Source organism: Ictidomys tridecemlineatus, chromosome 2 (genome assembly GCF_052094955.1).
Source record: "Ictidomys tridecemlineatus isolate mIctTri1 chromosome 2, mIctTri1.hap1, whole genome shotgun sequence".
Lineage (NCBI taxonomy): Eukaryota > Metazoa > Chordata > Mammalia > Rodentia > Sciuridae > Ictidomys > Ictidomys tridecemlineatus.
Window position 1 is genome coordinate 102740363 of NC_135478.1, and position 144179 is coordinate 102884541.

The following is a 144179-nucleotide window of genomic DNA, read 5'->3' on the forward strand; positions in this document are numbered from 1 at the left end:
ACTGAGGATGGAATGGTGGAATGATCTGGTCAGGAGGAAACATCATAGGCAGTCACTTGGCCATCCTGTGGCAGGCCCAGAGAAGGTCACTCTCCCGCATGCCCAGGAGGGAAGAGGTGAGCCTCACTCCTGACTAGGGTACAGGAGGCCCTGTGGAGACAGACTACACAGTGAGGAGGAGCAGCACCCACCCACCACACCTCTGACTCCAGAGGGGTGTGAATGAAACACTCATTCAGAGCAAAGTTAATTATTTCAGCCACATTAAAACTTACCACTTTTAATCAATCACATGCACTATAATTTATGCACAATAAAATCAGCAGTGTTTTGTTTACCTTTCAGTGCATGCTGACAAAAGTGTACCATGTGAAGGCCACCATCAAGCAGAATATTCCCAGTGCACCAAAACCTCCTCAAAGCCCATGATCAGCAATCCCCTGCCTGCATCTCTAACCCTCAAGATCACTGACAGGCTTCTCCCACCATTCAGCCAATTCAAGAATGATGTGTGAATGGAATCATAAAATATGTAATGGCTGTTGTGCATTTACAATTAGATAATTCTTTTGAGATTCAACCATGCTCTTCATGTATTATATATTACTTTTTCACATTGAGTCATAGCCCTTTCAGTGTATAAATCACAATGTTTATGTATTTACCCACTCATGGACATATGTGTTATTTCTAGTTTGGGCTATAATGTTAAAAGCTGAAATTACACCTGCATGCTAGTCTCTGTGTGAGCATAATGTTATTATATGCTTTCAGTAAATACCCATGAGTAGAATTGCTGAGTTCTAAGAAACTACCCAACTGTTTTCTAGAGTGACTGTATAAGTTTGCACTTCCACCAGCAACATTTAAGAGACTATGGTTGCTCCAAACCTTAGACAGTACTTGGCATTCTCAGTTATATTAATTTTAGTCACCAAATTGGTGCATACTGATATCTTACTGGGATTTTAATTCCCATTCCTAGACTACATGGTTATATTGACCATAGTTTCATGTTATGAGCTCTTTTTATATCTTCTTTGTTATAGTAACTGGTATAATATTTTGACCATTTTAAAAATGGACTGTTTGATTTTCTATATTGCATTATAAGTACTTCTCATCATTGAATTATGTAGTCTGTATAAATGTTATGTATCAGGTAGGTATTGCAGATATTTTCTCTCCATCTCTGGTTTGCTATGTGCTTGAAATCAGTTATCATATTTGTGCATATTCTAGGCTCTATATTCTGTTCTATTGATCTATTTTTATGTCCATAGGTCACTATCACACTGTTTCAATTTCTGTGATTTCACATTAAGCTTTGAAATTAAATTGTATGGTATCACAAATTCTGTTCCCTTTTCCAAGATTTTGTTTCATTTATCCTAAGTCCTTCCTAGTTCCAAGTGTTGCCTCCAATATTTCATTCACACCCCACAGCCTTTGGGTAGCTGTTGCTTCCTGCCCATGTGCTTTCCATTCATCTGCCCTTCGGATCCAACATCATCCCCCTGAAAGGAGCGACTGGGCTACAGGCAGAAACAGAATTTGAGTGTTATGAGGACCCTGCTTCTCAGGGAGACTCAGAAAGACAAGAGCAGCTTGCTTTCTCTAAGAGGTAAAGCATACACTTTTGAGTCAGCCATCCTTAATGCACTTGGAACCTCAAAACACCAAGAAGAATTTCAATAGCACACGAGCAAAGAAATAATGAGAAGAAAATCAGAGGAGATGGAAAGAAATCTTCATGGTCCCCCACACCCTGGAGCACTTCCAATGCCAAGTACCCTGTGACTGTAAATAGGAGCCCGGGTAGAACTTCCCTTATCATACTGCTGAAGTCTAGGGAAAGAGTTAAGAGAAGCCCAGGAGTCTGCTGACATGCTCAATGACATTTCAGTAAAAAATCAAATGTTATTCTCATCACTTTCAGCTTATCTGATGGTTCTTCAATACTTCTCAGATGGGCAAAAATTCAGTGAAAAAAACATTGTTCAGGCTCCCTAAATCCCCAAATGTGAGACCCTGCCCAGGTGGAGAGCTCCCCTTCAGGAAACGTGCATGCCCATGCCTGGGTCTCTGATTTTAAAACCCAAGGAGCGCATCACATCTCCCACTTGGCCCATCATATTAATTACAATAGCCTTGCGCACTTTCTCTTAGGCCAATTACTCTACGATAATTAGGTCTTAAGTCAACCACGGTTCAAAGGATATGGGCATGTGACTTCCAGAACTTCTTTCTTGCTAATTATACCTGCTCAAGCCATCCTGAGATTTGTTTCTACAGAAACGTAATCTTGTAGATAGCTTTGATCAAGAGATATCTGGTTTGCCAAAGCAAGTATAAGCCAGACTCATGCGAGAAAGAAAGTAGAAGTCATCATTTTTTCTCTTTTGTCCTGCAAAGATTGCTTATATCTAGTGAGAGAATGTAAAAAATAAGATGACCCAGGAGGGAAGACAGCCACTCTGCACACTTCTGGAGCTGGTGTTCTCCAGGGTTCCTGAAGAAGGAAAGTGGAGTCACACAGGGTAGAGGCTGCAGACCTCCTGAACTTGCCTGGTGCTCAGTGCACGGCAACAGAACTGGAAAACCATTGTAAGAAAGGGAACCCTCAGTGCATTCTAGAAGAATGAAAATGAAGTTCAGATAATGATGAAATCAGGATTTGGTGTGCACCAGGTCAGCATCTTAGAGGGTAAAAACCACTAATTGATCTAAAATGATAGAATGAAAGGTGCGTCGGAGCCTCCTTGATTTTTCTCACTGTGCACTAATGAGGGGCTCTGGGGCCATGTGACACCATTCAAGAGGTTGATCTTTGACATCATCACCATGCCCCCCCTCCTCAGGTCCACTAAGGACAGTCAGTGTTTGCTGGGAACAAAGCGTGGCCAGGCAAAGGAGGAATTTCAACGTCAGCTCTGATCCTACAAGGTCAGTATCCACAAAGCCAGGTCCTTCAAAACCCTGCTTAGTCCTGCCATGACAGTGCACACCCCCTCAGGTCCAGGTCGACTTATCCATCCTAATGAGTGATGCTGGGAGTCAGAGAATCAAAGCGCCTGAACCCAGTTTCGACATGCAGTCTGATAAGAGTGAGCTCCTTATAGGAGCAGACTATTCAACATTTGGATTTCCTGTAAGATGCAGGTTAGCATACCAGTGACAATCCAAGGAGAAAGGAGAGTCATCAGCAATGGGTAGATAGACTCTAGTTTACAAAACGCCCCACTCCTCTGCTTGCTCTCCACATTTTGGAGAACTACTTCATTCATTAAAACCTGTATTGTCTTGAGCAACTAATTATATATATATATATATATATTACAAATAACTAGAAGAAAGGCTGTAAATACAAAGTAATAAGGAGATGGAAACATTAATTACCCTGATTTAAAAAAAAAAACCTGCATTCTCTGGGTTTCCAGCAGTTACTGCATGCCTCATTTGTCCCCAGTGGAGAGGGAGTGATGAGCGAATTAGATGAGGTTCCTGCTCTCCTGCAGGCAGATTGCAGGGAGAAGACAGTTAGCAAGCTAACAGCAACAACCAGACAAGTAAATGAGGAAATTATCAAGTAGTCAACACAAGAGTCATTAGGGCCTTCTAGATCATTTCAGCTTCCAACTTCCAAAGATAGGACAGCACTCCTGGCCCAGGTGAGGTGGGATGGAGCCAGATGACTTGTTCTGAGCTACCCACAGTGAGCTTAAGTTTGGCACTTCTTTTCCAATGAGGGCATCCTTCTTCCCATGCCAAGCACCCACACCTCTCTCCCCTGCACCCTTCCAGCCTGGCTCACAAGGGGCTGCCCTTGTCCTTCCCCTACAGTGGTCAGGGCCCTCTACCAAAACAAGATCCTGGTAGTTATTTCCATTTTCTAAGGTTTTCTTCAATTATTTCTTCAGTGTTCTAGAATTTCTTTTCTTCTTCTTCTTCTTCTCCTCCTCCTCCTCCTCCTCCTCCTCCTCCTCCTCCTCCTCCTCCTCCTCCTTCTTCTTCTTCTTCACCAGGGACTGAACTCAAGGGTGTTCAACCACTGAGCCACATCTCCAGTCTATTTTATATTTTATTTAGAGAGTCTCACTGAGTTCCTTAGTACTTTGCCACTGTTGAGGCTGACTTTGAACTTGCAATTATCCTGTCTCAGCCTCTAAAGTCACTAGGATCACAGGCGTACGCCACTGTGTAGAGATCTTTCACCTCCTTGGTTAGATGAATTCATCAATTATTTTAGAAGTTATTGTGAATGGGATTTATTCCTGATTCCTTTCTTAGTAGAATCACTATTGGATTATAAGAATGATATTAATTTATGAATGTTGGTCTTGTAATCTGCTACTTTACTGAATTTATTATCCCCAAATGGAGGTTTTTGGGCCTTCTAGATATAGGATCATGTCAGAGAGAATTTGACTTCTTCTTTTGCTAATTGTATTCCTTTAATTTTGTTTTCTTGCCTGATTGCTCTAGCTAGAGTTTCAAGAACTGCATTGAATAGTAGTGGTGAGAGTGGACATCCCTGTCTTGTTCCTAATTTTAAAAGAAATGCTTTCAGTTTTTCACCATTCAGTATGATGGTTGGCTTTGGATTAGTCATATATAATCTTCATAGTGTTGAGGAAAGTTTCTTTTTTCCCTAGATTTTCCAGCATTATTAACATGAATGAGTACTGTATTTTATAAAAGGTCCTTTCTGCATCTACTGAATTCTATTTATGTAGTGAATTACATTTATTGATTTGTGTGTTAAACAAATCTTGCATTCCTGGGATGAAACCCACTTGTTTATGGTATATTATGTTCTTTTTGTGTTTTTCAATGTGGCTTGCTCATATTTTGTTATACAAATTTGCAGTTATGTTCATCAGGGTTATTGGTCTACAGTATCTTTTCCTTGATGTGTCTTTGTTTGGTTTGGTTGTTAGGGTTATACTAGCTTCCTAGAATGTATTGGGGAGTGTTCTCTCTTATTCAGTTTCATGGAGTAATTTGAGAACTGGTGTTAGTTTTTATTTAGAGATCTGGTAGAACTCAGGTGATAATTCATCTGGTCCTGGGGTTCTCTTTGTAGGTAGGCTTTTAATTGATGTTTCAATTCTGTTGCTTGAAATTGGTCTGTTTAGGTTTATTGTTTTTAATATCATCCTGGTTAAACTTGGGCAGGTCATGTGTATCTAGAAATTTGTCAATGTTCTTCTGAATTTTATTGGCATATAAATGTTGGATTATAGGAAACAATATATTAGAAAATGGTTTCTAATGATCCTGTGGATTTCAGAAGTATCTGTGGTAATATCTGCTTTTTCTTCTCTCTTGTCTATTTTGGATAAGGATTTATTGTTTTATTTATCTTTTTGAAGATATAACTCTCTGTGGCATTTATTCTATATATATATATTTTTTTTAATTTTTAATTTTATTAATTTTGGCTCTTAATGTAATCTTTTCTTGTCTTCTACTGATTTTAGAATTAGTTTGTTCTTCCTTTTCCAAGACCTTTAGGTGGAATATTAGGTTATTTATTTGGAACATTTCTATTTTTTTTAATGTGAACATTCAATGGTATAAAATTTCCTCTTATAACTGCTTTAATACTGTCCCAGGGATTTTGATATCTTGCATCTCTGTTCTCATTTGTTTCTAAGAATTTATTAATTTCTCCTCTCATTTCTTCTATTTTTTATGTTTATTTAAAAGAGCATTGTTCAATCTCCATAAGTTAATGTGGTTTCTATTGTTTTGCTTGATGTGGATTTCTAGTTTTATTACATTATTATCTGATAGGACACACAAGATTATATCAGTTTTGTTCTATTTGCTAAGACTTACATTGCGACCTAGAATATGCTCTATTTTGAAAAAGTTTCATCAGCTGCTGAGAAGAAAGTAAATACAGCTGTTTTGTGGTGAATTATTCTGTAGATGTATATAGATCCATTTGACTTACAGTATTATTTAGGTCAGAACTATGTTTACTCATTTTTTTATTGGTGATAGAGATATGTTGAAATCAACTAGTATTATTGTATTGTGGTCTATCTGGGCTTAATATAAAGAAGTATTTTTATGTAATTAAGTGTAATGACATTTGAGTGTATATATTATATACTAACTTTCAATCTTCTTGTTGGATTGTCCCCTTTATCAGTATGTAGTGACCTTCTTTGCCTCTTTTTCTTTTTCTTTTTTCCCCCTTAAGATTTACATTGTCAGATATAATGAGAGCTACTTCTGTTTGCTTTTGGACTCCATTTACATGAAATTTTTTTCCATCATTTTACTTTCAGACTGTGAGTATCTTTTCCTATGAAATGAGTCTCTTGAAAATAGCAAATCATTGGATCTTATTGTTAAATCTATTCTGCTAATCTACATCTTTGAATGGGGTGGTTGAGACCCTTTACATTCAGTGTCATTATGGATGTGTGTTTGTCTTTCACTAACATTTTGATTTGTTTGCTGTATTTAATTGTCTTGATTTTAATATAATTGATTGTTCTTCTAGTGATCTTGATCTATTTGGGATTTCTTTAGGGCTTCCTTTGTGTGCAGTATATCTTTGAGTATTCTTATTAGTGTTGGCTTACTGGTCATTAATTCTTGTAGTTTATCTTGTTGTTTGTGCACCAAATTTGAAAGATACCTTTGCTGGGTATAATAATTGGCTGGCAATTCTTTCAGAGCTTGGAATATCTTATTCCAGGCCCTCCTTGATCTTAGGGTTTGCATTGAGAAGTGAGAAGTGAGCCTTATTGTCTTGCCTCTGAATGTCACCTGATGTTTTTTCTCTTTTCTCTCACAGCTTTTAATATTCTTTTATCATTTTCTTTTCCTTTTTTTCTTAGTACTGAGGATTGAACTCAGGGACACTCAACTACTGAGCCACATTCCCAACCCTAGTTTGAATTTTATTTAGAGACAGGGTCTCACTGATTTGCTTAGTGCCTCACCACTGCTGAGGCTGACTTTGAACTCAAAATCCTCCTGACTCAGCCTCATGAGCTGCAGGGATTACAGGTGAGTGCCACCACACCTGGCTTTTATCATTTTCTTTATCAAACATTCTGATTAAAAAGTGACATGCAGAGGTTCTCTATTACTCTCATCCATTTTAAATCCTATATGCCTCCTGCCTGTGGATATCTATCTCATTTCTAATATGGGGAAAGTTCATATTACCATCCCACTGAAAATATTCTTTATACCTTTATCCTGTATCTCCATGTTCACCTCTATCCCAATGACTCTCAGGGTTTTTTCTCAGAATGATGACACAATATTCATGTATTATTCTCATCATGCTATTTCCCCCCTTTATCACATTCTGCGTACTCAAATTCTCATACCCTATCTTCACAGCCTGAAGTTCTATTTTCTATTCAATCACTCTGTTGGGGATGCTTTCAAGTCAATGTTTAGTTTGACTTTTTCTGTCTTTAGGAGTTCTAATTTGTGTCTTTTCAATATCTCTATTTCTCCATTAAAATTGTCTTTTATTTCTTGTTTTCTTTGTTGGTTCCTTGGATCTTTTAGTTCATTAAACTTTTAAAAATCAGTTATTTTCTTAGCACTTCTCTGGAATTTCAACCACTTACATATCTATAGGTTTCTTTGTTAGGGGACTGTGAATTTGGAGTGATAGATTTGTTTGCGGTCTTATGGTTATAGCTCAGTGTGCTTCCACTTTTATATGCATGTCCTTTGAATGCAGTTATCTTCTTTGTTCTGGAATCTCTCTCTCTCTCTCTCTCTCTCTCTCTCTCTCTCTCTCTCTCTCTCTCTCTCTCTGTCTCTCTTTAATGTATGAGTTTATGTCCAGGAGTGGACATCTCAGATTCCACTGGTTGTTCCTCCTTGGGGCCTGGTTGATGGTTTGGGGGTCTTGTCTTCCCAGTTCCATGTGTTGAAGTATCATTGGGACTTGGGTGGGTCTACATTGGTGTGGAGTGAGATTTGATGTTATTTGACTGAGATGTGACTATTACTCAGGAGTGGTATCTCTACTCCATGGACTTGATGTGCCCCAATCACTCTCTAGCCCTCTCAGAAGAAGGGGAGATCCAGGAATAGCACTAATGTTAATGTTATCACTTAGGTAGGAGGTGTTCCTCCAGTGCTCATGTGTAAAGCAATGCAAGAAAGTATAGAGGTGAAATAATTGGGTTTTTAGGGCCTTAACCTAATCAATGCCTAAATATGCTCGTAGCCATTAACTGAGAGATAACTGTAGTAAGGTAGGGTATGGCTGGAGGAGGTGAGCTACTGGTGGTATGCCTTTGGGGTGTATATTTTATCTATGATGAAGGGAGCTCTCTCTCTCTCTCTCTCTCTCTCTCTCTCTCTCTCTCTCTCTCTCTCTCTCTCTCTCTCATTTTCTCTACCACACCCTTCTACCATGATGTCCTGTGTCATCTCAGGCCCAAAGCCATAAAACCAGTTATCTATGGACAGAGCCCACTGATGCCATGAGCCCCCTAATAAACTTTTCCTCCTCTAAAATTGTTCTTCTCAGATCTTTTCGTCACATTGGCAAAAAAAAAAAAGCTCACTAAAATAGTTATTAGACACAGTCTGGGTGTTAGCAACCAGAAACCAGGGATGTCATCTTCACCTGTCTCCCCGAGTTATGTCTTCTCAGTCTTTATACCACAAAATGAGCCCGGCTCATTTTGAAACACAGGGGAACAAGATATATACATTTGTGGCAGTGCTGCATATGTAATGTTGAATGTATACCTAAATTAGCAGCAGTTTCTCTGCTGCACATTCCAATAGTGCATTCCTAATGTATGTTGATAAGCCCACTCACAATGTGATTAAGTGTCTTCAGCCAAAAATGACCTAACAGCTGAATAGACTTATTAGCAAGTAAAGAAAGCTACAAAATGCTCTCTGAGTTAATTGGACGCCTTTAAATTACACTAGTGGATTTGATTTTTTTTCTCCCCAGTGCTAAAAAGTTGTTACACATAAGTAGAACAATTCCTAAACAATAATGCTTAATAGAGAAACACTAAACCTTCAACTCCTAATTTTCCCACCTAAATTAATTCATTCTGTATTGTTTCTCTAATTATTCTAACTGTTGGTATTCTTTGAATTGATCTAATAGTTATTCTAATTAGTCTCCAGCCTTCTGATCAGGATAATTCCTTCTGAGCAGAAGCAATTTCTCTTCCCAGTATGTCATTAGTTTAAAATGCATTGGGTCTTGAGAAGTTGAGAACAGGAGGGTAGAGGAAGCAGGCAGCACACATCCTGCTAAAGCTTTGCAATTATGCTGTTGTTTTTCTTTTTAAAAATGTAACTCCATGAAAAATAGATTCAGAATTGTGGAAGAAGTCTCAAACTATATTGATCATAATAGATACTAGTTATTATTCATTATTATCAATATTATTATTTTAACAGCTGTGCTCTCAGTGGCCAGCATAACTGACACAGCCTCTTCTCAATGCATTTTCCAGATCATTGAGAAAATTTTTCCAGAAATGCCCACATCAGCAATCCACATGATCCGGAGCTCACAAGACCCTGAACACTGTGAGGTCTATTCGTACCCATCAGCCAGGCCCTGAGCACCTACTGTGTTCTTGACATGGCATCAGATGGCGGTCTTCAGCTGCACAACAATGCAACTAATTAATTCCGTCCATTAATTAAGTCTTCCAGCTTGTCCGGGGCACCTGTGCAAGGCCACATACTTTGATGGTTGCTGCAGATTCAGAGGTTCCAGAGTCAGCCTGCTGCCTGCCGTGTGGGAGTTGGACTTTGCAGTGGATTCACAAAGGAGGCCAATGTCATGGGCATGTAAGAGGGCACTCAGGAATGTTAGTGCGGAGGATTTTGGAAAGTGTCTGAGGAGCCCTGTCCATAGAAGGATCTGGGTCAGTGGGGGAAGAGGGCAGGCATGACCCCTGCAGGGGCAGCAAGTGCCCTGAGGTGGGAAGAGCTGGGCATGAAGCGAGGAGATAAGGCAGCAGTCTGGAGCATGGAGAGTGAGGGCAGATGCCTGGGACAGACTTCAGTCCCAGCCAAGGGACAGGCCAATCTGCTTCCTGTTGTGCAAGTCAGTGGCATTCTCTCTGGAGACAGCAGGAGGTGACTCCCTCCACTCAACAGCAGCTCCTTGCAGAACAGAAAACTGCAGGACTCACAAACATCGTCTTACCTGCTCAGTCTGTGCAGGCTGCTGGAGCAGGTGACCAGGCACTTAGAGTCCTTTATGCACAACACAGTGTATTGTTCACAGCCCTGAGGACTGGAGTCCAAGTTCAAGGCACCATATTTCTGGTCTGGGGAAGTGCAGTCCTCATAGTGCAGCCTTCTGTCCACCCATGGCAGATAGTGAACAAGCGCCCTGGGCCTTCTAGAGAGCAAGCTCCTTGGGAGGGAACCAGCTCCTCAGGCCAATGGAAAGTGACTAGAACCTCCTAAAAGAGCTCCTATTGGTCTTGTCCTCCAAAGCCCCCTCCTTCAAATCCCATCACACCGGAACTGGGTTTCAACATGCTGATGTGGGGAAAAACACTCGGGCCCCAGCACAGGCTCACTTTGCAGAGCAGGACCTTCTACTGCAGGTCCCAGGATGAGGTTACAAAGAAACCATTCCAGCCCCAAGTTGCAATGAGCCAGGAGGAGACCTCAGCACTGAAATCTGTGACCAGGCCATTCCTGATGGCACAACTGCAGACGCTCTGTAATTGCACATTGGTGTCTCCCAAGGCTGCTCGGTGGCTAAATCCACACAGAGGGACACCGGGAGCTTCTCCAGACATCCACAACGTCCACCCTCCTCAAGACACTGCTTCAGCCTCAGTTTGCTCTCAACATGAGCACCCTGGAATGGCTGCCCTGAGTCCCCTCCTTCCCCAGGGACATGAGGCTGGGATGTCTGAACAGCACACATTCTTGGAGCGGATGGACAAGCGCTTCCCAAGCACCTACTCTGCACCAGGCACTCTGCTAGACATCCAGAAAACAAGCATGAAAACATGGGCCCAAGGAAGTCTCCGTCACATGTCATTTCTGTGGCTGAATTCAACTCTGAAGCTGGATGCCTAATACAGAGAACAGAATTATTCAGCTCTGAGTGGGAGAGGTAGGTCTAAGAGCATGTGCCTGCCTCTGCTGGGCTCTGGTGAGGGCTCTGCGGCAGATGACATAATAGCAAGAAACAATCAGGGAGATGCCACAGGACAAGACAGGAAACAAGAAGGGAGCCGAAAGGCCAAACTGGCTTCAAAACCTGCATTCCAGCGAAAACTCGCTCTCTCTTGGGATTAGAACTAAGCCCTTCTGAAGGTGGCACCCCAAGACCTCACCACCTCCTGCTGAGCCCCAGCTCTTAGAGGGTCCACCTCCTCCCAGACCACCACACAGGACCCAGGATGATCACAAGGATGCTCAGACTGAGGAAAAGGGCCCAGTGAGCAAAGGAGGTGTGATGAGGAGGAGGGGAGGGGAGAAAAAAAGGAGCAGCCCCCAAATCAAAACACTCAGATTCTTATGAAAATGCAAACCATGAGCTAACCAGACCCTTAAGAAGCAAACAAACAAAAAACCCTCTAATTCTGAATTTTAATTACCTTGAAGGATAAGCTTCCCTTAGCTTATTCATTCCATAATAGTGGATGAGAAGAGTTAATAGTCTTCTAATTATAATACTTTTCATTACAAAAAATTGCAGTTTGCATGTATTAGTCTGCCCAAGGATCTTCACAGAGTGATGCTTGAATTTCCATCACGCAGGGAACAAAGGGCAAGCCAGAAGACAGGAGCCACCCAATCCTGCCTCTTCTACACCGAAGTAATTAAATTCATTTGTTTTTTGGAAGTTTTAATGAGCCTGATTTCCAGAAATTGGGCTCTATGAAGCTTCAGCAGACAGTGCATTTCATGAAATGAATTAGGCAAGATTTTTCTCTGCATATCTCACCTCTCAACACCACAATGGAGTCCCCCATAAAAGGATAAAGTAGTAAGAACATTGGAGAATATAAAATGAGATGTAGGTAGCTGCATCCCTTGCTCTAGCACACAACACCCCCCCCGGCACCCCCCCCTCCCTTAACCTTGAGCATCTCATCCATCCCTAGAGCTCACGCCTCCATCCCTCCCTGAGAACCCTCCTGGAGGAGGCACTCCAGAGGGCTTTCCAGGATCTGGTGGGGAGACATTTCTGGCCCCTCACAGCTGAGTTTCCTGCCGAGCTCAGCCAGCAGAGAGCTCCTAGGCACAGGCCGAGAGGGGACAGGTGTGGGGGCTAAAGCACACTTGCTTAAGCAAGAACTCTCAGAAAAATGATCCAAAATTACTAACACAACTACCGGCACAGAAAATGCTATTCCCAGTAAAAACGGGAATCACAATTTACAAGTTCTAGAAAGCTGATATTCCTCTGCAGTACTTTCCTTGGCTGAGGTTGGGGTGTTTCTGTCGCAGTGTTTTTGAAGTACTCAGGGCTCACTAGCTCTTTGTTATAGACCAAATAAGAATATAGCTGTTCCTCTGGACGGTTTCCTTGATTCAGTAGGGGAATCACCACTTCCTCCAATTTTGCACACCTCTGCAGCTTTGTTTAAGCTCTCACAGTTCATTGATTCCAACAATGAACTGTATTTCCAACCCCAAAAGAGTGGCTTTACTTTCTTTGCATATCCACACCTGGAGAGGAGAGAAGGATTCCTTGTTGGGGAAGGTCTCTCTTTTATGTGGCACTGATCACGTGCCCAAGGCTAGTGGGTATCAAGTGAAATGTCAGGTGGTAGCTCTTCTGGGGGTCTAGTTGCTGTTTCCAACTTGTCCCCACGCTGCTTCCTGAGGCCAGGCACCCTCAGAGCCCCGCAGGTGTCACGGGGTCAGGAGCGGAGGAGCCTCACTTTGAGACCCTTCTCCTTCAGCTGCTGTAGTGGATGGGGGGAGGGTATTAGCACTGAATGACCTACTTCAGATGCCAAGAAGAACATTCCCAAGATGAGCTGGTGCCTCCCGTGCCTGGTGTTCACCCTGCCGCAGCTCTGGATTCTCCTCATGGGCTTTATGCACTTTGAACCAGCCAGGACACTTCATCCTCTGTCCTTGCTGAAAGCCACAGGCAAACGCAGCCTTCTCAGCACCTCTCTGCCAGGTGATTGTTCTGGTAAGGAGGTGGTGGTGAGAAACACGATTGACAGGGGCTCTGAGGAAGGACTTCTGTGCTCCTCTGCCACATCATATCACCCGGCCAGTAGCTGCAGGGAGCTGGTACACAGTAAGGCTCCAGGAGGACCCTCGCTGGGTGGAGGCACTGTCCATGGTGAGGGCACCTAATCAATAGCTAGGTATGAGGGATAAAAGCCAAGTTTGCAAGGATCAAAAATTAGACCAAAAACCAGACCCAGGAGAATAAGTGACCCGAGAGGACAGCAGCTCCCCGGAAGACCTACAGGACACGGTTTGAGAGCCTGGTACATAAATCCCTGAAATCTGGGGCTGGGAAGCCCCCAAAGGGACTCTCAGGCTCCCACTCACACGCCTGAGGGTTTGTGCTTCTTCTGCCTGCAAAGCCTGCCTCGGAGATCACAGGTCTGGATGCTTCTCTGCCCAGCTGTCCACAGTATCTCTGTCCTGGGAGAGGCTTCCTGTCCCTCAAGCAGCTGCCCTACACACACACACACACACACACACAACACACACACACACACACACACACACACACTGTCCCCACTGCATTTTTATTTGCATTGTATCATTTCACTCAAATCCTCTCACTTAACATATTCAGTGTGTGTCTTTCCACCAGAGTGTAGACTCCTGGTGATTAGGAATGTGGTCCAGACCCATTTCTTGCTATACTGCTAATGTCTCCCCATCAGTCCCTATAAAAAATTTACATTTCAATAAAATGATGAACCAACTTATTTTACAGGTTAATAAGTGGAGATCAAGAAGGGTTAACTAACTTGCCAACAGCCACCTATCCCCTGGTGGCAGAGCTCTGGGACTCTCTCTCACCTAGAACTCTGGTGTTGGTGAGCTCAGTCCCTGAGAGTAATGGCACTTGGGACTCTTGATCCTCCTAGTAACCCAAAGTCTGATGATTCCAAGACATGAAAAGATGGCAAAGATGACATATTTCCTGTAGCCAAGTCTTTAAACTTGGGGAGAAACTGACATTGAAATCTTAAGCACAAGTATGTGATCTCCAAAGGAGTATGTGAATTTTTCCTCCTCCTCCTCCTCCTCTTCCTCCTCTTCCTCCTACTCTTCCTCCTCCTTCTTCTTATTTTTTTTTAACTAATGAAATCAGCCAATTAGAAAATCCTTAATTACAGAGAATGCAAAGCCACTTCAGCAGCCAGGATCGCCTGTGGTGATGCTGTGGGTTCAGGGTGACACTAGCTCCGATCCCAAGATACTTGCAAGCCCTCCTGAGGAGATTTTCTAAGAAGCCCAGAATCAGCTGGGGGCAGTGGCAGTGTCACAGACGGTACCAGGGAGGTCTGAAATAGTCACAACCATCAAACGTCCTATGCCATGGCCCATTCCAGGGAAGCCAGAGCTCCCATCCCCAACCCAACAGCTAAAGAGGGAGGTGGCCTGGCCCCACAGACACCCAACATGGTGAGCCCAGGCAGAGAAAAGCCCACAGACTCAGAGGGTCACCTGTGTCACAGCTGCCCGAGGCTCGTGGATGTCCTGCTCTGAGCAGAACTGAGTCTGGCTGTGAGGGAGTCCAGCTGGGTCCAGGCTGAGGTGGCCACCACAGCTTAGGGGACCTTTTAGAAGTGGACATGAGCAGGGCCTGTCCAGGAAGCAGGAGGAAAGGATGAGGCCCCCACCTCCCTCCCTCCTGGAGGAGAGGAGCCAAGGCAGGTGGCGCCTCCGGAGCTTTCTGTTAAACCAGGAGCAAGAGCGTCCAGGCCTCTGCCAAGCGGCTGGATATTTCTCTTCTTAATTTTCCCACAAATGCAGTCATGGATTTCCAGAGACGATCAGTCCAGGCCAGCACAATCATAAATAGAGAAAATGCAGCATGAATGAAAATTGATCTTATAAATCAGAAATATCAAAAGTTCTCAACATGAATGAGGAGAAAACTATAAAGAGCTCCCAGTGCTCATCACATAAAAGGAAGGCACTTACTTCTGAAATGCACACCACGCATCCATTACCATCCGTTCCTATTGTGCCAATAAAGGGATGTAGGACTCACTGTAAATCTCTCTTCAGGTTCCAGGGAGGGTCCGCTAATGGAGGACCATGAACATTGGTCTTTAAAAATATCCTGCCACTAATGAAAACCCATTTGCCTCCAAAGTAGGATTGGAATAAAGCAGTGCGGGTCAGGAAAGGATGGGAGGGATCAAGTGGAAGCTTTATTTGGCTCAGGAGAAGTAGTTGAGGGACAAATGCCAACCCTGCAAACATGAGGCATCTGGAAGTCTCAGACAGCCTGGATCAGTTAGATACAGAGACTTCCTTCTTCCATTCCTCATCTCCATCCCTGAGCTTAGCTTCACATCTCATTAACAAGGGCCCCTGGGTCTTAAGCATGAAGCTTTGTGCACAGCTCCCCTGCAAAAGTCACATACATAATTGCATAGAGCTATTATGGATTAAATGTTTCCATCCCCATGAAATTCCTATGTTGAAGCCCTAACCCTTTATGTGACTATAGTGAAAATAGAGCCTTTGAGGAGGTTATAAAGATTAAATGAGGTCATGAAGGTGGGGCCTAATCCCATAGGATTAATGCCCTTATTTAAAGAAGAAGCACCAAATATGTCTTCTCTCTCTCTCTCTCTCTCTCTCTCTCTCTCTCTCTCTCTCTCTGAGCATATACCACAAAAAGGTTCTGTGAGGACACCAGGAGATGATGGCTGTCATCAAGGCAAGAGGAAAGTCTTGGAATGAAACAGACCTTCATGGCATCTTGAACTTGGACTCCCAACTCCAGAACTGTGGAAATCAATTCACATCGTTCAGGTTAGCCCTCTGCAGCATTTTGATGTGGAGTCTGAGCAGGACTAATACATCTGTCTCACCAGAATTTCATGGGTTGTAAATCTATCAACTTTTTTTTCCAAGAAAAACACCAAACTACATTGATGATTACCACTCTTAGGAATCTGCACAGAGCTTACTTACAAAGACGTCTCTACAGAACTGAATCCACATGATGGACACATCAACACTGATGCCAGATTCTGTGGGCATGCATGGAAAATGCCCAGCTGTCCTCACAGCAGCCACCCTCTCCCTGGGTGATGGCCAGTCAGCTTTTGGAATCCTAAGGCCACCTCTTCAAGGAAGGCATTTCTCACCTCCTGGACAAAATCATATCTCTGTTTTGAAACTCTTAAAATTCTCTGTGTTTTCCTTCAAAGTACCTCACAAATGTATGACTAATTCTGTGCAAGATGCTTTCTGATGCAGTTTCACATCACAGGGGCAACTGTAAAGGACAGGGTCTGCATCGTTTCCAGTCTGGTATGCAGAACTCAGAACAGTACCTGGTACAGAATAAATGCTTATGGAAACACACACACACACACACACACACACACACACATATACATAATAAAACACAAATGCATATTCTAAAATAAACTTGATTGAAAGGTTAAAGAAATCTAAAGGGTGGAATTCTCTAGTTTAGTCTTAGTTTAGCTGGAGCAGTGCCACCTTTCCCTTCTTGGTAGTGGCTTACCTCTAGTCTGGGGTACCTGTGCCCCAGGCACTTTCAGTCCTCCATCTGCACCTTCAGGGATTATCAGGTCAGACAAACCATTTGCATATCCCCTTTCATTGGCCATGGTGATTGTTCACAGAGGGGCACTTGACTCAGCCTGGGACAATGAGACCCAAGCTGAAACTTGGGCTGGACTTATTGGGACTGAGTTCTCTGCCAAATTGCCCAGCTGCTAGGGAGAAAGTCAGGGCTCTAGGGCCATCTGGTCACCCCAAGAAATGAACAAAGCCAGTGCAAAGCTGTGGGACAGGGAAGCAGGTTCTCAATGGGGTTATTATAGCCCTTAGATCCAGCTGGGCCTGAGGTCACATATTCTATTGGACATTTTTTCTTTTATTATTATGTGAGCTGGTTTGTTTCCTCTATGGATTCAGCCCTTTGAGATGGAGCTCTGCAGCTTGACAAGTCAGAAGTAAAATACAAGTGAATCCAGGAAACATCAGCCAAGTATATGTTCAGCTAAACCCCTCATGACCAGACGGAGCAAAATGAATTTAGCTTTCAGTGGAAAAGAACTTCTCAGAAGAGGAGAAAGCAGGCTGGGCTTGGGGTGGTAAGATTTCTATGGATAGACGGCAGAGCAGGGTGTACTGGACAACAGGACCACGTGGACAGAGGCTGTGGATGGAGGCCTGGGGAGGGGACAGGGAGTACCCACCCTGGCTGGATGTGGAGACAGGGAGGACACAAGAAGAAAGGCCAGATGAGTATGACCAAGCTGAGAAGAAGTGCCCAGGATGAAAGGATTAGGAGGAGACCCCAGGAGCAACAGAGAAGAAAGTGCTGGGTCAAAACACCTTCAGAAGAGGTGGGTTGAGGGCTACCTGCAGCCAGCTCACAGCAGGCTTTGCAAACCAACAGCAGCAGATGCAGCCCCATTGCCTGGTGGGCAGGGGCTCTCCAGCTCACCACGACCCACTACTACCCACATAGTGACATGGCCACTTCTGGTCTCCTGTCATCAGTCTGGCCACAGTGAACACATGGGTCTGACTCTGACTAAGGGGACATTCCTCCCACAACCAGATAGCAGGCTCCAAATCCATTTCTCTGAATTCCCAGGAGGGTCTGTGGTCACTCTTAAAAGGTCTCAGAGCCCCAGGCTTCAGCCATGGAGGGTGTGGCCAGCATCACTGGCTGAGGGTTCTAGTCTTTTAAATTTTTTTTTAATTTGTTCTTTTTAGATATACACGAAAGTAGAGTGTATTTTGATGTATTAAATACACATGGAGTATAACTTCCCATTCCAGGTGGTGGGCACAGGACCTCTCATTAACATAAAGCAGGGCTAAAGTTGGGTCAGCTGGGAAGGCTGGGAAGCGTAGAACCTCGTCCATACTGGGGAAGACAGGCTGAGCTCTGGGCTCAAGTCTTCCTGGAAGGAAGGAGGCAGGAGATAGATACCTCAGCCTCTATGGCCCCCTGGCTGCTGGCCCCAGGGTCCTGCTGACCCAGATGCACCTTCAAAGTCTTCTGTGAACATTTTGGTTTTGTCACTAAATGGAGCACAGCATCTTTGCTCCAGCTCTACCCACTTTACTCCCAAACAGGATTTCCCAGCTGCTGAGGGTCCCTGACCTTTCCAATGTGCCTGACTGTCCACCCTGAGTCCAGGATGGAAGAGAACTGAGTCCTCTGGAGACTACTGAGGCCAGCACCACTAGAACATGTCACTGGCACTAGATATGACATCCACTAACAAGTGTGAGGTGCAGGAGAAGAACCAGGGAGATCCTCACATGTGGGTAACACGCAGAGACCACTGACCACTCAGATAGTCTGCCTCCCTGGACTGCTTTTAGCTACAAGTTTTCTTAAAAGAAAAAGGAGCTTCTAGACCATAAGAATGTTTTATCTGTAGAGCATTTTAGCAACCAGGGTTTGAGTTTTTATTTTTATAAGCAGAGTTATGGGAAGAATTGAAGTAGCTGATGTTCCAAGGTGATCGAACTCCATTTGAGACAGTTATTCTAATGGTCCCTGGAGCCTCAACTCAGCTAATGCTGCCTGGGCCTCCCTGTGTCCTCTACCCTCCACCCTCCTCAGCCTTTTCCAGGTGGTGTCCACTTGGGTGACCTGGTCAAGGAGGGTGTGGTCTGGCTTCTCGCCTGTGCTTGCACAGTTTTGGAGTCTGACAAGGCTGATCAGGTGAGTAAATGTTTCAGAACATTAAAAAAAGTGATCTTGATTTTTAGTTCCCTTCAGTGTAGTTTTGATATCATCTGAAATATAGTTGGGTTAGTTTGAACATTCAGTTAAGTTTTTTTTATTCCTTCTCATCTTTATTGATTTCTTATTTTCTTCTAGAATTCAATATGTATTCAAGAAATAACACAAGAAGTACCACTAGTTCTCGTATCCCATCTGTCCCAAATGTCCATGCATTCCTTACTCGGGTAACTGACTTTATTGCTATTCAATGTATTTTCCTGTGTTTTGTTTCCTAAAGGATAAGCAGAAACACATACTTTAAAAAAATAAATCTCCCCTTCTTTCTTTCACAGTGTAGACTTTTTATTTGGCAATATCTCCTGGAAGCCTGATTGATAGCTTGTCTTCCCACCCATTCACAGGAGCATCAGGGTCCACCATGCGGTGGACAAGAGCTGACACGGCCATGCCCCTGTGCCTGAACATCATGGCGGCAACCTCCAGGATGGCTCCGGCGTCCCTGCCCCTCCCACATCTTACCAGGATCAGTCTGTGTGGCCAACTGCAGAAGGCAGAAGTGAGGACAGTGTGGCATTTCCAAGATTAGTTAATGCAAACCACAGTTTTCATCTTAGGCCTCTCCTTTGCCTGTTCTACGTCTTAGATCTCCCGTTCTGGGAAAGCCAGTTCCCTGGTTCCAAGGATACTTAGCACTAACAGGAAACACAAATCATCTTTCCTCCATTTGTTTGAATATCTAATAAACAGCAAAACCCTGAGGAACTTAGGCCTGCTAGTGACCATGTGAGTGGTTTGGACATGGACCTCCATCCCTGGCCAAGTGAAGATGGCTCTATCCCCAGCAAACAGTTCAACCAGAGGTCCCTTAGAGACCATGACCAGATCCATCAGCCCTGGTCCTCCTGGATGTCTGTTCTGCAGGAAGGGGAGATGGGAAGATATTTTTGTTTTAAGCTGCTATGGGTTGGTATAACTTAGTACCAAAACAAGATGATTATATTTCATTACATAAAATTCTATATTCATTTCACAATGGAGAGGAGTCACTTACTTCAATGGGCATTATAAAGGAGGAAAGCACATGGAAATGTTTGAGATAAGCAATTGGATCTATTATGATGTTTTGTTCTTTTAATAACAAGAGTTTTCAAAGTAATGAAGAAAGGTATTATTATCTTTCACAACAAAAAGTCTAAAGATAACCTTCCTTGAATGAAGACACAGAATGGAACCAGAGGAAGGTATTAATATTTGTTAGTACTTTATGCTATCTAATTTTGCAACAGTGACTTTATAATTTTACATATGTGTATATTTACATTTAAGATAATTGCACATTCACATGAAGTAGTCAGAAATAGAGAGAGCCCAGGCACCATTAGACAACTTTCCTCTGGTGCCACCATTTTGCAGGACCACAGAACACCATTACAAGCAGGCACTGGACATTGGCACAATCCACTGACATTTCCTGATTTTTCCAGGTTTACATGCCCACAGTTCTATGCATTCTTTTCATTGATGAGGACTTGTGTAATCACCATTGGCATGAGGAGCAGTCTTTCCCAAACTCCCCTATCCTGCTCATACCTTAACCCCTAGCATCCACAGATCATCTCCCCAAAGTATAATTTTGTCATTTGAAGAATGTCATCATAATGTCATAGAGCAGGGACTTGGCTCTGAATAATCAGCATAATGGCCTGGAGAGTCATCCAGTTTGTGTGCTCAAATAGTTTGTTGTAATTGACTAGCATTCCATTATATGGAGAGCATTTGGGTTATTTCTGTTTGGGGACTTAAGTGAATAAAGTTGCTGTGAGTTTTCACATTACAGGTTTTTTTTTTTTTGGTGTATGTAATTTTTTCATTCCTTGGAATACATGGCCAAGAGTGTCATTACTGGGTCATATCGTGCCCTGTGTTCCTTTTAACATCAGACAAGTTCAACACAGAAAACTATCCCAAATAGAGGGCATGAGGAAGAGTGAGATGTCATTTCAATAACTGGGAGAATTTAATTCAGAAACAAATCTAAGACGTACATTCACAAGGAGGGAATTGGCTAACTTCTTCTTTAAGAAAAAAGAGGTAATATTATTTATAGCAAATAAAAGACATCTCGACAAACCAGCGAACACCACAAATTGAGGAATATTTCCCCACTGATGAAACAACATCTTCAATACATTTCCACAGGGGAATGCACTTCAGGAACCCCGCTCTTCCCAATCTGGCTCAATTTCACAGCACTTGATTGTCTTCTATTTTATTGTCACTGAGGCACCAAAGAAAACAAGTGGAATAAAGAAACCATTATCAACAGATAATAGATATTTTTTCCTGCAGTTCCAGGGCTGTGTTACACCGTAGTGGCATCTGTTCATACTGAAGATGCCACCGTATCACAGATACAGATGCTTCAAATGCAAATCCTTAATTATAACTAATCTCCATTTATATCTAAGATAAATCCACTTTCCGTGTGAAGAAAGAGCTACTATTTGAACACGGAGAGGGAAACTACTCTGAGGTGGGTGTTGCCCGACCCCCTGCAGTGGACAATGACGGTCTTCTCCTTAGTGTCCTTCACTGCACACCTGGGTCTCTCATTATCTAAAAATAACAGGAATACTAACTGAAGTCCATGTTCCAACTCAGGAATAATCATAACAGGAGCACCTCAGGTGGCCTCACTCAGAGCAGAGAGCTCCCTGAAAAGTTGCTCACAGACTCCCTGTTCCCTACCTGAAACTCAGCAAGGAAGGCCCTCTGAGGTTTGAGGTGCTCTTGGGCAGGTGAAAAGAACCGAACCTGTATTTGAACATCCAAATATGTCCTGGAATAAGGAGAACCTGGAGGACCACATCTGCCACTGGTCCATACCTGGAGTTAGGCAAGAGTTCAGGGCCAACACCCAAGTTCACAGGGCGGGAATCCTGCAGGGACCACCTTCACCTCACCTGGCACCAACTGCAAGCTCGGGATTTCCCCCAAACCACCCTCAGACTCCAAGCTTTGCTTAAGAATGCAAACTTCACTGAGGCTCTTCCGCTCATTGTGGCAGTTTATTAACAGAGAAGAATACATCTCAACCTCAGCCGAAGGGTATGTTTAGCACAGAAGATCCCTGGTGTGAGTCCCTGCTCCTCTCCTGTGGAGTCAGGTCATGGACCCTCCCCCTATAGACATGTGCCAACGTGCACGGAACACGGCCAACCTGCAAGCTCCCCTGAGCCTCCCTGCTCAGAGATCTTGTTGAGGCTTTGTTATGCCATCATGATTGATTGGACAGTCTCCCTGTCCACTGACACCAACGACCCCAATCTTACCTAATCGCATGATCGTTCTTTCTGCATGGCCAGTTCCCACCCTCAGTGGCCGTATGGCTAGCAACAGCCCTAAATAGACACTGTTCTCCTAGATTGCCTCCCTGAAGCTGGGACCTAGGACAGGCCTCTCTCTGGGGAGGGTAACAGCTACAGAACTGTTTCTCCTCAACATATTGGGATAGGCCTGTGTCTAAGAATTGCCAACTGGAGAAGAAGGGTCGACCCAACTCCAGCCTGCTCTGTGTGGCTCTTTCAGCCCTGTGGAATCCTAAGTTGGGATGTTACACAAACACATGCATTTCTACTTCTTCAAACTGCACTCCCTGTCCAAGACATGTACATGGTCATCAGACGGGACCCAGGGAAGGACCCTCCATGGTCTTGGCTCAGATGGGGTGACACTCCTAGGCAGACACTGTCCCTTGCTCCAGGTGGAGCTTGAGAGCTGGCTCTCCTGAGGCTTGGGGCACTGACAAAGCAGCTTCTTCATTTGCTGTTTCTTTTGCAGCAGGGAAAATTAGACCTCAAAAGGGGTTTCTGGGAAAATAAACAAAATACTGAATGAAGTTCTCTTTGAGGCTCTATTTTCATTCTACTAATATTGTGTCTTCAGTTAAAACAAGCAGTTTTGCCCCATAGAAAACCAACACCATGTATTTGGATTCAAATATTTTTCAAATATTTTAAGATGGGTTTGGGCTGAGGGAAGAGCAAACAACTTTAGATTTCATATGTAAATGCAAAACTTCTGTTTTTCTGTGCATGGTTTAGTGCATTGATCTCAGGGTTCAATCATGTTATTATAAATGATATAATTTTTAAGAGGCTAAATAGTATCATGCTATCTAAATATACCCTATTTATTTAATGTGTTCATTTGTTGATTAGCTAAAGCTGATTTCATAATTCAACTGTAAACTCACAGGAGCAGAATTGGTTGTGGGGTGCCAGGGCTGGGCTTGTGGAGAATGGGGAGATTTGGGCAATGAATCCAAAGTATCACTTAGGAGGACAGAATGAAGAATATTTGAGGTTATAGGTTAGCCCTGATTAACTTAATTAAACTTGATTAATTGTCAGATCACTATGTACCCATATCACGCCACAGGGTTCCCCAGGAATGTGTACACTGATAATTAGACAATGTCCAATAAAATTTTAGGAAAACAATATTTACCAAGGCTGATTTGCATTTTATTTATTAACTAATTTAACATCTGTGGCAAGTCTGCAGCCAAATCTTAAATCAGAGCTTCTGTTTTCTGACTAAATTCACACAACAGACCAGCCAAAGCAACCCCTGAAGACAGCATTAGACTTCTAGTCCCAAGTAAACTACCTCCAAGACAGCCCCCTCATCCCTGCACAGGGTGATCCTTCCAAGTCACAGGGGGCTGCTTGCGCCCCAGCTCCATATCGGGTGGCTCAGTGCATGTGGACCCAGCACACCCTGGCATAGGGGAAGCCTGCCCACAGGTTCAACCCACCAGAGTGTTTTCACAAAAGCGACTCTCACCTTAGTGGCATTTGGAAAGGAGATGTTGAAACCTAAGCCTGTGTTGGTTCATTGTGTTTTTCATCCTATATGTTTGTCATGTGTTTATCACAGTGACTTTTGCAACCGTTTCTTCAACAAAAGGAACTTTTGATAAAAAAAAAATATGGCATTTATACACAATGGAGTATTATGCAGCACAAAAAAATGACAATATCATGGAATTTGCAGCGAAATGGATGGCACTAGAGCAGATTATACTAAGCGAAGCTAGCCAATCCTTAAAAAACAAATGTCAAATGTCTTCCTTGATATAAAGAGAGCAACTAAGAACAGAACAGGGAGGAAGAGCATGAGGAAAAGATTAACATTAAACAGAGACGAGTGGGGGGAGAGAAAGGGAGAGAGAAGGGAAATCATAGGAGACCCTCAATGTTACACAAAATTACATATAAGAGGTTGTGAAGAGAAAGGGGGGGAACAAGGGAGAGAATTGAACAACAGAAGATGAGGTAGAGAGGGAAGATGGGAAGGGAGGGGAGGGATAGTAGGGGATAGGAAAGGCAGCAGAATACAACAGTCACTAATATGCCATTATGGAAAAATGTGAATGTGTAACCGATGTGATTCTGCAATTTGTATTTGGGGTAAAAATGGGAGTTCATAACCCACTTGAGTCAAATGTATGAAAGATGATATGTCATGAGCTTTGTAATGTTTTGAACAACCAATAAAAAAATTAAATAAGACAACAAAAAAAATTATATGTGCACTAATCTTTTTTAATCTTAAATTTTCTAATTTTAGTTTTAATATTAATGATTAACATACATCATCCACTCTTTCATTTCTGCATTTATTAAGATAAACATATGATTTGATAATACCTATTTTGTCATTCCTGAGATAAGCCTTTATTTTCAATAATATGTTAACTCTTTAATATTTTTAAAAAATATAGTTTGCTCAATATTTTTCTTAAAAAAAAGGAACTTTGGTTCGCATATCAGGAATATAATTATCTGGGACAAAGTAGTGGAATTTCGCGCTGAGCTGCTTCACTCGCTCCCTTCTCTCCACCTCATGTTTGGTGCAGAGGCTTCTGTAATAATATTGATTCTGTTAGTACTTATGCTTCACTTACTCTGCCAGACACTCTGCTTGAGCACTTGCTAGGTAGGATCCCCACCAAAGCCCTATCACAAACATGTGACCTGTGACCCTGAGAGTTTTTAAAAACAGGGCCTTCACAGAAGCAAGTAAGTGAAATATCTTGAGACCTGGGATTACCCAGGTTGGCCCTAAGTCCAAAATGTGTCCCCATAATTAGAGGAGAAGGCCACAAGGAGCAGCCAGGACAGGTGAAAGTGGGGGTTGGGGTGACTCCTTTGACAGCCAGGGGAAGCCCAGGGAGAGAGCCCCCCCCCAGAGGTTGCAGAGGGAGCAGCACTTTGCCTTCACAACTCACGCTTCTGGTCTCTGTGAGGGAATAAGTCTAGTTTGTTTCAAGGCACTGAGTGTCTGGTAATTTGTATGGACACTAACTGCCTGCAGTCCAGCTGTGCTAGAGCATAGAACAGGCCACCGAGTGACTAAAGAGGACACTGGAGAAGAATGAGCAGCGTGAAATGCACTTATGGGGCTGTGGAACTGGGTGGCTCATGCTCTTCCTCAAGCTGCCTCTGGTCCTTCAGCAGAGAGCAGCACCCGTGTCCTTCCTATGCTTCTTGCAGTGGTGGCAGGTGGCAGAGCACTTATCCCTCCCAGTGCTCTGCTCTGCGCCTATCACTGCAGAGAGAGAAGGTTCATAGGCTCCAGAAGCAGAGGCATTGCCAGTGGGTGGCTTTGGCCCTCTGTGTGGCCAGCATCCCAAGACCTTGGTGTGTGGGGGAGAAGCAGCTTTCTGCAGGGACCCAGCGAACTTTCCCTGATTCTCAGCACCTGAGAGGGAGCACCAGTATCCTCGGAGATCACATTTATCTGGGTGTTTCCCCTCCCAGGATTGCTTTCATTGATCCCTAACCCTGTTGGCTTCTTAGGAATGGAGAGGGACCCTTCAGGGACATAGCGTCTTACTGTCCTCCTATTCTCCACTGTCAACACAGGCCATGTGCTATAGTCAGGATCCTGAATATTCCCCCAAGTCTCTTGAACTGGGGCCTGGTCTCCAGCCCATGGCACTATGAGAAGGGTGGTGGCTCCAGGTGGTGAGGCCTAAGGGAGGTCCTAGGTCATCAGGGTGTGTCCTGGTAGAGGTTTCTGGGACCCTGGTCTCTTTCTTCCTTTGCTTCCCAGCTGCCATGAGTTGCGTAGCTTCCTCTGCCATGTGCTCCCACCCTAATATGGTCCCTGGTCACAGGCCCAAGCAGTAGGGACAAATGACCCCTTGAAACCTCTGAAATTGTGAGCCAAAAGAAACATTTTCTCTGTGTAATTTGATTATCTTGGTGCTTTTGTCACAGTTAGGAAAAGCTGACACTAATACAGCCATAAGAAACTAATACAGTCCCTGGATGCCATCACACATGTCCTTAAAAGAGAAGGGGCAAGGGGTGTACATAGGAGAGGAGAAGGCAAGACAACCACAGAGGCAGACTGCAGGGATGCAGCCATAAGTCAGGCTATGACACACACCAGGATCAGAGGAGGCCAAGAACAGATTCTCCTGTGGAGCCTTCGGAGCACTTGTGGTCCTGCATTCCACTAAGTGAAACTGATGTTACTCTGCCAGGCCCCAGGCAGGACTGAGAGGAGTGCTTTCTCCTATTTAAAGGTCATGGAGTTTGTGGTCAGTTTGTGGTCAGACCAAGATTGGTAAAATATTTGCCATACTTTAAATGTGAAAAAATAGAGGTCTAAAGAAGTCTAAAGAGTTTTAAAATAGCTTGTTCAAGAATACATTGCTAATAAGTGGTGGTGATGAATATCTCACTTATAAAAATGGCACATACACTCCACACCATACCACTCACACTACACACACATACACACACACACACACACTCCACACCATACACACACACACATACACACACACACTCCACACCATACACACACACACACACACTCCACACCATACACACACACACACACACACTCCACACCACACACACACACACACACACACACACTCCACACCATACACACACACACACACACTCCACACCATACACACACACACACACACTCCACACCATACACACACACACACACACACACACACACACATTACTGTATTCTTCGAGGTAAATGTCAATTAAGGTCCAACTTTATTTTCAGGGACACAGCAGCTGTGGAAGGGCCTGTGGTGAGTGGAAGAGCCTGGGCCTCGTCCCCAGGCAAGGCCATTAGCAGCTCTAGACGTCTTGGCTGTGGTCAAACACAAGAATTTCCTGAAATGTGTATTTTTTAATTTTTTCAAATCTGGTTTTGAACAACATTGGAACAAATGAAAACAACACCACTCACACTTCAGGGGAATGAAGCCGGTTTATGGGGTGCAATCCCCCACCCCACCCTGCCACACAGAGATTCCAAATCTGCAGATGTTATTTTCTGGTTTGCTCAGGCGGCCAAAACCAAGTGCTGTAGACTGGGAAAGAGGGGGTCAGAAAGAAGGAATTTATTGTCTCATGACTCCAGAGGCCCAAAGTGCAAGATCAGTGAGTCTGATTGCTTTTGAGATCTCTCTCCTGGGCTTGCAGATGGCTGCCTGCTCCCGTGTCCTCACGTGGCCAACCTTGGGTATGTGTGTCCTAGAATCTTCTTATAAGGACATCTGCCATGTTGGATCAGGCCCACTGTAAGGATCCTATTTTATCTTTCTTACCTATTTGGATACCTATTCTCCATATATATTCTTACCTCAGGCACTCGTGGTTAGGACTTCAACTTATGAACTTGGGAAGACCTGTTCCAGCTCTTAACATTTAACCAGTGATACTTTATATACATACTCGGCTCAGGGGACATGGTGTGCTCTTGAAAGCAATGACTTTTCTCTGCCTTGCCCTTTTTATTTCCTCTATTAACTAGAAAATAACAATTTGCCATAATGAGTCGCTCACAGTCAAAGTACACCAAATCCATCACCACTCTTCTATTTTTTGCAAATGATTAAATATCACTTTCTTTCCATTTATAGCATAATCTAAGTGACAGCCAATCCATCAGTTGATTTGCTGATGTTTAACTACAGCATTTTGCATTCATTATTCCTGCTTAGATCATTCTTTAAAGAAGAGGAATAACTTGATTCTGCCTCTTGACAGCAGGGAAATTAAATGGTGAGCCATAAAGAGGAGTGTTTCTCTGAAAACAAAACACCAACTGCAGAGCTATCAAATCAAGCCAGAACTGTGTCACCCCTAACTAAGATATACAAGGACTTGTTACTGGAATATCCTCTTATTTCAGAAAGTTGAGAAGTCTTCTAACTTCAAATGTAACTTGCAAAATGGCATCACCACTCTGGGAAGCAATTTGGCAACATAGAAAGTCAAAGATACAAATACCTAAGGATGCAGGGATTCTATGATTCTGTGTTCTCTCCAAAGGTCTAGCACCACTTTTTCACCTGCACTCTATGACACTGTTCAGATTCTTTTTGGATTCATGTGGGAAGGGCAAATTATAGCATTGTCTTAGGTGATGCGGATGGATACACCCACAGTCTGGATGTCCAGGTGTTCTGTGCATTCCACTGAACATCTCCTGTGCCCATTGCATCAACAGGAAAGAATGAGTAGACAATGACTAGGATACTGGGGGCCTTGGCAGACCCCTGGGCTCCAGAGGGTGTGAAGACTCAGAGACACACTTTGCAGAATTGATTGGTATCCATTGCTCACAGGTGTGCAAAGCATCCTTTCTGGGTTGGACAACACATTGCTGTGTCTGTTCCAAGGAGGGAACACAACATCTACTGGGCTTCTTTGTGCTTCAGAGAAAACACACTGTGAACTCAGGGATATTACTCTAGCACACAGGACCATGTGACATGCCTAGCTGCTTGCTATGAGCAGGGCAATGACAGAAAAGGGCTCCACAGTCATGCAGCACTTGGTGCAATCCACTCCGGTTGTTGAGCTAAACACCCCTGCAGACTGTAGTGTAAGGGATGTCAGTGGGAATGAAGATGCCACATGAAACTTATGAAAATCCCCATAGGAGAATCGCAAGACAAGCACTGGGCTTCTGAGGTCCAAGCAATGTATTACACTTTTTAAAGAAGCAGCTCTTGTTGGGCCCTGGTAGATATGGAACAATATACCCCCCGAAACAAGGGGCCATGTTTATGGACATTCCCATGATAGGCGCATTCTGTTAGAACTGCAGAATCTTCATGGCAGAAGGGCCCAGCAATACTCCTTTCTCTAAAACAAGAAAAAAACCCACTTATCTGGGCCTGATATTAGCAGGGCAGAGGCACTGAATAAGTGGCAGGAGCAGAAGCCCTTGACCCTCATGCGACCCAGTGGCTTTGTATCAGCCCCCGTCCCCAGCTTCTTCACATGACCCTATCAGGGTGTAGAGTGGGAGTCCCATGGAACTGCAAGGGGCAGCTATCACCAGGGCACTATGGGTCCCTTGTGTCTATAGGCCAGCAGAACTTCAAAGAAGGTACTTGACCTTGATCGACAAGAACAGGCAAGGCTGCTTCTACCAGTGAGAGGAGGGAGAAGTATGTGTGGGGTCCAGGTGAGACATCTCTTTTAGTGCCTTGTTGCATTTTAACAAAATGGTGCCACTGTAACTCAGGCCTGACCATGCTCAGATCCTTCAGGAATGCAGGCTCACCTCTTGCCACAAGGCATGCTACTGAGATGGCACTGAAGGTGAGGGACAGTTGGAACACAGAGTGAAAGAGGAAGCCCTGAGATCTGTAAGAATATGGGATACCCTTGGTTCACTAGTCTTAGAAGAACATACTCATGAAAGCCACAGAGGGGTTGCTTCCTGGGCAGGTATGTCTGGCAGATCTGTGTGGCCTGGAAGCGCTGGGCTCTGATTGGCTGCTTGGCCACTGTCTTCTCTGTTCCACTCCATACGTTTACAAGAAACATACTTCCTGAACCTGCTCCCAGACGATGCCAAGTAAGGCCCTGTAGCTAGGATTCACTGAGCAGGGACTGTGGCTTGACCACACTGCCATATAGTCCCCTGCCCTGCCTCCTGCCCTTTTCTAGGTATCAGTCCTGCACTCCTTCCTGAAGACTCTCTCCATTCTCTCTGCTACCCCTGCTATCCCTTTTATCCTCCACTGGTATTTCTCCCCCTAAATCTTTTATAGTTCTAAGGCATTCTTTCTTGGTTGTTACTTCTGGGGAAAATCTGTACTAACACATCTTCTTAGCACTTGCCAGGCTCACTCTGACATTTAAGTGAAGTAATAAAACCCATGTAGAGTTATACTCAATTCATTAGGAACTATACAGAGGGGAGTGCATATATATGCATGGTGGTCAGAAAGAGGCTGAGCACACAGCACTTGGCAACACAAACAGATCTTCATTCAATTATGTCTCCCCTGAGATTCACATTCTTGCATTGCAGCCTGTCCCCAAGGATGGCCCTGGAGATCCTCCAGTGCAGCATCTGGAAAACAAGGTCCTCAGGGGACTGGTGTCAGCCCGCTCACCCTTCACTCACCGTGGTCACTCTGACAGACTGGTTCATATCCTTGCTTTGCTCTTTGTTGGCTCTGGAGGGGCTGCAGCTGAATTCTGACCATTCTCTGCAGGTTTCTTATTGCCCAGAAACCTCTTTTTAAACCTCTCAGGAGGTTTAATCCTCTCAGGAGGTCCAGACTCCCCCAGGGTCCATGTTTGCTTGAGCATCATTAACTGCAGAAGGCAGTTGGGTGGATCAGAGGGAAAAAGGCATTGGGGTAGGGTGGGGAGAGCAGTCCAGTGTCCCTTGCCTGATTCCGCATTGAAATAACAACAGTGGCAGGGATGTCAGAAGAGGATTTACATTTGCTTTCCTCACTTGACAATGCAAGCATACTAGGAAACCAGACAGCACAGAAAGAGCATCCACTGAAGACCTTCTACATGCCTGTGTCCCTGTCCCCTTCCCTGAAATATCAGTCAACAGGTCTAATATGGAATATATCTTTCTTTTTTCTGTTTAAAAATGTAACTACAGCTGGGTGCTGTGGAGCATGCCTGTAATACCAGAGGCTTGGGAGGCTGAAGATGGAGGAGTGCAAATTCAAAGCCAGCCTCAGCAAAGGTGAGGCTCTAAGCAACTCAGTGAGACCCAGTCTCTAAATAAATTACAAAATAGGGTTGGGGATGTGTGCGGCTCACTGGCCAAGTGCCCCTGAGTTCAATCCCCAGGACAAAAAAAAAAAGTAACTGCAAATCTTTCCATACTAAGTCACAGGACATTTCATCTCTCTTTTCAGCAGTACTTAAGCAAGACCAGAGCAAGGCGGAACCTACAGTTGGGTTTGACAAGTGCCTGACCACTGCCCCTCAGGGACTCAGAAGGAGGGAAGAGGTGTACTCTTCTCCACATGGCTGCTTCCTGGGCAGAATTCTCCAAGGCTGCCACTCCTAGCAGAAATGATGGGGGTGCTAAATGAGTTCCTCAGCTGAAGGAGCAGATCCCTACTGAGAAGCCACCCCCTCCCCTCCACCTCTTCTTTTCCCCTCAGGGACACCTGGATACCAGAGGATGCACTCACATTCTCCTCCTTCCTGGTGGGTTCTCTCCACCTGCTCCCAGTGTCGGGGGCGGGGCCTGGGCCGCTCTGAAGAAGTGGTCAGCCAGGAGAAGGGCGGATTCTGGAGACAGAGCAGGAAAAGAGGCGCGGGAGCGAGTTTTTGGCATCCCCACAGCTGATGGGGATCCAGCAGGAGCTAGCAGGAGAGGGAAGAGGGCTGGAGCCCCACACAGGTGGGCTGGGGCGCGACGACCCCCGCAGGTGCCAAGGGGGAGCTCTAGGAAAGTTGTGCAAGTCCTGTAGTGATTTGTGGCTCAGTCCGAGGAGCCCCCGGAGGACCTGCGTGGGCACAGCGCAGACTCCTGGGAAGCAGTGACCTGGGCAGGCTGTCAGGAGGGTCTGGAGCAGCTCTTGGAGCCTGGGCTGGAGGTGTCCAGCACAGGGTCCCAGCTCCGCTGTGTGCTGCAAGGCTAAGGGAACGCAGAAGCACCTGCGCAGAGCGGGCCAGGCTTTTGGAAGCTCTCCTGGGACCTCCAGCTCGAAGGGACTGGAAGGGACCTGCTATGGATTTGTCTGGGCTGGTGGCACCTGAGCGCCTCACTTCCCTTGGATGAGCAGCTCCTGTAAGGATTTTTTAGGTGCATGGGGCAAGCTCAGCTGGTCCAAGGTCTCCAGAGAGTCGCTGGAGCTCATGAAAAGTTGTTGCTATGAAAAGTTCACCGGATGGTCTCCGGGGAAGGGGATCCAGGGTCGCAGTTGCTACCCTCCAATCAGCAAAATTGTGATACTAGAAATGAGAGGAGCCTGGCTCCTGGCTCATCTTCCCTTCAGCCCTTGGTGCCCCAGCTCAGGCTCCCTGCTATGTGGAAGATGAAGTCAATCTTTGCGCTCCATCCCTACAACCATGCTCCATTTGTGAGCTGGCGATGCAGGACCAAGGAGCTCAGTGTAGTCCTAAGCGCCACCCAGCAATGTCTATTCCTAGTACAGCTGCCTTGACTGCACTCTGGGGCTTCCCCACCGGCAGTTGAGCTGGATTCCAGATGGGCTTTAGGTTGCAGGTGGAGATTGCAGGGTTCAGTGGTCTGTTGTCTGCCCAGGTAGGTGCCAGTCTGGTTAACAGAACCGTCCTTCCCAGGCCCTGGTCCTGCAGGCCTTCCATGTCATCCGTGGGAATGTATAGGTTCTTGGTGTGTAGAGACTTCCCAGGGCAAACCTAGTACAGTGACTGGAGCTTTCTCTGGGAATAGTATTACTGGCACAGAATCAGGCTGTCTTTAGTAAGTGCAGATGCACCTAGGATGGTTCCCTGGGCTCAGTGGCCACAGGGCCACAGGAGGAGTACAGAAGCATGGCTTCAACCCTGAGACTCAGAGCTGCAGGCCTAGGGAGCCATTTCCTGCTTTACTTCTCCTTTCAGGGCTTCTGGGTGGAGAGACACTTCTGCCCTCCTTCTTGACTAAAATGGTTGAAGCCCTGCTATAAGCTGGCAGGGAAAGAAATTGCCAAGTGAAATTGAAAAGTTGCTTCTGCTTTCTAAAAGCATTAGACACAGCTTGGAATCCCCTGGGAACCCATTGTCCTTGAGATTGAAGGTTTTCAGACAGAAGAGGGAGACCCAGATTTTCACAAACATGCTCTCTGCTAGTTAAAAACAGGGCCTCATTTCCCTCTAGAACTTTATATTTGCATAAGTGGGACATTTTTCTTCTTTTAAGGTAATTTGAAAAAACAAAACTGATGTCCAGAAGCAGACAGAATGAACCAGACGAGGGAATGGTAGATGGAAAAATTTTTAGAGGGATGGTCCTGAAGGCTGACTTGGAGCAGAGACATAAGGAAGGGAGAGAAGAACTTAGGAGGAGGTTTCCAGGCAGCCAGGAGAAGACAAGTTAAGCTATGACCAGCTTGGCATGGTGGAGGATGGTTAGTTGGTCAGGTGGCAGAAAGAGGGAGGTGGAGAGTTGGAGAGATGGGATGAGGCGCAGAGACCTGTGTGGACCCTGATGGATCATTTGTGGCTGCTCCCAATAGCCATCCTTTCCTTTCTTCCTCAGGGATAGAGATAGATTTTTCAACTCTGCTAAATAATGACCATATTTTCTTGCTTTTGTTTTCCTTCAGTTAGGTGTGCCTTGTGAGTAACTTATGATATATAAAATATATGAGTGCTTAAAATTTTCCTTGATATGCTCCTAATAGTAATGGTAGGGCTTCTTATTTCATAGTAGCTGGTATGTGGGTATAATGGTTCGAGCTCCAGTGTCTGTCTTAGACCATGAGCTGACTTAGGAATGTATTTTGTTTTGCACAGTACAGTAACAGGAAGATCTGGAGGTTTAATACTAGTTGTGGTATTATTTTGGTAATAGTAGTCTACCACAAACTTGTGTTCTTTAAAGCTATAACTTGGGGCTTTCCTGTGATTCACTGCTGAGCATAGTCTTTGATATACCAAGAAAAAAACAACAATTTATGTTCTAATCTAGAGGAAATGTTGAAGATTTTTAGGCCTGGGAGTAACAATGACTAGACCAACAATTTTAGCTGCCATGAGAAGTCAGACATGAAGGGCTGTGGAGTGGATACAGGGAAGTTAGTTCCAGCTCTCTAGGCAGAAGATTATAGTTGGATTAGACTGTGGTGGAAGTGCTGTGGATGATGAGTGGTGATATTTGGGATGGATTTATGTGTTTCATATTTTTGGCTTATCAAATTCATGGAACTTGTTTTAAAAAATCAATGGAGATATAATTTTTATGAAGTATATCCATTTAAATGTGTGGTTTCATGCTTTTGGACAAATATATACATCTATACTGAAAATCCACCATCAAAATTAATATTTTGAACATGTCTATCATCCCCCAAATCCCCCCATTTTCTTTTTCAGTCAGCATATACATAAACTCTTGTCCCAGGCATATGTTCACTTGTTCTCTGTTCATCTAAATTAGAATTTTTTCTGTAGTATCACATAAGCAGAAGCATACAACACATGTGTGTATGTTCTTTTACTCTGCAAATGCTTTGAGACTTCACATAATGCTTTGTGTCATTATGTGAATCAGAAGCTCAGCTCTTTTACAAAGCTGTGCAGAATTTTGTTATTGGGAGTACATTTACCACCATTTGTTTATCCTGTCACATGCTGATACTCATTTGGCTAGTTTCCAGGTTTTGGTTATTATGAGCAAAACTACTACAAAATATTCATGTGCCAAGTTTTGCATTTTGTATCTCTTCTTGGTAAGTCCCCAGCATTGCTATTGGACCACCTGGTAACTAGTGAGATAAGCTGATAGGAAGTTGCCAAAGTATCTCCATGTGATTGTGCCATTTTACCTTCTGTACAAGGATGCATGGAAGTTCCCAGGTGCTGGCCCTCTTCACCTGCTCTGTGTTATTAGTCTTTTAAATCCTATCTTTCACTCACAGAACACTAGTTGTGTTCCTCTGCTATTGTATGGCACCTAGAGACAAAAGCAAAACCTCCGCAGCAGCCCCTGTGGACACGTGACTAATGGGTCCAATGAGGTGTGGGCGGAAGTTAATGGGTGGGACTTCTGGAAACTCTTCCCCAGAGGCCACTTCCGCTGGCCAAGATGGCGCCCTGAGACTGTGGGAGGGCTGCTCTTCCCAGACCCAGGGACTGAGCATGGATTGCACACAACCAGGCCGCACTTGCTCCCTGGCCTCCTCGGCTTCTCGCCTGATGCTGGAGATGTCTCCGCAGGTCTTCATTCTTCGCTGCCTTCTCTGGAGTTGGGAAGTGAAGCCTTTGGGGCCCAGGCCAGCCTGGCCCAAATCAGAACCACGCTCAGGTTTGTTGGGTCCCGGGGTCTCAGCCACAGGGGTGCCAGGCCCGAATGGGGCACGCATTCACCCTCTTCTCGCAGTTTTTCCACAGCAGGAAGAAGGCTGGGGGTTTGAAGGGAGAGGAGGCCCTGTGCCCTGGCTACCCAAAGAGCAAACCCTGTGACCCTGCAGAAAGGGCCCTTTATGGACACCACGGTTGACATTTAGGCAGCACCTCAAACTCATTTGTAACTTGGTAACTTTTCTCAGGGTTAATTATCTGTGGCTCTTTTAGAGTTGTTACTGGCAGTTCCAGAGGACTATGACATTTTAAACCCAATGGGGTCAGAATTTTTATTGCTCGTATGTAAACTTTTTGTTGACTTAAATAATTTTCAGGGGTGCCATTAATTATTGTCCTCGTCTTTTTTGTTTCCCCCTTTCCATCCACTGTAGTGTTTGAACACCAGGAGGTTATTATCAGCATAAATAGTTTTTTCCAAGACCTTATCAGTTTGGGAGCTGCCATATAATAATTGCAGAAACCTTCTGTCTCCAAAAGGAAATTACTAGGAATCAAGGTTAGTCTTTACTTGCAAAGCCAAGAGTTTCCCAGTATGACATGCTAGTTTCAGGCCTTTATCATGTAAAAAAATTGTTTCTTGGGACCTATGATAATCTCAAAATATTTAGGATGAACCTTTAAGTTACTTGCAAATGGAAACCAAAAGCCTGCATCAGGAGTGAAACACTCCACTTGAGCTGACCTTAATTGCAGCTTCTATTTTATATTAAGGTAGAAATAGATTCCCACAGCATGAAGGGAAAATCACCATACTGCCCTTTTTATGAGTGACAAATTCCTCTTCAATCCTCAAGGTTTAATGTAAGTGTGATTTCATATATAAAGTATTCCTTAAAATTTCTCTAGGGCATTAATTGATCCAGCTCACTGCCTTCATAACACTTTGAAATTTATTCATTATAACACTTAATTGTACAGCATTTTCAACATGTTTAAGAACTGTTTCTAAGGAAAATCTTGGTCCTGTCTGCAGGGACTTCTGATCCTACTCTTCTGTAGAGGTTGAAGAGGTTGTTTCTTAAGTTGAGAATCTTATCTATCTTCTCTAGTTTACTAATTGAAATATGTTGGTAGTTAAACTACAGACCTGGAACATATACGCACCATTGAGAGGTTATTCATGATTTGTAAACACTATTTATAATTTCAATTGAATACAAATCTAAAAGGGCATGGCTTTGCTCTGAATATTCAGGAATCCTGTCTGTGAATTGAAGGACTAACTCTTTCTTTGAGATAGTCTTCAAGCTGAGTAGTAACAAAGACTAAGATTTCTTCAGAACCCTGTTTCTTTCCCACTTATTTCTTACACTTTATATGTCTTGCTCACTATTTCAGAGTTATAAAAACATCAGTTGCTTCCTTGAAAACCAGACTTATTTTCATCTCACCTCTTTTTTCTTTGTTATATCAGGCTAAAAGTCTGTCAATTCAGATGTTCCGGTCTGACCTCTCCCCATTTCTCACATCTCAACTTGTGTCCCAGGCAGTCTTCTCAGACCATTCTAAGACATCCCTACCCCAGTTTCTTCCTGCCCCATTATCCAGTGTAAGGAGCACCATGTCAATCTGAAATAATCTTAGTTTTATTTTCGTAAATTTATGTATGTATCTATGCCCTGAGTTCCTCTACTAAACCATCAGTACCATGAGCTCAAAGAAGACAGAAAACGCACTCCTGGATCTCAGCACCGAGGACAGTTCCCTGAGTGCTCTTTCAAGACCTCACTTTCATACTCTGGATCCAGCAGTTGATTCATGGGTTATGGGTATACACTGGTGCCCTATAATGGGAAATTATAAGATGGCAATTTATTTATGTGGTGGAGATACTCCAGATGGTGACCACTAATGATCCCTGTGATCTGTTGCTCATGCCTTTCAATATTCCCCTGCCTATGAGTGGGAGAGTATCTAGAAATTGCTCAAGTGGAATATGGCAAGATGATGGGATATCACTTTTATTATATGTGATAATCAAAACATGGATCAACCAAGATATTCTTCAGTAAGTGAATAAAATAACATGATACCACTCTAAAATGGAATGTTATTCTGCAGTGAAATGAAATGAGCTATCGAGCAATGGCAAGGTGAGGAATTTAAGTGCAGATTACAGGAAGACAGACTGTAAGGACTTTATACTATGTGGTTCCAAAGTGTAAAACCCTAGAGGCAGTAAAGTAACCGTCAATTGCCAAGAGTTTATGATGGATAAGGATGAGAAGGTGAATTACAGGAAAATTTTAGGGCAATAAAACTATTGCATGCTGCACTCCAATTATGGACATATAACTATTTGTTAAATACAACTGATCTTTTACAGAAAATTTAAAGGAACATAATTTGGGAGGCAAGGTGTCTCAGAAAGAAATACATGCTGTGTTAAGATTTCTAGCTTATTACAAATATGCAAAACAGCCTTACAGAAAGGAGGCAAAGATGTTGACAGCCTTACAGAAAGAGGCAAAGATATCTTTGTAAATGAAGTCTTTATGATTAAAGACAAAAGGGACTTATCATAACCAATGAAGTAGACAAAATTTCCCAGAGGAATATATTTAAATTTCTGATATACATACATATGGGAAGTGAACAATTGAGAAAATGGGCAGTGGAGACTGGAAGTTAAATCTCTTATGGGGTGAGAATTTATAGACAGGTAAGAAAGAATAAGAGGCTAGAATGATATATATGGCAGTGGGTTAGAGCAGAAGTCACCATGGAAAACTCATGTTTAACTTAACAGATACAGAGCTTTAGTAAGAGAAATATCTACAGACATGTGCATGTGCATGCATTAGTATACATACATGTGTTTCCTTGTCAGCTGAGTTGGACAACCAAGATGATCTACAAGAAATATGCAGCCCATGAATACACCTCACACTCACTTTTATTTTTAACACTGTTCTCCAATAAAAAGAATCAGAGGTCCTTGGGAAAATGACTAGTTCTAGGACTGGGGCAGAAAACAAAAGATGAGTCCAGAGTTTCTTGTAGCACTAGCATTAAAACAATACCTACACACACACACACAAAAAAAAAAACCAACTCCATTGTTGGGCATATATTTAAGGGTTACAGTATCCAGCCAAAGTGATTACCAGTTGCTAAAGCTGGAACAATTTTGGAGACAAGTTAAATAAATTAGTATGATACTATACACCAGAGCACTAAATCTCTATAAGTACATTCTGACATATATACATGATTTATTAAATGATAGAAAATGTACAATTATTTCATGCAGAAAATCTCAACAGAATTATGTAACTTCTCACTCTAAAGTAGGGGATCCTTTAAGTTGAGGTTGTGTATAGTGGGCTTTCTTCTCATAAGACAGCTTGGAAAGGTGGGGGAAAGAGTAACTTTGCAGAGGAGGACAAGTGCTACTTCAGCCAAATGACCAAGGCCAGCACATCAGTCCTAAAACCTGTGGGAACAATGTAGATGATGTGATGGCCATTGCATCTCACCTCTCTGACCAAACCTGTGACCCATGTTTAATCATTAAAGAATATCAGAAAAATTTCAGTCTCTATCCTACAAAATCCCAGAATTTTGTTCTTTACAATTATCAAGGTCCTGGACAAGAAAAGCCCAAGAGGGTATTATATCCCAGAGGAGGTAAGGACATAACACATGCAATGTGGCAGGCTGGGTCGGATTCTAGAAGAGAAAACAGGTAAAAATTAAGGAAATCTAAGTTACGAACAGAGTTTAAATGAAACTAATTAATCAGTATTTGTTCATTATTTGTACTTGATTCACCAGGCTAATGTAAATGTTCACAATCAGAAAAAGAGTGTGGAGGTCATTGTAACCCTGCGTATGTGTGTCTGTCCTTCCTGTTAGTTTTTAGCCACTGGGATTTGTATCTGTGCATTTAGGAAGTATTTTGCAAGTTTGAAAATGTTATAAAATGTAATCTTTTTTAAGAAAGTAACAACTTGTGTTTATTACTAAATATTTGTGTGACTCACATTGATACATGTGGTTTTAATTAATTAATTTTCCTGACAAAACTACATATTATGATCATCGCAATTCACTTATAGTAATTTCTTCAGAAAAGTAGTATGCAGATTTGAGCTTCTGCCTGAGTTGGGAGCCCTTAGATGAAGCAGTGCAGGGTGTGTGTATGGAGGAGGGGGGTAAATACCCCTGCCTCCCACTCTGAAAAGCTATTGGAGCAGGGAGAGGTGTTTACCTTAAATGACATCCTGGGACCAAGTGCCTGGACCTCACATCAGTCTCAGCATAACTCTCCTCACTGGCTCAGCCATCATGGTGCATGGGTCATGTACTGGTGGAGGCCAGTACATTCTTCATGGAGAGGCCCACCGAATGCAGCAGCCAGGCTTTGGTGGTCCAATAAGATGCCTCTCCTTCCACATCAGTTGAACAGCAGCTAAGGTCTCTTCTCTCTATCTTTTGTTTGGAAAATAACATAAAATAAATGCTTTAGCAGCTTACTTCTAGTAGAAAATCTTAAATAATTATTTTGTATAAGAAATTCAACATATATTCACCTCTGAATACAACCCTTTAGCAAAATGGATATTATTACTATATACACATATTATACACATATCTTAACATGTATTTTTTACATTTTATGTTATGCTTAAACATAATTTAACATATGTACACATTCTATGTATATATTTCATATATAGGCACATATACACATATATCTAAGTCATTGAACAGATTAGCTTTAGTTTCACCTTCTTAGAAAAAAATATGATAAATGATGAAACAAGGGAAGAGGGAGAAATCTCAGGCAATCACTGTTCACTGGAAAAGGTTTACATCTGCACAGAGATTCCCTTTCATGAGTCCAGATATCAGAATTAAAATCCCTACTTTGCATGCTTATTCGTAGGCTAGTTCTAATTGATTTTCTTTCAAGATGATTCCAATTTACTTCATGCTTCAGAAACCCAAATCTGGTATTCCTGATGGCCAGGTCATTGTGCCCCACACTGACAGGGCAGGAGTGAGGCTCCCCCTCCGCTCTGTGGACCTGAGGCAGCTCCTTCACCATGGGGCACCTCCAAAGTTCACTTCCCTGGAATCTTCCCTGACTTATCTATCTTGTTCTGAAAAAAAGCTTTCCCTTCCCATGGAGCAGGCCTTTGCCAGCCGCTCAGCTGCCCAGAGGGAGTTGCAAGCCTCTTTCTGTCTCCTTTTGGTTAATTTATTACAGAGAATGTGGTTTGCCTGGGAATCCAAATTAGAAGTGTCCTTACAGTTGTCATTAATCACCATCTAAAAGTGCTTCAGTTTCCAGTGCTGGGAATGTCTCAGAATGTCTGATGACTGGAAGGATGTGATGATGTAGACACTGGTGTGAAGAAATTCATCCCAGGCGGGACTGCCTGGGGAGTATTCCAAAGGCTGAGGAGCTGTTTATAGGCCCAGACTCCTGTCCCCAAGGAGCTGGAATCAGAGCCTGTGGTGGTGGAATGCAGAAATTGGTGTTGTTCTCCAGCTTGCCAGATGGTGCCGGTGTGCCTGAGAATGTGGTAAATACTGGCCCATTGCATCTGATGTCCCTCTGCTCTGGCCTTAGTGGTTTTAGGGGCTCTTGTGGACCAGTGAGCCCTTAGGGTCACATAGAGGATTGACACCTCTGGTTTGGCTGAGTTTACTCTGTTAGGCACTGTAAATCCTGCATATTAAGAATTTCTTCATACCCCAGAAAACCAGCATGCTTTTCACTCTAGCTACAGACTCATGTGTCCAAAGAGAGATGGCATCTTACAGATATTTCATTCAAACTAGTACCTATTATGCTTCCTAGGAGCCAGGCTCAGTGTAGGTTCTTGCTGCAAATGTGATTAGTATTTTGGAGTGTTGCAAACGCAGGATATTCCACCTCCCTACAACACAATCAAGAGTGGACCTGACTCTTCTCAAACCACTCAGAGGTGGTTCAGAGGAACATCTCACCAGAGGAAGTTCTGGTTGCAAAATGACACAAAAATGCTTTGTGAATGGTTTAAGGAGACAAGTCTAAAGGGCAACTATAGGAATTTTATAGGAAAATTGAAAATAATTTGCTTTGGAAAATGGAGACACTCCCTGCCTGGTGATGTGTAAGGAATTATCTACCCAAGAGCAAGAACAGGTGCATAAGAGCTGGAGAGGAGGTGGTTGGGGTCTCATAGGAGACCCAGAGAAGTCCTAAAAGACACCTTGCAAAGGGCCTGTGAGTGAGATATCTGAGACATGTATGGAATTCATTTTTAGAGAAATAACAATGTTCACTGTAGTGTTTTGAGCACCTCACATGTGCCAAGCCCTCTTCTCAGCACTTGATGTACATTAACTTAGTTCTTCAGTAACTTTTGAGGTCAGTATTATTATCTTCCTGTTTGCATGGAAATTGGAGCTCAGCAATGTCAAGTGCCTTCTCAAAACATCTCAATGCTGGCCAACCTTGCAGCTGGAGTTAAAACCCAGGTTTCTTCCTCTGGACAGCTCTCTGTTCACCACTACCTCTCATATTTTCCTACCCTCCGTAGGCATATGTGTCCAGCCTCCTGGGTGGTGGGAACACCCCAAAACAACCCTCCAGAAGCAAAAGTAATGTGAATATATTCTCCTGGTCTAAATTGCTCTATTTAAAATTTTTAGTTTATCTGTAGGAATGCCATAATTTCCCCTAACAGACTAGTTTCTCGGTTCTCCTTCATTTCTCCCTTCTGTGTCTCCATGGCAGTAGAATACTTGTGGACTCATATGTAGCATGTCCTCTCTGTTAGCACTAGGAATTTTTCTAATGAAATCCTCACAATAATATATGGATTGGGTCTTATTATTCCCCTTTGGGGAAAGAATAGCACAGCCTCATTATCACAGCTCAGGTAGCACACCTGGCTTTAACACCCATCCTGTCATTTACTTGCTGTTTATGGAGCCTTCTGCATGGTGTGGTTACCAGGGTGAGCTTGGGAGCTTGTGCCCCAGATTAAAATCCAGCTCTACCAGGAACATTCTCCCAACCCTCTCTGTCAAGCCTTGCCAAGCCTCAGATGTAGGACCATCAGCCAGGCTCACACTGGTGGACTTTGGACACTGATGGGGATGTTTATTAGAGGGGGATGCTCTAGTCACCACAGTCTCAGGGACCCTGACCTTGTTCTGGAGGAGGCCAGTGGGCACTCTGTACTCTGTGCCCTCAGGAATCCCTGTCTGGGTACAGTGGCAATACTGTGGAGTTTTTATGCAACACATGTTTTCTTAAACTATTTGATCAATTGGTCATATTTTAAAATTGAAAGAGCAACTCAGATGAGGGTTACCACTTTTGCTTTGTGAGAATGTTTGTAATATTTTTAGAAAAGATGATAAAGATTGGATAAGAAGGAGGATGTTTTTATATAACAGAGCTGCATAATTAGGAGAAGTTATCACATTTCTCTGACTTTCTCTTTTCTCTGCCCATTCCCCTTTTGTATTTGACCTTGCTGATGGTATTAGAAGTACAGAAACACCTGCTTTGGAATGACAGTGTGTGCTTATCTAACATTCCTAGAAAATCTATTCAATAACACAAATAAATATCCCTTCTTTTTATCCTTCTTGTTGAATGACACTACCAAATGAGATGTTAAATACAAGCTTGTGGGATGTGTTTAGTGGCTAACAAAGTGAATATATGAATATATTCCTGACAAAGCATGCTAAAGAAGCTGTAATCTCTGAATTTTGACAACCTTAGGTAGAATCATTTTAATAGAATATAATATACAACCTGCCTGAAATACTGTGATAAGAATTCAAAAAGTCCCTGAATGCAAAGACCCAGTGCACTGAGTTAGAATAGCTGGAATGGTCTTAATTTAAATATTTTAGTGAACACTCTTTGTGAGGAAATATGAATAGTGAAGATGAGAACAATGTGATGATAAAGGAGAGCAGAGATAAGAACAGCGTACAAGCTTGTAAGTGTCCTGATACTAATGCCCAGCCAAGGGAATGGATGTCAGATCCTGGGCTGCTCCTGGGGAAACAGATGCTTCCAGATGGCCTTGGCTGGTGTTCTTCCTTAAGCAACCTTCCTTTACAAGTCTGCTTGTGTGCACTTGAGTCTACCTAGGAAGGAATCACTGGGTGAAAGTGCTTGTGCCTCTGCAGCTTGATTGGAGATTGCCAAAACTTCTTAAAGTGAGCACAGTGGGGAATTATTATTTCTTATAATCTCATCCACACATACACACTTAGCTCTTTTCTAATAATCTGATAAGTATGGAATGCTGTCTCATTAAAATTGGATTTGTCTCAATACTAGAAAGTCAAGCGTTGTTTTATATGTTTATTGAACATTTGGCTTCTTCTGTGAATAATATATTGAAAAGTCAGCCATTTCCCATTCTTCCCAAGCCCACAATTCACACGAATGTAGATTCTTGGTGTGGGGGGCTGACTGGACAAATGGGGTCTACAGAGGATACTCAGAGAAATAATAATGCATCTACCTAGAAGTTTGGGAATCCAATTCTGATTCTCAGTCATGAGATGAAATTTACCATGAATACGTCTCCCATTCCCATTTACAGTTCTACAAGAACAAGGATTAAGGGAGATGACGAGGATAAAAATGGATGATGAGGAGGCTGGAGTTTTGCTATTTGACTTTGCCTGGGAATAAGTTTCCAAACTTTGAGGTTAATGAAAACTATGTAATTTTCATTTTAACTTTATCTAACTACCTGCATTTTAATTCACAATTTTAACATGTGATTCTCAAGGTGTTTCCTAGCAGGTGCAGAGGGAGCCATCAGGTACTTGGCCTCTCTTCCTCCTTCCTCACTGCCAGCCTTCAAGAGAAGAGGTCAAATGCATGTTCTCAGGCAGTGCTCCTTCCCTGACTGAAGTGCAGGCCTGATGTTGTTTTCAACTGAAAGCATATGCCTGCAGCCTTCAGGTGAGGTTCACACTGTGCTGTGTTTTTCTTGCCAGAGACTGTTTCAAGCTCATCCCACACCTATTCAGAAAGTGGCAGTGAGTGACAGCATTGCCAGAGGCCCAGACTCACATTTATTAATGCTCAGGGAGGATTTACAAGCTGAGAAAGCATCTGGGGAAGGGTAAAAACAGACTATTTGGGGAAAGAAAGAAATTCGTGGCTTAAATGGAAACACAGGGGAAGCTGTCCAAATCTGAGGTGTACAGAAGAAGTGCCCACAGGACTGGAAAGAAGAATGACTACTGGGGCCCTGGCAGGTCCATCAGTTGCCTCTGCATCCAGACAGAGCTGGGTTCCAGTCCTGCCCATGTAACCTTGGGTGACTCAGCCTTCTGAGTCCCTGTGTCCCACATTACCAGCTATGAGCATTAGCTAAAATCACCTATTTTAAAGATTTAGTGTAATACATCGGAAGAGAGAAAATGCCCAATTAATGATGGTCATCAGATGAAAAGGCTGTTTTTGTGTGGAAGTTGCTGACATCTCGCAGATTCAAGAGTGACTCCCAAGTGACTCCACCCCACATGAGCCAGATGAGAAGCAGCGCTTTTCTTTGTTTTCCACATTTGATAGGCAAATGTAAAGCATTACTTGTGATTTGAGAGCTGTGGAAAGTTTCTGATGAATGGTGATGAGTTCCATTAGTATGAAAATTTCTGTATTCTCATGGACTGGCGTCTTACCCAGGTTTTAACCTGCCTCACTGGGCATTCACAGCACATCTGAAGGCTGAGGGCCACCAGGTTCTAGACACTGTCATTTAGCTGGGCAGTGTGTGTGTTCCTCGCGTCCAGATCTCAGAGGAACTCACAATTCTAATCAGCTAATCCGTCAAGAGATATCTTGAAGTCGAAGTTCTTGTGCTTAGTTCTGAAACAAGTAAAGGGTCAGCTGTGGCTCACACTGGGGCCACAGGGAAATACAGAGGAGCCTTGTGATTTTCTAATTTTTATTTTTTATAGTGAGCAAAAGAATGGGGACAGGAGGGAAGACAGGGCTCAGGTAGAGCTCAGTGTTGTTGAATGTGGGTGACTAGTGTGGGGTGCAGGGACAGTGAGAGCTGCAGGGCAGGCTGTGAGTGATGCCAGCGTGGGCCCTCTCTGTGGCCTGAAATTACCCCTTGATGCAGGGACACTTTGTGACCTGCCTTCTCTGGACTCCTACAGGGTGTCCTTGTCATTTTGTTTATTCTCTCTGTGTGTGTGGTTTGCAGGTGCATCAATATAAGATGGTGCATCACTGGGCTGGCTTTTCTCCCCTGGGGGTGAATGGCTTCCACTCTGGATGGGCTGTCTTCTTGCTCCTTCAAGGGAGTTGTCTCTTGGCATCTTCAGTGGTGCAATACTGTGTGAAGTGGGCACTGAACTTGTAACCAGGTGCATCCTTGGCCAGCTAGCTACTTCACATGGCATCTGGCCCCTGTGCACCTGGCTGTGGAATCTAAGAAGTAGATAGGAGGACACAGTCTCTCTGCTAAAGAGAGAGGAGGACACAGTTCTCTCTGCTAAAGAGAGAGAAGCATAGGAGGTCTCTAGAAAGCTGGCCAGTATATCATGAGCCGTCACCCCATGCTGATTGTCATTATTGTCTATGAGTTTGGTTTTCTTTTTTTCCTTTTAGTGTTCAAATAACAGTTTTGCATGTGAATAAAGACTGGTTCCCTTGGATGTCATGGATGTGAACAGACCACTAAGTGCACCACGGCATGGTCTGGCTGTTGGTATATTCAAGGCAGTGATAAATCCTGGAGTGAAACCCTGTCTTTTTGGTGAGATGATTGACATCATATGGCAGCAAAGGCAAGGGTTCTCAGCATGGTATGCAGAGCACCTAACTGCCTCAGGTATGTCACATCTGGGTATCCTCATCAGACACACTGCCCTGTCTGTCCCTGTGTGCTGGTGTTTCTTGGCTCCCTGCTCCAGCAGGGAAGACATGGTGGAAGACGATGCCTGCCCATTCTCCACTCAATGACTCTTTTGCAGGTGGCTCTGGAGAACTGAATGGAGCCCACTCCCTGGATCAAAAAGATGCTTTACCTCTGGCTCAGTCCCATCCAAGTGAGCAATGAGAGTAAGACTTTAGAGCAGACAGTGAAGCAATCAGCATGAGATCACTGCAGGAAACCAAACATAACAATAAAACCTCAATGAGTTTTTTTCTGGCCTGAGTTTTCCACTGTGAGTCCATGGATGGCAGCTTTTATGCAAAACAGTAGCAAAAGAAGCTGGGCAAAAGGAGAAGGCATATGTGGCTTGTCACTCCACGCTTCCCTGGATGGCCAGGCTCTGGAAACAACAGCACTCTTCATGTCAGTGCCCAGGTGCCAGCCCCCAGCTTGGTGTGTCCATTAGTTATGTTTTATATACATGGCAATTTCCAATGAAGAAATTTTAGAAGAAAACCTCTTGCTTACAGCTCAGGTGCTAAAATATTTCAGTCATAGAAAAATCTGCTTATTTACATCATCTCAGGAAAAGATGCATGAAGTGTCCAGAAAACAACCTATTCTGCCGTGATATCATAAAACTTCTCACTTCATTTATTCTGCCCTATGCATTTGGTTGTTCTCATAGTCTCTTGTGCAATGCATACATGTGTACACACACCCACAGTGGTGTGTACACACATTCGCACGCACAAGCACGCACACATGTGTTTATGTGTTTATGCACATACACAGAGTTTTCTTTCTATCCATCTGAACATCTCCCCCATTGTCTAAAGTGCAGCTCAATCTTAGCCTCCTCTGGGAGAGCTGCTGACATACGGGATGTCTGTTCAAGTGTGCAGTCACTTCCAGCCCCCCACTTATGGGCAGACATATCTCCCCACTCTGTGATGTTGGATCTGTCCAAGTGTCTATGTTTGAATATCTGTTGGATGTGTGTTCTGGATTTGAGTTTAGCTGTACAACTTGAATTTGCTCATTAGATTTAGTGAATATGTTGGATTAAAGTATGAAAAATACTTTGCAGTCAGCTTCTCCTTTTGCTCTTCTAGATGGTTTGCTTGTTATAGAATAATATAAGACAGATGGTCTAGAGCTGACCCACAGATGCATAGACCTGCAGTCTGAAAGGCTATTCTGGCTTTATACTAAAATCTGGATGCCTGATTATAGAGGCTTATTATTTATGCCATTCCATTTGGAGTGATTTGTTATTCAGCAATAGCTGACTTATTCACCCACATTGATCCTATCTCCTCTTACATCATTTTATCCTTCACTGTAAACATGGTGGAGAAACAGTTTATGTATCACCTTATAATATTCTCCAATTTCATTTGTATGTCATTTAAGATTGTGACAGACACCCAAGCATAACTAGCTGAATGCACAGGGCAAAGTCATCAATATACATGAATCCAGATATTAAAAGATTATTAGGATCCCTCTTTATTTAGCTTTCCAGATTCATCATTTTTCCTTGTAGCAGCAAGAGGATTCCATTCAACCAGTTTAAAATACTTGGAAGCAACAAAGCTTTTCTTTTTCAATGCTTCTTTACAAAAGGATCAAACTTGGTTTTAGTATCTAGCTGAGGTACTTGTCTCTCCCTGATTGAGATGATGGAATAGGTTGGACTGATGGCTTATCCTAGGCTTCAAGCCACTGGTGCACTCAGTGGTAGGCACTTATTTTAGTTACAACTAAACTAACTCCAGGTAATTGGAAATGGGAAGAGATGGTTGGCCACAGGAAAACTAGTGCTTTTTTATTTAGGAGAAGGGAGAGTGGGTGTTAAATTGGCTAAAACTGTAGGTAATTCATCCATTTGAACCATCAACTAAGTTAGAAATGCTGGGTTATATTCTATCAGCTTGCCAATTTAACCAAGCATCTTAAATTCCAAAATAAATATGCCATCATGTTTCCAGTTTATTATTTTTTGAAACTGAATACTCTTTTGTACCAGTAATTCCACTGAGTTATAACCATATAGTTGATCGATTCAGGTATGGTTTCTTTATTCAAAGCATTGTAATTTTAGCAGAAATATAATTCATAGAGAAGCAATAAGTTATATACAATTATGATACAAGGAAGTACCCTCCAAGCTATGAGAGTTGAAATTTATATTACTTCATTTAAAACACTCAAAAATAAAACAATAGTTTTGGAGACATTGGTTAGTCAATACTTCACAGTGGTCCCCAAGAAAAGGGAAACAAGCAAGCTGGTCCCTTATATTTGTCCCATACTATTGCCCTGAGTTTCAAAACTGCCAGCTCCTAGAGGGGGACCCAGAGAGACAATGGTGGACCATCTGATTTGAACACAGAGAGATAGGGGTCTAGGGAGACCAAGGGTCTACATATTGCAGACCATGAGAGATAAGAAATAGAAAACCCCAGAGATCTTCAGTAGGACCTCCTTGAGTCCTCAGCAGACTAGTGATTATGTAGAGATGTGAGAAAGTGACCCACAGCTCTACAGAAAGAGTGAGTGAGTACAGTGCTGATACCCACCTGTGGTTGGAATAGCTCCTGTCTCCCACAGGAGACAACCTGGAAAATGTGGGATTCATGGGGACTAAGTAGTCTTCACAGATAGGTGTTGTCCCAGAAATGGGAAACAATCTGTTCTAGACTGAGCACTGGTCCATGTCTTCCTAACAAATCAAGAAAAAGACCAAAAAAGGACAAAGCTATTTCCAAGTAACTTAATTAATTCCCCCAAACCAACCTTAAGAACATTTACAGGTATACAGAAATATCCATTACCTGGAAGAATAAAATGCATGATATCTGCCACCCAGGGATAAAACACTAGTAGTGAAAAGAAACAAGAAAATATGATTCCATGTGAGGAGAAAGATCAATCCAATCAATCCAATCCAATTCATAAACAACACAGATGTTATAATTGACAATTAGGTAAAATGACTTGGGACTGTATCCCATATGTTTGAAAGTTAGCTAAATACTTGGAAGATATAAAAAGTCTCAAAATTCTAGCAATAAAAGCTATGATGAGCAAGATGAAAGATACACTAGATGCGGCTAATGGCAGATTCCATGGCATGGAATTAAAGATAGTACACTTGAACATATAACAATAGGAGCTATCCAAAACAAACTAGAGAAAACCAAAATACAGAGGAGTACATTAAGTGATTCATGCGATAATTCCAAAAAGAGTCCCAGAAGGAATAATTACCGGAATTTTTCCAAATTTAATGAACTATAAACCCTCAAATCTAAGAAACTGAATGAAGCCCAAGAAACATGAAGAAAATAATAGCAGGGTGCATCATAATCCAATTCAAACCAATGATAAAACAGAAAATCGTAAAAGCAAACAGCTGCCATCATTATCTTCATGGTTCTGTACATAACAGCAGTTTTCTCACTGGAAACATTGCAGATGAGGAGGCAGAGAAACCAAAAATTATATTCCTGAAAGCTCAAAATAAGCAAAACAAACTGTTCACCTAGCATTCTAACCAGTGAACACCTTTCACAAGCTAAAACAATGCTAATTATATTTCAGACATATGACAGGTGGAGTAATTTGCCAGTAGGAGACATTCACTTTAAAAGTCCTTTATTTTTTTAATTTAAATTTTATTTGTAAATGACAAACACTGAACATAGGCCTTTGTGGGGCACAATGTGATGTTTTGATACGTGTTTATATTGTAAAATGTTTAAATCAGACTAATTAACAAATCTGTCACATCGCCTTTTTTGTATGTGATAAAATGTTTCACATCTAGTTTTTTAGCCACTTTGAAGTATACAATGCTTTCTGTTTTATTATAGTCACCATTATATAGTATATAGTGGATCACTTAAGGACATACTTCATGTAGGAGAAAAGTGTCCCATGGATATGGATTTGCATGAAGAAATAAAAGACTGAGAAATGGTGACTCCATTCCCGCCCCCCACCCCCCTCCATTAGAATCTCTTTAAATGATAACACTTTGATACATTGTCATAGTCTCAGAGCAGCCCTCCACACATGTTGATCAATTAAAAGGAGAAAAAAACAATAATTTTGTGGTGGCAAAATCTTGAAGACTTTACCTTCACCACAGGCTATGACAAGAATATGATAAGACACTGCATCCCTCTGTGGCATTCTTACTAGCAATGCTTCATTCTAACATAGTCATGGAAAAATGCCAGTGGAAAATGGTACATTCTTCAAAATAGTTGAAAAGTGTTCTCGAAACATTTAAATTTTATCAAAGGCAAAAATAAGGAACAGATATGGATCCAGGAGACTTAGGAGATGCTACAACTAAATGCCTGGATTGAATTCTGTAGCCAACAAAATCATTAGAGGTGAAATTCCATTGGCTGGTAATGTCTGGTGACACACCAGTGCTAATTCCTGCTTTTGACTGTTGTGTCAGGGCTGTGTGTGATGTCAGCATCAGTGGGGATTGGGTGAGGTGGCCATTTTCTCCTACAGCTTTTCTGTAAACCTGAAATTATTTCATATAAAACAATGATGAAATGGGCAGTGATGCATAACAAGAGATCACTCTAGAAAATAGCAGAATGCTGACACAGCTTGAAAGATAGCAACACTTTTCCTGGATAGTCCATGGTGAACGTAGATCTGAAGAGTGAGCAGGCATCACCAAAGAACTGTGGATAAGCTGTGGTTCTGGGTGTTCACTGGACTCAGAATGGACACTGAGTTACAAGCAAACTTACGTTAAGTCTAGCACCATTCCATGGAAATGAAGAGGTTATGGCATTACAGAGAACTCTTTCAATGTGATTTTCACCAATACATCTACACTTGGTTTTTATGGTGCTGGGGAAGAAACTCAGACCCTTGTGTGTGCTAGGCAGGAGACATGTTACTGAGGTACATCTTCAGCACTAACTGCAAGTTCTTCCTCTGCAAGAAAGGCTGAAATATCTCACTGTCAACATCTCGCAAACTGCAAATCAGGCACATGGAGGTTACAGATGATTCCTTTCCTATAACCTTCATCTTCTTGCCAAGACTTCAGGTCCCTTCTTAATGAAATAACTAGTGAAGGTGAGGAGTAGAAATTTGTGTTGCAGGATCGACTTTCCCCCTAGAAAGTCTATTGTGAAGCCTTCTTCTTGTGAAGCCTGTAATATTACTGTGATTTTTTTAATAATTATTTTTTTAATTGTAGGTAGACAAATACCTTTAGTTTATTTATTTTTATGTGGTGCTGAGGAGTGAACCCAGGGCCTCACACATGCTTAGCGAGCACTGTACCGCTGAGCCACAACCCCAACCCTATTTACTGTGATGTTAGGAGTGTTGTGCTCACCTGAAAAAGCCAGTCAGGCAAGAACTGAGCTCTTAGATAGTAAGTATGGCAAAAAGTAACTAACCATCATTATGGGCTAAGTAAACCTTTGTTTGAAGACTCTTTCCATCATCTCCTGACCTAGAAGAGTTAAGTCACATCCACTTTAGTAATGAGCAGGATCTTGTTAGTAGAAGAATATTTTTGAAATGCATGATCATAATGTACCCAAGTACTCAGGAAACTGACAAGAAATCTCACCTTATAGTCTGAGTTACAATATCAATGCTTTCTTCACGAGATGACAGTGGTAACGGGGTGTGTTCCCAGCATGATGAGCACTTCAGAATCAAATTTCCTCTCACATTTCAATAATTAAGCCTCCCCTGATGTTTATAGCTACTCCTTCCTTCCCTCTTAACACTTTTCATTTCACTTTTACAGTTGTGGTTGCATGGTCCTAGGAAACCCATGGCTGCACACGGGAGTCCATAAGAGAACGATCTGCTCTCATGTGTGCAGAACCACTGAAGTCACACCTGGGAAAGGAAATTTCCAGTCACAGCCCACCTAAAAATTGTCTTTGCCACAGGGACATAATTAGAAGGGATGGAGACTGCAACCCTATTTCTTCCTTTCCCCTCTGGTACTAGATAAAAGCTCTTGGTATCCATTTCCTGAAAGGTTGTCCCAATGCTAATGGAAAGTCATATCAATCAGGAACCCTCTACCTCCTTCTTTCCTGCAGAAATCACATTCCAAGACACAGGACATCAAAAAACCCTGGGCAGAAGCAGGACCAGGGTTGGGGACCACCTGAGTCTGAGCTCTCTTTTGACTGTTGGAGGAGGTGCAGTGTCTCCTAGGTCCTTGGCCAGCTGTCTTTATCTCTAATGAGTTAGTTGAAAAGGAGCTAGTTGACTAACAGTGTGGGTATCCTATCTGGTTTACGTTTTGGAGTAACTATCTTTTAAATGCTCTCAGATATCATAGTTTGATATTGTTGTGGCTTTTAGTCCCTATTTTGATTCTTTGTCATAGGCATATTTAATAAGCTGTGCAGTGTGGGGCCTGGACTCCCAGTGTTCCTCTCAGGCTGGAAGTATGAGAGTTACTCATCTCTGTTGAATTAATGTCATGTTTGTCATAATTACAGTCCATCTGAGTACAGGTCTGATGTGGGTTGGTGTATTACCCTCAATTCCCCAGGCAGCGCTGCTGAGCATGTTGTTTTTGTATACAGTAGTCAGTTGCCCCGAGAGTAGCCCTGGACATAGGATTATCAAATTCAGTCCAGACAAGACTGCAAGAATATCAGCTCAATGTACCAAATTAGCAATGCCCTGAGGAGCATAGTGTGATTATTTTTCCTAAATAACAAATACTCTCTGATGATATGAAAGAGGTAGAAACTCACTTTATATTTGAGTCTGGTGGCTCATGTGAACAGTAAAAGACAGGAAACTGAGTAGGTGGGTGTGAACACTCTGGTCCTAAACCTGTGAAGGTCACATTTGTGGGAAGCATAGTTGAGAGACCTGGGAGAGTTGACTCAGGAGTGGAGACTCCTGAGATCCAGACTCCCAGAAGAAATTGCCATCTGCTGAGCCCTGGGGTTGTGTTGATCTAATCTCTCCAGGGAGAATTTTGTTGTGACCACCTAAAAAAAAAGGGTGTGATTATACCTGAGCCCCAGTCACCAGAATTCCCCACTTAGAACTCTGCAACAACCCTACCTTGGGAGTGCATCCTTCTGATCTGTCTGGACAAAACTCATGTTAACACTATTTCCCATTCTGTCCTAATTTACACTGATGAGAAGGGAAGCTGGGCACTACTTCAGCCACCTTCAGTTAGGCGACTCCAGCTGGCAGCTCAGTGAAGAACACAAAAAGAGGAAGGGTCTAACAATGCCCAGTCCTTGTTCTCTCTAAGGAGTACATAGCCCAAAAAGAAATGGAAAGGACAGTCAGGCATAGGTAGTGTCCATCCATCCTCATTGACAGTTCTGACTACCTCAGTGAAGAAAATTATTTAAGATTTGTAGACACACACACACACACACACACACACACACACACTTCTTCCTTTCTTTTATTTTAAACATTTTTTGAAATGATTACTATTTTTCTTTGCCTTGTCTATTGAGGGTTAGGGTTTTTGTTCATTTTGGTTTGATTTTTGTTTTTTTTTTCTTTCTTCTCCCTCTAATAGCCAAATTCTCTCTCTCTCTTTACTTGTTTTTTTCTCCTTCTACTTTAGAGTCATCCCTTGCTACATCTATTCTTTCTATATTAATATTTTAAACATTACAAAATTTATTTTACCTTACTATCATATTTTCTTTTTTCCTTTTTAAAATATTTATTTTTTAGTTTTAGGTGGACACAATATCTTTATTTTGTTTTTGTGTGGTGCTGAGAATCAAACCCAGTGCCCCACGCATGCTAGGTGAGCGTGCTACCACTGGAGCCACATCCCCAGCCCCTTTTCTTTTTTCATAATGAACTGTATTTTACCATCTTCTAAAACTATATGGCTTATAAAATTCCTGTAACTACTATTTGTGTTATTACAGTTATTAGTACTATGAATGGCATAGTTGACACCTGCTGTTTACTTTAAGGCTAGATCATGTTCATGGTTATTGTTTTTTCTGTTGGAAATTTCTGACTCCACCATTTCTATTTGTGGTAATATATGCTGTAGATGTCATAATGGGCACTGGGTATTTATTGTAATGTTTTATATTATTTGCTTCTGTTGTTTCTGTTGTTTGTTATTCCTTTTCTGTGAGGTGCTGGGTATCTTGATACTATCAGTTCACAGGGTAAAGACTCTGTTACTGAGCTAAACCCAGACAAGTGACAGTGTACATTGCTCCACACACAAACTAACCATTCTTGAATGTCAATAATGCTTTTATATGAAAAACAGAATAGACAAAACTCCCATGCAAATGAGCAGTCCCCAGGTAGGAACAGCTGTCAGAACCCACAGGTCCCACTCATAGTCGTCCATGCCTATAGCAAAATCAGAGAGAATTAACACAAAGGCTCTGTGTGCAAAATTTATGAGAAGTCAAAATCTAAATAACTTCCATACAATATTAGAATATAAACAGTGTTAATTGAAGAAAAGAAGTGACAGTGGATGTACTCCTGTATGCAGCGTGATTATATGTGACCCAATTGCCACACTTAGAAAGAGGACACCACTCTATTGAGACCTACAGAAAAAGCAGAATTCTCAAGCTCTGAAAGCCCATATACTCATCAGAATACACTAATCATAACCAAATAAATAGGCAGGAAAATACACTACAAAAGCCACTTGGAAATATTTTGAAAAATTTACAAAAACCTGATGCAGAACACTTTGACAAGAGAAGGCTGTGACTTAAAAATACCCACAGACAAGAATGGGAGAGAAAATCATCCCATGAAACCAAATGTAGGAATGCAAGAAACATGAAAAAATAAGGTAAGTAACATAAAACTCCCTGAAGTTCATAATTCACCACTAACTCAAAGAGGTTGAGGTCAAACACCAGATGAAGAATTCAGAAGAATGATTATAAAAATAAGTAATGCATTCCCAGAGAATAAAAATACAACTGAATACATAAAAAATTGTATAAGATATGAATGAGAAATTAAATAAGAAAATAGAGATATTGAAATTGTACCAAACAGAAATCTTGAAAATGAAATACACAATAAATAAAACTGTTCAGTTGAAATTCTCTTTAATAAAATAGACCACACTAAAGATAGATCCTTAGAGCTGTTAGGCAAAGTTACCAGCCTTGAACATTCAAAAAGTATTAAATAAAATAAGTAAAAATGACCAGAATATGCAAGAAATCTTGGACAATATTAAAGACAAAATTTAAGAAACATTAGCTTTAAAAAAGTTAGTGAGATAGAGGCTAATCACAAGAATAACCTCTTTCAGGAAATAATAACAGAAAATTTTTCAAACCTTGAGAATGAGATGGATTTATAGATACAAGAGCATTTAAAACCCCAAATAGACAAGTTCAAAAATTCTTTTTCCACAACACATTACAATTAAAATGTCTATGGTACAGAATAAGTATGGAATTTTAAAAGCCTCGAGAGAAAGTCCTCATTTAGACACAAGCCAATCAGAATTTACTTCTGCTTTGTTAGAGCAAACTCCTAAATTCCAGGAGAGTTGGAAATGATGTGTTTCAAACCTTAAAAGAATATAACTTTCAACCAAAATTTCTATATTCAGCAAAGTTATATTTCAAAATTGAAGAAAAAATAAAAACATTTGAAGATAATCAGAAACTAGAAGGATTTCTGACTACTAATCCAGCACTACAGAAAATACTTAAAGAAATACTGCACATAGAAGAAATAATAAACAATACCCAGAGCTCTAAAAGGGATACATATCATTTGAAGAGTAATTGAGCAAATGAGAAATAGAACCAAATTAAATTTTATAAATAAATCAAAATGTCAGAAATCAATGAATATCTCTGTTGTAGAATTGAATACAAATGGTCTTAGATCTCCAATTAAAACACTTAAATTGTCACAGTGGATTTAAAACAAGAACCGAATATATGTTGTTTAAAAGAGATCTACCTTACAGATACAGGCAATCACAGGCTGAAAGTGAAAGCATGGAAATTGATATACTATGCAAATGGACCCCCCAAAACAATCAGGAGTAGCGACTCTGTATCCAAAAAAGAAGACCTCAAGCCAAAATTAATCAGCAGAGACAAAGAAAGGTACTTTATACTGATAAATGGAACAATCTAATAAGAGGATATAATGGTAGTAAATAATTTATGCTCCGAATGTTGGTGCACCTAATTACATAGAAGAGCCACTACTCAAAGGCTAAGCAATAGGCAAGAGAATGAAACAAAAAGAACAAAAATAGGAAAGTAAGTATTTAAATTATCACCATTTGCAGATATTACCATATACTAGAAGATCCAAAAAATCCACCAGAATACTTCCAGACTTAGTAAATAAATTCAGCAAAGTAGCATGTTACAAACCAACAAAAAGACAGTATTTTTCTTATGCACCAATAATAAATATGCTGAGAAAGAAATGAGAAAAACAATCCCATTTAAAATAGTCTCAAAAACATCTAAGAATATATCTACTCAAGCAAGGAAAAGACCTCTGCAAAAATATTACATAACACTGAAGTAAAAATTGAGGAAGACACAGTGAGATGGAGAGATTCCCCCCATGTTCATGAATGGAGAAACTGCCCCCCACATTCATGGATAGGAAGACTTAATATTTGTTAAAAGACCATACTACCAAAATCAATAAAAGATTCAAAGTAGTCTCCATTAAAATGTCAATTATAATTTTCACTGAATTAAATTAAACAGTCTTGACATTTATTTGGAAGAATAAAAGACCCAGTATAGCCAAAGCCATTCTAAGCCAAAAAAGCAATGCTGGAGACATCTTAACACCTGATTTCAAATTATTATACACAGCTTTAGTAATATGAACTGCATGGCATGGCATTAAAAGAGATGCATAGGCCAATGAACAGAATAAAAGACACAGAGACAATCCCACACAGATATAGTCCTCTGATCCTTGACAAAAGTGCCAGAAACATATTGGAGGAAAGAGAGTCTTTTAACAAATGGTGCTAATAAAACAGGTTGTCCATGTATAGAAGAATGACACTAGACCCCTATTTCTCACCCTGCACAAGAGTCAACTCCAAATGTAAAAAGATCTTGGAATGTATGAAATAAGAACCTACAAAATGGGGCGGGAGGAGAACATTGCTAGCTACTTTTCCATAGATGATTAATATCCAGAATATAAATGTTATTGCTTGGATGTGAGGTGTCCCCCAAATGCTCACATGTGAGTTCAAGAAAGTTCAGAGGAGAAATGATTGGGTCATAAGAGTCTTAACCTAATCAGTGATTTAATCCCCTGATAGGGATTAACTGAGTGGTAACTGAAGTGGTGGGCTGTGGCTGGAGGAGGAGGGAACTGGAGGCATGGCTTTGGGGTATATGTTTGTATCTAGAAAGTGCTCTCTCTCTCTACTTCCTGTTTGTCATGTGAGCTGCTTCCTTCTACCACACTCTTCCACTATGTTGTTCCTGCCTCACCTGGAGCCCTGAGAAATGAAACTGACCTTCTATGGACTAAGACCTCTGAAACTGTGAGCCCTTAAATTAACTTTTTCTCCCCTACAATCCCTAGTCACAGCAGCCAAAAAGCTGACTAAAACAATAAAGAACTAAAAAAAATACCCAATTAATAAATGGGTAAATGAACTAAACAGACAATTCTCAAAAGAAGAAATACAAATGGCCAGCAAATACATAAAATACTATCCACTATCTTCAGTAATTAGGGAAATGCAAATAAAAACCACACTGAGATTTTATCTCACACTGGTTAGAAGGACAGCCATCAAGACTACAAGCAATAACGAATGCTGAGAAGTACATAGGAGAAAAAAGAACACACTTTTACACTGCTGGTAGGATTGTAAAATAGTATAACTGCTATGGAATCCTTATGGAGGTTGTTCAAAAGAGTAAGAATGAAATTACTTTCTGACCCAGCTATCATGTTCCTCAGTATTTATACTAAAGAATTGAACTCGTCACACTATGGTGATACATGTATACCTATATTGATAGTAGCACAATTCACAAAAGCCCAACTTTGGAACCAGCCAAGGTGTCTAACAATGGATGAATGGATAAAGCAAATGTAGCACTAACACACAATAGTCCTTTATTCAGCCATGAAGAAGAATAAAATTATATCATTTACAGGGAAATGAAGGAAACTCAAGAACATTATGCTAAATGAAATAAGCAGAACTCAGAAAGTCAAGGATCATGTGTTTTCTCTCATATGTGGAAGCTAGAGACGAAAAAGGGAAAGAAACTTGTCAGGGGATCTTGTGAAAACTGAAGAGAGAGCAGTAGAGGAAAAGGACAGGGGAGGGAGGAGTGGAAGAATAGGGTAAATAATGAGGAATGATATTGGCAAACTATAGTGTCATATGATGTACATGTATAAATTTGTTCTACAAACTCCATCATTACATATAATTAAAATGCATCAATAAAAGAAAATACAGAATACAATAAGTTGTGAGGTAGCAGCCATTCCAAGGAACAGAGCTCCTTGTCCAACAGCAGCAACAGGGTAGTCTCATCTTCCAATTGCTTTCTGCTGAGCTTAGATTAAACAAAAAACTAACAGACACCAGGGCTAATGAATGATCAGAGAAAATGGAAGGGAAGACAGGCAGTTACCAGGGAAGGCAGTGTTTAGCAGATTGGGGACATACCTTGTACCTTTTGTATTTGAATCTCCATGTTGGTGATTAGTCAATATTCCATGCAGTGAACAAGGAATCTACTGAATTAGAGATGGCCTGACCATGGATTGCAGTTTTGAAAAATACTGCCCAACAAAGCTTAATAAGTTTATTTTCTTGTTGAATGAAATTATCAAGAGAGAATAAAAATTTAAAAATCTCAATTTAATTTAAAAGGATTTTTATGGAGTCACTGAAAATAATATGATCTATCACATTGACACTTATCTATCTTGTTTATGTAAATCAAAAGTATTAAGTGACAAGCTTAATGTTTACTCTCAGACTAATATTTTTATTTTAATGGAAAACTGTTCTACTCAGAAAATGCCTCTGTAGCAATATAAAATGTGAGTAAGTCACAGAAGACCATTCTTTTAGATAAACTCCAAATTCAGCATTTTGTTTCACAAATGTCTTAGATAGCAACTTTGAGAGATTCAGTAAATATCAGAATATTTGGATGATGGATTTTCCCTTTCCTCTTTCCTATCCTTGGGGAAGCGCTATGGGCTCTGGCTGTCTTAGACTTCTGGGGAATGCTGAGGGTCAGACCATCATACTTGTTACACAGGACACCCGGGAGGGTTGGGCTTCTTGCTCAGGGCCCCATATGGCCACTCAGCTGCTCCAGTGTCGCCTTTTACATGTCAGTAAAAAGGGGCAGGGAAAGGTGTGTTGCTACCCCATGGGCTTACACCTGGGAAGCAGCTGTTCTAGGGGTCAATCCACAACCATAAGCCATTTGTCATAAAGTGAAATAGATGGAGAATGGCTAATTAATAAAACTCCAAGAAACTGAAGTCAGACTCCCCGTGGAGAGCATGAAGAACTTCTAGAATTTTCAGAAGAGCTATTTACTGTATAATATTATAATCAATGTTAATATATTAAGCTCATTAAATACATTTTATGAAAACTTATTAAATGTATTGATTTAGCATCCCTCAAGTCTGTAGGATTGCTGGCCTCCTGGAGTGGCTCTGCTTCTGGGGCAGCTGGCCCTGCTCTACCTGTCCCTTGCCTCCCTCGGACCAGCAGGCTTTATGGCCTTGCTTTGCTGGGAAGATGGAGGAGAAGCCAAGAGGACAAGGAGAAGACTCATACCTTGCAGAACCTGGGCTCAGAGGTGCAACACCAACTCCTCTGTCTCTTTCTGTTGGCCAAAGTGAGACGTGGTTGAACCCAAAGTCATAGGGGCCTGAATAGGCTGAATGGGTGTCGTCCATGGCAAAAGGGTGAGACCATGGGCAGTGATGGGATCTGCATGGGCTGTCAACAGAACACCCTGGGGTGCTGAGGGATGCTGGGGCAGTGTGCACATGCTCACACAGCCAGCAAGCTTCCCGTCCCTACAGAGCAGGCAGGAGATGTCAATTTTATGTGTTTTGGGGTTTTTGTTTGGTTGGTTGTTTGTTTTTATACCTTCAACAACTTCAATCACCAGACTTTCAGTTTTTCTTTAAAGTGATCCCAGATTAAGAAGAAAGATTGAAGAAATATTTTAGTTCCCTCTGTACCTTTCTTTATAAGAATAAGAAAACATTTTGTTGTTGTTGTTGTTGTTGTTTTCCCTATGCCAAGCAGATGGTTAGAATTCAGTGTCTTCAGAGCACTATGTTTTCATTTGAGCCACTAATTAAACTTTTTTTTCCAATATTTGTTTCATAAATCTTGAATACAGAGTGCCTGTAAATTTGACTTAGTTCTGGTTTGGGGGTTGGTAATATGAAAATGTCATATATTTTGTAAACATTGTCATTGAAACCCAACATATTCAAATTAAGATTTGGAGAGACTGATTAAAAACAAAGTACAAAGACACATGATAATAGGCACTTATGTAGTTTTTTTTTTACAGTAAAAAAGAAAGGTAAAAGGAGAAATAAAAAAGGATGATGTTTAAACACAGTTATGAGAAACAGAAGCTCAATACAAAGGCCACAATGACAGTTGAGCCACCTGTCCCTTGGGGCTCACTGCTGCTCACAGCTAAATCTCCTCACCAGCATGGCCCCCTTGATTGGGAGGCTTGGAAAACTCAGCCTAATTACTTGAGCCATTTTAGAATTTGGAAGTGGTTTGTATGGAGTATGCTAAAATGTAATTCTTTTCTTCACCTAGATTTATAGTTTTTGTTGGATGAGAGTTTAATATATGGAGTGCCAAGTATGTTTGAGAAGAGAATGCCTTCCCACTTGCATTCAGATGCAAAAAGCTATTCCCATCCTGATTTACTACCATCTGATCAGAGCCAGTCCGTCTTCAACCATCACAAATGATAATTTATGTCATAAAGTATGCAACTCCATATTTCTCATCAAGTTTTGAATCAAACTTGAATTTGTATCCTTCATTTCAGAATTATATATACATGTATGTATGCATGTATGTGAGTATGTGTGTGTGTATACATGTATATGATTATCATTCAGAGGTGGCTGAATGTATTGTAAAATCTTTTTAAATGTAAAAAAAATGATCCATCTCCTCCTAACTAAAAACAAAAAGTCAGGAGAAAACTAAGGGAAAGAGATAATGAAATAATGTATTTATTCTTATTTATGGTATTTATTCTCATCTTCTCATTCAATCCACTTTCTTCCTTGAAGAGAATTCTGAAAAATTGCTCAGGTAAGTAGGTAATTCTTTGCTTTACCTTATTTATCATTAACAGTAAAATTCATATACATAAGCATATATATCCATATTTAGATGTAAATACACACACATATATTCTAGAACCTGAATTTAATTTTTTTCCCAAGCATATTTTTGAGCACTGGGGAAATATTCAAACATAAGCATGTGAACACTCTGGATTTTCCTTTTTTTTTGATATGTTAATTTGGGGTTCTGATAAAATGTTTACTCCAGAAAAAACAGGATCTGAATCCTTTAGTAGACCTGAACCCAGGCAAAACTCTTACATGCAACAAAAAAACCTTCTTAAACATGCTAAACTAGGAAACCTAAGGTTATGCTGAGTAACTGGGCATCAGAGAGTAAAAGCCAGGAGGGGGTTTGGGAGACCTGAAGGAAGCTGTGCTGGAACTGCCTACTAATGCTCTGCCCTTCCTCTGACTCAGTTTTCCTGGCAGTCTTTATGTATCTCCATGCAAAACCTGATTAGCTTCTTGACAGCCAATCAATGACTCCCGGTGGCTCAGTTGTTTGTCACTGGTCCACTTTCATAAGACCAGAGAGATCCATATGATGGGTGTGGGATATGCATTTGGAGTCTATTCTTATGGGCTACTTTTAGTAAAGTGAGGTGTGAACTTGGAAGACGACTCAAAAAAAGGACTCCTCCTCGGGCAGTCTTCTCAGGAGAAGTGCGTCCTGAACCAGATGCTATGGATGGGTCCAGAACCGAGGTCCATCTCCCTGATTTGGAAGCAGCTTATCAAGGTCCCTTTGGACATTGAGTTCTTACGACCACACACCAGGTGCTGAAGCTCTCAATCAAGGTTGCCCCTTCCACTGGGGGTCGGATCTGTGATTCATTAGTCACTCTCTCCTGGATCTGGAATATCAAATGACATCACATCTAGACTTCCCCAGGGAGAATGAGCACAAAACAGAGGTATTTGTTGTGAAAAATAAATTTATAAATTGTAGGGTTTTCAGGGCATTTTTGCTTTTCTTTCTTTCTTTCTTTCTTTCTTTCTTTCTTTTTTTCTGTTTTAAGCTGAGGATATTTGGTTCTTAAGGACATGGCCAGCATATATGTCTTATGCCGCTTCCTCCTCCACTAAGCTCACATTATTTGCACTCCCAGCAATAGTATGTATGTGTGACAACATTTTCTCAAGTTTATGGGATTTGAAATGGCATTGGAGGAGGTTCCACTGTAAAGGAGGATCAAGGTCAGAAAAAAGTTCCTTGAATAGCAGCCATGCTGGCCACTTACCCAACATGTTAGCCCCTGCCCCCTCCATTTCTGCTCTGGGATGGTGGGCCTGGCCCACACCTGCCTGCCTGGGTACCCTTCTTGATGGCTGTGCGTGGGGCTCAGTCTGAGTAGCATCCTAGGGTCCAGGGTGTGAGAAGAGAGCAGGGTATTCAGTGCCCACCTCCTGTTTCTTCTACTCCTGCTTGTGGCATCTGTGGACAGCTGCAGCTCCTGGCAGCCTTTCCTCCAAGAGGCCCAGCCCTGGCTGAGATCAGAGGAAACCATTTCTGCCCCTCCATGGTCCCCTGCTGTTAGTCCTAGCTCTAGGTGCTGAAATGCCTCTTCTTTTATTTCTTTCACATGGATAAATAATTCTCTTTTCATTTCAGTTAAGCTGTTTTGTGTGTAATCCTGTTTCTTGCAGGGACTAATGAGTTTTGACTTCGTTCTGTAAGCAGATGAACATTTAATGTGCAATATTGCCGAAAGGCTCGGAGAGGGGATTATTCCATTTAGATTAATTTAAGTTCCACACACCCTGACACCATGTCCTGCTATGGCATTTTCTTCAACACTGGGATTTCTTTACACCTTCCAACTATGGAGGGCTGCCAGCTACCCAGCACAATTTTTTTGCAAAATAGATATGTAAATAGGAAAAATATTTCCTTCATGCACATTTTTCCATTTTTTTAAATTGAAGAATGTTAACAAAAAATTATAAAATTAACTACTGTTACCATTATGGCATTTTAATCCAAATTTTTTATCCATTTATTTACATTACTATACATTGTATATATGGAAAACATATGGGATTATTTTGAATTGGGTGTGTTTGAAGATGAGGTGTTATGCTGTTTGCATTATTTGTGTACCCAGCAGCGCTCCTTGGAGAACTTTTCAACAACAGCACAAGAGTTCCTCTTCATATATAGTTATTTTTTGTTGTTTGCTTGTTTGTTTTGTATCAAGAATTGAACCCAGCGGTTCTTAATCACTGAGAAACAGTCCCAGCCCTTTTTTATTTTTAATTTTGAGACAAGATCTCACTAACTTGCTTAGGACCTTGCTAATTAGCAGAGGAGGCTGGCCTTGGACTTCGGATCCTCCCACCTTACCCTCCTAAATCACTGGGATTACAGGCATGTGCCACCAAGCCTGGATCCTTTTCATATTTTTGAAAGTTTTGAATATTATTCTATGCTGAGGATCTTTAGCAGTGGGCACCTAGACTTCTTTTGGTTGAATTTTTAGATTATCACATTTTCAATGTTATTTCCTCACTGCAGTCTTTAAAGTCTGCTTTGGTTTGAGGGTGAAAAAATATGTTTAATACCTTAATCTAAGTGTCACAGCTATAATAAGAACACTAGAATATAATAGATTCTGGAGACAAATTTGGCCCTTGCTGAACAGAATGCTGGGACTGTTCACCTTGGGTGCAGAAGTGGGGCAGATAACAGGTGTGTGGTGGACTTGCTCCCTTGGATCTGGTATGACGGGCAAATTTCCTACACCTTCCTTGTTTCCAGTGAGTCCTGAAATGACTCTCAATGGTTAAAGCATTTTCATAATGATTAGTGAAGACACTTTCATTTTCATATTAAAATTGATTAACACTCAATTCATAGGATTTTGCAGATCTGTGTTCCAAAGCAAGTTTGTCAGATTTGCTTAAGGCTGTATACCAGAGAGGAGTTTGCCAAGAGGCTGTTGATTTCCAGAATAAACTTGAGGCAAATAGACCTTCCATGCTTCTGTGTTGACTAAGAAAGATATTTTGCAAACTCCTGTCTGCTCAGTTATGTACACATGGTTTTAACTAGTGGATCCATCCTGTCCTGGGCTGAAAGAGGCAACTGTACATCCCAAGGAGAATGTATGACCAGTGAATGCACAGTGCAATTCCAGAAGTAGCACTCCTTGTTGGCCAGGATTAAAGCCAGGCATTTTGCAAATGCCATTGTATGCACTTGCTGTGGAGAGGGGGCTCATCACCTCCCCAGAGTTACCATTATACAGCATGGCAATACCAACCAGCACCTTTAGTAACAACCTTACTACAATAGCGGCCAGAGAAGAGCATTTAGATGGTAAACCATTGCCTTGAAAACATTTGGAAATACAGAAATACAGAAGGATTGATCCAGAGAGCAGACTAGAGTCAGCAAAATATAAATGAAGGGGAGAAATAAACTATAAAGGCATTTGCTTCAACTGACCCGAATCTCTTCAGGAAAACTCTTGCTGATGTGCAGTTTCTTAAGATGGATTAGAAAAACTGACCCATCTGAACAAGTTCAGGGGAGAATCTGGTGTTCATCAGCCAAGAATGGGACTTATCAAATGCTTAAATGTTCTGCCAGTGCCATTAATATTTACAGCACAATTTAGCAGCAACTGTGGGACCCAGTGCACGGGGACTCTGAGACTGGAATTGTTCTGCTTGGTTGAGTGCCCAGGGAGGAGGAGTGGGAGGGGGCTCCTGCTCTGCCAGGCTCTCAGGGGTCTTTGAACAGGCTGAGCAGCTCACACACTGTAAAGCTCTCATTGATGAAATAAGTACCGTCCCTGCGGCTGGACGAGCTGGACGAGTGTCCACCGCAGTGTGGAGTCAGAGCACTGCGCTGGGTCTGGAGACTTCCCTCCTCCATGTCTGGGCTGCCTGCTCTGCCATGCAGAGGCGCACCTCCTGTCCTCAGCACCTCTCCTCTGGCTCCTGTGATGGTGGAGACTGATGATGGATGTCGCTGCAGCCTTATTTCGCTCCTCAGTCTCTCCGGAGGCATTATAATGCAATATATTCAGACACATTCCCTCACTTCATTTACCAGCGGTATAGCCTAGAACATGCTCCGGGACCACACAACCTAGAATCTTCATCTGCAAAAGGTAAAACAAGTCCTACCAGAAATTCCACACACTGGTATTTCAAAGACTTAAAGACAGAATGAAGAAAACTATCACTTTCCTTTGTCTCAGGCCTCTGTGCTTGAAAAAAAGAGGACAGATTTAAGAAAAGAAATGCTACCCAAATTATTTGACAGAAGACCATCATGACTCCTGAGCACTAGCTCAAAAATGTATCCCCACAGACTCCCCCATAACTGTGACCATGAACACCTAGCCATGTGTCACTCCACCGACCAGAGGGGGACACTCATTTTGCATACTGTATTCCTGATTTTAGCCTTTTTAAAAGACTAGTATCACAATCTACTTGCAAGATTTTCTTTAAGTTCTTTTTTCCTATTACACACTCCTGACACAGGAGAGGTCATGTTTGTTTGACACACACACGTATTCAGTACATGCCTATATATATGACATAAAACCCACCTGCTTCAAGTGCGCAATTCAATGTTTTTTGGCATATTCAGAATTGAACAACCATTGCTGCCATTTATGCCATTAAGTGCATAACCATTGCTGCCATTAAAATGTCATCACTTGACATTTCAACCATGCCAAGAAGAAACTCCCTGCCATTTCCTCCCCTCCTCCTGTCAGCACCCTTAGCCCCAGGGAGCCATTAATGTCTCTGTGTCTGTGCATTTTCCAGTTCTGGACATTTCTCACAGATGGGATCAAACAGTACATGGCCTCTTCTCTGGTGCCGGGCTTCCTGCCCTCGGTGTCATGTCACCAGGGCTTATCTGCGTGGGTGTCATGTCACCAGGGCTTATCTGTGTGAGAGTGTGCACCATTGCTTCTGCCTTCCTGTGGCTGGCTCATGACCCTGAGCACAGAGAGACTGCATGTGGTTCCTCTGGCCCTCGATGCTGCCCACCTGGCCTGAGGCGTGGGCTGTGCTACTGGTATAGGCAGTGCTCCATCTCAGCCTCCTGCTGAGCTTCCCACTGGATCTCACTCTATTCTCTCTCTGCTGCTCTTTCCCACATCTTTCTTGCTTGTGTTCAACCCTCCTTGACCTTCAACGGGTGTTGTTTTCTAGAGCATAGCCCTTGAACATTTTCTGCAGGTGCTTTGGCCTTGAACAGCAGACTTGCACCAGTGGTTCTGCTGGGGATTTCAGGACTTCCTCCTCAGACTAGGTCTCCATGTCAGCCTCTCCCTCACACTGGGTTTTTGGCTTCCAGGACTGGGCAGCATTTCTGGCTCTCTAGCCTGCCAATGGACACTGTGGGACTTCTCAGCCTCTGTGACTGTGTGACTCTGTGACTGTGTGAGCCTAACAGCTCCTTCTTATAATTGCATATTCTACTGGATCTTTCTCTGGACAACCCTGACAGATACAGTGACCTTAGCCAGAGCAGGGTCATCAGAGGGCTCATGTGACATTGGTGGGCAGCTGGCACTGTGGGCCAGCACACCTAATATGGCATCTTCACAGGGATGGGATGGAGGGTTCCATGTGGGGCCCTATAGAAGCTGAATGGCCTGTAGACATCTCAGCTCAAAGCTTACAGAGAGTGATTGATACTGTGGTCACAGGCTGGCCAAGGTCAAGGGGAGGAAACTGACCATGCCTTAAGTGTGAATGTAACATTAAGGAAATGGAGGATGGGAGAACTTGCTACTGCTCCCATCCCGCCCTGCAGGAATTCTATCTTTATTCTTCTCACTCGAATAAATCCCACTCCATTTAAAAAATAGAAAAAGGTAATGTAGGATAATCATCAATGCCATCTACTACAGGTTTCTCCCTGCAATTAAGCTGCAGGCTTCACACACTGACACTATGAGGCAAGTCACCTATTCAAGGTTAGATGAAGGTAGCTGTAGAGTTTTTAACAGCAGAAGAAAAAAAAGCAAAAGGGAAGTAACACAGGCCTCAAGCCACCCTGGTCTACTCGGATGGTCTCCCCTGACCACACACCTCTGAAAAATATTTACCTTTGGCTGATGAAGCAGCTCATTCACAGTAACAGTGGAAACGCCCGATCTTTCTCCCGGACAAGAGCCTGCAGATAGAGGCAATTACTCAGCACGATGAGCTGCCTGGGTGATAGAACACCTAATGGGATAGAACGCCTTCTAATTTTCTGTGAGGCAGCCGCCCTGGAACTTTGTGTCCAATCAGGTCCCATCATGTCTTCCTGGTGGGCTGTTCAGACTCCCACTGAAGTGGCAGCTGCATGAGAAAGGCTAGCTTTTGCAGAGAGGTGGCCAAGTCGGGGTGTGCAGGTCACCTGGTCATCTGCCCTCAGTACCTGGCTCTGCATGACTTGTTGACCTCTGACCACCTAGGAATGAAGGTGCAGGGTGCCCTTAGTACAGCCCCATGTCTGAGTCCACACCCATGTGTCTCTTATAGAATGGCCACACCAGATGGCCCCTAGGAAGCCAGATTTCAGATAGTGAAGCTGCTGTTGGGCAGAGAAGACCTCGCCATGAAGAGTGTAGAAACCCAGATTTCCCCAGGGAAAGTTCAAGTGAAAGGAGTGCAGTCTGCCCTTAGACCCTAGGTCCCCTCTGTTGTCCTCCTGCCTCCTCAAGCCACGTAGGGTTCTGTGGTCCACCTAAAGGAATCAGGAAGCTGTCAGAATCCAGTGGAGATGCTTAGTCAACCCAACCAAAACAAAAGTCAGTGGGGCCATGAGGTCATGAGGGAGTGTTCTTCTGTATAGTAGCTCAATAGTGACTGACAGCAGGTGGCCCTCACCTGGGCAGGGCTTGCAGAGGCTACTGCACATTAGGCACAGGTACTTCTGCATGGACATCTGCCCAGCAACTCTCTGTGCCACCTTAGGCTGACACCACTCTTGACATTAATCATGTGATGAGGACCATTGTTTCAATGCATCTGATGTTATCTCCCTCATTTGTGTCTTCAACTGTCCCCTTGCCACACACCCCCAGGATGCACCCTATAGCACACATATCCTCGTGCTGTGTTCTGCTCTTCCCAGTGCCATGCCTAGGTATGTCACTATTCTTTGGACAACATCTCTCATTATTTATTATTATTTAGATGGGGATTCATAAAATTTCCATGATGCCTAACACAAAGCTGGCCACACAGGCCAGGAAGCCCTAAATCAAATCCCTGCAGGAATCCAGGTTCATAATATAGACCAGTGAAGAGCCTGGAGGTTGCAGGGAGAGAGATGGGGCCAGGCAGGCTGGGGCTCCTTTACCTCCAAGGGACCCCACTCCTCAACTCCGTTGATCATGTCAATCAGGGTCCATGAGGACAGTGAGGCAGAATTCTAGTTTGACACCAGTCAGAAAGTTCAATATTCACTGCAAAATTTTTCAATAAAGTACATAAATAATAATGAGCTTGCAAGAACCATTGCTGTCCAGGTGAGGGGAGAGGCCACCCTGTCTTTCCACCTCTGTGTTCCACTGTGCAAGGCTGTGGTCTTCAGTAACTGTGCATATAGTACAATGGCCACCTCAGTTTTACATCAGGGTAACAAATGCCCCAAATAAACATTTGCAATTAATCCCTTCTTCTTTACCAGCCCTTGTCAACCACTTAACTATTGTCTGCATCCAGAATTCCCTTTTATAAACGTCTCCTATGAATAGAACCATATAGTATCTGTTATTCGGTATCTAATTTCTTTCTGCAGAATTAAATGTTTTCAAACTTCATCCATGTTGCAAAATGCATCAATACTTGACTCCTTTACATGGCTGAACAGAATTTTATTGTGTGGATCTATCACAGTTTTTAAAAGAATTTTTGATTAATCTGTTTATTAGTGGGCCTTGGTGACATCACAGGTTTTGAATCCATTTAAAGCTGGTGAACGTGAATGTTGAAGCATTTCCACTCTGGGTTTTGGTGCCAGCGCTCATGTGCACAGAGTTTTCATGTGTCCTGGGTAGATGCTTAGCAATAGAACTTGGTAAATCTCTGTGCAACACTTTCAGAGACAGCCAAACACTTCTGTCAAAGTGACTGCTCCATTTTAAAGTCCCCATCGCAAGGCTCAAAGTTTCCTTCTACATCCTTGCTATTGTCTGTCTTTCCACATGGATAAATTCAAGGGGTGTCTGTGGTGTCCCTGGCAATGGAGCAGGTTTTACAGAGAGTAAGTAGGAGTGTTCTTGCTGAGCAAGGCAATACGCTGTCTTGCTAAATGGCTCTAGATTCTTCCTGGCGTCTGGTGACAGCAACAATGTGTAATCCAGTTACCCGGGACATCCAGTGTGACAGCTGGACTTGGCTGGTAGGGAAAGGGCGGTGTGTCTAGATCCGGCATTTCACCCCTAGGCCTTTATCCCTCAGATACATGGCAACAAGCAGGGTGGAGGCCTGCATGTCCCAAAGTTACCCTACAGCATTAATCCTCACAGCAAATTTGGAAAACAATGAAGTTCCTATTGCTTTGAGGCACCTCAGTGGAGCATGGACTAGACAGTTGCCTGACAGGATAGTGGTCATTAGAAGGAATTTTCTTCATGTTGACCTGGGACATTTGCCAACATATTTTGCTCAAAGAGAAAAGCAAAGGGAAGAGCACTTTGTTTCTCATGCTACTGCAATGTGAACAGCAGACCACGCCTAGCCAACGTGCCTCACCCACCTGTGTGAGTGGGTGCACATGAGCAGGTTGGATGCTCTCTGGGAGGACAGACAAGTCAGTGAAAGGGGGATCCAGAGCATGGGGCTCCAGGGCAGCATCGAGAACCTCCTGACAGCATTGAATCTGTGCAGGTAGAGCACGTGCACTGGAGCTGTGAGACCAACCCTAAGGAGCATTTGTACAATTAACACACAGTTTAGAAAAAGGGAAGTTGCCAGCCAGAGAATAATCTCCCTGCATACAGTCACCCCCCAGAGATCTTCATTTATTACCTATAGGCAGCATCTACTCAATAAATGTTTTGAAATGGAAACAGGAATTCTCAAGAACATTATGAGATAAACCTCTCAAAATCTAAAGAATCAGCAAATCTCCCCCCAAATTTACTTTCTTGAGACGACACAATGGCTGAAACATAAACTTGAGCTGAAGTCTCTCTGTGACTGAGGTTGGCTTCCTTGCCACTGGCTCCTGCTGTATCTGTGATATCTGTGATATCTGTCTGAGGCTAGTTATGATACAGAAAAAGAGAATTTACAAAAAGTCCTGGACTCCTCTGAAGACAAGACAGAGGGTCACCTGATAGGATGAATGAAATCTGCCATGGTCAATGGCTGCCTTGGAATTTGCAGTGGGAATACTGATGGGGATGGAAAACTCTGTCCTGCCAGCCTTCAGGAACATTCTGAGCCAGCTTGCACATTGAGCTGAATGGGGTTTCTGAACAGAGAATAGACTACACAGGCCAGAACAGCTGCATTTGAAGGAGAAATTGCAGCTTTTACTTAATGATAGTGCATCAGGAGCACTGCCGCAGGGAGCTGCCTGGCTTAGACCTATCTCATCCTGGGCCATTCTCACCCTCAAGGTGACCTCGCCTGTGATGTGTGTCAGCCCCTTACCAGCCCTGAATGGAGACATCCAGCCATATTCTGTCCCCAGGAGAGGAGGGGAAGTGGTACCACATAAGAATGGGAGGAGAGACTTAGGAGCAGAGTTTGTGTGGACACTGCCTCTGGGACAGGCAGGCCAGGGATCAAAGACCTGCTGTGTAACCTTGGCCAAATCACCTGCTCTCTCAGGCCTCTATTTTCCATCTACCAAGTAGAGATGACATTGCTGAGAGAGTGGCGACAACATGACCATGGTGTCCTGCCCTGTCAAACTCAAAGTCCTCGAGGGCATGTGGCAGCAACTATGGTCACCCTAGGGTGTAAGGTGCATGCTTGTTTCATATTACATGACACTAACTGCAATCTGCAAGCCCGCGTGCTGGGCACACTGTGTGTGGACGCCACCCAATGTCTTCATATTTTTTACTTGACCTAAAAAATATTGATTCTTTAAGGAATTTTTCTTGAGGGTAATATTTCTGGAATATCATTAAAAGAAGGAGGAGGAGACAAAGCAGGAAGAAGAGGAGGAGTCAGAGGAGGAGGGGAGGGGGAGCATCCTCTGTCAGGAGCAGGTCCAGGCTGCAGGGTGCCCTCCCCTGATGCCCAGGAGCCTCGGGCTATGCTGCTGACAGCATCCTCTTGCGGCCGAGGTGCTAATGGCACACACCTGTATCTGGAAAATTTTCCAAGGTCAGATGGCCAGCAAGTAGAGGTCACCAAAAGCACAGTGGAACTCTGTGCTCGCCCTGCCCACCAGGCCTTTGGCTATGGGATCTCTCCACGATGAAAGACGTTCCCTGTCCCAGAGAGCTGCAGTGGGAAGGCTGAAAGTTCCCAGACAGTGTCTGCTCTGGATGGAGAACTTGAAGTTCTCCCAATAGAAGTGACCTCCTACCCTTAACTTTGGGGTCTCCTCTCCTTCTTCCTAAGGTCCAGAGAGAAAGTGCTGATGACTGCTGAGCCCTACAGATGAGGGAGGACCCAAGATCTGCATCTCCAGGTCCTGGTCTTCTGGATAGTGTTTGCCTCCCCAGGAGGGGTACAAAGGCCTATACCAGGAAGGCTCTGTTGTCCTTAGCATGTCCCCATTGGATGTCATCACCACAGACAGGACACACAGCCCAACCTGACAGAACAGCCACTCATCTCAAATGACTGACAATTAGGGGGCCACTGGGAGAGAAGCCCTCACTTTTAACAGCAGAAGGTGTGTTGTCTTTGTGCGGCCATCTATTTAGCTCTCTCCTCCCAGGTTGCCAGCTGATGGCTCAGCTGTGTGCCTCATGGGGCTCCACAGAGACCTTGAGAACCCTTCAGACGTGAATCACACTGCTACATTGACCTAGGGACCCAGAGGAGGCAAAGATGTGACGGGGATAAGGACAGAGCTGGAGAGAATCTTGATTCATCCATTTCTGAATTGCTAGACCTCAGCTAAAACTCTGCATTCTAGTCATGCCTGTTGGATTCCAGACTCAACTACATCTGGCTTTGGCAATGGTCACTGTAGATGTAGAATATCCAGTATACCAAGGAAAAGACAAGAATCTTCATGGATCTTACTGTTCAGAGTCAACAGCTGAAGTGCAGTTCATTTAGCCAATACTTTTCTTACTGAATATAAGAATTTTTTTTCAAGTTTTTATGATTATAAGCAACCCTTTAGCAAATATTTTCCTATGTGTCTTTGTTTACTTCTTATTTCCTTAGATTGTTTCTGCAAATGGAAAGATTAGTTCCATGTACACAAATATTTTTAAAACATTTGAAAATATAATGCCAAACATTTTTTGTAGGAAAGTTGTATCAATTTCATTTTGTATATAATGTAGGACATATGCACACATACTGGTGCTAGGCAGTAATAATTTATCTTTTAAAATATCTGCTAATTTGACAGGTGAAATATCATATTGCTCTTATTTGTATTTCTTTGTTAACTTGTAAGGCAAAGATTCGTGTGCTGATTGATTCCTGAAATTCTTGAGAAGTGCAACCTGTATTACAGCCCCCTAGAGCTTTGTAGCAATAGCACATGTATGAAGCCACATAAACAATACCTCTTGTCTAATTTTTGATAGTTTATTGCATCTTTTCATTGGGAGCCTCCTGTACATGGCAGGCATGATTCCAGGCTCTGGAAGTTTAACATTGGCCAGAACCACAATTTATCATCAAAAACTTTTCTTTTTGTTTGTTTCTTTGGGTTTTTGTTTTGTTGTTTGTGTGTTTGTCTTCATAATAGGGATTGAACCCAGGGGTGCTTAACCACTAAGCCACATCCACAGCCCCTTTTTATATTTCATTTAGAGACAGAGTCTCACTAATTTGCTTAGGGCCTCGCTAAATTGCTGAAGCTGACCTTGAACTTGTGATCCTTCTGCCTTTGCCTCCCTAGTCACTAGGATTACAGGCATGTACCATCACACCTGACAAAGTTTCTGTTCTTTGGGCAACAGAAAATAAGAGAGTTGAGCAATATTGGTAGCTCATGGCTCTCCTAGGGGTCTAAAGAAGGCTCAGCCTATACAGTCTAAGAAAATTTTGTCCAACAAGGTGGCATGTGAGTAAGGATGGAATTCAGGAAGTGCCAGCTGAGCCAAGGATTCCAGGCAGAGGATTCAGTAAGAGCCATGGACCTTGATGGTGCTTTTCCTTGTGGGAAATAGGGAGCCATGGGAGGATTTGAGCTGAGGAACATCTTGTTATAGACCTTATTTGCTGCACTCCAGCTGCTGTGGTGACTGGTGAGCAAAGGCAAATCAAAGCAGGCTGGTAGGAAGCCGGCACACTCCTCCAGGGGGGAGGAGGGTGGGCAACCTGGGCCTGGGCTCAGCAGTGGAGGCCATGGAAGCCTTGGGCTCTCAGCATTTGAAGGTGAAGCTGGTAAGATCTGTGGATGGGCACAGGCCTGGGTGTGAGCGGATGGCACCAGCCCTGCTATAGTTTTGTTAATTTCTTCCTGAGCAACAAGAGAGGGGTCAGCTGTGTAGAAGAGGATGGGAAAGGGTCTTATTGCACTGGACTGTGATTATTTATGAACTCAGTGATCTTACATGAAAACCAGTGTCACAACCAAGAACTCCCACACTGACCCCGGACATGGGAAAGTGCAGAGAAGTAGGGTTTGTCACCCTAGTCACTGGTGTCCTGTGAATCCAGCATGTACTCTGATGCCCCTAATCTGGCAACCCCCATTCTATGTGTGACTCTAGAATCTATATCTGAACTTGAAAGAAAGGCCATTACTCTCAAAAGAAAAAATTCAAGCCATTTACCCTCTTGTGACCTTTCCTGGTTCTCCTGCATTCTCCAGTAAGAAATAACTTCTCATTTTCCTCCAGCTTCTCATCAGTAATGGCTCTTGTCTTATCCCATTACATATGAACACTCAAACCAGTTCAGAACACAATCTGATAAAATAACCTCTGCAGCTTGCTCTTCAGATAGAGATTATGATGAAGACATGACTAGTCTTCTACTAGAGTAGAGGGTTGACCACAGCTAAGAGAAAACAGTGTGGGCTCCCTGAGTTAGTGGGGAGGGGCATCACTGGGTATGTGTGAATGGAAGGGGGGCTGCCCTTCCTGCTGCATTCATGGTCTCCACAGTCCAAATCAGGGCTGTCATCTCCACCAGGATTCTCAACCTCAGGGCTGCTGATGTTTGGGGCTGGATGATTCTTTGTTGTGAGGGGTTCTCTGAATTACAGGCAGCTTAGCATCACCCCTGGATTCTATCCACCAGGTGCCAGGTCCCTTCCATGGAAACTCTGACAACCAGAAACATCTCTAGACTTGGCTGTCCTGGGTTGGGATTTGCCTCATCCACAGCCCTCTGCTCTGCTGTTACCCCCTTGGGAAGGAAGGAAACTAACTCTTGGAACCCATTTCTTCCTCATGTCTCCTCTGCCCCCCTCCCCTGTGCCCACGGCCATTGGAAGGGCTCACCTCCTCTTGTTCCCTTGGTCCACAAACTCGCCAGGTCTTTCTGTGTGAGGTCCTGTCATGCCTGGTTTGAACAAAGGTGCATTCTCAGATGTGGCCAGTTCAGAGTTCAGCAGTTTCCCTGTTTTCTTTATTCTCTTCTTTTTCATCCTCTGTAGTCTTCAAGTACGAATATATTTATCTGGATATACAAAAGTCATGATGGAGCATCTATTACATGCAGGTTCTGTAGGGGCACATGGGGGCCTAAGGCCATCCAGAGCAGGGGGTCATCATGGGTAGTCAATCCCTGGGTCAGAAGGCAACTAAGGCTGTGGACTTTAGCCATCCAGCTGGAGCCTCCTTATGGTGGCTGCCTGACCAATGCCACCTGAACACATGCCCAAGTACACTATTAAGACACTGCCAATGTGCAGCACACAAATATGTCACATGCCAGGGGTCCTGCACATCTTAGATGACTAGAGTTTAATAGCTGGGGGTGCAATTTAGTGGCAGGCGGCAGCATGGTGTCTGTTCTGACAAATCACTGGCAGCTTCCTAGCATATGAGTGTAAAGTGTTCTGTGAAGGGGGACTTTGTCTCTCATAGTAGTGGTAGTAATGGGCAGGGAGAGGTCACTGTGTGGCCACTGAATGCATTGCCTCCTGAGATGGCCTGAGCAACAATTCATACAATGACATTTGAAAAAATGTTGGCTGGGCCTCTTACAAGCCAGACCCTGGTGCATCAAAGGAATAAAGAAGGAGCCCCTGATACCAGGATTGTGTGCTCTAGGGGGAGACAGACAATGAACAACCAAGACACACCTGAGTCTGTTTAATTCCCAAATGCCAAGATGAAGAAAGAGCCAAAGACTCCACAAAGAGGATAGAAAAGAAGAGGCTTCTTCCAGGGCCCTGGGGACTCAGTGGTAATAATCCAAGATGGATGTGAGCTGTGTGTGGAGTCCTAAGTGGAAGCCAGAGAATTTAGACTAAGGAGTGGGGGCTCTCCCTTATGACCTAGAGTGTTCCCAGTGAAGGTCCATGCTCCTGGTGGGCAGGGGATGTCAATCACATGGACAAGAAAACAAAAGCAGAGAGCAGGGGAAGGTCTCTGTGCTCTTCAGATATTTGGGGGGCAGTCAAGAAGAAAATCTCAATGAGATCTTCTGCCTTTCATACCTAGATTCTACATGTGCTATTTACCCCTTCTTTAACTTTCTCCCCACCTTTTTTTTGTTGAGTACAGGTGTTCATTAAATTCATTAATTTTTTTTAAAAATTACTATTGATTCACAGAAAATATGCACAAAATGTCTAGAGAGCTACCATATACCCTTCATTCTCTTTCCCATCTGGCCTGAGTGTAGTAAAATATCAGCAAAAGAAAATTGACTGATACAATTCAAAGCTTTTCAAACTTCACAAGTTTTAACTAATATTTGTGTGTGATTTTCATACCCGTGTGTACACTTGCATTTAGTTCTTTGCAGTTTTACCAATGCAAACTGCATTTAACCACCATTGCAACTATGATACCCAGATGTTCTGTCACATAAGTTCATCCTGTGCTTCGTACTGTCATGGTACCCCTGACTCTGGCAACCACTCATCTCTCTCCATCTCTATATTTGTGCCGTCTCAAACTTATTCTATAAATGGAATCATATTGTGTTTAACACCTGGAGATTGGATTTTTTCATCTGCCTAATTCCCTTGAGATTCATCCACATTGTTGTGTTATCCATAACTGGTTACTTTTGATCCCTAAGTGGTATTCCAGGCATAGATGTGCCATAGTTTGTGTCCTCATTCAGTGGTTAAAGGACAATTGGGTTGTTTCTGGTTTGAGGCTATTAAGAATAAAGTGTGCAGGTTTTTTTGTGAATATGAGCTTTCAATTCCCTGGGAACTGCCCAGGAATTCAGTTGCTGGGTTGGATGATGATTGCATGTTTCATTTTATAAAACTTCTCCACACCCTTTTGAGAGTGGTGGTCCCACTTTTAATTCCAAAATCCAGTGGATGTATGATCCAGGTCCCCTACATCCTTTCCAGCATTGGATGTTAAAATATTTTTAAAATTTTAATCATTCTAATAAATGTGAAGTTGTATCTCACAATGCATTTGATTTCCATTTCTATAATTAAAAATGATGCTGAGCATTTTTTCATGTGTCTACATGCCATCTATATGCGCTGTTCAATGAAAATACCCCTACTTTTTAAAACAGAACCACTGGGTCTTGGGTTCAGAGCCTTGGCTAGATCCCCTGGCAATCAGATAACACTGTTTTTCTCCATTACATCATTTTATATTTACTTCTGTTTGTAGCAAATGATGCTGGGATACTTGAGTGAAATAACAGTAAGCTTCCTTTTAAAAGTAAATGTATGCAGGGCAAATAAACATGAGATAGTACTCAGGGAAACATGAAGTAATCAATAACAATGGAGGTGGCTTACTATCAGGGTGAAGTCATGAAATGGTGCCTGGATTACCTGCTTAGGAGATGCTGCTGTAGATCTCAGGGAGCCAGGGCCAGGGCAGAGCCTCAATTCCTGGAGGTGGTGCCTGTTAGCAAATCCAGGGACTTTCCTGAGCTCCTTCCCAATGCCACCCACAGGGCTACCCTGGCCACAGTCCAAGCAACGTGTAGGACATCCTCCCCCTCAGCCCCTGCTCCCAGAATGGCTGTGTCCTTCCCTCCATCCCATGCATCCATCAGTGTTTTTTAGGGGGGTTCCTGAGCCCTAGACTCCATGCAGGAGACCTGCACTTATTCTGCCCCATGGTGTGACCTTGGGCCAAACACTGTCTATCTTAGCCTCAGTGAAGGAGGTCTGGACCAGAGCTGAGGCCCTTTCCTTTCTCCCTCACTCTTCCGTGGTGCATCTGTTCTGGTGCCCCCTGTGCACACAGAGGCACACACACAGGGCATCACTGGCTGGGCCTGGAGCTTGCTTCACTAGCATACATAGTCATCCACCCTTTTATCAGAGCAAACTGGGCTCATGCTGGACACATTTCCCGGCAACACACGATCATCACATACATACAAATAGACATTATACATGCATATATGTCACATGCACGCATGTCCCTGAAATTAAAGTGTAGCAAAAAATCCAACGAAGCTGGCAGAGCAGACTGAGGTCTTCTCAGTGCTTGTCACTTGCTGTGAGGCACACTGTGGCCTGGCGAGCTTAGGCCAGCACCCACTTGGAGAAAGTACAAGGCAGTGATACTCTGGAGGCCTCTCAGCTCTAGTGAATTTGTGCCTATGGATGATGGTGCTTAGGTGACAGGGGTGCCCATCAGGGTTGCCAGTGCCCACCGGCAAGAGGTCCTGGATCCACCATCCTCAGTGTGATCGGTGTGTGTCCCTGTGGGGATCTGCAGGGGACCAGCCACAACCCCTTGTGCCTGACTTCTTATGTGGAGGGGACTGGGACTGGAGGAGCAGAGGATGCTTTGTCCTTCTCCCTAGTAGGACAGGCACAGCTCCCTGGGGAGCTCAGCTCCTCAGTGGCACCAACTGGCACAGACATCCTCTTTTTTAAATGCAGGGGTCTTCAGCAGCCCCAGGCATTTGGCTGTGTGTCTAACCATCACACTTGCAGGAGCATTTTCACCAGAGGTGAGGAGGCCCTTGAAGAATGTGGTCAAGGTTACCTCCCCCTGCAGGTCTGTGGCTTCTGTTAAAAGGCAGGAGCGCATTGTGTCCTTTGGTGGAAGCAGCTTCCCTTTCACTTCTAGAGAGCGGGGAGAAAAAGCAATTCTCACAGTCCTTTGAAGGATTAAAAATTCTGGAGGTGGAGGTGAGGATCAAGAGTGGGTTTATGAGCTCCTTGCAGCAGCGGTGTCTACTGAGGCCGCCTGTGAGGGAGCAGAGAAGCATCCTCCCACACGGATTTCTTTACAGATTTCTTTAGACTAAGGTGCCATGGGGAGTTCAGGAGGACTGTGGCCTTGAGGACCCAGATGGAAGACGACAGGCCAGGTGCTTCTGAGCACGGGGAGGCTGCAGAAATCCACAGGGCAGCACCAAACCTGAGGCTTCTCCACCAGCCTGCACATGTTTGCGCTTGGGGAAGAAGGAGGTAGGGGCTAAATTTAAACCCAGGACAGTCCTTTTAACTACCAAGAGCAGAGGCCAAGCAAGTCCACACTTGAGTACCTTAGACGCTCCCTCTGGTTCACTGTCAGCAGGTCCTGTCTCATCTGCAGCCAACTGTGTCACAGAATAAACTTCTTGTGGTTGATCAAGTTACCTGCCCTCTTCCCTAACCTTTCTCAGTGTGTTCTTAGGGGGCTGGTGTCCTGCTGGCCTCCCTTCCCTGGTCCTGAGCCTCATGGACTTCCCCTTGTCTGTTGCCAGTCTCTCTCTCTTAGAAATGCTCTCGTCTGTCAGTAGCAGAACAGGTGAACCAGAGTAGCTCAAACAAACACACTTATTCTAGGTTGTCTCCAAATATGGACACTTGGCATTGACTAGTTCCCCAAAGCACAAGGTGGTCACTAATGTAGACAGGTAGAGGTCCAGGGTGGTCACTAATGTAGGCAGGTAGAGGTGCGTGGCCACCTCAGTCCAAACTCGAAAACTCACTTCCCTCAGTGCAGGGCGAGAGACTGCAGCTCCCAGACTTCAGACGACAGCCCAGAAGTTCTGTCTGCACCTGGCAGTAGGTGTGAGAGGATTATGTACAGGTCTTGGCTGGGAGGAGACCTTGAAATAATGGGGGCCAGCTCTGGTACTTTTAGCATGTCCCTGTGGGATGCTCTCACAGCCCAAGTCCCCTGAACTCTTGTCCCCAACAATACTGGCCTCTTGGGTGGAGCTCTGCATCTCATGCTTTCTGCATTGGATGGTGCCCATTTCACAGCAGGTCCTGGCACCCTCACTGTAGGGCACTGGGTCCACAGGTTGAGCCACCGGAGAGACCTAGAACCTCCAGAGACTGGTCCAGCCACAAATATAGGAAACAGCATGGGAGACTTCCAAGCAGGGTAGCCCAAACCAAGCATTCAGAACCAGTACCCCACGGCCCCCTTCCAGATGGGCTACGGAGGCATTCCTCTTGGAAGCAGCAGTTGGAGGAAGGAGCTGAGTCCAGCTTGGTCATCTGCTCCCTTGTCCCCAAGTGTCCTCATTTTCCTTCTCTGAGGAGGTCACAGCAGCTCTGCGCAGCCCATCCTCACTTGCGGGAGGCCTGGGCAGCCTGAGGGATCCCATGTCCTAGCTGGGGACATGTTTTAGGGTCTGTGTGCTGCTGGTGACGGCCCTGGAAAAGGGGAAAAATCCTGAGGCTCCTTTTCTTTCATGAAAGTAAGCCAGGGTCCCTTTCTGGGGTAGATGCTTTGAAGCAAAGACAGACCTTTGTGATGATCCTCATGAGGATTGCTGTGTCCAGTGTCCTTCCCTGGAATGATGAGTGGTCAGAAATGGTTGTTTTGCAAATGAAGATCTCTTCGCAGAATAGGGAAAAACACAATGATTTCCTGAAATCACTGATGTTAATTTCAGAGGATGAGAGCAATTAGGTTTTTCCTCTCAGTAAAGGGGAGGGCAGTGAGTGTGCCTGTGTGTACATGTGTGTGCACGTGTGCACGTATTTCCAGCAAGAGCAATACCAGGGTCCATCAGTGTCTGCCTGCTTTCACCCCCAGAAGATGGGTGGGGAAGGAGGCCCTGAGCAGGGAGGGAGCAGAGTAAGGACCCAGCCAGAGGTCCAGAGACCCTGAACCAACAAGCCAGCAACAGCAAACATCACGTGGATACATCATAAGTCCTCTAAGATGCAGGGAGAGGCAGGAAGGAGCAGGTGTTGATCTAATGCCAGAAACCAAGACCCTGTGCTGCCACAGGCCCATCCAGAGCATCTCTGCCCTGGAACTGGAGCCGCCCATTGAAATTGCTTTGGAATATCATAATTTAGCAAGCCATCTAATTTATCTGTTCAGCTGGTTCAGTAGACACTTCTTTCTTTGGCAGAAAAAAAAGTGGTGAATAATTATCACATAGAAAAAAATACATCACAATCTCTTTTTAAGTCTCATTGCTGAAGGGACACAAAGGAAGGATGCCCATTCCCGATGGTTGGCACCGGGCCAGAGAATCCAAGGTGAGATGCAATTGCTGCCTCTTTTAGCCTTGCTGAGAGACAGTTACTGCAAGGGCTCTGAGGACCCAAGTAGGTTTGGCCTCAGACTTGACTGTAACAACAAAAACTGATTATGTGCAGGTATTTTCAAATTATCTCAGACTCTTGTGGTGAATTTCCCTTCCTGATGGGAAGCAGGGGAGGGTTGGGAGGACCACAAGGTGCTTAGGACTCAGGGTGCAGGGATGGGCGCTCAGACCTTCTGCACCTTCCTGACTGTCCTTCCCATGGGTTCACAGCCCTCGCCCCTCAAAGCTCTCCTCTACTTGTGTATCTATTAATCCATTCAAGCTGCATCTCTGTGTCAGGCACCAACCTAATTCTAGGCATATGGACCCATCTCTCCCCTCAGAAGCTGATGGGAAAGGTGAGAGGCAGGTGTTTCAGCTGACTGTGTCCCAGTGGTGTGAAGAGGGGGTATTTTTGAAATGACATGATGGTATATTTGAAGAAAGAACTAATTCTCCCAAGAGAAAACACCTCATCTGAGAAAGACTTAAAGTCAAGGCAAAATTGGAATAGGTTTTAAAGGTTGGATAAAAGTTTTCCAGGGAAAAGGAGCTGGAAGTAAGAAAGTCAAGTTATTTTTCATCAAGCAGCAACTGTGCAGAGTACATGTTCTATGTGTTTAAATGCCCGACTACCATGAATCATTTAACAGTCTGAGATATAGAAATTTCTATTATCTCCATTTTACAGATGAGGAAACTGAGGACACAACTAGAAGTGTGTTTTGAAGCAGGCTGCCTGCCCTGGATCCCGGGCTGTGATAGTAGGAGCAAATGTGACTCCATTTTATTTTATGACTTCATCCTGTAAAACAACCATGCCAAGTAGAAGAGGCATGACTGGGGCAAGATGTTCTTTTCCTTTTGCTATAGAAACCTTTAAGAACACGGAACTACCTAATGGGGCATTGTTTCTGTAACTAGGGTAATGGGGCTCTGTTTCTGTAACTGGGGTGACTGGGCTAACTGTGATTGGTTAGGCTTCTCTCCGCTTGACTGCACTGTCCCACTTCTGTAACCTGGCTTACTTGCATTGGCTAGACCCCCGAACATCCCTTTTGCAATTTTCAGGCTTATAAGGAGTGCCCTTGCAATTGTTCGGGGCTGATCAGGGGAACAGCTTTATGTTCTGGTCAGCGGCTACCGGTGTGCTTCAATAAAGGCTTGATTTGATTATACGTGAGTGGTCTAGAAGTCAGTTTATGAAACCCTGGGATGAAGCTTTAACTAGAACAGGGCTCCAAGGCCCCACACTGCAATGCTTGGTGCTGCAGCTTGGTGCTGGGAAAGAGGGCAGTTCCATGAAGCAGGAATGGCTGCTGGGAGTGTGTTCCTTCTCTGACTAATTGTCTGTGACGCCCACCTGCTGAGTGCCTTGGGGACAGACAGCTGACCCTCCTGAGCCTCAGCCTTACAGAAGCTTAGGGAAAGCGCCCGACCCAGGGTGTGGGAACCCTTTCCTCTACTTCCTGCTCTTCCCAGGTCTTCCTTTCCCAGGCTCCCAATATCCTTCCTATCTGGGATGCTTCTGAGTGTGCGCCAGGACCTTGACACCTGGGCTTTCACAGGGCAGTGTGAGGAGCCTGCAGGAGGACCTGGCTTCAGGCTTCGAGCCGTGACCGTCCAGGGAGCTGGTCACTCCCTGGTCCTTTAGAGTCCTCTCTACCTCTGGGACATTTCTCTTTATCCAGCTTTCCATCCCTCTGTGCTGCTTTATTCCACTCTTTCTACTTAACTCTCTGCCTCTCTTTAGAACTTCTGGTCTCCTTTTAAAACCAGACTGGCCTTTCTTTCCCATTTCTGTCCCCCCCTCCCCCTCCTCCTCCTCCCCCCATCTCCTCCTCTTCCTCTGGTCATCTCTGTGCCTCTATTTCTCTGCCTGGGATTTCTCTGTCTCTGTTTTTTGTCTTCATTTACATTTTCTCTCTCCTAGTCATTCTGTTTTCTGACTTTTTAGAGGGATTCAGATCCTTGGTCTCTTTCTCTTTCTCTGTCCATTTTGGTCTCTGTCTCCCTGTCTTCCATTCCCATACCCTTGCCAGACATCCAGACACCAGATCTGCCCCCAGGGATGGAGAGTCACCCAGAGATCTTCACCTCCCCTGGCTTTCTGGAGCTCCCGAGGGCTCACAGGCCGCAGATGCTCCCACAGCCACAAGGATTGCCGTCTGCTGGAGCGCTCCCCTCAGAGTGTGTCTAGGCAGGTCCAGGTGTTAATTAAATAAGGGAGATGGGCGGGCCAGCTCTGCAGCTGAGTGCTGATAGATTCGGGCACCAGGAGGACTTAGCATAAACACCTGTGTGGTGATTACTCAGTGCTGGTCCTGGGATCACAAGTTAGCAAACCCCTGAGAGGCTGGAAGCCCACGGCATCCTGGGTTGGCTCCGTGTTCTCCCATTTCCTCCTACTCAGTTCCAATTCTCCACATGTGCTACCTGTGCCTGGCCTGGGGCTGTCTCAGCTCCTGTGCTTTCTTTCGACACTCTGAGCTGTGATGGTCTCTGGTTACTGTTATGATGAACTGCCACGAGCCAGGTGACATCAAGTGGCATCAAGGTGTCCTCTCACAGTTCTGGTGGCCAGAGAGCCAACCCACTTCATCTAAGCTTAAGCCCTGTGTCGGCAGGGCCAGGTTGCCCCGAAAGAACAGATGCAGTTTCGTTAGGGCCCACAGGGACAATCCAGGACAACACGTCTGCAATCCCCAGCTTTCTCCTGTCTGCAAACCCTACCCCATCTTTTTTTTTTGCCACAGAAGCAATACAATTGGGTTGGGGTGTTGGGGTTCAGCACTCTGGGTCCCCTGCTGTCCCTGTTCCCGCTCACACTACGAGAAGGGATCTGCATGAGGAATGCCCATCTGCTCCCCGTCAGTCCCTGCTGTGCACATCACTCTCATGTCATGGCGTTTGGAGACAGGGCCTAGTGGTGGGACTGGGGTCTGAATAAGACAAAGGGGGCCCCTAGGTGGCCTGTTCTTGCATCATTCAAGGACACAGTCAAAAGGTCATGGTCTGCACATCAGGAAGGGCTCTCACCTTAACTCTGCTGTGTGTCCCCCCACCTCAGGCCTCCAGCCCCCAGGGCTATGAGATGATGGAGGCCTGGCCTGAGGCCTCTCTGCCCAGGGCACTTGGTGATAAGTCAGTGAGTGCCTCCCTCTTTCCTGAGCCTCATCCCACATCCTGAGGAAGACTGGTGCCTGGCTGTGCAAAGATGCCCTGAACCCTTGGCCACTGTCTTCATTCCTGGGACTTGAGGGTATCATGGTCCTCATGTGCCCTCACAATGCCCAAGGCAGAAGGGGCAAGCTGGGCCAGCAGTGCTGGGCCAGTGAAGTGGCTCATGCACACAGCAGGCTGCACAAACTCCACAGCCTGGAACCCTGAAACATAATCTCTCCAGTTCCCACCTGCCGCTCCCAGATGTTTGACCTTGGACATGCCAAGTAGTATCTCTGAGCCTCGGGTTCCCATTTTGTAAAGCAGGCATGGCAACATCACCTCCTTCTGGGACTTTCTGTGTCTCATCATTCTGAGTTAGAGCAGAGCTGTGTGGCTAGGCAGCCCTGAGCTGGCAGGAGCCCAGCACTCCACAGGAGGAAAAGGAGCAAGAGGCCCAGCTCACCATGCTCTGCGCTGCCTGCTCTCTCTGCAGTTTCTAAGACCTCACCACCCAAAACCCTGGCTCTGAGCTCTGTGGTCTCTGTGCTCCTCTCCTGTGTCATGCTCTCTAGCTGAGCATGGCGTGTGTCCCTTCCTTCTCTGTCTACCTCGCCCTCCTCTGCTTTGGTGAGCCCCAGGGCTCTCTCTCCCTCTGTGCTCAGCTTCTTCCTCTCTACCCAGCTGTCCTCTCTGACCCTCTCTGGCACTTGCTGTGATCCAGGGTCAGTCCACAGGACCCTGCTGGCCCCCCAGGGGATTCTCACCACTTTGCCTGTTCTCAAAAGCCTGATAAGCAGTGTCAGCCTCTGCTCAGCTTGGGCAGGAGACCAGGGCCCTGGTGATGGCAGCACATGGGGGTCTCTTTACCTGCTTCTTCTTCTCTGTTCATGCAGATGCTGAGCCATGGGGCACATCCTCAATCTCTCCTGTGTGGTTACTTGCTGTGACATAGTAGGATTCTGCTCAGGCCCTGCCAAGCCAAGGGCAATTCTACCTGGCCTCCAACCTCCATGATGGTCTTCTTTTTTAAACAGGGTCAATCCAGACCACCCTCTGAGGGTCATTGCTTTGTCCCTCAGGGTCTATACTAGGCAGCTCTGCTCATATGTGCCACCAGCTGGGCCTCAGGGGTGTTTGTGCTGTGGGCCCTGTAGGAACAGGGTTCCAAACTGTCCTTTCTCTGCTCATCACCATGATGGCTGTCTTCCTACCCTCTTCCTCCCACTCACTCTCCTCTGTTACCATTAACCTGCCTCTTGCTCACCTCCTCCAGCCCTCTTCCTCTTTTTCCTTCTTCCCTTTCCTTCTCTGTGTCTCCTCTTCCCTTCTCCCTTCCCCTCCCTCATCTTTGTCAGTTCAACATGGCCCCTGGGGACTGCAGTAGCATATGTTACTGCTCCCAAGGGTGCACATGAGGAACCAGAGACCAGTGAGTTTCCTGCTGATGTGGGCCCACCCAGGAAGCTAGCAGAGTAACTGAGCTGAGCCCATGTCTGTGCCTCTTGGTTCATGTCCTGCTAGGCTCACTCAGCTGTCTCCTAGCAGTGACACCAAGGACCTGCAGCTGAGGGTGTAGGGACTGGACTCCTCTCTGGCTGATATGCAGAAACATGGGCCAGAGCATTGTCTTAACCACTTCAGGACAATAGAAAACAGGAAGAGACTCTGGATCAGGAACCCTCTCTGGGGACTCAAGTGGAATAGTTTTGTGCCATTATAATGGAAGAGCCTTTCATAGGCATCTGGGCAGGGGACTGACCAGCCCCCTCACTAAGAGCTGGGGGCAGCACTAGAACTCTGACTGCTGTCTCTTTGCAGATGTGCTGCATGAGGGCTGTGCCTACAGAAAAGCCCCCTTCCCACTCCTTGTACAATAAAAGAAGCAGCATTCGTTGCTGAGTGCAGGAGCCTGCCTGCAAGGGGAGAGCCAAGACAGAGATTTGCCCTTCATTACCTCCTCCCTCATCATGTGTGCCCTGGCTGCTCCCCTATGGACCATTCAGCGTGTTCGGGTCACCTGAGTCATGCCCCCCAAACAGCACCAGGGTCCCTGCTGACCTGGCCATGGAGACAGGTATGAGGAGAGGAGCCTCCCAGCAGGTGATCAGGACTGTGCTGTTCAATGGCCTCACATCCATGACCCTCACTTGAGTGCTCACTGTGTGCCCCATGCTGCAGCTGGTCCCTGCTCTCTGGGCTTTGAGGTGGTTGGGGTCTTTCTTGGTTTATTTCCCCTTGGTCTGTCTTTGTAATTGCTTCTCCAGCTTTCCACAGAGGTCACAGCTGCCCTGTTCCACATTTTGTTGTGCAAGAGGTGAATATTGCCTAATCAAGAAAACTTGTCAGATACAATGCAGCACCTCCTGGACAGCCATTTCCCATGTAATGACCCTCCTGGGGCCAGTCAGCTACCTCCCTGGGATTCTAAGCTACGGTGGACATGTTTGTCCCGCAGGTATGGTGGGAAGGGAAGCAGCTCCGCAGTGTCTGTCTTTTCTGTATTTCCTGCTACTCCCTTGACATAAGAACTGTGCTTTGAGCAGTGCTGATTTTTATCAAATTTTTACCCAAGTGCTATCATATTTGAAGTAGCCTTCCTCATTTTCTTCAGAGAACAACAGGTAGCTGAGTTTTGAAAGCACACGATGCTGTGATGGCATGTTATCAGAAGCCAAAGAAGAGAGTCTAAATAGCAGGCTCTGTGGACTGCAGAGAGGCTCATGCCCACCACAGACATCAAAAATCAATGTTGTTGAAGTTGAAGCAACAAACATCCTAGTTTTTCTCTGGCAGAAGTTATCCCTGCCCTATGGTTTGAGAAGTGGAAACTGAGGGTCCTAGGAACAAAGAAAGGGAAATAAACAGACATTATCCTGAGAGTCACATCCAGAGTTTGGTCTGGGAACTCAGCTGGCAGAAGAGGAGCAAAAAACCTCTCAGAGCTGGAGTCATTCTGGAGACCTTCTGGATACAGGAGAATCCAAAATGGAACCATCCATAAGCCTTGGGGAAGATGCTCTTGGTCTCTGGGAAATTCCTGTGACTTACAGAACTTCACGGGAACACATGTAATCAGTAGTGGTGCATTTTTTTAAAATAAAGATTTTTGGAATTATTGACCATCAAAGTTTGTTTTTAGTTAGATAAGATGCAATTTTAGTTTCATTTATCTGCTGCCATGAGTGGGGGGAGCAAAGGCTGTTGGCTAAGATGGTGGACTTCAAACTGATCCTGGTCGTACCAAGTAGCCACTGATACTTCAGTGGTATCAGCTGCCAATATAATATGCATGCATTACGAGTTGCATGGCAAGCAGTTGGCCACAGGACTGCAGAGGCTGAATAGCCACATCCAAAACTCACTGGACAGCCTTCAGGGTGGAGGCTATAAGCTCAGGCAGGAGGTGTTTTTGTAAAACATGGGGCATTTCTTCTTTTTTTCAGGTAAATTTTAGCTTGGATCTTAAACTCTACTTTTGATTGGATTAAGCTCACTTAGTTGTTGACGGTTTTTTTTTTTAACTTTAGTTCAGCTGGGTTCAGAGGTCTATCTGTCACACCTGTGGAATCCCTTCCCAGCAGCTCCTAGCTTAGTGTTTGGTTCAATAACTGGAGACTGCATTTTGGCCAGGATAACGCAGGACAGTGAAAGTCATATCATGATTTTGAGCTTCTATCTTTTGTTATTAAAATGAACACTGAAGCATTAATCTCTTAAGAGGGTGTTGTAAGGATTATGAGATCATGACAAGAGTATTAATCATCTGCCGAGATGCTCACCAAAAGACAGACACTGAGTGCATTGCTGCATTAAGGTGGGCTGCCAGCAGGCTGTGGACAGTAACCTGAGGTGAGCATTTGAGGGCCAGGCACAAATTACCTAGCACAGGGCACAGCACACAATGAAGGGTTTATTAAACATTCATTAGGTGTTATTTAAGGTCTTTATAATACCATGATATATAAGCGGTTTATGCCTTCAATTGGTTAAATGCTTGTTTTAATCCTTCCTTTTGATCTGATGTCCAGGAGCAGAGATCAGGTTTAGTTTACTCCTGGTATCTGTGCTGCCTGGCATTGGCAAGGGAACACTCTCCGAATGACTGAAGTGTGGAGCTGGAGGGAAGGGGTGCTGCTGTTCTTTGCTGAATCTCCATGTTGCTGATGCATACCAAGGGATGCCATGATGCATTTCTGCCCAGGACCAAGGGGGTTGGGCAGCTCATGTACGAAAGGGAACACAGGCAGACCCTCTCTTCTGGGGCCCCACCTTTGACCCTTGGCAGGATTTGGCTTGAAAGACTAGGAATAATCACTCAGATTGGCAGTGTGATTTTTCTCTTTTAGTTTTGGAAAGTCCATTCAACTTAGTGATGAAGATTTTAATTTTAGAAATTAGACTGACAGAAGTTAAAATATCCACATCCTTGGTCATCCCTCCTGGATCATTTCAATTCTTTCCTTACTTTTGCTTTCAAGTACCTACACACATACACACATACACACACACACACACACACACACATACACACACATACACACACATATATACACATAAATATAGATACATAAATAAATATACACATATGTATTACATATTTAGAGCTTATATAAATATAAAATATCTAAAATATGTTATATACATACATATATGTATATATAAAATACATTTTATATAAAATATATATACTTATTATGTGCGTGTTTGTGTGTGGTACCAGGAATTGAACCCAGGAGCTTAACTGCTGAGCTACATCCCCAGCCCTTTTTTTATATTTTATCTAGAGACAGATTCTTGCTGAGTTGCTAAGGCTGGCTTTAAACTCATTATCCTCCTGCCTCAGACGCCTGAGCTGCTGGGATTACAGGTATGCACTACCACACCCCCCCCCCAACTTATTTGTTCTTTATCAACAAAAATATATAAAGACTGGCTCAAAAATAAGTACAAAGCTAAGGCTCAGTGTTCTATTTGTTGATAAGCAGAGAATATTGGAGAGTTAGAAGAGTTTTCTCCTTGTATCAAAAGCAGGTACTGACTGGAATTTCTTAGAGGCTCTAGAAAAGAGAGAAAAGGTACAGATATACTACAGGGGAATTCGGAAGATGGATACAGCTACAAAGAAATATATAAGAGAAAAAAATACTTGGGCCAGTTTCAGTTTGACATTTTGCAGGCTGAACTTCTTCCCCCTTGAGAGTTCACTTGGAAAAAGTTGACACAGGTTCTTGGGAAGCCTTTGAGGGGAGAATGTGATATTTCTCCATTTCTGGAATTTTTATTTTTCAGTCTGTCATGGCAACTTCGCACATAGCATATCATGGAGCTGATGTAGCTCATGGTAGAACTTATCACATGTGAGGCCCTAGGTTGCATCCCTGCACCATGAAAAGAGAGAGAGAGAGAGAGAGAGAGAGAGAGAGAGAGAGAGAGAGAGAGAGAGAGAGAGAATAAAATATCAACTACTTTAAACAAACTTATGGCTTCTGAAGGCCACTACCCTATAAAGTCACCAGTGATTTTCATTAAAACAAGAGATTTATAAAAGGCCCTTTTCAAAAGCTTTATTAATCCTTAGAGATGCTGACCTGGAATGATCTGTTTACTGGAAGATTCCTTTTCCTAAAGATACACTATGAACAACCTTGACATCTATGAACTTGAAGGACAGGCTTGTACCAAAGAGATCTGATGTTCTAAAGGCATTCAAGGGTTAGAAAGACCAGGTCTGCTCAGGGGTTGAGGACACTGCAGGCTCATGTCCCTGCCTCTCCTCTGACCAGGTCCCAATGTGCAGCTGCCCTGTGCACTCCTCACTCTTCCCATGAGGGCAGGTTCCTCCCCAGCAAGGCCCTCCCAGCCCCGCAGACTACCTTCCTGCTGCTTTATTTGTGCTCATCACCCATTTGTGGGAGTTACTAAAACACTGGTGCCCAGGCCCACAGCTGAATGGTTTTGGGAAACAATGGTCTTATATGTGATGGCCTCACTTACAGCTGCTTAAAGATGGTGCCAAAGTCGAGGTTCACAGGTTGACCTGACCTTCAAGGAAAAGACTGGATGTGGGCTCTGTTTTCAGAGCTGAGAGTGTTGGCCTGTATTTCAAATCCTGAGGCTGTACAAGTTGAGTGGATCTTTTCAATAGCTGCTGTGTAGTTATCATGATTTTAATGTCACCTAAGATAACTATATTCTGACTCTGCATGTCCTTCCAGTCAAGGTGGGTCTCCAGAGGCACAGGAGCCTCCTCAGCTCCTTGGGCACACCCCCAGTTGGTGGGTCATGGAGCTCAGTCCATTGGAATACACTTTTTCAAACACCTACCTTTTCAAGCACACCACCTCCAAAGTGAGATTTCTTTATTCTTAGTTTCTTTGAACATCTTCACGGGAAGAAAACAAAATGCAATCTGCAGTGTGTGATGATCCTTGGAAAGTCTCCTTCTGACTATAGGATGAGTTCCAGCTTTGATGGGATTAGTAGCTGTGTTGTTTGCTGGTGAAACAGTTTCCAGAACATCTGAAGTCAATCAAGTGTTGTCAGCATGGGGCCGAATTTTCTCACTCTTGGAGATAAATAAATAAAACCCCATTGCTGCTCAGGCAGACAGTGAAGGCCAACATGCCTCTGCAGTAATTAAGTTCTCAGGCTTCCATACAACCAGACCAGGAGCAAATGAGGTACAGCAAGGGCTCAAAGGAGCATTAGCATTCCAAAGCTGTCCCAGCACCAGGGCCAGGAAGCTTCTTGTTTCCAGCCTGGTCTGTGGAGGGTGAGGTAAGGCAGGGTGTCTTTTGATGGACTTTCTCTGAAAAGAAGGATAAAGTCATCTGTTTCCAGCTGGTCAGGAAATTAACCTGAAGTCACAATCTGGGCGAATCATCTGCTTGGATACAGCAGTTGTACCTGGGCAGCCAGGGAAGAGCCCTCCTGCGGAGCTGACTTTCTGGTTGATGTGTGGCAGTGATTCTGGGCCAGGTGTCTGTCTCACACCCTAGCACCCCAGGGAAAATGTCCAGCCCAGGATCTGAAAGGTCACAATGGATTTAGGCAAAGCTGGACCAGAAGGGCCTCCAGGACTTAGTTGCTCTAATCTCTTGCTTTCTGCAGCATCTCCTTCTTTCTCCAGATGGATTTTTTCCTGTGTCCCCCACATGCATTTCCATGACTTTTATCATTGCAACTTTAAGGCCCTGTGTCCACCTTCAGGGTTGTGCAGGATTAACTTATCCTGAACAGAAAACACGCCACAACAGGGTACTTCAGGTCCTCTGAGAAAAGCCAAGGAGCTCTCTCCAGGACCCAGGGAGGTTACCTGAAGAAGAGCCAGGCTGCCCTTTGCACTGGGGGTCAGCAGGCAGAGCCTATCAGCACATGTCTTCCCAATGTCCCCTCTTGTGTGCACCACTCCAGGCATTGAAAACGGACATGAAAACCTTGCAAGAGTTTTGTAGTCTGGTTGGGGAGAAAATTTCAAGACACCAAACATTTAATGGGCATCTGACTCCTGTGGAAGTCAGACTCAGACCTGCAGGAACTAAATACAAATGACAGACAAGGATGAGCAGCACACAGCAGTTGATGTTCAGCTGAAACATGGCACCATGCATATAAAAATACAGCTTCTGTGCTCTAGGAAGAGACAGCCAGGCCACCTCTGGATACACACAAGGTCCATCACATCTGTGGTTTGCAAGCATTATGTCAGTTTTTGGTCAGAGTAGGCTCCAAAGTTCATGGGATAAAATGAAAATGCAGTTCCCTTTCTTCAACGAGCCTGGAAAACACTTGTCAAAGGTTCTAAGTTATATAGTGTTTTTCTTGCTTCCACAGGTTCTCCTCTCTTGACTTGGCATGATGTTTTAAATTTGCTATTTAATGTTATTAAAGAATATTGACGATTTGAATTATTCATATGAATTTTACTATTTATGTTCACTTTGCACACAGACAGTCTCAAAGACAGACATAACAATGTGACGTACACACAGAGACTCTCAAATGAAGCAATTGGGATTTCATCTGCACACCTACATTTGCATTTTCTTCTTACTAGAATAATGGAGGTGTTACATAAAATCCTGTTTCATTGCTTTGTGCACATTCTAACCTCATTCTCTACCTTTGTCTTGCTGGGGAAAGAAAAGGAACCCTGGGTTGTCCTGCCTTTCTCTTCCCTTCCCCTCCTGCAGACACCCTGCCTTGGGACTGGGTTGGGCTGCTGGAGCCCCTAAGTGAGCTTGAGGTGGGGTGGGAGGGGCAGCCAGGCCACCATGCCAGTGGGTCAAGGGCCCAGGCTGCACTGTCCTCTGGTGCTTCTGCTGTGGTCCCAATAGGCTCATTCTCTCATTTAGGTGACTTTTGGTGTTGTTATACCAAAGGCATCCTGGCACCCATGATGCACCTGGTTTTGTGGTTGATAAGAATGTGTGGAGAGGAGGGCGAGGGAAGGACACACAGGGCACTTCTAACGGGCAGTAGGCCATAGGTTAAGGCCTTGGGAGCACTTTGTCCCTACAGTGGGCCCTGTCTCAACATGGCTTAGAATAATGTTTCAGAGGGAGCAGCTGGTGGTGCTGTGGGCTTGGAAGGAAGTGTGAAAGTGTCCAGAAATGTTTGAAGCACCTCCTACACAGACATGGCATTTAAATAGAAATTCTCAAGCAAACTATCTATTGCTTAATTTTTACTTCATTCAGTAATGTAGCCACCTATATTTCCTTTTTTTTTTTTTTTGGTACCAGGAATTGAACTCAGGGGTACTTAACCATGGAGCCAAATCCCCAGTGCCCCCCTTTTGTATTTTATTTAGAGACAGGATCTAGCTAAGTTACTTAAGTCCTTGCTAAGTTGCTAAAGCTGGCCTGGAACTTGAGATGCTCCTGACTCAGCCTCGTGAGCTGCTGGAATTTCAGTCGTGCACCACTGCGCCTGGGCTATTTTCCTTGTAACTGGAGATGTGGCCTGTGTGCTCGCTGGCTGGCTCCAAGACAACACTTCCTTCTTCACCTTTTGTTCCTGCTGCGTAGATTAACTTCAGTATTAACTGTTTAGTTCTGGTTTTCCTTCCATTTCGGCTACCTCCAGTAAGAAGCAGCATTCCTCAGTGAAATCCCTGGACACATCATCTTGAAGCTGCACAACCCTGGCTTCCTGTCGCTCAATGGCGTCACCATGGGCTCGCCTCCTCCTCTTGGGCTTGCCTCACTTGGGGCCTTCCAGCCATCATAAGCTTGTCTCTGACCTCCCACCCCTTCCAACACTGTCCTCACTTTTGGAGAAAAGTTTATTTTGTGCTCATGAAAAGACAAACTAGAGTCCTGTTTCAGACTCGGCTCAGAGTATAAACACCAGCCATGTTCAGATTTAGGCAGCTTCCTGTCTCCTTCTTCTGAGCTCCTGCAGAACCTACGATGAAAGAAACAGGGATTTCTTCAGTTTCATGGGCCAGAAATGCAACTCAAGAGTAATGGAGGGAAGTGATGGGGCATCAGCTCATGTCACTAGATGGTCCAGACTGAGGCCCAGCTGGATATCAGGTCACAAACAGGTACTCTGAGTGTCCCCAACATGGGCTATGCATCCTCTTGGTTAAGATGGCCAACACTCTTGCTAGGGCCCAGGCCCCAGTCTGAGCACCCCAGGTTGAAAGGGACTTCTCACTCCTGGGAGTTTCAGCACTAGGCCTGGATCTGGTCTGATAGGAGGATTCAGGACCTATGCTTGACTCTAAAGCAAGCGCTTTGCACAGGCGCATGGGCGGTGCTTGGATAATCTGACCCCGCCTCCTGGACCCAGCAGACCCAAACAGTGAGGGCTGAGTTGGGAAGCCGAGCTTCCCAGAAAAAAATCAGAATGATTTTACTCAAAGAAGCAGAGATTTGTGGACAGTCAAACAATTTCTATTCCATCACCCCTGTGCTCTTAAACCTGCCGCACCAGATGGCAGAAAGAGCAGGAGAGCAGATCACAGCTGCTATCTCTGGATGATTACAGTGGCCAGTCACTGCTCCAAGGAGCTCCCTTTCCAAAGGCAATTTAAGGTTCTATAATTCTGGAGGGTGGGATGGATGATGTCATTATCCCCATTTTAGAGATGAGGAAATTGAGTGACAGAAGGTTAAGTTGACTGGGCTAGGATTTCCCAGGTGATGGACAGAGCTGGAATCAGGACCCAGTATCTGTGGTTCTGCTGTCCCTGCACATAACTGCTGCTTTGTTCTGCCTCTGATACAAAGGCCCAAGGTTCTCCTCCTGGCTCTCAACTGTGACCTTCAGCAGTCAATTCAATTCTGAGCACCTTGGCTTCTTTATGTTACAAGAAAAGCTAAGCTTAGGCCACCTATCAAGCCCTGCTGGTATATAAATATGATATAATTTCATTATTCATCAGCAAGCCAGTCAAATAATGTTTGTGTTTTCGGGGCTCTTTAAGCAAAATGGAACATGACGGTGGGTAATGCATTTCGTACATGTGGCAATTTGCAAGATGCAAATAATGAAACAGAAACACATAATTATTATCCTTGTTTCTCCTAGGAACAATTTTCAGGGCTCCCCAGTGTCTCTGCACTAAGTGAGGGCATTTTCCTGGTGCGCTGAGAGCAGAACGGTCAGCCAGCACAGCTTAGCTCTGTTCAGGCCTTTGCTGGATTTTGTAGGCCACTATTATAGTTTAAGGTTGTCAAATTTCCCCTTTGTGACCATTGTTGGTTGCAAAGGGTTGTATGGATGCTCACAGGTGAGACTGCCCCCCCTTCTCTGTTGGTACCTCCCTGCCCCCTCTGAGCTTGGCAGATTAAGCTCAGCTGACCTCTGTGGAGCTTGGTGCCCCTCTGCCTCCATCTGGAAGGGCCTGGTATTTCCCTGGAAGATTTTAAGGTTTAATGTCCAGATTTTGAGGAGAGAGCAGGGTACATTTAAAGATGTGTGTGGAAACCAGAGTTCTATGATTGAAGAACTCCTCTTCCAGTTGATGATGAGCTCAGTGGTGACCTTGTCCCTTGCTAAATGTGGCTGAGGGATGTACAGAGAGCCTAGAGGGATGTCAGCCCATGAGCCACCTGGACACATTTATATTTGCACTCTGCTCAGTTCTGAGAAGGCTGAAACCTGCTTCACCCTCTTGCTCCCTGGGAGTCCCCAGAGGCATTTTTATTTGCTCCCTATTGGTTGGTTACATTGTCATAGAGGTTGTGTTGTCTGAATTCCAGCCCTGCCCCTATCCACAACATGGCTTTCTGTCGCTTCTTCTCTGATTCTGCACTCATGTTTTCTTCTCACCATCAGATTACAACACTTTCCCCCCCCCCATTTTTGTTCATGTTGCTGATGGTGCATTTCCAACCATCTGTACAATGGAGGCTGTGTGTGGGTAAATAAGGACAAAGACGCCCTGCAAGACTCAGCCCAGTGCCACTCACTCCCAGTCACTGGGGAAAGTTGCTTAACACTTCTAAGACTTGCTTCTTAATCTTTTCAAAGTACTTCCTCTGTTGCATTGGAGGGTGTTTGAGGACTACAGTGAGAAGTACAGAGTTTCCTAAGCTCCTTCTCAGGGCCTCCCTTTGCAGCAGCCAAGAGGGATTGCTAAGTGCAAGCCATGGCACAGTGGCCCTTAGAGATGAGCAAGCTTCCCTCCATTTTCCACACCAGGCCAAGGCTCCAGCCAGTGCCCCATGAGCATATTCTGGTATTAAGCAAGAAAATGGGCCTAATATGCACAGCTCCAAAGTCTGTATTTTCCTATTCATGAGCTAAATCAACCATTTCTTATTTGATACATTAAGGAAGCCTTTAATGGACCTCAAGGGATTTTTAATCAGGTATGATATTTGTGGGCAGGGCCACAAATCATGAGGTATGTCCCTTTCAAGATGGGTGCTGGAGCACTGGGTGGAATGTTCATGGCCTACTAGTGTCTAGAGTGAGCTGGGATTGCCTAGCTTGGAGAGGAACACTTCTGCCTGGAACCAGAGTGCAGGCACCAAGAGCAGCGTGGCATTTCCCATCATGCTAAAGAGGAGGGCACAGAGAAACAGAACACCCCCAGGGACAGAAACAAAGACAGGACCGAAACATTTAGAGAGACGGATCCCTGCCCAGGCTGTGCACCTCGAGTGAGTTTGAGGAGGAGACTCCTCCTGTCCCCTTGGCTCTGGATTCCTTAACCAGGGGCCTTCACCAATCAGTTAGACTTTAGGGAATGAAGTCTGATGAAGTCTCAGAGAAAACAGCACAGAAAAGCAGGCCATTGTGTGCCAAGCTGAGGTCGTTCCTTGACATTCAATGAAGAGCCCACCCCCCCGACAAGCCCATGGAGGTCTCCTCGCCTCACTGTTACTGGGTTTAGTGTCAAAGCTAGGCCTATGACAATGACCACATGCCGCAGAATCAAGAAAGGAAGCATTGTCCACGTCCTCTCTAGTGAAGACAGTGTGCAAGTGACAGTCAGGATTCCTGACGTTAACCTTCCCCTTTTGCAGGATGAGTTTTGGGGAGGTGCACACTTCACCTGATGGGGGCCTCTCTGGGTGGGTGCAGCCTTCCATGCCAGGCACGGCCCTAAGGGGTCTGGTACAAATGTGCCAGTTAGAATTCTTATTGAATGAGGAGTGAGGGGCTCAGGGCTCCTCAGCCTGCCAATTGAGAATGATGATTCTTGGTGTGTGCAGGGGCCCACCCTGTGCTTGGTGGCCAGCTGCCAGCATGCCAGCCTCTGCCTGTTGATGCCAGTGGCAACACTCCCCTGAGCTGCGACCACCAAAACTGCCTCCAGATGTTGCTGAATGTCTCCCAGAAGAAAAACTGTCCTCAGATGAGAATAATGTAGAGAAGAGGTGGGGAAGGAACTGGTGAGCAAGGTCACAGGTTGGGCTTTGGGGTGACAGGACCAAATATGAGACAGACTGCACCCTTCACTTCTGTTCCTCTCCAGGAAGCCTCCCCAAGCTGCCACTAGCACCTTGAGGCTCTTTCCTGTAACTCTGGACAGAAAGGAGCAGGATTGTCCCCTCCAAGTTCAGATCACACACTTGGAGGGAGGGTGTGGTCAGCCATCGCCAGGGCCTGCACAGCTGCCTGTTTGGGAGGGTTCTGGGGGTTCTGATTGGTTCACACTGCCTGTTGGACAAGGATGCAGTACAAGGGCTTCCTTCCTGCTTTCATCCATTCATTTCCTCACCTGTCAGTCACACACCTGGTGTCTTTCACCAGGCTGAGTGTCCAGGATGTAGAGATGAATGATGCCTTTTCTTCTGCTCTGAAAGGCTTACAGTGCAGTTTACTAAATGCACAGGTAAAATTGGGACAAAGTGCTATTTTAGCTCATCAAAGGGTTACAAGAAACTATTTTGATGATTTGGAAAAAGAATGAAAGGGTCTCAAAATAGAAAATGAGAGCCCTTAGAGGGCCTCTGACAAGAAGGACATGGAGAAAGCACTTACTCACAGTGGCAGGGCCCTGGATATTTGCAGAACGCCCAGTGCAATTGGGGGAGAGGGTAGATATCACTGTAGGGTGAGCGTCAGGCTAAGAGATGGGAGGAGCAGGCTGAGGGAGGAGGGAGGGGCCCCTTCTGCAGAGGAAACACAGAAGTGAAAATCCTCACTATATTGTCGCCTGTTATATAGCAATGGCTCTGGTTTTCAATCTAAAGTGGGCTTCAGAAGATCCAAGATAAAAGTAATTTAACAATGAACAATGAAACAAATGAGAAAAATGAAATATAGGCAGCAGACAAGGGGCACGTATTGTAACAGCTAATGCCAGCAATACAAGAACAGAGACAGTAAATGGCAGTAAAATTCTGGTGAAAAGAGGTAAATGTGAATTTGAATATTGAACAGATGAAAGAATAAACCTATAGCTGGAGTGTCATAGATTTTAAGTATGTCCAGAGAGAAGGAAGCAGGGGGAGGCTGGGAAGGGCCTAGTGAATGGCACCCCCAGGCACCATGCTGGAAGTGGGGAGAAGCGGCGTCAGGGACACCACTCCAGAGAGGGGGAAACGCCCTGAGTTTGATCCTCAAGTTGGATTTATTTTGGAAAATAGTGCATAAGATGTGAAACTGCTGTGATAATTGTCTTTATTCCTCCCAAAGTGCACTGTATGTATTGAGTAGTTTATCTCCAGATAATGAATTAAAAGAGAGGCCTGAGATCCCTGGCAAGGTCACCTCCATGTGTGATGAGCTAGAAGACACCTAGCAGATAGGAGGCTTCCTGTGAACTATGGTTTGACATTTGAGTTTTGATTTTGCAATGGTGGAGAAGGGATGTGCCTTTGCATCTTCAGTTTTTTATCTTTCCTGATGCTAGACAGATGCCGTATGACCCATACCCTCCCTTTATGATGAATGTCGGCTGCTAGCCAGCCACACAATCCAAGGTTGAACCACAGTGTCACTGAGCTATGATCTTCAGTAAGTGAGATATATTAAATTTGTTTTTAACTCAAGATATTTTCAATTTGTGATATTTTTATTAGGACACAACCCCCATTATAGGTTGGGGAGTATATCTACATGTTCAACCACAAAAGCCACCAATTCAAGGGCCCCTGTAAATATATTGGTGCTTAAAGTGAGACTTAAACCATGATCACTCCTTAATTAGTTGCCCCACATATGTCCTTTTTCGGAATGCTCAGTGTTTCTCCAAGTTGAAGCATTATAAATGACAGAGATGCTCCAGGACTGACATGGATCTTGTACCTGTAAGTGCTAATAGTTGCAAGTTATGAAGCAGTTAACTGGAACAGTTGCTTAAGCAAGAAAAGCAAAGTGTTTGCATTACATAATAAGGGTGTCTAGAGTAAGATTACTCTTGAGTGTGATCTGACCAAAATTACAGAACCAGACTCAGCTTGGTGATACACTCCAGTAATCCCAGTGGCTAGGGAGGCTGAGGTAGGAGGAGCGTAAGTTCAAAGCTCAGCAACTTAGCAAGACCTTGTCTCTAAATAAAATATAAAAAAGGGCTGGGGATGTGGCTTAGTGATTAAGCATCCTGGGTTCACTAGCCGATGACAGCCCCCATCCCTAAAAACGAAAAGAAATTACAGAACTGACTTCACAAGCTTCTTCCCACAGATCCACCTAAACTAGTCCACTGACCATAGCCCTGGAGAACCTGGAGTTCCCAGGCACCTGCAGAGGGGGCTGTGAAGGGAGCTGGTCTCCGCGTATTTCATTGGCCGAAATTGAATCAGCTGACTATTGCTGAACCAACCAGTGCTGATAGGAGGATGCAGTGTGCTGATTGACCAGTCAAGGCCTGCCTCTGCTTATGTCCTTCAGACTTGAGCTTCCTGGGGAGAACTTGGTGGTGGTCTCTGGGTAGTGCCAATCTATACATGGTTACCAGTGTGTTTCAGTCTCGCTGCTGACAGCCTACAAATAATCCCTGGTTCTCTTCAGAGAGCTCTCTGAGGGCTAGGAGCCACAATGCAGGGCCCCCAGAAGTGTCTTAGAAATGTTAGACATTCAGAGGTATCACAGATGGCATGCATAGCAAAGAGATTAGATATGTTAGATCAGGTGCCTGAGGTTCATGGACCACCAAGAAAATGTACATGACATTATGTCAAACATGTCAGAGTCCTCCAATGTGAATATTTTCCTTTCATTTAAACTTTGATTATCACTGTGGCATGTGAGAGATGTTATGAAATGAAGCATACGTGACCTCAGCCCCAAGAAGCCAGAAGATGGCCACCAACTCATTCTGGGCTCCCTGTGAAGGTGTTGAATGGGACCCTGCTGGCTCAGTAGATTGGCACACAGAATCCTCAGGCTCAGAAGTCTAAACAAGACTTAAATCCAGTTTCCAAAGAAATCTCTACCTTTGTATATTGTTCGGGCTATTCTGAACTCTTGAATGGTAACCAGACCTCCTACCTATAAGGCATTTAATTGAATCTGGGACTCTTTTTTTATAGGCAGGGTTTGCAATCTACTTTGAAAAGCTTATCTGGGGGCTGGTTGTAAAGGCTTGTCTGTATATTAAAGATGCTTATTGTAATATTGCACCGTGTCCCACTGTGAAAGTCAGACAACCAATTCAATGTGGGAAGGACAAAGGAAGCATCTGCAGCCTATGATGGTTAAAATAAGCTGCTACATATTGAGAGTTGCCTGCTTCTTTTTAGGGCAGATCATTCTGTCTCTGACTACAGCCACAATGCTGAGAGGAGGCCTTGCTGGCTCTGTGCAGCTTCTGTTTAGCCATAGTTCCTCGTCCATGAAGACTTTCCTCAACATCTTCAAATGAGAGCCAGAGATCATCCACAGGAGGTTTCAAGAGAGCCGTTTCAACAGGGCATAAAGCTTTCCAGAAAAAAAGAATCCCTAAGGCTGTGTTCCCTAAACATGTTTTATGCAACATTGGTGGTTTAAAAACGACAGTCAGACTGGGATTTGAAAACCTTCAGGACCAGCTAGGAACTTTGGACTTGAACTACAGCTGCCAGACATGCCCATCCAGGTCTGTCGTACCTGTCCAAGGAGAAAATCAGTAGTCGTTCCCAGCACACCACTTGCCTGACCCCAGATTCCTTCTCCAGGAAGGCAAAGCTTGCTCATCCACAGCTGTAGATGAAGCATGCACTTGTTTATGTTTAAGTCCTTCAAGAGCCAAGAAGAACACCATATCCACAAGGCTCCAATTTATGAGTTTGTAAGGTGGTTTGACACATTGGAAAAAACAACAAAATGAACAAAATAGAACTCACCTCAGTTTCTCCCTCCTGGCATTGGAATTCCACTGTCAAAGAAACTATTATGCCAGAGGCCAAGCAATGGCAGCTTTCAGGCCAGATGCAGTGCTGAGACTCACCTTCCTTCAACAGCGCCACATCCTGAAGTTCCCTGTTGGCGTGTTGTGCTGAGAATGGAGAGATTTTATGCACAACCTGAACTCACTGCTTCTCTTGAATTCAGCTGGGTGGAAGACAGGACTGACATTTACAGGTGGACAGGGTCTTTTCTGTCTGAGAAGCAGTTTCATCCTTCCAGTGAAATAAGCTCATTCCAGTTTGCTTTGTCCTCAACCTGCCCAGCATTATCATGCATCATGTGTGATTGTGTGTCACCTCTCCAGCCTGAACACAGATTTCTTTTGTTTTTGCTTTCCTAGTCCTAGAAGTACCTGGTGAAATGTCACTTCTGTTCAGACACCTGAGGATTAATAGACAACCTACTTTTTTGTTACTTGAATTACTTTGTGGATGCTGAAGAGAAGATGAGTGTTTCTGTCTGTCTAGTGGTGACATAGATGTAGATTTAGGGTAGATGTTGATATCGTCAAAGTAAGGAACCCCCACAGTCTCGCCAGGGCAGTGATGGAGAGGTTGTACATGTAGCACACTTGAGCAGAACTGGAGTAAGAGTCATTTCTGTTGATTCAGAGTTTGCAGCTATGGCGTGTTATGCAGCTCAGAACAGGGCTTGCATAAATAGATGTTTCACCCCATGCTCGCCATGGTGAGGGTCATCAAAGTGCATCAATGACAAAACCTTTGTGAGGCTGAGGCATGACGACTGCTCTCAGCATTTCTCACAGAATACCTGGACTTGGCTGGGTTCTGGAAGCCTGGTCTCTAGAGAAATACTGGCTTAGAATGTGTCATGGGTGTCCTGCCTTCTCTTGGCAACAGAGAACTTATTCTGCATCAGACAGGTCTTGTCAGGTAGAGTCTTTTAAAGTTCCCCTTTTGCACTTTGTGTGGAAGGTGCTTTGAAGCCACTGTTTGTCATTATTTCCTACCCTGTCCCTGAAATCACAGAGTTATACAGTGTTTGGAGCTTTATACATTGAGCCATAATACATAGTTTTCTTATTTCTGCAATTGTATTTGTTTTAGTAATGAAATTGTCCTAAGAAATTTTAATAGAAATTTGCAAAACTCTGAAAGCCCCCTCCTCTTATTTCTCCCCTAGAAAACCTCTTCACCTACCAAAATCTTTGCTTTTTACATGACTAACTTATGTGCCCACCCTGAGCACCTAAGCTTGTTGCCCCAGCACCTGTACCCATGGCACCTAAATTGAAGAACTGCTCCCCTGGTCACAACTCTGTAAGATGCCAGCAGCACCATGAGCAGGGTCTCAGCAGGGAGACACTCTGTCCTGGGGATGGCATGATGCACATGAGCCTGGGATCCTATCCTCAGCTTGCAAGCATTGGTGGTGCTTCTGAAATCTCTCAAGTGGAGAGAGAAAATGCTTGAATGAAGACAGATCAGTATGTGCAGAACTTTGTACTGAGTTTTATTCCAAGGATGCTCTCAAATGTTGATAAGTATTAACTTTTTGGAAGATACTTCTCTGGAAACAGAAAATCTACTCTGAAAGCACTTTGGACTTTATTAATTTACTTTAGTATAGGAACTCAGATAATTGGATAGAGGGAAAACAAATAACTCAACTAAAATTGGACAAAGGACTAGAATAGTTTTTTTCTTTTTAAATGAGACACACAATTGACCCATAGGCATACAAAAAAAATCAACATTATTGATTATTAGAGAAATGTGTATTAGAATTCAATGAGCTCTCACTTCACACCTTTTAGGATGGTGGTCATCAAGGATGTGGAGGGAAGGGACCCCTGGTACCCCCTGTGGGACTGTAAATTAGTACAGCTGTAATGGAAACATACAGGTTCTTCAAAATATAAAATTAGGCTCTTCAAATTATAAAATCTATTGCCCGTTTAGAAATGAAATTATTATGTCAAAGAGATATTTTGTATTTCCCATGTTGATTATAACGTTATTTACATTAGGTAAGATATGGAACCAATCTAAGTACTCATCAGTTGATGAACGGATAAAGCAAATGTCACACCCACACACTTTACATATATACATGTGGAATGCTATTCAGTTTCAAGAAGATGGAAATTCTGTCTTTTTTAACAACGTAGATGAACCTGTAAGATATTAAGTAAAATAAGCTAACCACAGAAATACAATTGCTATGTGAAGTTACTTGTATGTGGAATCTCAAAAAGTTGGTGTAATAATTGATTTTTTATCATTGTGGCCAGAATACCTGACAAGAAGAACTTAGAAGAGGAAAAATATATTTGAGCTCATAGTTTCAGAGGTTGAGTTCATGGTTGACCAACTGCATTGCTCTGGACCTATCGTGAGGAAGAGCATCATGGCGGAAGGATCTGGTAGAGAAAATCTGCTCAGCTCATGGCAGTGAGGAAGCAGAGAGCAGGAGGAAGGAGCCAGGGACAGATGTATTCCTGGCCATGTCCCCAGAGACCTACTTCCTCCAGCCACACCCCACCCGCCCAGAGCTACCACCAGAAGTCCATTCAAATTATTAATCCACAGAATGCACTAATCCACCAATGGGGTTACAGCTTTCATAACCCAATCATTGCCTTAAATCCCACCTCCAAACCCCACTGCACTGGGGAGCACACTCACAACACAGCAGCTTTCCAGGGAGCATGAAAGAGCCAAACCATAACCAACTGATACAGCAGAGAGTAGAACTGCAGTTACCAGAGGCTGGGAGGGAAAGGCTGGGGAGATGGTGGTCAGAGGACACAAAGTTTCCTTTAGACAGGAAGAACAAGTTAGTTTATGGGATTTTTTTTTTTTGGTCCATCATGAAGACTATCATTAATAACAATATTTTGTTACTAAGAATTGCTGAGAGAGTATGTTTCAAATCTTATTAGCACATACAAAAGATAAGTATGTGAGAATATACACAATTTACTTCTCATAGCCATTCCTCAATGTGTGCAAATTTCAAAACATTATGTTGTGCACCAGAAATACATACAATGTTTCTTTGTCAATTAAAACAGGAAAGGAATAAAGAGGAGCTCTGCTTTTGCATCCAGATGGTACACATTCAGATCCTGGCTGTATCCCTTCCTCACTGTGCACCCTTGGCCACTTGGCCTAGATGAGACTCACTTGTCTCTGTAAATCAGAAGTACAAGCTCACTTTACCTTGCAAGATTATTATGAGGATTAATTAGATAACAGCACACCCTGACTCAAATGGCCTTAACAAAATAGAAAAATCTTAGTGTTTCAACTAACATGAAACACCCCAAGCATTGGATAAGTCTGTGATCCATTGTACCCATGGCACGGTGGCCCAGGTTCTTTCACTTCTCTTGTCACAGTGTCCTGCCATGGTCAGGTTGCCCCTCAGGCTATAGCAGGGATCCTCTGTGATGTAACATGTTCCATTGCCCCAGGGGAAACCTATTATAGCATCTCTTTTCATAGCAAGAAGTATGTTCCAGAAGTATCCTGCATCAGAGGACTGAATCCTATCCTATCCTCTTTCCTAAATCCGTCTCTGACAAGAAGGTAGGACATGGCAAGTGGAGGTGACTAGGCTATCTCAATAAAATATTGGTTATTATGGAAAATCCTAGAGTGTATGCCTTTGTGTTGGGGCCTGTAACTGTGATAACACAACGGTCCTGCATATGTTCAATTTTGCCTGAGCATTTTTTTCTAAAAAAGAAAATTAATGGCTCATATTTTTTCAAATTAATTAATTTATTTTAACTAGGTATATATGACAGAAGAATGCATTTTGATTCATTGTATACAATTGAGGCACAACTTTTCATTTCAGTGGTTGTACGCAATGTAGCATCACACCATACGTGCAGTCATACATGTACTTAGGGTAATGGTGTCCATCCCATTACACCATCTTTCCTGCCCCCATGCACTCTACCCACCCTCCCTTCCCTTTGCCCAATCAAAGTTCTTCCATTTTTCCCATGCCTCCTCCCTCCTCATTATGGATCAGCATCCACTTATCAGAGAGAACATTCAGCCTTTTGTTTTGGGGGATGGGCTTATTTCTTTTAGCATGATACTCTCCAACTCTTTACCTGCAAATGCCATGATTTTATTCTCTTTTAATATGGAGTAATATTCCATTATATATATACACTACAGTTTCTTTATCCATTCATCTATTGAGAGGCATCTAGTTTGCTTCCACAGTTTAGCTATTGTGAATTGAACTGCTATGAACATTGATGTGGCTGCCTTACTATAGTATACTGATTTTAAGTCCTTTGAGTCTAGACCAAGGAGTGGGATACCTGGGTCAAATGGTGGTTTCATTCCAAGTTTTCTAAGGAATCTCCATGCTGCTTTCCAAATTGGTTGCACCAATTTACAGCCCCACCAGCAATGTATGATTGTGCCTTTTTCACCACATCCTCACCAACATTTATTGTTGTCTGTATTATTGATAACTGCCATTCTGAGTGGTGTGAGATGAAATATTAGAGTAGTTTTGATTTGCATTTATCTAATTACTAGAGATGTTGAACATTTTTTCATATATTTGTTTATTGAGTATATATCTTCTTCTAAGAAATATATGTTCAGCTCCCTGGCTCATTTATTGGTTAGGTTGTTTGTGTTGTTAGTGTTAAGTAAGTTTTTAAAATTCTTTATATATTCTGGAGATTAGTGCACTTTCTGATATGTGTGTGGCAAAAATTTCCTCCCTAAATGGAGGCTGTCTCTTTACCTCATTGATTGTTTCTTTTGCTGACAAGAAGGTTTTTCATTTGAGTCCATCCCTTTATTAATTCTTGATTTTATTTCTTGCAATTTAGGAGTCTTGTTAAGGAAATCGGGGCCTAATCCAACATGATGAAGATTCAGGCCTAAGTTTTTCTCTATTAGGCATAGAGTCTCTGGTCTAATTCCTAGGTCTTCGATCCACTTTTGAGTTGAGTTTTGTACATGGTGAGAGATAGGGGTTTATTTTCATTTTGCTGCGTATGGATTTCCAGTTCTCCCAGCACCATTTGTTGAGGAGGCTATCTTTTCTCCACTATATGTTTTTGACACCTTTGTCTAGTAAGAGATAACTGTGTTAATGTGGGTTAGTCTCCATGTCTTCTATTCTGTACCATTGGTAGACCATGACTATTTTGGTGCCAATACCATGCCATTTTTGTTACTATAGCTTTATAGTATACTTTAAGGTCTGGTATTGAGATGCTTCTGCTTCACTCTTCTTGCTAAAGGTTGCTTTGGTTATTCTGGGTCTCTTGTTTTTCCAAATGATTTCATTTTTCTATTTTTATAAGGAATGTTATTGGGATTTTAATTGGGATCACATTGAATCTGTATAGTGCTTTGGGTAGTATGGCCATTTTGACGATATTAATTTTGCCTATCCAAGAGCATGTGAGATCTTTCCATCATCTAAGGTCTTCTTCAATTTCTTTCTGTAGTGTTCTGTAGTTTTCTTGTAGAATTCTTTCACCTCTTTTGTTAATTCTCAAGTATTTTATTTTATTTTTGAGGGTATTGTGAATGGGGTAGTTTTCCTAATTTCTCTTTCAGAGGATTTATCATTCATGACGTATAGAAATGCATTTGATTTTTGGGTATTGATTTTATAGCCTGCTACTTTGCTGAATTCATTAATTGATTCTAGAAGTTTTTTGGTGAAGTTTTTTTCATCTTCTAAGTACAGAATCATGTTGTCAGCAAATAGTGGTAGTTTGAGTTCTTTTCCTATTTGTATCCCTTTAATTTGTTTTCTCTAATTGTTCTGACTAGAGTTTCAAGGACTATGTTGAGTAGAAATGGTGAAAAAGGGCATTCCTGTCTTGTTCCAGTTTTTAGAGGGAATGTTTCCCAGTTTTCTTCATTTAGAATGATGTTGGTCTTGGGTTTTGCATAAATAACTTTTATAGTATTGAGATTTGTTCCTACTATACCTAGTTTTTCTAGTGTTTTGAACATGAAAGGGTGCTGTATTTTGTCAAATGCTTTCTCTGCATCAATTGATATATTCATATGATTCTTATCTTTAAGTCTATTGATATGATGAATTATATTTATTGATTTCCATATATTGAACCAACCTTGCATCCCTGGAATGAACTTCACTTGATCATAGAGCACTATTTTTTAAAATATATTTTTGTATGTGATTTGCCAGAATTTTATAGAGAATTTTTGTATCAATATTCTAGAGATAAATGAGGACTCCGATACAAGTTATCAAAATCTCTGGGACACTATGAAGGCAATGCTAAGAGGAAAGTTCATTGCATGGAGTTCATTCTTAAAAGAAGAAAAAGTCAACAAATAAACGACCTGACATTACAGCTAAAAGCCCTAAAAAATGAAGAACAAACTAACACCAAAATAGTAGAAGACAGGAGGTAATTAAAAACAGGATGAAAATTAATGAAATTGAAACTAAAGAAACAATTCAAAAAATGACACAACAAAAAGCTGGTTCTTTGAAAAAAATAAATAAAATTGACAACCCTTAGCCACTCCAATGAAAAGAATGAGGGAGAAATCTCAAATTACTAAAGTTTGCATTGAAAAAGAAAACATCATGGCAGACATTATTGAAATACAGGAGACAATTAGAAACTATTTTGAAAATTCATATTCCATTAAAATAGAAAACCTCAAAGACACCAAAAATTTCTAGAGGCATCCTGATACCAAAAACAGGCAGAGATGCATCAAGGAAAGAAAATTTCAGAGCAATATCCCTGAGGAACTGCTCATATATTAAGAGGAGATTTCGTTTGAAAGCCTGCATTTCTGCTGACAGGTTGCAGATGTGGTGTCCTGGGTGTGAGGGGGTGGGGGTGGCCCATTCCCTGCCAGGTGCTGGGATGTGGTCAGCTGCAGGCCAGCTTCCCCAGTTGCTGCTTCAGCAGCTGAGCTCATGTGCTGCCTTCAGCCAAATGCTTGATGGAGACATTCAGTGGCCCAGATTAGAGCTGGGAGCTCCTTGGTGGGGCATTGCCACAGAGCAAATTACAGTAACAGAAATCTCCTTTAGTGATAGCTCTTAGCAGCTTATTGCAGTCTATAAAGAGACAGAATAAATACCCTGAGGAAAAAAACAGAAGGAGAATAAAAGAAGAAAGCCTTCCCAAAGACCATCATAAATAAGCGATTTTGCTGTTGTAGTTGATTTGCTTTGACTTTAGAAATAGTTATCAGCTCAGAAATCAAGAGTTTTTGAGGCAATGAATTCCCCAGCATGGGGTCCTAATGAGAAAACCCACAACTGCCTTGGGCTGGATGTCTGATTTTTGAGGCAGAAAAAGCAAAGCTGGAATGGAGGGGTAAAGTGTCTATCCTGTTGTGTAAACAGAAAGTGGATTAGAGAGGAGAGTGTTTATGTCCTGGGAAGTCTAACAGCCACTTAAATCCTCAGTGTGATTGGAGAAGACAGAGCTGGCTGCTAATGCTGCTTGTCTCTCTCTTGGCAGCTGCTCAGTCTTAAGGAGGTAGCAGAGCAGTGTCCCACTAGTGGGGCTGAGTGCTGGGTGACCCCCGTGTCTCTGGGAAGGCCAGTGATGGGGCATCCTGGGATGCATATGCACCAACCATGGTGGCTAAGGCTTTCCATGACCCCCGACCCACCAGAAACTGTTCCAAGCAGCAGTTCTATTAATTAATTCTGAAAATCTCACCAGGTGGTTCTGCTGTAATCCTGCTCCTGGGTAGAGATTTCAAGGCATCAGTTGTTGACTCAGGCATAGTGAGAGATCCGGGCCCAGGCAATGAGATGCCAGGGCTTATTCTGGCACAACATTGGGTAGAGGGCAGGAGAGGCAGCAGTTGAGGCTGCTGCTGACCAGAGACCTGTGGAGCCAGAGACCCGAGAAACCTAGGAAGGTGCAAAGGTGTGGGTGTGCACGCCTTCCAACAACCTGACTTACAAAGCCAGTGAGGGTCAAAGTGCAGGCTTCTGTCTCAGCTGCCACTGCCCATTGTCCCTGTCATGACCTGCCCCCTCCTGCCTCTCAGGCATCACCCCACCAGGAAGGACAGATGCTTGTCCAGGGTTCCTGGGCCTTCAAACCTGTGCAAGGCCTGTTGTCATCTGGTATCCCTCACTGCTCCTGACTCCCAAAATACAGACAGAAGCCCATGCTAGCTACTTTTTCCAAAACCTTCTTTCCCTGGGGGTTTTGAGTGAGGAAAGCTCAATGAATACGTGTTAACTGTGTTAACTTGCCCAAAAAGGAGGAATCTTCTTCTGAGACTTTTGTTTCTCCTTCCCTAAACCTCCCTAAGCCCCTGGAAATGCTGCTTTCATTGAGAAACCACACTCCTGCTGTGTAACTCCCAGTTGGTTTAGATGCCTTAGCAATTTAGTTGAAAGTGCAGGGAAACCACCCAGCTTCAAGAAAAGACCACAACACACACAGAGGCAGCCTGTCACCTCACAGCTGCCAAACAGATGGCCCAGGTGGGGGGCAGGGAGCACAAGGGAGGGGCTCACACATGGCCCCAGGTAGGGAGGGGGCAGAGGAATATGCAAGTGGGGCTCACTCACAAGTGTGGAAGCTCTGCTCCGAGGCCCTGCTGGGTCTTCTGGTCTGTGGACTTTCAGCTGGGGCCGTTCTCACTAGCCCACTGCCACTCGCAGGACCTGGCATGGAGCTGCCCCAGGGATTCTTCTATCTAGTCGCCTTCTCCTCTGTCTATCTTTCAATCACAAAACTATATTTGCTCAAGAATGAACTTTACTAAATACCAATCTGATTAAACCCTTCACTTGCTGAACTCCCACCAGAGGGCCCCATTTCTGGGTGGGGAGCCTGGCCCCCCTGGCTTGGTGAGGCTCCAGGGAGGTAGTGCCTGGGAACTGCCCTGCCTGTCGGGCTCCTCCTGGTGCTTACCCTGCTCTGGGAGGTGGCTCTGCTTTCCTCAGGTTGGGTGAGCCCCCCTTTCTCTGTGGTCCCACAGAATGCAGCCTGAGTTCTGAGAGCTCTGCCAGCACCATAAACGACACTTCAGTTCTACTGAGTGCTTCAATGTGTGGCCTCACACCAAGTGCACTGACGGGCTGTTTCCCTCAGGGCTGCAATGGCCTGTGAGGGGCAGGAACCTCCCCACATCACAGGGAGGAATGTGAGGACACAGGTGCCCAAACCCTGCTAGGAGTGCACATTGGAAGTGTCAAATGCTCCTCCAAACATCAGTGACTGGCTCCAACCCCGGGAATTCTGGTTTAAATGCTATGGACTGTTATATTGGCAAGGGGATGTTCACAAGCTCCCCAAGGTCTCAGCAGCACAGTCTGGGAACCCCTGAATCAAGTCCTGGTCCTGTAGCTGCCCCTGGAGTGAAAGAAGGTTGAAGACAGGAGGCAGTGCATGTGCCTCTTGGGTTCTGAGTGAGAAGCAGCAGCTCTGCACACAGCAAGCATGCCCAGGACCTGTTGGGTGATCGCTGACATCTGGGATGTGAGTGGGAACACCCAGGACCTGCTGGGCGGCTGGGGACACACAGGAGAGGGTTGGGCATGCCCAGGACCTGCTGGGTGGCCGGGGATACATGGGATGGAAAATGGGAACGTTGGACACAGCAGAGCCTGCATGGATCAATTTGCTCTGGACAGCCACACAGACTGAAAACCAGTGGCATGTAACTCTCCTTCCCAACAAAGGAATTGTGGTCTGGCTGACATTACTGACCTTGCAATGGAGTTTTTGAGACCAAGGAATCACCCAGGGAGAGGAGAGAAGGGCCCTGGTTGTTTGGGACCCAGGAACTACCACTGTATAGCTATAAACTAATGGACACTCCTCCAAATCATACCCACCAGTTTTATGGGTCCATCTAAGTGTGCATCTGTGAGTAACTCCATGTATGTGCATGCTTTTGTGTGAAATAAAATAACAAAAACAATACACAGGAATCATCCATCTTCATTACTTGTATACTTTTTAATGAAGGAAACACAGAACAACTTTTAATTATTGGCATGAATTTTCTTATTTTAACCAGCGGACACTAAGCTCAAACTTCAACTATAGACAAGGGTATGGTTCAGTGGCAGAGCCCTTGCCCAGCATGAACTAGGCTCCAGGTTCAAACTCCAGCATCAAATACAATCACAGGAGAGCAATCTGATTTTTCCCCATGGGAGGGTGGTTAGCAGCTCTGGGGGACACTTGACAATGTCTAGCCATATTCTGGTTGTCCCCAGGCAGAGGGTGCTGCTACTGGCATTTGGTGGGTAGAGGTCAGGGATAGTGCTCTCACCTCTCTCTGACTCCATCCTGGCTGAGGAGACACTGATCTTCTTGGATGACTGCATCACCATTGTGGAGCTGGGTGTGCAGCTGGTAGCTGGCTTGTCCCTCTCCCTGAAGCCTCACAGAGTGGACTGGAGGGCCATTGTCTCCACAGTGGCTGCCCAGGATGTCCTCCAGACCCCACAGCAGGTGAGAGCCTAGAGGCCTGTGCCCTGGTCCACAGTCACTCTTCTCCAGGTTGCTTTGTCCCACACAGAGAGTCAACAGAGCCTCACAGCCCCTCATTGAGTCTGAGGGGAGCTTTCCTCCCAGGTGACATTACGCTGACCACGTGTCCACATGCATTTGCTTTCCAGCAGCTGTATGTGTATGAACCAAAAGATCACATCTTCACTTTTGTAAAACAATATTTGGTACTTGGGAATCCCATTTCAGCCACCTAAAGAAGTGTGGCTGAGAGGTGTAGGATTTCTGCTGGCTCATGTTGATTTTGGGTGGCTCTGAACCTCCATCTTTAAACTTGTAGCAAATCCTCCTAAATTATATCAAGGTCACTGTGTCTTTGAGGCATGCCAATCCCCAGAGGGCATCTTTTCTCAGACACTTGGAGCCAAGCCCACCTACCTAATAAAGAATGCTTGACGTGAGAGCATCTTGAGCAGCCACCTGATTAGTTGCATCTGAAATTGAATCAGATGTGACGTGTGATCTTTCAAACTCTTTTCAGAAGCATCAAAGTCAAATTCTGTTCTATGAAAATCAGCTAATACACACATGACCACATCCATTGAAGTCATTCTTCTGTTCCCCAAGCCATGGGGGCTGCAGTATGTTATTGATGCCATGTCCATGTAGAGCTGATCCTGTTCCAGACTTTAAAACAGAGGGGTTGATGTATCTCAGTCGTTAGCTTGAGAACCTATTTTATAGGAAATTGCACTTCTTACATGCTTACAAACAGGAAGGGAGCTGATCATGCTCTGGTTTCGTTTTCCTCAGGAAGCCATAGTCAGTTCTTGGATTTTGTTCATAAGGGCTCCCTGACACCTTTAGACATTTATGATCCCAAGGATTTTTCCATAACTCTCTCATCATTGGATGAAATGATGGTGTCTCTCCAGCTAAACCTGCAGTCCCAATGGCCGGTTGTGGTTGTAAAGGGTGAAGGACAAGGACCCCTGATCAAATTGGAGATGATGATCAGCAAGCCTTGCCAGAAGACCAAGAGGAAGAGTGTTCTTGCTGTGAGTAAAGGAAGTGCCAAGGTCAGATTTGCACTGGGCATCAAGGAGGAGCACCAAGGAGGCAGCAATGACATGGAGGGCATGAATACCATGTTTTGTTTTGTTTTGTTTTTTTCCTTATCCAGTCTGAAATCCAAAAAATGGTATTGATATGCACAAAAAGGTAACTACCTACGAAGCACCTGCAGATGAGGCTTGCCATGTGCCTGAGCACAGGTAAAAACAAATAGATGAATAATGTTACAACTCCACACTATGTTGGACCATCTACAGATGGCCAGAAAATATTCACAATTGTTTTTCTGCCAGAGAGAAAACATTCAGGGGATGCTCACTGGGGAAGCAAAGCAATGTGTACTCTAAAAATAAAATAAAATAAAAGTTTAATAGGAAATTGCTATTCCGAAGGTGGAGAAGCAATTGTTAGGAAAAACAGACACTGTAAATTTAAGTGCAAAGAGAAGAATCACGTGACTCCCGAATGGCTTTTAAAATATCAAATGTTAGTGAGTTAACTGCAGGAAGAGTTTGAAAGCACAGTGAGAATTTGAGGGTAGGGAGATTGAACACAGCTTTTATATATGAAGATGGCCTACTCGCTGAAACAGATATTGGCCAAGAATGGTTCATGAAGGTCTTCACTGAGCTGCTGCTTCTCGAAGAAACAGAGATGTAAGGCAGGAGCGCCACAGCCAGCCACCTCTCTGTGCTGCTCACACTAGCTCCTGGGGTGTTCTTCCTGCGTCTTTTTGTCCAAGGGGCTGGAGTATGCTGTTGTTGTGGTTTGGATGTGAGGTGTCCCCCAAAAGCTCATGTGTGAGACTGTGCAAGAAGGTTCAGAGGAGAAATAATTGGGTCGTGAGAGCCTTAACCCAAACAGCGACTTAATCCCCTGATGGGGATTAACTGAGTGGTAACTGAAGGTGGATATGGTGTAGCTGGAGGAGGTGGGGTTGGGGGTATGCCTTTGGGGTACAGATTTGGCATCTGGCAAGTAGAGTCTCTCTCTGCTTCCTGATCATCTCATGAGCTGCTTCCCTCTACCACACTCTTCCCCCATGATTCTTCCTCACCTGGGGCCCTGGGGAATGGAGCAGCTCTCCATGGACTGAGACCTGTGAATAAGACCACGAGCCCTCAAATAAACTTTTCTCCCTCTACAACTGTTCTGGTGGGTATTTTAGTCACAGTAGCAAAAAAGCTGACTAAAACAGCTGGGGACTAAATTCAGGTCACCAGGAGTGGGGTCTGTCCCAGGACCTGGGGCTCAGTGAGCCCTGCGTATGTTGTAAACTGGATTGAGAAGAGAGGCTACTGAAAGTTGATTCTCTTTTCTTTTCTTTATTTTTATTCCCCCTTAGTCCAACTAGAGAATGGAGCCAGGAGACCCAAGTCATTTGCTGTAAAATGATCCTCTGGAAAGATGGCCGGCACAGGTTCTCTGAGCTCCTCTGCTCCAAGACACAGCTTGCTGCCCCTCTCCACTGTGCAGAGGAGGCAGCCCCTGCTGTAGAGAGAAGGGTTTGCTAATACAAACATAATTATTTAAATGAAGGCTGCTCCTTCTCAGAGGTACTTGCAATGTTCTCTCCATTCTGATGCTTAACTTTTGGTCCAGGCTTAATGGGAATCCATTTCTGAAATGGGAACATCAAAACTCAATTACAGGATGAGTCATACAGAGGCAACAGGGCAACCATTCCCTGAGGACAGGAAGATGTGGTCATGGCTGAGGCTGGGGTGGGGGCCTGCTCTGTGGGGCCAGAAGGTGACCTGCATGATTCTAGAGATGAGGAGCCCAAGGACAGCTGCAAGCCAAACATGGAATCCTGCAGCGAGGTGGCTGGTGGCCAGAGGAATCCATCCAGAGCCAGAAGATGGCAGTCAGAACTGCGACCACATTACCTCCCCCAGAGGGCTTCACACAGTGAGCCTCTGAGAAAGGCAGAGCTGTCCTCCAGACACCATCTCTTCCGAGCAGTCACATTGTTTTTTTCCTGGTGCTAAAACTCTTTCAGCTCAAAGAGAAAAACCAAATGGCCAAGTTTCCTTGTATATAATTTTTAATTTTTCTCAGATTTGCCATTGATACGTCCCAGCTTACCAAAATGTAAGCGATGTTTCCTATGCTTTGTTTCTTGCTAATTACAAGTCACAGATTAGTCATGCTCGTTTTCCATATAGTAAGTAACAGGCATTGCACTCTGCAGGGCATAAACCAAAGTGGGAAAATGAACAGGAAGATTAGAATAAGAAATGCCACTCCCGGGGTCCAGTGATATTTGCCTGGATCCAGGAGAAATGAGTTTATTGGGAAGCTGTCCAAGTGGTGGCTCTGAATAAAGCATTTTCATCTGCATTCTTGTAGTTGCAAAGGGCCTTTCTCCACCCAGAATGGAGTAGATCCCTCCTGAAGCCATCCCAGGGTCTGCTCCTGAGAGTACCAGGTCTTTGAAAGCACTTCAGGGCACAGAAGTTTGGATGCTTCTTTTGCTCCCAACACTTGGGGCTGAGTGTGTGAACCATCAGTTTCCAGGTTTGACATTCTCTGTTTCAAAGGCCAAAACACAGGGATGCAGAAGGAGTGGCTACTGGAAAGTGCTGGAGTTTGAACCCATAGGTACATTGAAGGGATAGAAAGCAAGAAGAGAAGAAGTAAAGTGACCTCATTTTCCAGCAGAAAGATACCTTCTACTCATGGAGTACCATCAATTTACACATGGAAATAAGCACTGAAATGTGTTCCAGTTTGATTGCATTATTTTGTACATGCTCAATATTTTTTTTTAACCTGTGGACATCCAAAGGTTCATCACAATTGGGACAGAGCCCTTGTGCCTCCCCAAGTTCAGGGCTCATGAGAAGTGGCGAAGGTCACGTTCAGATATTTAGATGGAAAGAGACGATCCATTCTGTGGTGGGTGCTGGTCCCCATGCTAGGTGTCACACTTCCTCTGGGCTTCTCTGCAGAGGTGGAGACACACACCCTGTTTGCCTCAAGTTTTCTGCTGGTTGGTGGACTGAGAAGCTCACCTTGTAGTTGTGGTGTGCAGCTGCGTGCGTGGGGCAGAGGCGCACCTCCATGATCTGACAAGACTGCCATCAGAAAGCCTGGCACTGATTAGCGATCTGAGAAGGCACCTGTGAGCTTGAAACGTCTGAAGACCACTGGGAAATTTCACTTTCAAGAAGCCGTTTTCTTCTTCTAGCACCCAGGGAAGGTTGCTTCAGGTAGAGTCCCAGGTGCTAAAGTCGGGAAGAGGTCTAGTTGCGTAGGAACCAGATGGCACAAGAACCCGAGGCTCATGGGGACCTTCCACACCTATTAGATGGTCGTTACTCTTCCTGTTTTGGACTGTCCTTGTTAATGGTTTGGATGTGTGTGTGTGTGTGTGTGTGTGTGTGTGTGTGTGTGTACATATGTGAGTTTACATGTAGGTCTTTGTGTGAGTGAACATATGTTATATGTTGTGTGTGCTTTTGTATGTGGTTGTGCTTAATGAGTTATGTGTGTAGATTTCTGTATTTATGTGCATATACATATGTCTATATGTGTATGTTTGTGTATATATGATGGCATTTGTGTCCATTTGTCTGCATTTATGATTATGTGTGTGTTTGTGTGTGTTTGTATGTGACTGTGTTTGATGGTAAGGATGTGTATATCTGTGCCTATATTGATGTGCATGTGTGTGGGCTCAAGCATGTACACGTGTATGTCCATGTGTGTATGTCTGTGTGTGTTTGTGTTGTGTGTGTTTGTGTTGTGTGTGTGTGTCTCTGTGTGTTTGTGTTGTGTGTGTGCATGTAAGGGGCAGGGACTGGAAGGGGTCTGCATTCCCAGGGGAATGAAGCTACAGACATGAGACATCACAGGAGGTCTGGGGCTTCTGCTTTGCTTCCAAGGCTTTTGCAGATGCTTCAGTGTCCTGACCGGCAGGACACATCAATGAGGGCGGCGAACCTAGGTGGGGAGAAATAAAGGGACAAGAGACACAAGGGATGACAGCAAGACAGGAGTTCTGATCAAGCTGCAAACTTTTATTATTCACACAGGGGTATTTATATGCTGGGGATGGGGAAGCTCTCTTATCGCAGTTGCTGGATGTCTTCACAAGGTGAGATAACCGCAGGATGTTTCAGGAAGACAGATGGCCGCAGGATGTCTCCCAGGCAGGATGTCTTCCAGGGGGCTGTTTCTTGTAACTGTCAGGCTATTCTTTGAAGGAGAACTTCCTTCTAGCCCCTGACACTTCAGACGGTGGGCGGGTGAGCTGGCCCAGACCCCCAGGTCTCCCCTTCAGGATGCTCGCAGTCTGCAAACCTGGCAGCATATCATGTCACTCCGGCAGGTTCAGAGGAAAGAGACATCTTGGCAATCCTGGCTAGAATTTCTGGATACGTCTTAATACTTCTGCTCCCTATGCCTGCCCTTTCTGCAATCCTCACGGGGCATATGGATGCAGATGGACGGAACAGGCAGGGCCAACTCTGAAGCAGTGCAGCGTAGGAGCTGGCAGAATAGGAGTCAAAATGCTTTTCCATATTCCTCCCCTTCAGCATGGCTTCTCACAACTTCAAAAAAGTCTTTTTCTCTAAGGGCTTCACCCAGTTCTTTCTCTAATGGAAAACCGAGCAGCGAGCTGCTGGCCGCTGGAGCTCTTCCCAGATCTCTGTGTGTATGCATAACTTTTAGTATAATTGACTCAAAAATAAAAGGCACACAGAATGTTTGAAATGAAATTGAGAAAAGAAAAACACTTCTTATTTAGCAGTTGGTTTGCAGAGTGCAAGTACTGCATTAGTGTTCAGTCACTGGAGTACTTGGTACCTGCTAAATATGTTTTTCCTGAATTTATACAATTTGTGTTGGTTGTGGTAAGGTGTTGTTTTAGTTTTAGAAAAAAATAATAAATTATACAGGAAAGTTCAGAAGAAAGTTTAAACTCTCCCCAGCTTGACACAGCAGATGCCATTACTGTGTAGCTAGAAAGTACTGGGCCCAGCTGCAGGCCAGCTGGGGACACCACCTTACCCTAGGTAGGCAGATGCTGCCCACAGACCAGACAAGTGGATGCTGGTGTTTGAGAAGAACCTGAAATATCTCTGGCTTTAATTGCTGATCTGGAACCTTTGTTTAGATGAATTTCTTTTTATTATTGCTAAAGATTTTCACCTTAGATACTGCAGAGACTAGGGTGGAGATAATGATTTTGCTCTCTGAGAACAAGTGTTTTCCAAGGAGGTGCATGTTGGAAATGGAGGGTCTGCAGGGCTCTGTTTTTACTCCTGAAAACTATTTCACTTCTTTGGGTTGCCTGACATCACAAGGGACCTGACATTGTCCCTGATATTTGTTTGCTCTTAAATCATGTAAAAAGCTGGGGACATCCACAATTTAATATTTTATTATAAGATTGGAATGAAGCAACCCATCACCTGAGTCACTAAGTGCAGTAACAAGAGCCTCAGGGTCTGCTGCCAGCTTGACCCACTGGTAATGCCACTTTAACCTCCTTGAGGGAGAGGGGCGTTTTTTTCCTCTTTCAATTCCACTTTGGAATGTTCTTCCAGATTCTGTGTATGCTGCTGTGCTTGGAGACCTGTCTCAGGTCGATATCAGGCTGTGGGGTGAGCACAGTCGGCACAGGGAGTACACAGCACCTGCACTCTTGTTCCTCTGTCTGTGGGTGACATTTCCAAGGGCAGGTTTGGATGAGGACCTTGACCTACCAGCTCACTGCTGTCCCCAGACAAACCTGGTGCAGGGCTGTGGCAACCCAGGGCACTGAAAAACGCTGGACTTGACAGATGGAAGGACTGAGGTGTCACCTCTTCACAGAGGATGTAGAGTCACAGCCTTGCCCAAGCTGCTCCCCTGTACCTATGCCCCTGTAATACTCAGCCTGCATGCATGGGGGGCTTATTTTCAACTACAACACTTCAAATTATATGGTGGATTCCAGAAACAATTGCATTTTGAATTCCAGAAACAAATTAAGGAGCCAGCCCTCCTTTGGGGGATGTCTCTACAAGCCTGCATGTCTTTGGAGATGTGGTCAAGCCCCAAGACAGAGGGAAGGTGGGTGCTGGAAGTGAAGAGTTAAACACTGAACAAGGGAATCCAGCCCAAGAAGCACCCTGAGGACAAGCCAGTTCCTGCATTTACTACAGTGCGGGGGCCCAGGCTCTCAAGGGAAAGAGGCGTCACACCCCAGCAATGGGGAATCAATGCTGGCATCTTGCTAGTCTCTCACACGTGTTTAAACAGCATGACGCATTCCCACAAGTTCATGTGTGTGTGCATCATGGACTCCAGCTAGACAATGGTCTCAGAGCAAGTGGACTCACTCTGAGCTCCTGGGAAGATGTGGGTTTGAGTGAATGTTAGGGCATGGTCCCCTGGGCCTTGCTGAGGAGTGTTGTGCAGAGAGGTGGACGCAGAGGAAGGAGCCTGAGGTGGAGGTCCATGCAAGGGACAAAGGAAGCACTCGTGGCTGCCGATCCACCAGGAACTTGTCCACTCAGCCCCCGCAAATGCAGAAGATGAGCCTGACCTCGCAGAGAACTTTGAGGACACCTAGCTGCAGGGTCAAACATACTAGGTTCTTAGAGCTTGAGACTCTTCAACCAAGTTAACAGCTTAAGGAAATACTCCCCTGACCTATTGCCCCTCAATTTCCTGCACATGTTCTAGAGGTCAACCAATGGTCTAAAAGGCCATGGGCAGAATAAGAGAAGAATCAAGAAGTCCTCTGGTTCGGCCCAGAGGCAGAGCAAGGCAGTGAAGGGGGAGGGGTCCTGTGAAATCAGAAGCACCAGGCTGATTGGGAGCTCCCAGGGAGACATTGGCCTTGGATGGGAATAAAGAGACAGGCAAGCATCATGGTCAACGGGCCTGTCCCCAAAGACTTCAGACTCCAGCTGCCTATGAATTGTTATAGTTAAAGCTTTGTCCCAGTGTTTCATAAACTGACTTACAGACCACTCACATATAATCGAATCAAGCCTTTATTGAAGCACACTGGTGGCCACTGACCAGAACACAAAGCTGTTCCCCTGATCAGCCCCGAACAATTGCAAGGGCACTCCTTATAAGCCTGAAAATTGCAAAAGGGATGTTCGGGGGTCTAGCCAATGCAAGCAAGCCAGGTTACAGAAGCAGGACAGTGCAGTCAAGCAGAGGGAAGCCTAACCAATCACAGTTAGCCCAGTCACCCCAGTTACAGAAACAGAGCCTCATTACCCTAGTTACAGAAACAATACCCTATTAGGTAGTTCCGTGTCCTTAAAGGTTTCTATAGCAAAAGGAAAAGAACATCTTGCCCCAGTCATGACTCTTCTACTTGGCATGGTTGTTTTACAGGATGAAGTCATAAAACAAAATGGAGTCACATTTGCTCCTACTATCACAGAACCACGCTCAGTTTTGAAAGCTCACTGGAGAGATGCTTAGTTCTCGGGAAAGGTGCTAGTCCAGAGAGCTGTTTTATTAGAGCAAATGATGCAAAGCAGAACCTCCCAAGGAACAGACGCTTAGGAAGGGCTCTAGGGGAAAGTTCCTGTCGTGCCCCCTGGAGCCCTGGGCAGGGTCCCCCCTGCCAGCTCTGGCATGTGACCATACACAGAGGCCATTGTAGCCAGGAAGCTCACTGGAGCCTCTGGTCTAGAGATTCTCTTGGGGCTTCATTTTGTCTGCATGCCTTAGTGAACCATGAAGGAACTCAGCTCCCAGCACCTCCCCTGCAGGGAACTGCAGTGCTGTCACCTAGCTCCAAATCCCAAACCTTTAAGCACTGGCCTTTTTGGCTTGGCCTAGCCCTGCCATGAGTCAGTTAAGCAGCATAATCTATCAGAGGGTCCAATGGGTCAATATAAAAAACCAAGATACTCTGATCACTCCTGAGATAGAAATCTCACTTCAGGGGCTACCTCCCAGGTATGAGGGCAAAGGGCATTCCTGCCTCCTCCAAAGCGAATCCTTTACTCCACAGTGGTCAATTATTCAACCATGAGAAGGGAACCTCATTTATGTCAGGGCAGAGTAGAGTTCCCCACTGAGTAAACTGGAGAGGGACCTGGAAGAGAAAAGAGAATTAGTTTTCTTTCCTGTGTCACAGGGAGTGTGCTCTTGCCCTCCCTGTCACTGGTGGGGAGCAGATTGGAGGTGCATTTTTCCAGGGACAAAGCTCAGCCAGAAGCCCTGATATACTTGTTCTTCTCTCAGGGAGGGCTTGGCCTGTCGTCGAGAATGGCCTGTCCTTGGCGTGACCTCACTATTGAAGGGGCAGAGGTCCACTTGAACTTGCAGGTTCTTCTTAACATGTGCAGTGTTTCCCATATGCTGTATTTTCTCATTTCAAGGAGTCAGAATATCATTGTTTCACTCTGCAGAGGGAACGCTGGCTCCTAGAACCTGCCCTCTACCCAGTGGATTGGCAGAACTTCGACTAGGATCCAAGTCTTCCTCCCAACCCAGGCTCAACCCAGTGACCCCAAATGCAGGGCGCATCTCTGCCCTTTAGACAGGAGGACGAGACTGCTACAGCTATAAAAGGTAGTGCAGGGCCATGGCTTCCTTCTCTGTGCCACCACACTGCTTTTAAGTACAACCTCACACCACCCTACTGCTCCTCTGCTCTGTGTCCAAGGGTCAACAAAGAGCTAAAAGGTTGAGGGTTGGAGAAGAGAAGAATCCAAAAATACTCCCAAGCAGGATTCCAGCCAGAGGCAGATCCCCACTGGGACAGGGGAGGAGAGTTGTGGCACTTTTGCTGGAGGAAGGGACGGGGTCATTTCCACTCCTGCCAAGTAACAAAAAAACTTAAGGTCAATCATCTGTGGCACAAAACCTTGGATGCAGCTCAGAAGCACGTGACAGCCTCACACACTCCCCCAGAAGACGGAGGGGGAAGGAGAGCAGGAAAAGTAACTGAGCCTGGAGGTCCCGAGGCCCCGAATGGAAAAAGGACTCAGGACTGATCAGCAAGTAGTGTGTCCAGTTGCAGCCCATTTAGCAATGAAGGCGTGAGCGGGGAGACAAGAGCCCAGGAGCTCATTATCGTGAGCTCACTTGGAAAAGTTTGGAGCAAGTTCTGGAGTAATTAAGATTGTATTTGAATAATGTGATGAGACTGCGTATTTATTTTATTGTGGAGCTGCTCAGAGACACCCACGGCACTCCCTCTGGTGACCAGCCTGGTGGCAGCAGGCCTGCCCGTCATCATTTGGAGGAAGGATTAGAAGTGTTATTTTTAACTCCCCATTATTAGAGGAAAACACACACATCTGGAACATTGTGAAGACTGATCATTAGCTGCTCAGCTGAAAAATAGCCTGGTGTCCACAAGACATCATTTTCCAATTACTTCGATATTTTTCAATGCATTAAATACGAGAGGCATATAACATCTGGCTCATTTAATCTCCCTAAATTATACTTTGTCTGCCATGGTCTACAGTTTAATAAAACCTCTACATTTTATAAGCTCGGTGAAATCATGGAAAATATTGAGAAAGCTCCATTTCAGCCTTTTTTTTTTAAGTTTTGTTTTCTTGGGGGAAGAATGGATATATTAGAACTAGAATATGATTTTTATATTTTCACTTTGCTAAAGGAGTTTGAGGTTGGTTTGCAGGCCACTTCCAAAACTACAATAAGAAAAAAATTTAAAAAAAATATTTTTCTCATGGGAGATTCCAAAATATTGTAAAAGTTGTGCTTTTCGTTGGAAATAGAAAGAAATAGGCCAGATGTCTCATTCCCATGACTCAGTAGCAGATCCCTATGGTTTTGTCTATACTCGTCAGCCTCTCCTTATTGAAACTGTGGGCCTCACAAAGCCAGGTCAGACCTCTGATGTGGTGACTAGAATGGGCAACGTGAGATGTAGGAAACGCCCTGAAGTAATCAAGGTTGCACGTGCCTGAAAAGGGCGAGGAACCTCCATACTTACTCATGAGGCTGGTTTGAGACATCATTGGTGGACTTTACTCAGGCAAGGAGAGCACAGTTGGGCTACGGTCACCTTGGTGCTGAAGCCAGAGGAAATGCTCTACATACCTATTTGTTACAATTCCTCTTCGATTTTTAAGGTCTCTAGAGAAGCTTTTTGGAAACTCAAAATACGTTCCCCACCTGCATGCGACGGTACTTGGAATTTTACCTTCAGAACTCAGGTGCATTGGAAGTCCTCCAGTGCAAACGAGTATTAGTGCTAAGAAACAGCTATTCTGATAGAAGGATTCACAAAACAGGGTTCTATGACCTCAGACGACAAGACATTTAAAGCCGTCTGACTGCAGGTTTCTTCCAGAAGCTCTGCGATGTCTTCAGGCACCTAGGCTTTTCCATCCTTCTGTTCCATATTCTTTAGCTATGGTCCTTTACTGGCTTCGTCCTTGCCCCCAAATGGCTGCCAGAGCTCCCAGCAATGTATCTTCATATAAGCACATTCAAAAGAAGGACAAAGTCAGATTTCTGCACGTATCTCTCATGAATTATGAAACAACATGAAATGCCCATGAAATTTTCCCACAGGTACCTTTGATGATGCATCTGACATAGGCATTAACCAAGGAATTTGGAAAGCCTATTCAGTTGGTGAATTCTACCAGAAACAAAATGTAGAATAGCTGAGGAATCACCAGACAGAGTTCAATACACACCTAGACTTGATTACAGATTCATTTGCTCCCCCAAATTCCTTTATGATCCACACATTTTGCTAGTTCAGATACCCATCATTTGAAATTAATACAAATTTGCATAAAGATAAGGTATAAATCAAGAAAATATCTCATAAGAAAGAAAATATTTTCAAATTCACAGATAAAATGTAAAAAGCATAGAAGTACCACAACAATTCCAAGGTGTAAATAAAAAAGTCCTGTTATTTATATTGACCTTACATTGATCTGATAAGATAGAGACAATTTCACGTTATCTAGTCATTAACAGGTTTATTAAAAATTAATGTGGTGTGATGTTTTTAATTTTCTTTGAGACATTATAGGCACCATATTTGAGTTATTATTCTATATTTGATTTCAAATTTTTAATAATTCAAATTACAACTAATAGAGAATTAATTTTTATCAATTAGAATGGCAGGGAATCTCATTACGCCTCTAATCTCAATTCTCAACACAGGTTTCACTGAAAAAATAAAAGTGAACAGACAGGGAAAGGGTGCTCTGAGATGGTTTTGGATGGCCAGCGAGTGCTCCTGTTCACCAAGGCGGAAAAAAAAATAAAGGAGCTTTGCATCAGGATCTCATGCCAAACAGGAGCACTGAGCTGTCATTTGTCCTGGGGGCAGGTTAACTGGGGCACCCGCACAGCAATGGCCATCCTCAAGGTACATAAATATGCCCTAAGCAGAGCTGCTTGTCCAACTGGACTAGGCTGAGTGGCCTTCAGTGGAGATGCAGAGAAGCTCTAAATGTCTTCTCTCTTTCCTCTGTCCTGCATTCTGCTCAAATAGACTCACTCTTCCTGTAGAAATCAGCCAAGAACTAGGAGTCGGCCTTCAAGGATCCTACCTGAGACTCTGTCAGTAGCTCTTCTGCTTTCTATCATCCTCGTAAATGGAAAATAAAGTGCAAACAAACAGCCCCAAGAGATTACACCTGTTTGGTTGGAGCCAGACATGTGGTACAGGTGCCCATTTTCTGGGATTGGCCTAAGTGCGGGCATGTGACCTGGTAAAAGAAGTCACAGATGGCACTTTTGGAAGGAAAACAGACAAAAACAATCATAAGAAAAAACAAAATTAAAACAGACATAGAGAAGATGACACAAACAATCAGGAGAAAGAAAAAGCCTGCAAGAAAAGCAAGAAAGGTCTTTCCAGAAAACGTTCCTTTCATCTTTTCTAGGCACACTCTTTTCAAGGTTGGAAGACAATGGATTTGATGTCTGAAGCCCAGAAAGCTGTTTTTGCCTAAGAAAGAAAGACTTAAAGACATGCACAGAGCATCCTTGGCCACCGGAATAACATTTCTCCAGTTGCTGGTGGTGCTGAGCCCCTTGTGCATGGCTTAGCCCTTTCTGCTGGGAAGCCTCTACCCAGGGCAAGGAGGCATCTGGGCCAGCTCCAGACCAGAGGTTCTGGTCTCTACCACTGTGATGCCCTTGGTCACAGGGAAGGGGGATTGTCGGTGGTAAAACACACCATCCCCAAGTGAGACTGGGCGTTACCAGAGGTGCTGTCACACATTGCCAGTGGAAACACTGTAAGCATGAGTCCTATCCAGAGCCAACTTCTATATGCCTCCAGGCCTGTTTCAGTTACACAGTGTGAAAAAGCAGAAGGCTTTCCTGGGCAAGAGATACTGAGGATGCCCATGGATCTTACAGATTTTGTTTGGAAGAATCAAAGTTAAAGAAACATGATTAAAATCGCATGCTTGTGTATGTCTGCAGAGGCACATGTTGTATACACACAAAGATCAGCCTGTGGATTCATTTGTCATTCCAAATTTGAAAACAAGAAATCAATAGATGGTTGATAGGACTTGGAACATGTCGGGCTGTTGTCAGAATCCTGCCCATAGTAGCAGCAGTTAACGGAAACTGCCAATGTTGGATCAAATAAATTGTGAAATAACCCAATATTTTGATGATTAAAATCACAACAATTTCTGTGTTTGGGGATCCATAGTGGAGTGTCAGAATGCTGTCTGAGGGAAGAAAGACCAAAACAGGGCTTGTTTTTTCATCTTTTTTGCTCTAGAAATTAATCAGAGGCAGTTTTCAGCTGTCCTTTAGGTCTACTCACACTGTAAGCCCAGGACCCTCTGGAACCTTCTCTCCCACTCTTCCTCAGATGGCCTTTTCCTATTCCCAGTCTTTGATTGAACATTCTTATAATATTCTCCACAATTACCATAATTGTACTATTGTCTCCTTAATATTTATTCTAAAAGTCTCATTTTACTTAAATTTATTCAAAAAAGACATTTTAAACTACATCAATAGTATAAATGGGAAGCCACTATCACTTGTCAAGAATAGGGTGTAATTATGGAAATGAATGCCCTCCATTGAACAAAGCAGGAGGTGCACATGTGCTGAGTGTCTCATAGAAGCCCATTCATCTGCATAATTAATGTGAGTTAACCACTTTAATATGTAAAAAATAGATAAATGCAATAGATGTACACGTAATAGCATTACGTAGCCACCTTCAGCTTCAGACCTGAGTTCTGCTTCCTTTATGTCAGAAAAGAGGATCGGGAGGCTTTGCAGATAGAACATCATCGGACTACTAATTCTTGGTGGGGCAGAAGAACCCAAAGGCCTGTGCAATGGGAAGAGCTGTCACCATCACCATGTGACTTGGCGCTGGTTAAGCTCCAGTGTTTCTGTCACCTGGGTCCCCGTGTAGTGCTGCCCTATTTTCGGCTGAGCAGGTCAAAGTCTGCAGTAATAGGCAGCACCAGCCTTGCTGGCACTCCAGGGGATGGCTGCCATTGGCCTCACCCAAGTGACATCACACTACTCCTTTATTGTTAAATGGCCAAGGATTGGGGCATGTGACTCATTTTGGCCAATCAGACATGAGAGCGAGCGTATCTTCCACAGCTTTCTGGGCAACGTTTTCCTCTTTGGCAATAACTGTAGTGTAAAAGGGATCCCACTAGGACCCCTCCTTCATCCTTCCTTTAAGGTCATTCTGTGAAGGAGGGTCCGAAAGTTGGCAAGGATCTAGGCTGTTGACAGCTAAAACAGTTCTGAACGTACCTTCAGACCTTTAAATTCAATACAGCACATGCTTTTGGTCTCAGGGACTGTTGACGGAGGCGTCCACATCTTGCATCTGCACATGTGCACAGTAAAGTCTGTTGTGTGTGCTTATTCCCAGTGTTTATCTTTGCTCATCCAGTGCTTTCCACTGACACAGTCTTACTTCCACTGATTCATACAAATAGCAGCAGCTCATACCTTAGCACCAACAGCTAGTCCCGGCAGACAGGTGGAGGTTAGACTATTTTGGAAGAAGATCCCAGTAGGACAAACATGTTACATAACATATACAAAATGTGTCCTTTGATGTGTAGCATCTTCCTGGGTTCCATCAAGGAAAGGGAGTCATTGCAGACATTATAGGTGTTTGAAGTCACACCAGGTTAACGCTGGAGTTAGACCACAGGTGTGCTAGAGAGGAAAGGTCTGGGAACTGCAGGGGGTCTGAGAAACCATCACCCCGGACTTGAGGAATGAGCAGTGGAAAGCCCCGGCTCCCAGAGAGTCTCACCTGCTGCCTTGGGCTTTGGAGAGGACAGGGAAGTCCACATATCTGCCCTTCTACCTGCATGGTCTCCATGAAGATGGTTATCATTTTGCTTTGTCTTAGACATCTCGTTTGATTTCCTGTCATTGAAGGGATTTCTGAAAGTACTCACTGGGTTTATAAGGGAGTATTGGTGGGACAAAATCAGCTAAAAAAATAACCTAAGACAGATGTTCTTGTCCCAACAAAAGAGGAAAAGCAAGTTAGGGACTGTCTCTCTTTCTTTCATTCATTCATGGATTATTGAATGACCTGCCACATGCCAGTACTTGGGGTTGCAGTAGCTATTGCCTGAGTTGTGCCCTCCTTGATATTTGTGTATTCAAGTCCTGCTTCCAAATGTGGTGGTATTTGGAGATGGGACTTCTGGGAAGTGATTAAGTTAAGATGAAGTCATAAGTGTGGTGACTGTGTGTCAGGATTCCTGCCCTTCCAAGAAGGGTCAGCTTGCTCTGTCTCTGTCCTCTGTGTGAGGACACAGCAGGAAGGCTGCCACCTACAAACTAGGAAGAGGTGCTCACTAGAGCCTGACAGTACTGGCACCCAGGTCCTGGACTTCAGCCTCCAGAGCTGCAAGAAAGACCTTTCTGTTAAGTCACCTGGTCTGGGTTTTGCTGTGGCAGCTAAGCAGGCTGAAAGGCAGAGAGCAAGGACTCCTGTGTGTGCTCACCACTCTCCACAGCCAGGTGTAGTGGGTGGCTGGGGCCTTCCCACTGCATAGGGGGGAGGGCTTAGGGTGGACCCAACTTCCCCAGGGAAACAGACTGCTGATGTTTTTATGGGTGTTCACTGTTCAGAAAGCCAGCTGAGGACTGCTCAGGTGCACACTGCTCTCTGATCTCGGGTAGATGGGGTCCTGGATGGGGTGAGATGATGGAAGAGAAGGAGGTGACACAACCACATAAGTCATTGTTTTTTTTTCCATTCTTATTTTTCCCCTGAAATTAGATTCTGAGGCCACAGTTTTCCCTGGATGCAGGGAAACCACCCAGCAGTGCTTGGGTAGGTGTGATAGTTAGAGACAATGTCCAGGTTCAGGGGCTGCATGTGGTGGGAGGGCCAGATGCCCAGCATCCCATGGTTCTCCTTCTTTACACTGCCACTCTTCAATGGCAGTTAGCTAGATATGCTGAGACTGCTAGGGCTGGGGCTCACATCAGTGAAGAGTACATGCCCAGTCTCAGCTCTGGGGTGCCCAGCCCCAGGTGACCCTCTGCTTCCAGGGTTAAAGTCATTAGGAGATGTAGGCAGGCCCAGGGGTGCTACAGAAGGGACCTGAACATCCTTCTTCTGTCAGGGGCTCCATTTGCCTTGCCATTGTTACTGTCCCCCTCAGCCACCCTGGGTGTACAAGCCCTGTGTGCTCATAGGGGGCGCCTAAGGAATCCCCCATCCTTCAAGGTCCCTATTCAGTGTATCCAGGGCACAAGGAATGGGGGCAATAAACATTACAGAAGAAACCTGTGCTAAGTGAGAATGGCCTGAGGATGAGAGCGCCACCATTTGCCATTGACTGGGTTGGTGAGAACCTGACCACCAGCCTCCTGAGGTCTTTGCTCTGAGGCCAATGAAATGAGAAGGGACATCCGGGGGTGCCGGGCAGCACTCCTCTCCTTTCTTCTATCTCATTTCTAGTGCTGGGAGGAATCTGCCACTCAGAGCTAGAAATGAATATCATACTTGTGTAATGGAGAAGCCAAGGGAAGAAATGAGGCAGAGACGTTTCGGGCTCAGAACAACAGCTCCGTTGATTGAGGTCAATGAGTCCAGCTTGGGCAGAAGGCTCACTGCCCTCTGGGATCCACAATGCTCCTGCCTGTGGCACCAGGGGACATGAGCCATGGCCGAGCCAGAAGAGGACAGGTGGGCCAGATGTCCTGGGCTCCGAAGGCTGTGTATTTTAGTGTTTCAGGATTATTTGTGAATATCAACCGATTGAAATTCATAGACCTCTCCAACTCACAGATATTCTGGGATATCTCCAAATTCCCCAAGTTAATATATGACTGAAGATAAAATTTCTGTCACTTGCTCTGTGTGGTTGGAGAGGGAGTTAGCAGACCCATACACGCGCTCCTAGGAGGCCTTTGGAGAACATTTACAGAGAATTACAAATACTTCTAGTGACATTTCCCTTCATATCCTCAGCTGCATTTCGCCGGGCATCTGGACCGGCCGCCTCCCATCTGTCCAGCCACCCATGAGTTGAACGGAAACTAGTATTTTTCCTGAGAGGGGCAAGGAGGGGAGCGTGTGCAGGTGGTCCAGTGGACTCATGGAGACAGGGATTTTTAAATTTAAAAATATGTAAGGGTTGGGCATGTAGCATGCCTAGCACATCTGGGTTCAATCCCCAGCACCAGGAGAGAAAACAGGAGACAGATGGAATGGGACTCCAATCCAGGGAATTCCCTTACTACAGGGGGTCCCCTTCTTTCCCTCCCTTGGGGCACGCCAGCACAGCACTGTCTTCTACAATGTGCCACTAGTGCCCTGGAGTCTCTTCTTAATTGAATTCTTTATCTAATAAAGGCTATTGGCCTGGGAAACATCATAAAGTTTTTTGTGGTTTATGGGGCTAAAGGGAAAGGCCATGGGTGTCGACCTGGCTCTGCTCCTGCGGGCCGCACTCAGGCTGACCAATTCCTTCTCCATGCTCAAATTATCTCTCATGTAATTTGGAGAGAACTAATACCCTGGTAAAGATAAATAACTAGAAGGTTGTCTTCACTCTTTTTGAGTGTTTTGCTTTCAGGTTTGAAGTTCTTAATCCTCACGTTAAAGTGGGAAAAGTGCACTCAGTGGGGTCATCCACCCCACTGTCAGCTCAGGAGTGCTGGCGGCCTGGCCTCTGACCACCAACTGGGAGGCTGATGATAAGAGGCCCTGCAGCACCTGGGAGGGCTCCCCACACACCCAGGCCCCATCTCTGCTTTCCCATGGGGCTGTGATGTGAGCTGAGGTGGGTCTTGGCTACAGCATCACAGTCACCAGAATCACCTCTCTGTGTTCACCTGTCCTTCCTGCATCTGACCACTCCTGACACACTCCAGAGACATTTCACAGCCTAGAAATACCAGAGACAGAGGGAGGGGGCATCCTATCCATGGGATGGGGCTTCATACCCACCCTGCTCTGTGCAGCGGGAGCCCAACCTGGAATTGGGAAAGAAGCTAGTGGCTTCAAACTCACCTGCCCCTGGACAGAAGCCAATGGCCAATCTTTGGGTTTCCCACATGTTATTCTCAGACCCATCCCCTGCTCCTCTGCTCTGGCCCAGGTGAAAGGGCTGGTTCTCACTGACTCTGTTTCCTAGGCTTCCATCCCCGTGCTGGAGAGGTGTCAGGGTCATCAGTAGAAAGGGAGAAGATGTGAAGGAAGAATCCACAGCGTTTCTCTTCACCTTCTCCCTCTCCTTTGGTGGTTATTTCCATCTTAGGGACCTGAGCATCCTGAATCTTAGCATCCCCAGGGACACTAGTACCAATCTCTCCCAAACACCAGGGCCAAGGTGTTGCTCACCATGAGCTCAGGCTCTCCAGCAGGCTCTGGTCTTCCAGCCGCACCAGCTGATGCCTTCACCACTCCTCCTCTCATGGGCACCCATGCAAGTTTGGACTTACTGTGCACACCCTCTGCTGTTATTTTCTAATTTTTTTTGGTGATTGCACCTTCCTTTACATTTTTAAGTTTACACAGAAAATGTGTACAGCTTGAATTTCACAAATTCTGCACATTCCTATAAAAATGCAGAACACTACCAGGGCTCAAAGTGACCCCCTGATGTCCCCTTTTGATCACGTGTGTTTCCAGATCTTCTGGACACAGATAAGGTTATAAGGACACAAGCTTCTTCCAGAAGTAACAGGAAACCCAATGGGAAAATGAGCCAATGACGTAATGGCCACCTTGCCAAAGTGGGTAAGTGACCAAGAACACAAGGGTGGCTCTCAACTGTCCCCAAGAAAATGCAAAGCAATACCCATGAAAATGATGGAACGGGGAATACAGGCACGTGGGAAGGGCTGGCCAGGATGTAGAGCTGCAGGCTCCTTGCATCCGTGATGGAGAGTGAAAGGGAACAGCCCCCTTGACTCTGGAGACATCCATTGGTGCCACGCACGTGCACACCCCATGTTTCTACAACTGCAACTCTACCCATAAGTGCACATGCACCCCAAAGTGCACAAATACTCCCCACAGATGTTCACTGGGTAACCCACCCCAGCCAGGGCATGCTTGCCTTTCCCTAATAGGAAGCATCAAAGGCCCATCCACCATAGAAGAAGTGAATCACCTGTGGTGTTCACTGAGGGGAATTCTGCACAGCAAGGAGAATGACTGAAGGGGACACGATGAGTATTAATTGCCAAATGTATTGCATAAAGGAAAGTGAGTACAAAGGGAAACGTGGCATTATGTGAGTGTGTAGTTCATGTACAAAGTTGTACGTCTTGTGGAAATATAAATATGACCAGTTGACTTGGAAAAGATCACTCCTCTCCAAATATGCAATGAGCGTAAACAATGTTACTAAGTTCTAGTTCTATGCAGTTAGTCTAACCAAATCTGGCATTTGGTTGCCAGAGTGTTTTTATGGAGGTGCTAAGGAGGTATCAGCATCGAACTAAGACTTTAGTTAATGTAATAAGGAGAATGAAAAGTAATTGGGTGTCAAATTTACTATGATTCCTTTTTTAAGTCTTGAATTGTGACAGAATATAAAACTGTCTCCCTCTCCACAGTACTGTGAGCCTTGAGCCTCATAGAGCAGAGTCTTGGGGACACTGGGTCCTCACTCTTGTTTTCCAGGGGAACCTGGTTCTCCCTCAGATAAGGGCAAATGTCCCTGACAACACAATGGAGGCTCTGCCAAGAGCCCAGATGTGATCTTTGACCACAACATGACCCTCCTATAAACATTAAAATATTATTTCTGAGAACACAAGTTAGTTGGCTTTTGGGGAGCAGATGTCATTAAGTCTTGCCTTTGCATAACCTGAACATATACAGTCCGGGCATGATGCAGCTTTACCTTAGAAACACTTCCCTCTGGACATTTAATTTTTCCTTTCCTAACAAAAGAGCTCTCTGAAAGGAAGGCCAAGGTTGGGGGCTGGGGAGGGGCTACCTGTGGTTCACGTGGCATGGCCACAGGACCCCAGTGTCTTGCATGGGACCCGGGTAGAGTTAAAACTGCAACTCTCATTCATATGTGCAGCTTCTCTGACTTGTTAGATTTTTTAAAAAATGCCTCATCCTTATTATGAGATGAAAAATTAATGACATTAGTCAGATTCCCGCCCTTTCTTTTTCAGCCTCCGCTGCATCTCTTTCCTTTCATGAACTGCTTTTCCCACGTTTGAACCCCTAGGGTAAGTTCTGGGAAACTTAATAATTTTAATCCAAGGTCATTTATGAAAAGGAAGCTTTTCTGTTTCCCGTGTCAGGTGGGGTGGGGATGACTCCTGCTGGGGTGCCCTTTGTGTGTTGTGCTGAAATTTAATAACAGGATGAGGAAGAGAGGAGCATCATTTTCAGTTTAAGTAACCAAGTGGAGAGGAGAGTAGCCCTCATTTGAATAAAGCATGTGGTGAACACGTCTATTTGTCTGGGAAGCTGCTCATCACTCAGATATCAAACTCCTACCTGGACAAATAGACTCCGCTCCACTGTTTAAAATCTGATCACCTACAGAGCTTCCAGTATGGTAGTCCATTGGCTGATTATAGGAGGCCAAATAAATTGGTAAATAAAAGAAAAAGCTATACTAAAGGAACAAATTGATGTGCCACAGAGGTGGCATTAAGCAGGTGACAGTGTGGGCTCCCTGTGGTTCAGTGGCCAGTTCTCTATTTGTAAACTGAGGGTCATGATAGTTTTTACTATTATCAAATCCCACTCTTTAGTGCCTTAATGTAAAGTAGGTAGTTAGACATGAACAGGGGAACAGACGGAGAAAAAAATCAGGCTCATTTTATCTTGAGTGAGGAAGATCACTTCACCTTGGGTGGCAAGAAAGACCCACCATAAATAAAATCACCTCCTTCACAGATGGATGTAAAAATGGAAAGGGCGAGATTGGTCAAGTCCTGTGAAAATTAGAGCATCATTGCATCCTGAGTCCCACTAGTATGTGTGATTATAATGCAGGGAGGGAGGGAGGGAGGGAGGAAGGGAGGAAGGAAGGAAGAAAGGAAAGAAGGAAGGAAGGAAGGGAGGAAGGAAGGAAGGAAGGAAGGGAGGGAAAGAGCTTGACCAGCCTAAGGCCTGTTCCTCTTGGAGCACCCACAGAGACCGAGGCCCAGGCCTGGGAGGAACTGCCCAAATGCACAGCCCCTGAGGAGGGAAGTTTCCAGGCCAAACTGAAAACCTGTCTTGCCTCCTCTCCCTGGAGGACTCAGCGAGGCCCTTACTTCCATTTTACTCCATCAACTTTGTGCTTATTCTATCTAAGGCTCTTGACTGAAATCTTTCTTTCAAGAAGACAAGCACTGAGAGATGGTGTCACCAGGTAAGAGTAAGGCCTGGTGCTCAGATGAGGGTTTGACTGGTCATTAGTTGAATTCCCATCATGCTCCTCATTGTCACCCAGGATTTATGTCTAGTTTCTATCTCTCAGCCACTCTCCCCCCTGCTCTGGTTTTTCTCCTCTCCATGGCTTGGGGCTCTCACATGTTACCTCCAAGCCCGAGTCTGCCTTTTCTCAGACACCAGCTCCCTACTCCTGACTGGGCCAGGGATTCCCAGGAGAGGAGACCCTCTGGCCCTGTCTTAGTTCAGAGCACAGACCTGGATTTCTCTGTGTGGCTGCAGAGAGGAGGCACAGGGAACCCTCACCGGAATGGAGGAAGGAAGCTCCTTTAGTAGGGAGGGCTGGCTAGAAAGGGGCTTCCATATGGGGCAGTGGTGGGAGTCCTCACATGCCTGTCCTTCACTGCCAGCATTTAGCATCCATATGGGCACAACGTCCAACACTCATGGCCACCCGACTCTCCATGCCCTCCTCTGCTACCTTCTTTCCTATCACCCAGCTGCCAACTGCGGGGTGAGAAGCCCAAGTGCCCTTTTCAAGGGGAGCTTCCATAATGCCAAGTCCCTCTTCCCACCTGTCCACCATCATCTATCTGGAGCTGAGATGCTGTGGCTTTCTTGTGTCTCATTTCTTGGGGTAGGGATAAGAGGAAGGTTAGACCTTTTTTGAGAATTATGCTTTTATTCAAAGTGGGGAAGCCAAAGATAGGCTGAGAGAGCCAGGTATTTCTACAGGAGTGGGAAAGCCCATACTTGTTTTGGAAAATATTTAAACTATAAATAAAAGTGTGGGCCTGAGGAGGTTCCCCAGCCAGCTTCACCCCTTCCCATCACCTATGTGGCCCCTGCACGAACCTGGATTATGTCCAGGCAGTGAGGACCATCACTGCAAATCCTGAGTGCTGGAACCAGGGGCAGACACCTTGGTGGCCACAAGGTCAGGCCAAATTCAAGGCTGTAACTTGCTTTCCCTGGGAATCCATGGAGCCCTCTTCGGGAAATTCTTTTATATGCGTAAGATGTCAGAAGGTCACATGACCCCAGAGCAAGTTCATAGGGGCCATTGTTGTCTTGCCCAGAGTGAAGCCTGCTGCTGTGCCCTTTGTCTCAACTCTGCCGTTTCCTATGTCTGGAAGCTTGAAGGTTTCATTATTTAGCCCAAGCCTTCATTTTACCTCATTTATGGATGAGCATTAAGAAAAGTAAAGTTGGTAAAAATAAAATCCCTTATTTTGCTAATGAGAGACATCTGTTTATTCCTCTTGTTTATTGTCTTTTTTTTAAATGTGTATTCGCTTAATTGGCAAGTTTTTTTTTTAATGCCAATCAAGACTGATATGACTTGGGAAGCTTATCAGTAGCACAGCCATCTTTTTGTAATTGTAGATACATCTTTGAAAGCCACTACTGTTCACTAAGAAGAGAAAGACTGAGGAAGGGTGGAGCAGGTTGGGAGACAGGAGTGAAACTAAAGACTGAAAGTAGTCATTTAAGGGTCCCCTGAAGATGTCCATTTCCTACCCCCAGAACCTGTGAGTGTGCTCCCTGACATGGGAGATAGGACTCTGCTCATGTGCTTAAGCTGAGAACCTGTCCACGGGGAGATCTTTCAGAGGCAACGGGGAGGGCAGTCTGATTTAAGGTCCTTCTCACAGGAAGGCAGCAGGGCCCATCAGAGAAGGACACTTGGCAGTGGACACTGAGGTCTAGAAGCTGGCAGGACAAACAAAGGGTCTCTCCCCTGGAGCCTCCAGAAGACAGCAGCCCAACCTACACCGTGGTCCAGGGGTCTCTGACCTCCATAACTGAACGGCAAAAGCCACTGAGTTTGTGGTGACTTCTTAGAGCAGCAGAGGCAAACAGTACAGTCCCAGAACACTGATCCCCAAATGCTAGAGAGCAGATCCACTGCGAAGGTGTTTCCTTGGCAGACAGACCAGGGGTATGGCCATTCATGACATTTTGATGAAAAAAAAATACTAACACATTGAAGTTGATCTTTTTTTTTTTTTTGTACCGGGGATTGAACCCAGGGGTGCTTAACCACTTATCCACATCCCCAGCACTTTTTAATTTTGAGACAGGTTCTCACTATGTTACCTAAGGGCCTCACTAAATTGTTGAGGCTGGCTTCGAACTTGCAATCCTCCTTCCTCAGCCTCCTGAGTTGCTGGGATTACCGGCAAGCACCACCGCACCCAGCAAAGTTGATCTTAATTGGGGCTTCATGAGAAGATGGGCAGGGACATTCTTTGTTAATATCAGCTGTTTAGCTCTCATAACAAATCTAAATGGTGAGGTTCATCATCACCCCCAGTTAACCAAAGAAGAGGTTGAGGCACAGAAACCTCAGATGTGTGGCTCCAGGTCACAAAGCCAAAAGGAGGGAACAAGGATCTTCCATGGATTGTCCAGCAACAGACAATGCCTGCAACTGCCTTTTCCAGGAGATTGGGTTGTGAGTACAACATATAGACTAATGAAATCAGAAGGCCAATTTGAATGAGCAAAAGTCTGAATTATGAAAATCGAATAGAGAAATGCATGCTGGGAGCTTTGAGATGTCATTAAGACTCTGAATGTGCATTAAGACATAATAAATGCTATCCAGGCAGAGAACCTCAAAATGCTTTTGGGGACCAGGATTAACAGAACCTTTTGCTTCTCCAGTTATGATTATCATTTATGAACAAATAACATGCCATTTTCCAACATGTTTTCGTCCTTATTCAGTTTAAATCCTCCACTTCTTTGTTCCTAGCACAGAGAACCCTTTCATCTCAGACAAGACAAAGGTGCTATTGATTCCACCTTAGCATAAATGTCACACATTCTGCAGAAATAATGGATTCTAAATTAATGTGGCTTTATAGAATTTGCAAAATAATTAATGATGATTACTGGCTTGAATCTGACATGGAGACCTGTGGATTATTGGGGCCACCTGCAAATGACTTTGCAAACAGTTTGATTGTATTTCTCTGTACCCAAGCAATAGTTATTTTGTTATTATTACCATGATAGAATCTGTTTAAATACATGTTTAATTGCATCAGAACTACCTAAATGATCTAAGGCAAAATTAAGTTTTCAATATCTGCCAAAACCTTAGATTCTAACTTTGACCTTAGCCCCACTCTGTCTCTCTCAACGATTTTAACACCTGACGCAGAGGTGGCCTCTGACTCCTTTGGGAGAGTGGTCCCTTACATTCCCTGGGTGTTCTGTTCATCTGGATATCACTGAGTGTCTGTTTGGAGTTTGTTTTCTCAGGGTTTGCAGGGACCTCTTTGCATGGCTGTCTGCTGCACGTGCGTGGGCAGTGGGCATGGCTGATCACTAGCGGCTGATGACCCCTCGTCAGAGCTCTGCCAGCCCTGCTTCTCCTTTGAGAAGATGGCTTCCCAGGCTCTTCTTCCTCCCCACTTTATCCCAGGAGGTGAGAGGATGTGGCCTCTGGACACAGGTGGGAGAGAACTCCTTTAGTGTGAGTCCTCCCAGCCAGCTTAGTCTTGTGGCCCTGATCACCTGTCCCTCACTGGGCTCCTTTTTCCAGAGTTGCTGTGGGTGTGCCACCTTGGAGCAAGTCCTGGTGTTGAGCATTCAGCATCCGTGGTCCCCTGCCACAGCCAGGACAGCTGTAGCCTGACTCCTGTCCTGGAGACTGGCCTTCCACAGGATTCCGCCGGGCAGGTCTCATGATGCCCAGGTGCCATGATGCCACTTTTGTGGGTTCGAAGAACAGAGGGTACTGCCTGGATTCTGGGTGGTCCAGGAAGGTGGGAAACACACCAGCTCACCCATGAAGGGCAATGATCTGGTCTCTAAGTCTCACAGGTTAGGAAGGCAGGTCGTCAGAAGCATCCTTCCAGATTTAAGACGGAAGCAGCATCTCCTAGGACAGATCTTTGTTCTGTGGTTCAAAATCAGATGTAAAAGAATCCATTCCTACTCCTGAAAGGAAAGTGACCACAACACTTAGAGCAACCAAAAGATCTTTATTGCAGCAGTGCAACAAAGAGAAAAGAAAGAAGGAAAGGCAGGGAGAGAGAGAGAGAGAGAGAGAGAGAGAGAGAGAGAGAGAGAGAGAGAGAGAGAGAGAGAGGAAGCTCACGCAGGAGAGAGACAGAGAAAGCAAGAGAGATAGCAAGAGAGAAGGGGGCCTGGCAGGAGGGAGTTTTTGTAGCCCAAATCTAATGGGGCCTCTGGGTCTGCAAGCTGCCTTGTTGGTTCAAGGGGGGGTTAAGTGTTCAGCCTTGATCAGGGTTGAATGTTCAGACTTGAGGCAAACAGGTGATAAAGGACCAGATAGAGGGGGGTTTGAATGTGTGGGCTATCTTGCAGCCAACATCTGTTCAGCCTGCCCTGCAGACAACACAGTTCAGCCTGCTCTGCACCCAACAACCCTCACTCCCTGGATCCTGGAGGGAGCATGAGCTCTTTGGAATGTGTGGTCCCTTCGACCCTCTCTGTTCCCTATGCATTGTCATATGCCTTCCCAATTCTGGGCTTCTGGGCTAAATAATTGTGCCTTAATTATTCCAGAATTTGGGAGAATTTCTTTCCACCTAGGTTTGGGGGACTTTTATTTTCTGGATTTTTTTCTTTAAACTTAATTAGATCCTACTTGGCTCTATTTAATTCAAAGAAATATTTCAAAATAATTGAAGGCATCTCCCCTGGGCCCAGCTTTGTGCTAGGCTGGGGGGACATGTCAGGCTCAGGATGGGCCCCAGTGTGCTTCACCGTGCAGGGAAGCAGCTCCCCGAACAAACTTGAAAATCCACATTTGGGGCCGTCACCTCTGTCTTTTTACTACCTCGGATGGATTTCTCTGTTGTTGTTCTATATTTATAGCAATTTCTCTTTGCAAGATCGATTGGGTAAGACTGAGCGCCTAATAAATCAGCAGCCTGAATGTGACAAGTTGTCCTCACACCCGAGTAGGCTGTCACCACCAGGGCCATAGTCATTGGCTTTTCCTTGACCATTCATCATGGCTCATAATTAATTACAGCTCTTAAATCCAAGGCGTCATTACAGAGATTATAAATAATAGAACACTCTTATGTTGGATTATCTATTTATATTTTTGTAAATGTCTCTCCCTTCCCTTTGCCCCAAGGGAGCAGCGGCAGTGAGTCTTTGTGTGAGAAATTCTAATTAACATTCTTAGATCTCACATGTTTTTGTTCTCTCCTGCACCAGGAAAAAGAAAAATCTTGTGTACTGTCTACTATTCCAACACAAAAAGGAGACACTAAATATTGACCTTGGCATGGGCAGAGCATTAATTAGCATGGGACAAGTGCCAGGGCACCTCTAGGTGCCATCAAGGGATGGCTGCTTTCTTTGAAGTATAAATTGCTCAGAACAGGGGTCCCCAGTGTGGAATCCCAGAGCTGGAACATGGCCAGCTCTGAGGATAGCTTCCTTGCACAGGGCATTCTGCTAAGGATCAAATAAGAGATGTACTCTAATTTTGTTATGAGTTGTGGTTTTAATGCAATAGAACCTAGTAGGTGGAGGTTGCTGCTCCTGAAATAGCTAAACAAAAATGAGTAGCTAAACAAAAATGAATCAAATCTTGCATTTAAGTGAATGCAACAAAGCTTTCTAGTTCTGTAACAAAGACCTGGGACTGGTGTCTTTCTTGCCTCTGCACTCCATTTCCCTCTGTTGGTTAAAGGAGAGGCTGGGGTAAACCCAGGCTCCAGACTTGTTTGTGGCAACCCTGCATGGAGTAGCATCCTGGACAAACCCACATCTCCCACAGCCAGCTGCAACTGGTCCACAGCTCTAGGACCTGCAGCTTTGTGAGTGGAAACAAAATAGCCAAGACTCTGAAAAGCCCTGCAACAAAGAAACCCTTTTAAATTCACAGGTTTTCTTTGCTCATCCATCCACACCTTCCTCTCCAGGAACATAGAAAAGGAGGGGCTGAATAGAAGGCTCACCTACAACACTGTTTACCAAAGCAACAGGCGAGTTGGATTTCCCTTGTGCACTGCCAGCTCAGTCCCCTCCACAGCCTGTGCCTGGGGGCTCTCCACCCTGGCCTGGCAACTCTGGTGCACCCCAGAGGGTCAACAGAAGCTTTGCCTCTTGAGGGAAACCTGCCAATTCGGAAAAGGAGGTCAAGTCCTACACTTTGTACCACATGTGTGTAGTTTCCTAACTATTTCATGTTTGTGCTTTTCCCTATAGTTGTGTGGCTTGTTCAAGACCAGTCTCTCCTTTGGGACTGGGGACTGTGTATTTGTACCTGCCATATTTCAGCTCCTAGCAGAAGGTGTGGCATATATAAGCAGCCAGTAAACTATTTTTGAGAGGCTTAATGGAGGATTTAGTGGCCCAGGACACTTCTCTGTCACCAGCACCTTGAACTAGAGAACTGCATATGTTAAAATTGCTGAGGTCCCATGCATTTGAGCACAGCATGTCTGTTGCCATCACTCTGCTTAATGTAGGATTTCCATCATCTCACCTGTAACTTCTTCCCATCTACCTCATTTCAAAGGAATCTTTGCTAAATTTCTCACCGAACACATCCACTCACCCAAGACCACACATTTACCCTAATGAGGCAGCACTGAGCGGGCCTTGAGACATGAGTAAGAGTTTTCCAAGAGGAGAAAAGACCTGGGACTGGTGTCTTTTCTTTAGCTGTTTAACTGTTTCTTTAGCTGTCTGATAAACTCAGAAGCCCATCACCTATATCACTCCCATCTGAGAGCGTGCCCGCCCTCTTAGAAAGCCTCTCATTCAAATCTGCCTGCCCATGGAGAAGGGTCTCTGGCTCAGGGACTTATTCAGCAGCTGACAGATGTATCAGCCTCTGCAGTTCAGCACAAAGACCCCCACCCCGTCCTTCATGAGCCACCTGATGTTCGAGGTCCACCTTGAGTGGCCATTCATACTTTTTTTATGCCAAGTCTATGGTTTTCCAGAAAAGCAGATTCTCCTGGGGTGGGAAGCACATCAGCCAGCCTTTAACCCTCCAGAGCCCATGTAATATTTATCTGAAGACAGGTTTAATCTGATCTTTGAAAAATCAAAGGCAGGGCCCAATAGAAGAGGGACCTCCCTGGGGAACGTGCACCTCCCTCCTCTCCACGCACTGTGCTGTGGCGGGGCAACACCTAAGCAGCCTCTCGTGCTGCCTGTGCTTGGCACAGGGCAGGCTCCAGTGCATGTCTACAGGAAAGAGCTGAAATCTCCTGCTTGAAAAGTATGGTGTGCGTAGATCCCACAGGGTCTCACTGCAGGCAACTGATGGATCCAGGGTACACCCCCTCATCGATACCCTCAACCCTGAAACCCACACAGCAACCCAGAGAAGTCCCAAACACCACTTCCCTCCTCTTACCACCACCCACAGAGATCAGAGAACACAAGGTCACAGCCAATCGATCTAATAGTTTCCTGCCTTGTATTTAATCCCATTTTAGAAAATTTTATCAATTGAATGATTAACTACCATCAACAGAGTTTAACCTCCTGCGACATTTCTTACCATGTGAAAAGATGATAAGCACTTGGGATTGGGAAGACAGAGAACAATTGAACTAATAGCTTCAATTGGAAGGGTCAGGTACAAAGGGCTGGAACCTGTGGGAGAGGATTGTGGAGTGCACACATCCACACTAACAGGACCAGTGACTTGTTCTTCAAGGCCTAAAAACAGAGCAAAGCATCTACACAAACAAATCACATATTTTCTCTCACAAGAAATATATTAAATATGCAATACTCACAGAAGAGAGTAGGCAATCAAATCAGTTTGGTGCATCTCCTGGGCAGAGAGGGTTTATAAGGCTCCTATGGGAATGTTGGCTGGGGTGTGGTTTTAAAGTTTGGGGTTTCATCAGGTTCTGCAAATGCTGTTTTCACTGATTGACACTATGTAACAGAGCCACCTTCATACGTGGCTGACAGGATGAGTCTTAAACTTGGACGGCTGGAATACCTGTGTGGGGGGATTGCTGGAATTATCTCTTCAGTGGTGGCTGGAGTGACTGTGTTGGCTTTACTTTATGTTGTGTTGTCTTTGGATTTCTTTGTTGTTGTTTTGTTTTTCTCTCTTTCTTAGAGGGAAGGACTTTAATGCATCCTTGTATTTTCCCCTTTTGGAAGGGCATGTCTTATTCATAGCCATCATCCCTCAATGTCACCTGTAGAAACTGGTAAGTCCCTTATTGCAGCTGGTAAAACAAGTCAGAGAAGTAGCTCCTGGTCAAGATAAAGGCTAATTGGCTGCTTGGGAGGCCAGATGCTCTGCTCCATGCAGTCATTCAGGGCACCAAGTGTCAGATCAGGTAAGGCAGGCAGTGACCAAAGGAGGCAGATTTAAAAGGGCCGCTGAACAGGATTTATTGAGATATCACTCCCGGGCAGAACTGGATCAGACCCACAGAGGGAACAGGGGAAGGGTCTGAGGAGAAACCGCGTGGAAGCTCTACCGGACTGGACTTTTATGGGGCTTTCAGCAGGAAGGGAAGGGCCTGGGAGAGAAAAAGGTGTTTCTAGGGTCCCTTGCCCCCTTGGAGTTGGTCACGGGAATTGGCTGAACTCCAGGTTTGGCCAGGGTGTCCTACTGATTGACAGGCGTTAGTCAGGAGATCTGGCTGATTGATAGGCATTTCCGCAGGCATCTGATTGATGTTCTTTTCCTGTGCGGGCTGCTTTGTTCTAAGCTGCCACCAAGTCGCCACCAAGTAGCCACCACCGACCTAACACCAAAATCCTCCCACTTTTGGCTCCACCCCCTCTGTGATACTGCCACATCCTTTTTATTGGCCAGAAGATGAAGAGAGAAAAGGAACAAGACTGTGTAGGAGTATTACATGCCCCAAACCCAGGAGAAGTGTACACAAAATCTTTCTATAGTCTACTGGTTCCTGGAACCCTGACTTTCCCTGAATGACACTCCCTGAATGCAGTGGGAATGAAATATGTAGTCCAAGTCCAGGTTCATGGAGAAGGAAATTGAGTTTCACAGATCTATCAAGTAGCACATTTTAGTACTTCTCTTCATAGAGAACCTACCTGCCTTCATAATATGAATTGAAAAACACAGAAGTATCTTAGCAGACTCACAGCCATGGGGGCTAGACATGGACCATAGAGCCCAACATTCTGTATAAGAATTGATCATCAATATATGCATCAGGCTGGGGAGGATTCAGGAACCACTGTCTGGACACAGGTGTTGAAGAAGTCCAGTATTTCTGGGTCCAGTGGTGGTGGCAGTCTATTCCTATCATGGCTTGGGTGTGAGGTGTGCCCTACAAGCTCCTGTTAATGCAGGGATATTCAGAGGTGAAGTGGTTAGATGACGAGAGCCGTGACCTCTTCAGTCTATGCTAGATGGAATGGCTGGAGGTGACTGTGGGGTGGTGTGATGTGGTTGATGATACAGGTCACTGGGGGTTTGCACTGGAAGAGTTGTTCTTCCTGCAGCTCCTTCTCCCTGCCCCTTCTCTCCTCTCTATTGCCATGTCCTGAGCTGCTCTCCTCTGCTACACCTTCCACTGTGAGGTTCTGCATCACCTCAGGCCTGGAGCTGTGAAGCTGACTGACCATGGACTGAACCTCTGAAACCATGAACCAAAACAAACATTTCCTTCTCTAGGTTTTTCTTGTCAGGTATTTTGTTCCAGTACTGACAAGCTGACTCACATGTTTCTCCACACTGGCAGGATCCCTGTACTTCTCTACCTGGCCATTTCCTGGAAGGTGTCCTAGCCTTGGTAAGCAGCTATGACAGACAGCACAGATTGTGTGGTTTGCACAAGAGGCACTGATTCCTCACAGTGCTGAGGCTGAAAACCCAGGACCACAGAGCCTGCAGAGGGGATGTCTAGGGAGGGTTTCTTCCTGGTTCTGACCTCACATGGCAGATTGGGGAGGGGGCTCCCTAGGGCCTCTATTATGAGAATGTGCATCCCATCCATGAAGATCCATGCTTGTGACCTAAGTACCTCTCCAAGAACTACAACTCCAGATACCATGACACAGGTTCAACCTCAACGTTTGTTGAATGTGTATGTCCTGGAACCCACATACTAACACTATAGCTGAAGGCCTCTGAGTGCTGTTTGAATCCCGAATCTCCTTTCCCATTTCCAATAATTGGGCAAATTTCATGGTATTCCTTAATAAACACCTCCCTATTGTACCAGAGTAAACCTAGTTATTTACAATTAAAAACAACACGATAGCCCATTTATTATAGAGAAAACCAAATCCACTGGAACAAGAGACAGTCACCTATAACAGAGACTACACATGGCTATGAAAGAGTTTAATCTGGGCCACCCAATATTCTTTTAAAGATTGACAAGGTGTAAGAAAGACAGTGGAATGAGATGGACATCACTACCCCAAGAAGATATATAAAGACACAAATGGTGTGACTCTACTTTGTGTACAACCAGAGACTTGAAAAGTTGTGCTCTGAATGTGTACTGAGTTGAAATGCATTCTGCTTTCATGTATAACAAGATAAAATAAATAAATAAATTTTTAAAATTAAAAAAAAAGATTGACATTTTAAGAAAAA